The following is a 143617-nucleotide window of genomic DNA, read 5'->3' as shown; positions in this document are numbered from 1 at the left end:
TGCCACTGTTGTTAAGCAAATCGCTACAGTTAAGAGAATCATACGGTTGTTAAGTGAATCTTCCCCACCCCCACTGTCTTTCTTGATCAGAAGCTGGCTGGGAAAGTTGTAAAGGAGATGCTGCAACTGTCCTAAATAAATTGCTAGTAGCCAAGCCCCTAATTTTGACCATGTGACTGTGGGGACACTGCAGTGGCCATGCACACGAGGCGTGGTCATATCTTTGGGTGCCACTGAAACTTTGAATCGTCACTAAATGAATAATTGTTCATTCAGTTAAAGACTGCCTGTACATCCTGTGTGAAGTGGGGAAACTGCATCAGGGAACATTATTAGCGTCTCTTATGTTTTGCTGAGTTGCTGAGTCTAGTCAGAGCTGAAGAAGCTTCTTGGATGAGAAACGAAATGTCTCCATGGGAAAACAAGAAAGTCCAGTTGCCACCTGAATAAGCACCTTTGGGATGATGGAGGAGAGAGCGGATGGATAGGAGACCTCAAGAAACAAAGTGCTGAAGGGAGAAGGAAAAAGAGAAATGGTTAAGACAGAGGCTGGCTAATCCAAAGAGGAAAAGCGACAGGACTTCCCATTGTTTTAACATATCCACTCTTGGCCACCTGACCTTTTCTCCAAGATAATGGATGAAGTACGGTTAAGGGCAGAAATGTGATTTAGATTCAGCCAGTCTAAGTATATTGTTTCTCCTCCTCAATAAGGATGCAGCTAGATCTATTTTCTTTACCCAACTTCTTTCCAATCATCTCTCAGGCTGGAAAGGAGAAAATACCTTTAACATATTTAACAGATTAATTGAGTTGGAAGGGACCTTGTAGGTCATTTAGTCCAACTCATTCCCACTCAAGCAGGAGACCCTACACCATTTCTGACAACTGGCAGTCCAATCTCTTCCAGATACCCTCAAAGGTAAATTGTTCCATTGATTGATTGTTTTCACTATCAGAAAGTTCCTTCTTATTTCTAGGTTGAATCTCTCCTTGGTCAGTTTCCATCCATTATTCCTTGCCTGGCCTTCAGGTGCTTTGGAAAATAGCTTGACACCATCCTCTCTGTGCCATGGATGTGATACTTCTATGATTTAACACTCATAAGAAAGCAAAGGACTTTACAAAATACTAAAAATTCAAGGCATTTATCCCAGTTATTGGTGTGGTTCTACTCTGTCCACATTTCAGAATTTACATAAATTTCAATATTTCAAATCAAATACAAAACTCTTTGGGACCAAGACTTATTCAAGGAAAAATTTCAAGCAGAAGTCAAAGCATCTGGGATATCCTGGCTGTATATATAATCTCCTTCCGGATTCTGCACGTGAACCCATAATTTAATAAGTGATTGCTTTACTTATACATGGATAGTTATTTCTACAAATATAGCTGTACATTATCAGATTAGATAGGTACTGGATGATACCAAGTAATGAGATTATAGCACTTGTGATGTTCATTCCTACACTGGATTTCACCTGAAACAGAAATACACCAGAAGGAGAGAAAATACAGTGTCAGCATGAGTCTTATTAAATGCAAGACATAAAAACAATTACCCCAACTATGGTGAAAACACTGAAAAAGGAAAGTCTATGTGGGTACTTAATGACACATAGCCAGTCAGTGGAGGAACCAGATAGTATCCACTAAAATCAGGAGTACCAAAGAACACATTTTCCCACAGTGGAAATGCAAAGCCCTCAAGTCCATTGGAAGGGTTTTCTAAAACTCTTAAATTCCTTCTTTTTCTTTCTGAATGTCAGTCTCCATTGAAGACCAGGTGGTTAAAATCAACAGGAAAAATGGTACAATGTTTTCATCCCTTAACACTTTGCTTAACGAAATCCCACACAATTTATTGTAAGACTTGAGATACTCTAAGCATTAAATGTTAATGTTAACTGCTCTTTTAGCTATAAAACATTACAGAGGTGCTACTAGAGAGATGGAGAAACCCTTGGAATCAATAGTGAGAATCTGAAAATTTAAAAATTGTTCTTTTCAGTTCTCCCCTTTCAGGAATGTAGTATTTTTCTCTCAAGATGGTTTTGTTTCTTCTTTTGAATCTATATTTTCTTCCTTTAACAGACAAAAACATGTCTATGTTGCTATGAACATTCTTTAAATCAAAGAGGTCACAGGGGAGAAGAATGTAAGCTCTTTGCAGGAGGGCTACCAATAGCTCTCTCTTCCCTTTGATTCCCATGTGATTCCCACTCTAGTTCCATACTTTTACTCCTAATACACAGGGTTTCTTTTTAATGTTGCTTTCAGTTAGGAACACTTCTGGAACAGGATCCCTCTGTCGAGGAGGAGGAGGAGAAGGAGGAGGAGGAATAATGATGTTTTGAGGTCAACTTCAAGACGAGAGCACGCAAGAAGACACCTCTGCTCAGGACTAGCAATAGCAATTACACTTATATACCATTTCACAATGCTTTACAGCCCCCTCTAAGGGGTTTATACAGTTGACATATTGCCACCAACCATCTGGATCATAAAACAGGAACCAGAAGAGGCTAAAATGCTGGATGGTTGAACATCATCTACTGTTGACATAGAACTTTCGATGGAAGCAAAACTTGGAAGCAATAGTTGAGCAAAGAAGGAAGGGGGAGGGGGATTTTGAGTTTGCTTTTCTTTCCTAAATGTTGGTTTAAAACTGAGCAGTATCTAAAGACAATAGACAATAAAAGTAAAAGGATCAGAATGCTTACAAAGAAATAGCATAAAAGAAATTCAAATGCTAAACTTTCTCACCAAACCACGAATTGGACGATTCGCAGCTGATACACAAAGTGATCCAGAAGAAATAAACTATGGAAAAGGAAAAATAAAAACAATTGTAGTCCACTGGAAATAAAAGGGGAAATTGTCAGAAAAATCTGGCACCCATGAGAAGCCAGATAGGCTCCAATGCAAACAGGACTTTTATAAGTATCCATTAGCCATTACTACAATGGCTAACAGATACTTATAAAAGTAAGTATCCTTAAAAGAACGGTAAGTAAAAGAAAGTAAAGTAAATAAGTAAAAGAAAGTAAGACTCAAGAAAATTCGCCCATACTTACAAATATCCCTCCCCAAAAGGGGTAACCTCCAACTACAAACATGTGGGTGGAAAAGTGAAGAGAAGAAATTGAAGAAACCAAGGCAGCCCCAAAGCAGATGTGGATCACCCCAATCAATATTTGGACAGCCTGCAGAAGGAAAACACACAGTAAGACAACTTTGTTCGCTGAATCTGAGAAAAACATTCTTATTTGTTAGCATCCCAGGAAAGGCATCACTTTATATCCATCTTTGAAAGGTCCTTCAAAGGTGTTGGAGTTTCTAAGCTTCCAGGGTAGGTGTTGACCCAAGGTCTAGTTTCCTATGGTGAAAAATCCATATAGGGAGAAGGGACAATTTGAGACACAGTTGTCACTATGTACCGGACATTTACTCCAGATTATGATTGAGTTTGACCCTCAGTGGGACTGCTTTTGCCAGGAAAAAGGTCTCTATGACTATCAAGATGAGCCTTTGAGAGAAAAATATCACCTCTCACTACAGACTCCTCTGCAGGAGGAAGTTGATCACGGTCATAAACATAAGGGGCCTTCAACTGGCTTGGGCTGCAGCCAATCCATGACCAGCTTCTTCTGGAGAAATGCCCAACAGCTGCACTTCTCAGAGGGAAGGGAGAAAAAGAGATCTGGCTGAAACCTTGGCTGAGCTCCACTTTCTCAGTTAAAGAGCAAAACAAAATAATGCATATTGGAGTCAGAATGTTTTTCGGAAACACAAATGAAACCGCCAGGAAGAACAGAGGTTTCTGGAGTATATTCCAGAACCAGACAACAGCCAAGCCAAGTTCCATAATTTCAACATGGGGCTCTCAGGTCTCTACATAGCTCTAAAACCTTAATGGATTCAAACAGAGACATAGCAATGCATGCCTACCCCAAGGACTTTGGGCTCAGCCTTGAGGAATCTCTCCAAAGGACCCTTTTGTGGGACTTGTTGAGGAGAACTGGTGGGAATTTGCTGAGCTCCATAATGGAGATATGGAGTTGCTCCAGATGTCTGAAGAGCAACACTGGACAATTCAGGAGCCGTTTGGATTATGTTTTCTCCATTAGAGGGTATAACAACTGCAGTTCCACTGGCCATTCTTCTTGAAAGTGTTGCGACCACTAAGATACCTGAAAACAAACAAGTGAGGAAAAGTTAATCTTAACATCAAGGAGGCAAATTCTGGCCTTTCTCCTTAATGTCACTTTGAGAGATAATATTTGCCTGCAGTAAAACTGAAGATGATTTCCAGAAGGCTTCAGGGAGCAGGATAGTAAAAACATTCAACTTTCTCAGAGATAGAAAGCCTTCCTTTTGCTACCTTTCAGCCAGAACCAAAGCGGCAGGCACGGGAGGGTCCACATATTAATTCCATGCTATTTTTTTAAACAAGTAATCAGAATATACTCACGGCGACCGCTCAAGAAGAGAAACTCCAAAGACTCTGGAGAAATGAAAGTAACATAACGGGAAGAAGTGGAGGGCGGGGCTCCCCAATCTTCTACAAGGAATAGTTTACTCATCTTAATCGAGGACTCCAGAAAAAAACGTCTTTCTTGCCTCTTTAACTGTTGCAAGAAATAAAAGTTTCGGGCAGGAACCTTCTGCGTGTTCAGAGATGAGAGAAAAACTCACCAAGATTATAAACTCCGGTTATTCCCAGGCTAAAAGGAATCACTGAAATCAAACCCACCCCTCGACATGTATTTATTTATTTGTTTGTTTGTTTATTCACTCATTTATTTATTTATCACAAAGTACAAGGAAATAAGTATGAAAACACATGAAAAAATGGCACAAATAAATGGATATAAATAAGCCTTGAACACATAAAAAGAGTACAAATAAATGGGACAGTAGGACAGGGACGGTTGGCACAATGGTGAGCTTATGCACGCCCCATCTCTCCCGCTTCTCTCTTTCTCCCAAAGTAACCAAGTCCCGCGATTGAAGCGACCCGTTTTCAACCCTCGGAATCGCCAGAAAGAAAAACAAGGGGACGCGCATTGCGATCACAGCTTCCCGTCTGAACAGGCAACACCGCAACAGCGTGAAGGGGAATCCCAGCCTCCGATTGCGCTCCTTGCCAGACTCCCCCTGGAAAAACTTCCAAGGACCTCAGAGGTCGCTGAAACATCCGGACCAGATCCTTTTGCCAAGAAGCAGATGCTAAAGAAGTTCTGCTCTCTTGGAGAGTCCCCGATTCCTTCACTATGTGTTACACGGAAGCGCCCTCTAGAGTCCTGATCCTCCTATTGCTGTTTTGTATTGGCTGTTCTGCAAACGTCTATGGGGCTGTGGAGAGGAGGTCGCTTAGATGCTGTAATAGTAATTTTGGATGGGGAGACGGCTTCTGCCCCCTTCCCTCTCCAGATGAGCTATGCTATTCCCAGATTTCATCTTTTAAAAGCTGTCGTTATCTCTTCTAGATGCCAATTTCTCTATATTATGATGTTGGCTTTTCATGTCCTTACTTCAATTCTTAGCAATTCATTTCAGGGGGAAATGAGACAGGTGCTTCAATCAATGGGATTATAATCAGTTGTGAGGGTGGCAGGTCCAGTTAGTTGGCACAATATAATTCTGAATTTCAGAAGGGGCAAGAGGAATCCCATAAGATTTTGGATGAAATAAAAATAAAGAATTTCCTAGGGAACCTAAATCTGTCAAAAAATTAAGATTTATAGTAACAGTTCTCCATGTTAATCATGAGAGAACTGGAAATAAAATTGAATTATGCAAAACACAAGCATTTTCCAGTCATGAATAAACTGGAGAAATAGTTCTCTGATAAGCTTTCTTTTATAAGAAAAAGAAAATTTTGGAGGAAAAAACAAGAGGGAGATAATGTATTGATGGACAATGTGGCTATATTAAAATATCAATATTTAATGTATATAAAGGACATGTTATTCTATTGGAGAAAACAACTGAGTATCAGAAGTACTAATGCAGAGTAAAGAAAAAGATAAAGGCAAAAGTGCAGAAAAAAAGACCAAAATAGAAAAATGCTCCTACATTCTTAACATCGAATCCAAATATAATTCCAAAATTATCTGTGATTACAAAAATGATCTTTTTTCTATTATCTATTTTTTTCTAATCATAAAAAAATCTAGTTACAAATACTTTTTTTTTCCTGTTTCATGCATTATAACTTACCAGGTAAGAAGCATCACTTTTAAAACTTGCCACCATTTAACTTGGTACTTAAAAGCTTTTAACTGAAAAACAAATAAGTTGGAGGGAAAAAGTAAAACAACATGAAATTCAGTGCTTCTCTTGAGACATCTGGTGCAACACTTCTCACAATTTCTTCCTGGTGTTGGTGCAATTTTTGTTTTGTTGTTTCCACTATGGCTCAGTAACCACATTATCATAGGCTGGTGGAGAACAGTGATTATGATCAAGTGCAATTGTTGCATATCTGTTGACTTGGCAAGGCCCAAAAATCAGGTAGAAGGAATAGCTTCCCCAGTGTATTTTTAACTTTAGTAATATGCTTCCTTGGAATAATAATAATAACAATAACAACAATAACAACAATAATAATGAGTTGAAGAAAAAGAACTGGAAAAAATCATGAAATATCGCAACCTGGCCACACGATTATGGATTAAACATGTAACAGTGATACCCATTGTCATCAGGGCACTTGGTACCATGTCCAAGAATTTTATAAAATAAAAATTGCAGCTTCCTGCAACACCCCCAGTGAAACTACAAAAAACTACACTACTTGGAACATCATACCTTTTAAGAAGATACTTGGTTGATACCTAGGACGCTAGCAACAATTTGTATCAATCATTAGCACTAGTCAATGTATTTGTGATGCCTTTTTGTATTTTCCCCCCAAAATTGCTTTATCATTAATTCACCACATATGATAGTATGTGCCCATTTATTTTATTACATTTCCAACATTTACTAGACATATTTTTAAACATTTTAGCTAACCTAGCCAGTGGTAAGTGCCATCTATCAAATATTTTATATAAGTTTTCATTATAGGAGGTTGCCATTGTTTATCATTCCTTTCCCATAAATTTTGTAATTCCTCTAGTTCTATATTAGGACCAAAAAATGTTCCCATTGTACCATTGTATCTTTCATTTGTTCCTTTCCCATTTTCAAATTTAGTAAAAAGTTATATATCTTCTTGATTAATTTATAAGCATAGTTTTATTGGGTGTACTTTATGTTGCTGTCTACACAATCTACAGAGTTCAATTCATCAAGCAAAATGTTTGAACTTTATCTTCTTTATTTAGCAATTTTCTCTCCTACTCAGGAGATTCACCCTATACTCTTATACTACAAGGGGGAGAAATTATCCAAATATTTTTGTCCCCAAGCAAAGCACCAAGTTGCATCTGTGATACAAGCCTCATATCCTAGAACCAAAGCTTTAGAAAAGCTTGTAGGAAACCTTAAGTATTAGTTCTTGCTTTCTTCCAATCTCCTGTCTTCGTTCATTCGAAGTTATCTACTTTACTGTACTATTATAGGCATGGCACTGATTAAGATATAAGTTGTTACCTCTATCCCTATTCAAGCAGAATGAGGAATCAACATAAATCATAAAGAAATTGTTACCTACAGAGGATCTTTTAGACAAATAAACACATCTGAGAAGTAGTCTTGAATCCCTCTGCCTTAATTTAAAACTGGGAACACTTTGCTCAAAGAGAATGATAAGTCTGCCCCTAGGGGTTGATTTGTCCAAAGGAGGTGGGGGGGGGGGGCAACTTCAGCTGGATTAGGCATCTATTGATCTTTATAGGGCTTAGTTAGCAATGAAAGGGATATCATATTCAGAAGCGCCCTATTAATCTTGCAGAAGTTACAGAGTGGAACCCTGGATCAAATGAAATCCTGTTCCTTCCATTCATTTGACTCCTATACATCTATAAGAATACTTCTCAACACATTTCGTCTAAGCTGCACCCACTGAATCTACCCACAAAACAAAGCATAAGAAAGGAAATAGGGTGACATCAATTCAGCTGTGGCTAGATTCAGGATGTAACCTATTGAATTTGTTTTCCTGACTAAGTTCATTTCTGAGCTGCAATTAAAATGAAAACAAGCAGTTGCATGAATGAAGTTCTTTATTTTTCACCCAAGAGCAACTACAGCAAGATAGGCAGTTGTTAGATAGGCAGTTGTAAAGCCCCCCCCCTCCAATCCAGCATGTTTATACATATATTATAATCAGCCCTTCTTATAGAATACCACCCGTTACCCATCTCAGCATCCTTCCTCCCTCCCTCCCTCCCTCCTTTCCTTCAGCTTATTACTTTCAAGACTGCCAGTTTGCTTGTAGGCGCATTGCACATACATGCACACTGAAATAAAAATTATTCTGCACATGTGCAAAAGCAAAAAACAAGATGGCAGCTCCTATGACGCCTCCTGGAGAACCGGTTCAGGGACGTGGCAGGCCTGGGTCACTGCTGAACCCATCTCTGATCACAACCGCAGATGCCTCCGGATGGAAGTCAAGAGCCATGCTATCAGTGAAGCAATGCAGATTGTGCATATAAAAAGGGCTGTGATAAGGGAAGTTGTAAAACATGATTTCCACCTTGAATGAGAGAAAACCAGTAGTACTTCCCGCAGCTATGGACTGGAAATGAGAGGGAGGCGATATCACGCAGATGAGTCCTTAAAGAATGGCTTCAAGAAGCCTTTGAGGCAAAGTCAGGAGGCTGTGTGGATGTGCTCATTCTCTCCTTAAGCAATCTCCTTCTGCTCAGGAGGAGGCAGAATGTCTTCCAGCACTCAAGCTACAGGCAGTTCTCATTTAACAAGAGTTTCTTGTCACCAAAGGGGTGAGGCCTACGTTCATACGTGGGGGGGGGGGGGTTGTACAAAGTTGCAATTGTTAGTTTATAATTCCTTTCCCATAAATTTTGCAATTCCTCTAGTTCTATATGGAACCAGAAAATATTCCCATTGTACCATTGTATCTTTTACTTGTTCCTTTCCCATTTTCAAATTTAGTAAAAAGTTACATATCTTTTTGATTAGTTTATAAGCATAGTTTTATTTTGCCATCTATACAGCCTACAGAGTTCAACTATTCAAGCAAAATATTTGAACTTTATCTTCTTTATTTAGCAATTTTCTCTCCTACTCAGAAGATTCACCCTACATCCTTATACTACAAGGGGAGGAAATTATCCAAATATTTTGGCCCCCAAGCAAAGCACCAAGTTGCATCTGTGATACAAGCCTCATATCCTAGAACCAAAGCTTTAGAAAAGCTTGCTGGAAGCCTTAAGTATCATTTCTTGTCTTCTTCCAATCTCCTGTCTTCGTTCATCCGAAGTTATCTGCTTTACTGTACTATTGTAGGCATGGCACTGATTAAGATATAAGTTATTACCTCTATCCCTATTCAAGCAGAATGAGGAATCAACATAAATCATAAATTTATGGATTGTACTTTCATCTGCCCTCTTATCTGCACTGCCACCTGTATCTTCATCTACCATGCCCATCGCTGCCTGATGCCGCCTCGGACCTGCTGCCACAGACAGCACCACTATTGGACGAGCGGAGGGCACTTACAGTTTGCAAGAAGGCCCTCTCCCTCCCTCAACCACTCTGGACTTTCTTTTGGACTTTCCCAGAATTTGCACTTTTTAAGTAACTGCGCAACTTCCTTCTTTCTTTTTCTCTTCTCTATCTTCTTTTTTTTTTCTTCCTTTGTATGGGATATGCATGGGATACGCATGTGATTGAGCGAATGGTTCCACTTTTATTGACTTATCTGCTGTATTTTGTGTTTTAATTATCGTGTGGAGACTGCTTGGGTGAGTGAATGAGTATGTGTGCTTCGGAGGACCTGCCGGGGGATGCGGGGGTCATCGGGGTGGCTGGGGGGACCACGGCCACGGGAGTGGGCCGGAGCATTACGGTCGTAATGGGGAGGGGCAGATACGGCGGGGACTTTAGGGCTGGCCATTACCGGGGAAGGAGGGTTCGCTATGTCACAGAGATCCCTCCTTCCGGCCCTATGAGTTCCACTCCGAGGCCAGATGGTGCGAGTAATCAGGACCCTGGTCTCAGGCTGTTGTCGCTAAATGCCAGATCTGTTGTTCACAAGGCTCCCCTCGTCCGGGACTTAATTTTAGACGAGAGGGCAGATCTGGCATGTATTACTGAAACCTGGCTGGGCACGGAGGGAGGAGTCCCCCTCGTAGAGATGTGCCCAGACGGATTTCAGGTGCTTCACCAGCCGAGAGCCCAGGGAAGGGGTGGCGGTGTGGCTATCGTTATCCGGGAGTCTTTGGCACCTCGTAGGATCCCTGCTCCGGAGCTTGTCGGGTGTGAGTCCCTGCTGGTGAAGTTGGACCTCAAGGGTCAAGTGGGTCTGCTGCTAACGTACCTGCCTCCCAACAGCGTTGCAGCAGCCCTCCCCTCGCTCCTCGAGTCAGTAGCCGAGCTGGCAATTGAGTTCCCCAGGCTTATGGTCCTGGGGGATTTCAATTTGCCTTCGCTCGGTGAACACTCTGATGGGGCGCAGGAGTTCATGGCCTCCATGACAGCCATGGGCTTGACCCAGGTAATTCGGGGCCCAACCCATTCAGCGGGTCACATGCTCGACCTCGTATTCCTCTCGGAGCAGTGGACTTGTGATCTTGGTCTGAGGGGTAATGAGATCATACCCCTGTCGTGGTCAGACCACTGCCTACTGAGGCTTGACTTCCGGAGGCCAAACCCCCACTGTAGGGAGGAGGAACCGACCAGGTGGTTCTGCCCCAGGCGACTGATGGACCCTCTGAGGTTCCAGACGGAGCTTGGGGTTATTCCTGATACTCTCGCCCACAGTTCGGCAGAGACTCTGGTTGCTGCTTGGCACTCGGCAGCATCGGAGTCCCTTGACCGGATTGCGCCACTACGGCCCCTCCGGGTCGGCGGATCTCGGAGGCCTCCTTGGTTCACCGAGGAGCTCCGGGAGAAGAAGCGCCGGAGGAGACGCCTAGAGCACCTGTGGAGGTCCGATAAGTCCGAAACGAACCGAGCACTTTTAACAACTAGCACCAAGGAGTACATCAGGGCACTTAGGGCAGCAAAAAGATCTCATATTGCCACCTTGGTTGCGTCCGCTGAGTCTTGCCCAGCCGCCCTGTTTAGGATAACCCGTTCCCTCCTGAATAGGAGGGATACGGGGGAACCCTTGCAGGGTAGAGCTGAGGATTATGCCCAATTCTTAACGGACAAAGTTGCTCGGTTTCGGTCGGATTTGGACTCCACCCCTGCAGTTCCAGCCGAGGCACAAGAGGATGAATTGGGAGACCACCGCTGGGTTGAGTTTCAGGTTGTTGCCCCTGGGGACGTGGACAAGGCCATGAGGGCTGTGAGTGCCTCCACCTGTGTACTGGACCCGTGTCCCTCCTGGCTGGTTGCTAACAGCAGTGAGGTGACACGAGGCTGGATCCAGGCGGTTGTTACCGCCTCTCTTCGGGAGGGGCACTTCCCCGCCGCATTTAAAGCGGTGGTGGTGAGACCCCTCCTGAAGAAGCCATCTTTGGATCCAGCTGTTCTCAACAACTATCGTCCAGTCTCCAACCTCCCCTTTGTGGGGAAGGTTGTTGAGAAGGTGGTGGCCTTCCAGCTTCAACGGTCCTTGGAGGAAGCCAGTTATCTTGACCCCTTCCAGTCGGGCTTCAGACCTGGTTACAGCACAGAAACCGCTTTGGTCGCATTGACCGATGATCTCTGGAGAGCCAGGAGGCACTGTTTTGCAGTGGTTCTCCTCCTACCTCTCGGACAGGTCGCAGTCGGTGTTAGTTGGGGGGCAGAGATCGACCCCTAGGCCCCTAACATACGGGGTGCCACAGGGTTTGGTTTTATCCCCCCTACTATTTAACATCTACATGAAACCGCTGGGCGAGATCATTCGGAGGCACGGGTTAAGATACCATCAATACGCGGACGATACTCAGTTGTATCTGTCCGCCCCGTGCCAACTCAATGAAGCGGTGGACGTGGTGAACCGGGGTCTTGAAGCCGTTAGGGACTGGATGAGGGCTAACAAGCTTGTACTCAACCCGGAGAAGACCGAGTGGCTGTTGTGCTTCCCTCCCAAAGATTCGACCAGTGTTCCATCGCTCAGGCTGGGGGGTCAAATTTTACACCCCTCAGAGAGGGTTCACAACTTGGGAGTCCTCCTGGATCCACAGCTGACTTTCGACCACCATCTGACGGCTGTGACCAGGGGGGCATTTGCCCAGGTTCGCCTGGTACGCCAGTTGCGACCCTACCTGAACCGGGAGGCTCTCACAACAGTCACTCGGGCCCTCGTGACCTCTAGGCTGGAATACTGCAATGTGCTCTACATGGGGCTGCCCTTGAAGAGCATCCGGCGACTTCAGCTAGTCCAGAACGCGGCCGCGCGAGTGATTGTGGGCGCACCTCGGTTCGCCCACATAACACCTATCCTCCGCGAGCTGCGCTGGCTACCTGTTGATCTCCAGGTGCGCTTCAAGGTGCTACTCACCACCTTTAAAGCCCTCCATGGTAGTGGATCTGCGTACTTGAGAGACCGCCTCCTGCCAATTACCTCCCTGCGACCTATAAGATCACATAGATTGGGCCTCCTCCGAATACCATCTGCCAGTCAGTGCCGACTGGCAACTACACGGAGGAGGGCCTTTTCAGTAGCAGCTCTGACCCTCTGGAACGATCTCCCCGTGGAGATTCGTACCCTCACCACCGTCCAGACCTTCCGCACAGCCCTCAAGACCTGGCTATCCCGTCAGGCCTGGGGATAAGATCACAATCTGTCCCCACCCGAATGAAGAATGAATGTTGAGTACTATTTTAATTCTTATGTATTGTTTTATGTTTATTGTTTATACCCCCCTCCCTATTTTATGTAAGCCGCCCAGAGTCCCCGCGGGGAAAAGGGCGGCCTATAAATATTAATAAAATACTAAAAAAATACTAAAATAAAGAAATTGTTATCTACAGAGGATCTTTGCAAACATAACACACCTGAGAAGTGGTCTTGAATCCCTCTGCCTTAATATAAATCTGGGAACACTTTGCTCAACAAGAATGATAATAAGTCTGCCTCCAGAGGTTGATTTGTCCAAAGGAGGTGGGGGGGGGCAACTCCAACTGGATTAGGCATCTATTGATCTTTATAGGGCTTAGTTAGCAATAAAAAGGATATCATATTCAGAAGCGCCCTATTAAGCTTGCAGAAGTTACAGAGTGGAACCCTGGATCAAATGAAATCCTGTTCCTTCCATTCATTTGACTCCTATACATCTATAAGAATACTTCTCAACACATTTCGTCTAAGCTGCACCCACTGAATCTACCCACAAAACAAAGCATAAGAAAGGAAATAGGGTGACATCAATTCAGCTGTGGCTAGATTCAGGATGTAACCTATGGAATTTGTTTTCCTGACTAAGTTCATTTCTGAGCTGCAATTAAAATGAAAACAAGCAGTTGCATGAATGAAGTTCTTTATTTTTCACCCAAGAGCAACTACAGCAAGATAGGCAGTTGTTAGATAGGCAGTTGTAAAGCCCCCCCCTCCAATCCAGCATGTTTATACATATATTATAATCAGCCCTTCTTATAGAATACCACCCGTTACCCATCTCAGCATCCTTCCTCCCTCCCTCCCTCCCTCCTTTCCTTCAGCTTATTACTTTCAAGACCTGAGAACAGTGGAGAGCAAGGCCAACAAAATCTTAAAAGTTCAGAAGCTTAATAAAAGCATAAATGTTTTAATAACATATTTTAATACTATATTCTATAAAATGTTCCGACAGGCCCATCAACCCAAGCCTCAAAAACTGCAAATGTGCCTTTGGCACACCTGCAAAACTCATTGCAATCATCAAACTTTTCACCATGCTAGTAAGGAATCTTTCAGAATCTTCTAGGAAATGTCAGGTGGAAGAAAAATTTCTTTGTGGCTTTATAAATTACTCCATGTAAGTGAACCTAATCTATTCCTATGCATTTATTAATTCAATAACGTGTATCAGTTGGGCTCCTCAAATGTTTCTGTTGCTGGTCTCTTTTTGGTCCCAGGTAAGCCACTAATTGATGCAATCTGTCTAAATTTCCTAATTCAAGGTTGGGAGGAGCTGAGCTGTATGAGAAAGCTAAGATCATTCCAATAGCTGGTTTCTCAAGGAAAAGGATTTACATGACTTAAGTTAGCAATGAAAGGGGTATCTTTTGCTCATTTTCTGAAGCACATTCACACATTTCAAATGAAACCCCATTCCTTCAATTTATTGGATTTCATTCCTAATACTTACACCACAATTTTCAGGGTGTTACTTCTCAGATGCACCCAATGAATCTCACCACAAACTCAGAAGAAAGTAAGAGTAACCTCATTACAACTGTAGCTAGATTGCATTCAGGATGTTGCCTATCAATTTAAACTTCAAAAACTCTGCAAATGTACATTTTGAACCCCTGTAAAAGTCATTGCAGGGGTCAAATATTTCACCGTAATTATCGATAAGCAAGCAACTAATCTTCTATACATTTTGAGAGTTCAAGTTCACACACGCACAGATACACACACACACACACACACCCCTTCTCTGAAAATATGAATGGTTTTGATTTTGGATATTGTATATTTGCACAACTGTAAACTCTTCAAGGATGCAGCTAATGAAAGACTTTACAACTTCCCCTGTTGGAGGGGGAAATCAGAAAATCAAATGGCAGCAATTTGCATGCATTGTATCTGTGTTTTGATCAGCTAACAATATGGAATATTTTTGTTATATGCAAACTTCCTGTAATCTGTTTTGGGATCATAGTGATTAGCCACCACTATTACAGATAGTTCTCAACTTACAACTGATCATTTTGTGACCATTCAAAGTTATAACAGACTTGAAATAAAGAGACTCATGACCAGTCCTCACACATAGCAGCATCCCCATGGTCATGTGATCAGAATTCAAGATGCTTGGCAACCAGCATGTATGTATGACATTTTTGGGATGCCAGAGTCAGTGACTGCTATTTGTGATCTTCCCAGCTGGATTTTAAAAAGTCAGTGTGAGAAAACAGATTCACTTAAAAACCAGAATAATTCACTTAACAACAGTGGCAAACATGGTCATAAATCTGTCATAATTCACTTAAACTGACTCACTTAGCAATGGACATTCTGGTCCAAATTGCCGTCATAAGTCAAGAACTACCTGTATAGTGTCAATGACATGTTTTATTAATAATTTGTTTTAATTTAAGTAGCTGTTTTTATCTGCATCACATCTCCTACTTAATTCTATATTTGTCAAAAAAAAAACCATCATCCAGAGTATAAACAAAAGGGTAATAAAAAGCCTCCATCATCCACTGTAGAGAGAGAACTTCCTCATGAATACACTAATGATTTCCAGCACAAGTTCTTGCTTCTTGGGAAGCATTATAACTAGGTATCAAGTAAAATAGAAGAACTTTCAAAACTTTTCACCATTTAATTTGGTGTTTAAAGGCTATAATTGAAAAATAAACAAGCAAGCTAGACAAAATTAAGTAATATGAAATGCACTGCTTCTCCTGAAACCTCATTTGCCAACAATTCTCAAATTTCCTTCTGAGATTCGGTAACCACATTATTGTAAGTCGGTGGAGCAGGAGGAGGATTTGGTTCAGCTGCCATTGCTCCACCTCTGATGAGTTGGTAAGGCATAAACATCACCGTGTGCTGTAACAGAAAAGAACAATCAACACAATAAGTACCCAGGGATGCATCAGTTACTCTAGGTAGGAGCAAGATTCTCCAGTTGTGTGTTTTTAACTGTGATGCTGGAAGTCCCACCAAGAGGCTGAAATACTTGATAGCACAAAATCCTGATAGAGAATTCTTTAAAACTATAAATTAACATGCAAATGATTTAGTGCCTGGGCATTTAAGTGACTTTTGCTGATCGAATCTGCCAGCCTTTATCCACATATTCAGAGAATGTCTGCTCAGGATCTCCACACCTACCTATCAACAGGTGTGAGAGGAAAACAAACCCCTCCACCCCATCCCCAGTGAGCGTTCTCTGTGTGGAATACAAGGGAAACTCGAAAAATTAGAATATCGTGCAAAAGTTCATTTATTTCAGGAATGCAACTTAAAAGGTGAAACTAATATATGAGATAGACTCATTACATTCAAAGCAAGATAGTTCAAGCCATAATTTATCATAATTGTGATGATCATGGCTTACAGATCATGAAAACCCCAAATCCACAATCTCAGAAAAGTAGAATATTGTGAAAAGGTGCAATATTCTAGGCTCAAAGTGTCCCACTCTAATCAGCTAATTAAGCCATAACAAAGAGTTCCTGAGCCTTTAAATGGTCTCTCAGTCTGGTTCAGTAGGAATCAAAATCATGGGAAAGACTGCTGACCTGACAGTTGTGCAGAAAACCATCATCAGACACCCTCCATAAGGAGGGAAAGCCTCAAAAGGTAATTGCAAAAGAAGTTGGATGTTCCCAAAGTGCTGTATCAAAGCACATTAATAGAAAGTTATGTGGAAGGGGAAAGTGTGGAAGAAAAAGGTGCACAAACAGCAGGGATGACCGCAGCCTGGAGAGGATTGTCAGGAAAAGGCTATTCAAAAGTGTGGGGGATTTTCACAAGAAGTGGACTGAGGCTGGAGTCAGTGCATCAAGAGCCACCACACACAGATGGATCCTGGACATGGGCTTCAAATGTCATATTCCTCTTGTCAAGTCGCTCCTGAACAACAAGCAACGTCAGAAGCGTCTTACCTGGGCTAAAGAAAAATAGACCTGGTCTGTTGCTCAATGGTCCAAAGTCCTCTTTTCTGATGAGAGCACTTTTGCATCTCATCTGCAAAAGGGGCCCAAACCAAGTACTGAGTACATATGCATTCTTATACTTTTCAGAGGTCTGATATTGTTCTATGTACAATCCTTCTTTTATTGATTGCATGTAATATTCTAATTTTCTGAGATTGTGAATTTGGGGTATTCATGAGCTGTAAGCCATAATCATCACAATTATGACAAATCACAGCTTGAACTATCTTGCTTTGCATGTAATGAGTCTATTTCATATATTAGTTTCACCTTTTAAGTTGCATTACTGAAATAAATGAACTTTTGCATGATATTCTAATTTTTCGAGTTTCACCTATAGATGACTTTCTGAAATAAAGATGGCACCAACTGGGATGGTCCTCTGGAAAGTGGTAAGAGAAGTGAACTGGCTTCTCCTGAGGACTTTTGGGGACTGATTTTATTTTGTGCTTTAGTTTTTATTAGAGTTTTATATTGCTTGTATTTTATGTTTCTCTATTGGTTACTCCTAAGATCCAGCTGAATTGAAGAGCAAATAAACAAATAATATTCTTGTGATTTATTCACAAAAGGTTCCTAAAGGAATGCTGGGAAACTCTGTATTTCAAAGAACATTTGACGGAGGGATGCAGAATAGCCCTTCTCTGCCCGAGGCTGTAGAGACCTGACACCAGGCAAACACTTTTTGTGAAGCAACTGATCAACACTGGCAGGGTAAGCCACTAGTATGAAAATAAGAGCAAACTCCACTCCCTTCTGGTACTGATGATGTTACCTAGTTTGGTAATGAAAATCATTAAGCTTAGAGAGCACCAAGAACCCCACAGTTTAACCCTGAGCTACAAATAATCTCTTCTATGGATAAAGACTTTTGGGTTAGAGGGACTCAGAGCCTGCCTTATATGAGATGGCTCCCAGTGGATTTCATTCTAAATCTTGATATGATTTCTATAAATAAGGAATGTAGAATTATAATGGCCGAGTCTTTGATCCTTCATACATAAAAAAAATCCCACAAAGCTAAGGGATTAACAAATGACAACAGATTTGAAAAAAGAAAAGACTCAGGAAAGAAAAAGAGTAATCATCAAAGCTGCAGGTCAACTTTTAATTTCAGTGCCTCAAAAAAAGTCCAGTAATGGTTTATTATCACTTTAATCACTATTGGTTAGGGAAATCACAATTAATTTATTTAATTGCACCAAACTCTAAATTAAACAGGAATGGAAAATCCTAAACTCTAGTGTAGACCCATGCCTCTCAACTTTGGCAACTTTAGGCTTCCAGAATTCCCAAGGCAACATGAAGTTCACCCATCTTAAACTTGCCAAGACTGAGAAATGCTGATCTACAGATAGGAATTTTTCCACTTTTACTATTCTTACTTAAAGTTAGTTATAAATCTCACTGGATACCCTAAGTAACCAATCTCACCTATTGTTCAGGGTAATAGCAAAGAAACAAGTAAAAGGTGAGGTTAGGTTGAGAAAAATTGACAATCTTCTTTACATTCTTTAACAATAAGATAAATAAAAATATTATCAGAGTATCATATATTTACCTGGCCATCAATACAGCAAGCTGCCTGGCACCCAAAGTGAGCCAGGGAAACAGTGACGCAAAATTCCAGCACACTGAACAAGAGCAGCACACTGGAGAGGCCACAGCCAACAGTCTGTAAAGTAGGAAGACATGTGGAAAGATAATTGTAATCTGCTGAGAAATTAATGTAATGGTACATATTTTATTTTATTGAATGTGCTACACCATTAAAAGGGATTCCCAGCTGCTCCCTTGGGAAACACTGGGAGGAACAATTGTATTAGGAAAAACAGGGACACTGTACAGGTAACCCTCGACTTACAACTACAATTGGGGTCAGAATTTCCACTGCTAAACAAAGCGATTGTTAAGTTAGTTGTGCTTAATTTTACCTTTTCTGCCACTGTTGTTAAGCAAATCGCTGCAGTTAAGAGAATCATACAGTTGTTAAGTGAATCTTCCCCACCCCCACTAGCTTTGCTGATGAGAAACTGGCTGGGAATGTTGTAAAGGAGATGCTGCAACTGTCCTAAATAAATTGCTAGTAGTCAAGTCCTAAATTTCGATCATGTGACTGTGGGACGCTGCAGTGGCCGTGAATATGAGGTGTGGTCATATCTTTGGGTGCCACTGAAACGTTGAATGGTCACTAAATGAATAATTGTTCATTCAGTTAAAGGCTGCCTGCATAGCCTGTGTGAGATGGGGAAACTGCATCAGGGAACATTATTAGCATCTCTTATGTTTTGCTGAGTTGCTGAGTCTAGTCAGAGCTGAAGAAGCTTCTTGGATGAGAAATGAAATGTCTCCAAGGGAAAACAAGAAAGTCCAATTGCCACCTGAATAAGCATCTTTGGAATGATGGAGGAGAGAGCGGATGGATAGGAGACCTCAAGAAACAAAATGATGAAGGGAGAAGGAAAAAGAGAAATGGTTAAGACAGAGGCCGGCTAATCCAAAGAGGAAAAGCGGCAGGACTCCCCACTGTCCTAACAAATCCACTCTTGGTCACCTGACTTTATCTCCAAGATTAGGGGTGAAGGGAAATGGATTTTATACATCTTGAGGCTGTTGTTGGATGGGATCAGAATAAGAGCAGAGGAAAAGACGAGTTTTATACAAGTACAGCTAATGATGACTTACTCACATCAGGTGTAAATCTTACTCATGGGATGGGGATAAGGTAAAGAAAATCTCATGGGAAAATTCGCATCAAGAGAGTATGGTTAAGGGCAGCAACGTGATTTAGATTCAGCCAGTCTAATGTATATTGTTTCGCCTCCTCAATAAGGATGCAGCAAGATCTATTTTCTTTACCCAACTTCTTTCCAATCATCTCTCAGGCTGGAAAGGAGAAAAGCCCTGGGTGTGATACTTTTATGATTTAACTCTGAGAAGAAAGCAAAAGACTTTACAAAATACTAAAAATTCAAGCCACTGATCCCAGGTACTGGTGTGGTTCTAAACTGTCCGCACTTCAGGACTTACCTAAATTTCAGTTTTCTAAAACTGGGTGGCAAATGCAAAGAAGGGATGAGGATGTGGGGGGTGGCAGGATAACATGGTATAGATTTCAACATGTACAGCTGCATTCTATGCGATATAGAATTCTCAAGCATTCTTTTGCTTTGTGTGAGCACCCAACCCCTACCGTAAAACAGCCAAATGTTTACACTGTACAGAGACATAGTCAGAAGGTATGTCTAAAACATATTTACCACTTTTAAAAAAAATGTTCCCCTCCCCAACAAAAAGACAGAAACTGGAGAAGAAAAAGAAATCTATAGGTTTCTAAGCACTTTGTACCTTCATGACCATAAGGTTGCTTGCCCGTATCTAACACATATATGTATATGTAAAAAATTCAAATGAAATAGAACACATCTCTTTGGGACTGAGACTTATTAAAGGAAAAGTTTCAAAGAAAAGTCAAAGGCCATGGAATATCTCGGCTGCATATCTAATCTCCTTTTGGATTCTGCACATGAAGCCAAAATGTAAGACAAGGTTGGTTTACTTACGGATAAACCGTCAGTGGTATATTCTCCGCTGTATCTGGGATATAGACTGCTATATCTCTGAGAAACACTGTAGCCTATCAGATCAGCTATGTACAGGAAGATACCAGCTAATGACATTATAGCACTTGTGATGTTCATTCCTGCACTGGATTTCACCTGAAACAGAAATACACCAGAAGGAGAGAAATTAAATGCAAAGCATATAAACAATTCCCCAACTATGGTAAAAACAGTGACAAAGAAATTATATGTGGGTGCTTATTGACACATAGCCAGTCAGTGGAGGAACGAGACAGCATCCACTAAGATCAGGAGTACCAAAGAACACATTTTCCCACAGTGGAAATGCAAAGCCCTCAAGTCCATTGGAAGAGTTTTCTAAAACTCTCAAATTCCTTCTTTTTCTTTCTGGATGTCAGTCTCCATTGAAGACCAGGTGGTTAAAATCAACAGGAAAAATGGTACAATTTTTTTCACCCCTTAACACTTTGCTTAAAGAAATCCCACACAATTTATTGTAAGACGTGAGATACTCTAAGCATTAAATGTTAATGTTAAATGCTCTTTTAACTATAAAACATTACAGAGAGGCTACTACAGAGATGGGGATGGAGAAACCCTTGGAACCAATAGGGAAAATACTGAAAATTTAAAAATGGCTCTTTTCTGTTCTCCCCTTCTGGGAATGTAGTATTTTTCTCTCAAGATGGTTGTGTTTCTTCTTTTGAATCTATATTTTCTTCCTTTAACTGGCAAAAGCATGTCTATGTTGCTATGAACATTCTTTAAATCAAAGAGGTCACAGGGGAAAAGAATGCAAGCTCTTTGCAGGAGGGCTACCAATAGCTCTCTCTTCCCTTTGATTCCCATGTGATTCCCACTCTAGTTCCATACTTTTTCTCCTAATACACAGGGCTTCTTTTTAATGTTGCTTTCGGTTAGGAACACTTCTGGAACAGGATCCTCTGTCGAGGAGGAGGAGGAGGAGGAGGAGGAGGAGGAGGAGGAGGAGGAGGAGGAGGAGGAGGAGGAGGAGGAAAAGAAGGAGGAGGAGGAATAATGATGTTTTGAGGTCAGCTTCAAGACCAGAGCACGCAAGAAAACACCTCTGCTCAGGACTAGCAATAGCAATAGCATTTAGGCTGATATACCACTTCACAGGGCTTTACAGCCCTCTCTAAGGGGTTTACAGAGTTGGCATATTGCCACCAACCATCTGGATCATAAAACGGGAACCAGAAGAGGCTAAAATGCTGGATGGTTGAACATCATCTACTGTTGACATAGAACTTTCGATGGAAGCAACACTTGGAAGCAATAGTTGAGCAAAGAAGGAAGGGGGAGGGGGATTTTGAGATTGCTTTTCTTTCCTAAATGTTGTTTTAAAACTGAGCAGTATACTGTAAAGGACTAGAGTGCTTACAAAGAAATAGCATAAAAGACATTCAAATGCTAAACTTTCTCACCAAAGTATGATTTGGACTGTTTGCAGCTGATACACAAAGTGATCCAGAAGAAATAAACTATGGAAAAGGAAAAAGAAAAACAATTGTAGTCCACTGAAAATAAAAGGGGAAATTGTCAGAAAAATCTGGCACCCATGAGAAGCCAGATAGGTTCCAATGCAAACAGGACTTTTATAAGTATCCATTAGCCATTACTACCATGGACCATGACTCCATAAAAATGTGTACATACTTACAAATATCCCTCCCCAAAAGGGGTAACCTCCATTTGCAGAGAATGCGCGAAATTCATGAGAACTTGAAAGAAGCGAGACAGCTCCAAAGCCGATGTGAATCAACCCAATCAATATTTGGACAGCCTGCGGAAGGAAAACACACAAAGACAACTTTGTTCACTGAATCTGAAAAAAAAATCTAATTTGTGGACACCCCAGGAAAGGCATCACTTGTATCCGTCTTTGAAAGATCCTTCAAAGGTGTTGGGGCTTCTAAGCTTCCAGGGCAGGTTTTGACCCAAGGCCTGGTTTACTATGGTGAAAAATCAAAATGGGGAGAAGGGACAGTTTGAGACACAGTTGTCATTGTGTACCGGACATTTACTCCAGATTATGATCAAGTTTGACCCTCAGTGTGACTGCTTTTGCCAGGAAGAAGGTCTCTATGACTACCGAGATGGGCCTTTGAGAGAAAAAATATCACCGCTCACTAAAGACTCCTCTGCAGGAGGAAGTTGATCACGTCATAATCCCAAAGTGACTCCAACTGACTTGGGCTGCAGACAACCCATGACCGGCTTCTTCTGGAGAAATGCCCAACAGTTGCACTTTTCAGAGGAAAGGGAGAAAAAGAGATCTGGCTGAAACCTTGGCTGAGCTCCACTTTCTCAGTTAAAGAGCAAAGCAAAAGAAATTCATATCAGAGTCAGAACATTTTGCAGAAACACAAATGAAACCGCCAGGAAGAACAGAGGTTTCTGGAGTATATTCCAGAACCAGACAAAAGTCAAGCCAAGTTCCAGAACATCAACATGGGGCTCTCAGGTCTCTAGATAGTTCGAAAACCTTAATGGATTCAAACAGAGACCTAGCAATTCATGCCTACCCCAAGCACTTTGGGCTCAGCCTTGAGGAATGTCTCCAAAGGACCATTTTGTGGGACTTGTTGAGGAGCACTGGTGGGAATTTGCTGAGCTGCATACTGGGGATATGGAGTTGCTCCAGATGCCTGAAGACCAACATTGGGCAATCCAGGAGCCATTTGGATTATGTTGGCTTCATTAGAGGGGATGAAAATTGTAGTTCCACTGGCCATTCTTGCTGGAAGTGATGCCACAGCTAAGTTACCTGCAAACAAACAAGTGAGGAAAAGTTGATGTCTTAACATCAAGAAGGCAAATTCCGACCCTTCTGCTTAATGTCACTTTATGAGATAATATTTGCCTGCAGTAAAACTGAAGATTTCCAGAAGGCTTCAGGGAGCAGGATAGTAAAAACATATAACTTTCTCAGCGATAGAAATCTTTCCTTTTGCCACCTTTCTTCCAGAACCAAAGAAGCTTCTTGCTTGATAAGTGAAATATTTTCAAATAAAAAACCAAGGAAGTCCAGTTGCCTTTTGAAAAGCATCTTTGGGACAACCATGTCCTGGTTGATTTTGAATCTCCATGGACATCAGTTGAGAAAAAGTTAATCAGAACACGGGGAACGTAACATTTTTCAATGCAAATTTTTTTTCCTGATCTTAGCACCACCTCAGACCCCCCCCCCCCAGCTAAAAGGCATTTCCATTTGGACAAGGTTTTATTGTACCTGCCCTCCTGTCCTGTTACTGGAAGATGGATCTAAAGGTATCAGGCATGGATGGTCATCAAATTTGGAGGTAGGTTACTGTGAAGGACACAAGAGCAGGGATCTGTTCCCCACCTTTGCTTCACGGATGAGGTGAGGTTTCTTATCAGAACCCTCAGCCTGGGTTTCCTAACAAAACAACCCCAGAAAAAAGTGAAGTCCTACATCTAGTAACACTCCGGGTTTTGAAAACTCTGATCAAAGGGTCAGAATTAATCCCACTAGTTAGGATTTGTACAGACCTTAAGAGGAAGCTTCTTCCTTCTTGAGCTGTATTAATTCGAAGTCAACGTGAAACAAAAACCAACCCATCCACCCTCCTCTTTGAACAATGAACTTCAAATATTGAATCTACATTTATATGGCTCCTTTGCGCGTATTGCGCACTTGCATCAGGGCAAGATTGATTGCAAACTCTTCCCTGTCCGCTAATTCTGCCCTGAAATCCTCCCGTCTAAAAGATCTGCGGGGGCTGCGTGGCTGAGAAGACCGCGGGTGGATGGCTGCGGGGGAGAAGCGGCAGGCACGGGAGGGTCCACATATTAATTCCATGCTATTTTGTAAAAAAGTAATCAGACTATACTCACGGCGACCGCCCAAGACGAGAAACACCAAAGACTCAGGGGAAACGAAAGTAATATAACAGGAACAAGTGGAGGGCGGGGCTCGTTCACCTACTAAAAGGGGGGATTTACTCATCTTAATCGAAGACGTATTTCTTGCCCCTTTAACTGTTGCAACAAATAAAAGTTTGGGGCCATGAACCTTCTGCGTTTTCAGAGATGAGGGGAATTAGGACTACTGGAGTCTATGCTCTTTGGAAACCTGTTGTGATTTCAACAAGTGACAGTACTTGATTTTACTTTATTGGCCTCAAAGGCTTAGGAGATTTAGGGCTGAGTAGAATCTGTATGGAAGATTGCTTGGAAGGGTTACTTAAAGAAATGCTTTAGGATGGGAAACTACCTGGATTTGCTCATGTAGGCACCAAGTGTCATCTTGGGCTTGAAGGACACATTATATTTTCAATGGGATGTTAGGGCAAAGGAGGCATGGATTCCACATGGATTTCCCTTCCTCTGCTCTACCTGACTAAAATTATTAGTAAGTGTTGTGAATCAGCTATGAGGATCTGAGGAAAGCATTTAACTTCTAGTCAACCCCCTCCCTCCTTGACTGCAAGTTTTAATAATAGAAGAAAGATGGTAAAGTAATTTCAAACAGTTCAAGTCTTAGTAGATCCAAGACATTTAGATGAGCTGATTGGACATTGTACATTTGGTTCATTTTATGGGGGTTGGTCTATATATCAGTGAAAGTAGAAAACACCCTGGTTCTTCCTTGTATCTATCTTTCCTGGTGACAAATTAGGTTTCATGTGGATTTTATAAAAAATAAAGTTTTATCAGGCTGCAACTGGACTAAGTCTGAGTCTCTGTACAGAATTTGCCTTATGTTGTGGACAAGGTTTTTACATAGAGAGATAGGAAATACAGGCTGAATTAGCAACTATGGGAATTTTGATGGAGAAACTTATAAAATCACTTTTAAAACCACTTCACAAATGACCATTATTATTTGTTTAAAGACTGTTTGTTGTAGGCCCAAGAAGAAAGAAAAGAGAGAAAGAACAAGAGATTACAACAATTTGATTGATTGACAGCATCTTTAATTAAAACAAAACAAAACTTATCCTAAGAGGGGGGAAATGATATTAAATCCTTTGATCTCAACTACATTTGTATCAGCAAGTCAAGAATGGATTCTCTCCTGGAATAATGAAAAAATTGTAGGAGGAAGCAGGACTAATAAAATGCACTTCCAAGCTTTAGAACTACCATATTTTTTGGACTATAAGATGCACCGGTATATAAGACACACTAAGATTTTTGAAGAGGTAAGTAAGAAAAAAGTTTTCATCCCCCCCCCCCCCCCCGGCCCCCAGGAGCACTCTGCAGGCTTCAGCAGGGTTAGTGGGAAGGGGGAAATGCCTTTGTTTTTTTTTTCACAAAAACGGGGACATTTTTCCCTTTCCCCAGTCCTGCTGAAGCCTGCAGAGTGCTTCTGGGGATTTTTTATTTTATATAAAATTTTTATTTTTTATTTTTATTACATAGACAACATATACACACAACAATAGAAAAAGAAAAGCAAAAAAAAAACAAAAAACCCAAGCCCATCATCACATACAGTATGTCGTTTGGTTACAGGTCTTTTAACATGTATCATTCTTATACATTCATTGTTTCATTTAATAGATTATAATTTAGTATCGTTTCTTATTCCCCTACCTGTGGCAGTCCATCCCAACTATGTTTCCCCCACATACACAACCCGTATCTCTCTGTTATATATTTAATAGACACAACAATAAAATAAAATTAAAAAGAAAGAAAAAAAACACACACACACACACAAAAACATCATCACATGCAACATGTCATTTGGTTACAAGTGTGTTAACATCCACATCCTCGAATGATATTTACCATCTCAAACTTTTCATCTAGTAAAATTAAAAACCTCATTTTCATTCTACAATATATATTCAGTTAACATTGGTATTATTTTTTTCAGAAAATATACTTATGTTCATTATTGTCCTTGTATTTCATACCTTCAAACAGAGATCTTATTCCTTCATTTTTCATCAAAACGTCACTGCATATATATATACCAGTTTTCAATTATTCCCTTGTTAAAATTGTTTATCAGCAGCGAAATATCATTATAATACGTTCTTAACATTATACATTATATCACCAGACCTTATATTAATTTTTCATTGTATCATTGTTAGATTATTTCATAGCATAGTTATATCATCATTCAACTTCTTCAATTAAAGCATAAGTATATCATTTTTCATTTCCAAGGTTTTTTTTTCCCCTAGCCACCAATAAAACAAATCCCATATCTTATAAAATTGCTCATCCTCTTGTTCTCTAATTTCAAGAGTGCCTCTGGGGATTTCAGGAAGAGGAAAACGGCCCATTTTTTGCAAAAATTGGGAGCCTTTTCTTTCCCCCAGCCCTGTTGAAGCCTGCATAGTGCTTCTGAGGGCTGGAGGAAGGGAAAATGCCTCTTTTTGTGAAAAACAGCCCATTTTCACCCATTTTTCTCAAAAATGGAATGTTTGAGTGAGGCTTCTAGAGCTCAAAAATGGCTGTATTCGGTGTATAAGACGCACCAATATTTCCATGCTCTTCTAGGGGGGAAGGTGTGTCTTATACTGGTAATTCTCTTTTTGGGAATTTTTTTTGTAAAAAGTTTTTTTTTTTATTTTCAAATTCATACTTAGATATACATTCTTGTAGTTATTTTTTATCATATGTCAATCCGACTATATAGTTACATTTTAATATTTTTTTATTTCCTCCCCCCTATATTAATCATGTGACGTCTGAGATACTCATTTCATGTTTTGTCCCTTTTTCTTTCTATTTATACCTTTGTTCAAACCACTCGTAAAATCACCCCCATGTCCTGTAGTACACTGATTCCTCTTTGTCCTTTATTCTCAATGTCAACCTATTCATTTCTGCACAATCTAATATCTTCTTTATTACTTCCCATTCCGATGGGATTTTGTCTGCTTTCCAGTTTTGTGCAAATACAATTCTGGCTGCTGTTATTATTTGTACAATCAAATATAAATTTTCATTACTATATTTCATGGTAGAATACCCAATAAAAATATCTCTGGCTTAAACTCTACGGGTTTATGTATCATTTCTCTAACCACATTTGTATTTTAACCCAATAGCTTTTTGCATTCCTACACATCCACCACATATGATAGTATGTTCCTGGCAATTGGTGACATTTCCAACATTTAGCTGATTTATCCTTAAACATTTTTGCTAATCTCTCAGGTGTCTTGTGCCATTTATAAAACATTTTATATAAATTCTCTTTATATGCTGTTGCCATTGTTAGATTATAATTCCTTTCCCATAGTTGTTGCCATTTTTCTAGTTCTATTGTATATCCAAAGTTTTTTGCCCATCTTATCATTGTTTCTTTGACCTCTTCTTTGTCTAGGTATATTCTAAGTAAATAACTCTACAATTTTTTGATAATTTTTTCATCTGTTCCCATGAGTATCCTATCTAACTCTAAGTTTTCCATATTAAAACCATACTCTTTAGCATCTTTCTCATATCTTGTTTGTATTTGCATTTATTTAAACCATCCTATATCAATCCTTGTTCAATCCAAGTTCTTCTAATTCTTTCTTCTGTTTTAGTTCTCTCTGCACTGTTAATGTACCTTTGTACCTAATAACCTTTTTCATACTATTAGTATTTGGATGTACCAGAGCCTCTACCATTGAAAGCCACATTGGTATTTCCATATATTGGTTTTTTTTTACTTTTTCCCATACTGTGTATAAACCATTTCTTACATAGTGCCTCTGAAACAGAAGTGGGTTGCTCCCGGTTCTAACCAGTTTGGTAGAAGAGGTTCCTCAAATCTACTGTATCTTTTAGAACCAGTTGGTATGGTGGAATAATCCCAGAATGCTGACGCTCCCCCCGCCCGTCCAGTCGCCGCTTGTTCACTCCCTTGCCCCGCCCGTTCTGTCGCCACTCACTTGCTCCTCCCGCCTTTCTGCACTATGCTTGCCCCGCCCTCCACTCCCTAATTGGCTGGCTCACTAATCGCCCCGCCCACCTCTAAGAGCCCTATTTAAATTGCGGTGCAGATGGTCCACTTATCTTTTTGGCTCTCATGTCCGCTTGCCTTCCCTGATGCTATTGTTACCTGCCTCCCTCAGCTAAGTAACTAAGCTGCAACTAGGGATGGAGGGGAGGTGGCAGGCCAGCTGGAGTGGCCTGCCATGGCCCTGCATTATAAGTGAGTCCGCTGATCTTTTGCAGCCTTGCAAGGACCCTGGGTTCCCTTATAGTGCAGGGCTGCATGGCCACCAGTAAGTGTGGGGGGGGCAGGGCCACCTGGCCACCATTAAGTGGAGTGGCAGTGGGAACCACTGCGCGGCCACCTTTCTTGGCAAGTTTGGAGCCCTTGCTCTCCGGGCTTGCTCAGCCCACGTGGCCACACCTAAGCGCAGTGGGAGGGGGTGGGCCATGGGTGGGGGGCAGCGGCATGCTTGTTGGAGCGGCCTGCCATGGCCCTGCACTATAAGTGACTCCGGTGATTTTTTGTGGCTTTCGCAAGGATCCTGGGTTTGCTTATAGTACATGGCCGCCAATAAGTGCATGGGGGAGGGGTGATGGCAGCAAGCCAGCTGGAGCCCATCCAGGAGAGAGGGTCCGGCCGCTGCTAAGTCTGAGTCACAAAGTGAGGCGAAGGGGTCTCGGTGCCCTGCCTGATTCTCTGTTGCTCACTCGCTTAGCTTTCGGTGCAGCTATGGCTACCTCCATCCATGCAGCTGCAGTGACATCATCAAGATGAAGAGCGAGAGGGAAGAGCCCATCCAGGAGAGAGGGCCCTGCTGCTGCTTCGTCTGTGACACGAAGTGAGGCGAAGAGGCCTCGGTGGTACTGAGGCCCCTTTGCTTCCCTTCACTCCCACTTCATCTTGATGATGTTGCAGCAGCTGCTGGGTGCAGACAGACGGAAGTAGCCAGAGCGGCACCAAGGCGGGCAGATGAAAGTGTGAGTGAGCGATGGAGGATCTGGCAGGGCGCCGAGGCCCCTTCACCTCACTTCGCTCCCACTTCGTCTTGATGACGTCGCCGCAGCTGCCGGGCGTGGACGGACAGAGGGAGCCAGAGTGGTGCCAAGGCAGTCCAGGCAGGTGAAAGAGTGAGTGAGTGATGGAGGATCCAGCAGGGCACTGAGGCCCCTTCACCTCCCTTCGCTCCCACTTGATGTCGTCGCAGCTGCCGAGCATGGACAGATGGAGATAGTCAGAGTGGCGCCAAGGCGGTCCGGGCAGGCGAAAGAGAGAGTGAGCGATGGAGGATCATACAGCCTGATCCCCCCTCGCTCGCTCCCTTGCCTGCCGGGCCGCCTCAGCATGGTTCCGGCTACTCCGGCAGGCTGCGCCTGGCAGCTGCAGCGACATCAAGATGAAGAGCGAGAAGAAAGAGCCCCGCTGGGTTAGGGCCCACCGCTGCTTCGTCTGAGTCGCCAAGTGAGGCGAAGGGACCTTGGTGCCCTGCCACCTGAGGGCTCACACCGGCCAGAGCTAAAAGGTTTTCCTTGGGGCGGCAGGTGCGAAAACCTCAGGGGAAGTGGGGGTGGGTGGGAGTCGAGGGGGCCTAGGGGTAGGTGTGGCTTTTCCTTCTGGCTCGCTTGGGTGCAGCATCCTGGAAGTGACCGCGGGATCCATGGATGTGTGAATGACAAGGGTCAAGGTGAAAGAGTCAGGTTCCTATCTTTAGGGCACCCCCTTGGTGTTGCTTGATGGAAGCCCCTTGAGGGCTGAGAAGAAAAGATGAACAGCAACTAAGAAGGCTTTTCTTTTGTTTATATCCCTTCCCACCTTCCCCATTTCTCAGTTCTGGTGGCTGTGCCTTCTCGCTGCCTTCATTAACTCAGCTCCTTTTTTTACCTGTGTACGTGGCTTCTTTCGTCAGGCTCCACAATTAGTGTGTTCACTCTTAAGCAATGTGGAAATGACCCTGGCTCTGGCTCTTTCAAAGTAGATGTATACTTTCTCTTGAGAGCAAACAACACCATTTCATTTTTAATAGATGCCAACCATTGTGCTCACCGTAAAGATATGACAACAAAGTTACCTTAACCTGGAGGGTTTTATAAGAGTAGATTGAGGGGATAGCAGAGGAGTTATTCCTTCTAATCCGTCCCATCTCCAAACATTCGCAGTTAAAGGGGCCACCTCTAGAGTTTCTCAACCTTAGAAACTTTAAGATGTGCAAACTTCAACTCTCAGAATTCCCCAACCCACTATGCTAGTTGAGGAATTCTGGAAGTTGAAGTCCACAAGTCTTAAAGCTATTTGAACACCCCTGGGGTTTTTTTCTAAAGGGTTAGGGGTGCAAGGGTCTTATAACTTGACAGCTTTAAGACTTGTGTGTTTCAAATGCCAGAGTTTCTGAGCCAACATTTTGGTTGCAAAGCAAGAGCCTTGTTATGTGAGTTTCACCACATTTTACAAGTTGGCCATGCCCACCCAGTCACATGACTGCCAAGCCAATCCCACCTGGTCACATTACCACCAAGCCACTCCCACAAAACAGGTCACACCTACAGAAGAGGTTCTAAAAATTTTTGAAACCCATCACTGCTCTGAAAGTAACCATGTAATCTATTTTTCCCATACTACAAAATGCGTGCCAACCCAGTTGCATATTGTGTCCCTCCAACCTTGCATTTTTTAGTAGTATCCATTATTTTATCCATATTAGAGCTGCTGCTTGATAGTATAATTCCCAGTTTGGTACACCAAATTCACCTTTGTCTCTGGACCTGTGCAATAAACTATTCCTTCCCTGAAGAGCTGGCTTGCGTGTCCTGTTTTTTTCTACAACAGTTTTTGGCGACTCCTTTGCCGGGACACTAAGCGAGGTGATGTTTCGCTGAGGGCAGCCTGACCCCTTGGACCCTGCAGGGGACCACCTCCAAACATTCTCCAGGCGCCATGGGGGATTGTGCCTCTGGGAGATGGCTGTGGTACCTCGTTGGGGCCAATGATGCTGAAGGCTAGTCCAAGATCCCTTAAGGGAAGGAAAGTAGGTCTGAACTGTATCCTGGCCAGGAAGGGGCTTTTGTGAAGATGTCTCAGGCAAGTATATGTAACTGGTGTTGTACCTATCTCATTTGAAGGTAGAAGAGGGGGCCTGATCACCTCCCTGGACTCGGGAAGGCGTTCCTAATGAAGTCCGTATAGGTTGTGTGGGTGGTTAAACCAGCACAGTTCCTGCAAGTAGCCATTGAGTTCCGGCTTCTGGGGGCTCAGGTTGCTGGTAATGTGTTAGGATGGGTGGTAATGGCAGTGTGCCCCGCACGCTGTTGGAATTTATGTTGAAAGGTTTTGCTGATTATTTTAATCATACTGAATATAGGGTGTCATATCTTAGGGTGTCAAGAGAAGGAGAGAGTGTGTCTCTGAGATCAGTGCCCTCCACCTGTTGACACTGAAGGGGTAGGAGACCCAGGGAGATAAAGAGTGGAATCATATATTGGTTAGAATGAACAAACAGTCCCATTGGGTGGGACCAGGAGGAAGGAAACCAGATCAAGTGGACCACAAACCTGGTCCAAGGGAGCAGTTGAGACAAAACTCAAGTTGCCCCTAAGGGATCTTTGATTGCCAGAAGTTGAGGGGGAGTTACATGAGGTGTGGATATGCTCCATTCTCAATGGCTGATTTATATAATTGGAAAAATCAAATTCCTGCTTATAGATAAACTCTAGATGAGATGCATGTCCTTTTTCCATCCATTTTTCTGAACTCACCAGTCTGCTTGAGCTGACATACAAATTCTGATGGAAATTGTATAAACCCCCGAGAAAAGAAGGCTGGTGAAGATAACCATGAATAAGCCTTTGCAGAAGGATCATGAAAAAAAATCCAGATGGGTTACTGAAGGAACCAGATTGGGAACCTAGTCCATTCAGCTGAAAAAGTATTGGACCTTAGTTTTGTTAGGATTCAACAAAAGTTGAAAATTTAGGGAAGGTCTATTAAATTCAACAGGAACAGGATGAAAATCCAGGGGAAATCCTAGAATGCATTTATCGAACCTTTAGGCAAAATATCACAAGCTCAGATCCTGAGTTTGAAGAAAGTAAGGGAATGATCAATATGATCTTCATTGGTCACTCTGCAGATGACATTAGGGTAAATAATTAAACAAAATACAGAAGACAGAAAGGGGGGCCAGGAAAGGCATCTCTGAACTTGTGGAATAAGCATACAAAGCGTATGTTAATTGGGCTCAACTTTCAGAGAAGGAAGATAGAAAGAGTGGGAGGCTAGGGGACTTGCCGGAAGAATTGTCGAGGAGGGGCCAAGTAGATAGAATCCATGCCCAGTCAGAGAAAGAGCCTTCCAGTTAGCAAGAAAAGAAAGCAATGAAGGTCTGTGTGGCTTGAATAAATGGAAAATGCATGAAAGATTTTGTGAAGAGCCAAACCAGTTTCAGTATATAGATCAGTGGGGAGATGCGGTGGCAGACAAGTCTGAAGAATTGTTGCAATGTCAAGCTAAAATGGTGTGCCTCGGTGTGGCCAGACTGAAAGGAAGGAGCTTGAAGGCAGCGTCTGAAAGAATTAAGGAAGTGAGGGTGCCTGAGATCAGGGAACGTGAAAAGCAGAAAATGGTTTTAGTGCAAGATGAGGAAGAACTCCTGAGGCCCCCTCCATATGCGCCCGTGCCTGTCAGGGAAGTGGCTGCTGCAGTTGTGGAAGGAGGAAGGGAGTAAGGCATAGCTGGTGAATATGGTAAACCAGAACAGGATGTGTGATATAAAGAGAAAAAGCCCACAAAGAAACAACTATTTGCTCTGGGTGAGGAGGTTGAGAGTGATGAGGATGAGGGGGCTGTTGGAGGTGATATACTGATTGGAGTAGTGACTAGGGTGGCTGTGGCCAGAGCGGAGGTGGCGGCTGCGCAGCAGGACTTTATGTTCAAAACTTCTAGTGTCAATATGAATAATAGTGGAAATAGTGGGCACCCTTGCCTGGTCCCTTTTCTAATCGGCACTTCTTCTGTCATACCTCTATTTGCCATCACTTTAGCCTGTGGTTCTTTATAAATAGTTTTAACCATATTTATAAATCCCTCCCCAAAGTCCATCATTTGCAGTTGCATTAGCATGAATTTCCAGTTAACGTTATCAAAAGCTTTTTGCGCATCCAGAAATAACAATGCCATTTGTTTCCCAGGGTGTACTTCATAATATTCTAATGCATTCAATATAATTTTCATATTATCTCTAATTTGTCTCTTGGGTAACTCTAGGGGGCAGTGCTCATCTCCGTTTCAAAGCCGAAGAGCCAGCGCTGTCCAAAGACATCTCCGTGGTCTTGTGGCCAGCATGACTAAATGCCAAAGGAGCACAGAACGCTATTACCTTGCCACCAAATGTGCTTCCTATTTTTCTACTTGCATTTTTACATGCTTTTGAAATGCTAGGTTGGCAGAATAACGTTTTATTTTTAAACAATTTTAAACAATATATTTTTAACAAAAACAGGACATTTTAAAAAAATCAATTTCGTTTTCATTTTAGGCGTTACAATTAACATTTTGATAAGGGTTGATAAATGCCAAGATGTTGTCTCTCCCTGCATTAGAAGCCATCATTGGAAACTAACATTAACACAGATGTTGAGAGAATGATAGTTTTCACTAAGCTGTCATTCAAGTTGATCGACTGAACCAGCTGATCTATCCTGAGCATGTTTCATGTCCTTTCCTTAATGGAATGCTGTATCTACAGAGGTCCAGCTCTACTATTTTTTCTGACTCTGACAGAAAGACCACTGAGCAGAAACCTGGTCCCAAGAAATGCCTCACAGGGTGACCTGCCCATTGGGCCTTTTAACTCCTATCCAGGGCTGACAGAAAGGTCATTGTAAAGAGGGATGGTCACAAAGAATTCTCTTCCTAGAGTGACCTGCCTATCAGTCAAGACAGAAATGGAGCTGACCCAGAGAGCAACTGGCTTGCTGGGAAATTAAAACTGTGCTGAAAGGAGGCAGATACACAGCAGTTTTGGTTTTTTTGCTTTTCTGCACTCTTGGTGGGGCTGCTCTTCTGCTGGGATCATGTCTGTCTACCATCACAACCGGGGTGTGTTCTGGCAGCTACTGCCAGTTTGCTTTTAGGTGCATTGCACATACATGCACACTGAAATAAAAATTATTCTGCACATGTGCAAAAGCAAAAAACAAGATGGCAGCTCCTATGACGCCTCCTGGAGAACCGGTTCAGGGACGTGGCAGGCCTGGGTCACTGCTGAACCCATCTCTGATAACAACCGCAGATGCCTCCGGATGGAAGTCAAGAGCCATGCTATCAGTGAAGCAATGCAGATTGTGCATATAAAAAGGGCTGTGATAAGGGAAGTTGTAAAACATGATTTCCACCTTGAATGAGAGAAAACCAGTAGTACTTCCCGCAGCTATGGACTGGAAATGAGAGGGAGGCGATATCACGCAGATGAGTCCTTAAAGAATGGCTTCAAGAAGCCTTTGAGGCAAAGTCAGGAGGCTGTGTGGATGTGCTCATTCTCTCCTTAAGCAATCTCCTTCTGCTCAGGAGGAGGCAGAATGTCTTCCAGCACTCAAGCTACAGGCAGTTCTCATTTAACAAGAGTTTCTTGTCACCAAAGGGGTGAGACCTATGTTCATACGTGGGGGGGGGGGGGTTGTACAAGGTTGCAATTGTTAGTTTATAATTCCTTTCCCATAAATTTTGCAATTCCTCTAGTTCTATATGGAACCAAAAAATATTCCCATTGTACCATTGTATCTTTTACTTGTTCCTTTCCCATTTTCAAATTTAGTAAAAAGTTACATATCTTTTTGATTAGTTTATAAGCATAGTTTTATTTTGCCATCTATACAGCCTACAGAGTTCAACTATTCAAGCAAAATATTTGAACTTTATCTTCTTTATTTAGCAATTTTCTCTCCTACTCAGAAGATTCACCCTACATCCTTATACTACAAGGGGAGGAAATTATCCAAATATTTTGGCCCCCAAGCAAAGCACCAAGTTGCATCTGTGATACAAGCCTCATATCCTAGAACCAAAGCTTTAGAAAAGCTTGCTGGAAGCCTTAAGTATCATTTCTTGTCTTCTTCCAATCTCCTGTCTTCGTTCATCCGAAGTTATCTGCTTTACTGTACTATTGTAGGCATGGCACTGATTAAGATATAAGTTATTACCTCTATCCCTATTCAAGCAGAATGAGGAATCAACATAAATCATAAAGAAATTGTTATCTACAGAGGATCTTTGCAAACATAACACACCTGAGAAGTGGTCTTGAATCCCTCTGCCTTAATTTAAATCTGGGAACAGTTTGCTCAACGAGAATGATAATAAGTCTGCCTCCAGAGGTTGATTTGTCCAAAGGAGGTGGGGGGGGGGCAACTCCAACTGGATTAGGCATCTATTGATCTTTATAGGGCTTAGTTAGCAATAAAAAGGATATCATATTCAGAAGCGCCCTATTAATCTTGCAGAAGTTATAGAGTGGAACCCTGGATCAAATGAAATCCTGTTCCTTCCATTCATTTGACTCCTATACATCTATAAGAATACTTCTCAACACATTTCGTCTAAGCTGCACCCACTGAATCTACCCACAAAACAAAGCATAAGAAAGGAAATAGGGTGACATCAATTCAGCTGTGGCTAGATTCAGGATGTAACCTATTGAATTTGTTTTCCTGACTAAGTTCATTTCTGAGCTGCAATTAAAATGAAAACAAGCAGTTGCATGAATGTAGTTCTTTATTTTTCACCCAAGAGCAACTACAGCAAGATAGGCAGTTGTTAGATAGGTAGTTGTAACCCCCCCATCCAACATGGTTATGCATATATTATAATCAGCCCTTCTTATAGAATACCACCCATTACCCATCTCAGCATCCTTCCTCCCTCCCTCCCTCCTTTCCTTCAGCTTATTACTTTTCTGAAAATATATTTAGCTAAAGAGAAGCTATCCCTGGAATGTACCCTTTATCTCACTTCCCTGGTCTTTCAAGGCCTGAGAACAGTGGAGAGTAAGGAGGCCAACAAAATCTTAAAAATTCAGAAGCTTAATAAAAGCATAAATGTTTTAATAATATATTTTAATACTATATTCTATAAAATGTTCGGACAGGCCCATCAACCCAAGCCTCAGAAACTGCAAATGTGCCTTTTGCACACCTGCAAAACTCATTGCAATCATCAAACTTTTCACCATGCTAGTATGGAATCTTTCAGAATCTTCTAGGAAATGTCAGGTGGAAGAAAAATCAAGCTCTTTGTGGCTTTATAAGTTACTCCATGTAAGTGAATCTAATCTATTCCTATGCATTTATTAATTCAATAATGTGTATCAATTGGGCTCCTCAAATGTTTCCGTTGCTGGTCTCTTTTTGGTCCCAGGTCAACCATAAGAACCCTAATTGCTGCAATCTGTCTAAAGTTCCTAATTCAAGGTTGGGAGGAGCTGAGCTGTATCAGAAAGCTAAGATCATTCCAATAGCTGGTTTCTCAAGGAAAAGGATTTACATGACTTAAGTTAGCAATGAAAGGGGTATCTTTTGCTTATTTTCTGAAGCACATTCACACATTTCAAATGAAACCCTGTTCCTTCAATTCATTGGACTCCATTCTTAATACTTACAGCACAATTTCCAGGGTGTTAGTTCTCAGCTGCACCCAGTGAATCTCACCACAATCTCAGAAGAAAGGAAGTAAGAGTGACCTCATTACAATTGTGGCTAGATTGCATTCAGGATGTTGCCTATCAACCTAAACCTCAAAAACTCTGCAAATGTACATTTTGAAATCCTGCAAAAATCATTGCAGGGGTGAAAACTTTTCACCATGTAATTATTGATAAGGAAGGAACTAATCTATACGTTCAAGTCCATAGATTGTAAAGGTGTCACTGTTGACACACACACTCACTGACACATACCTTCTCTGAAAGTATGAATGGCTTTGATTTTGGAATTGTACGTTTGCACAACTGTAAACTCTTCAAAGTTGCAGCTAATGAAAGACTTTACAGCTTCCCCTGTTGGGAGGCAAAAAATCAAACAATGGCAATTTGCATGGAATCTGTGTTTTTGATCAACTTAAGTGTCCTAACAATATGGAATATTTTTGTTATATGCAAACTTCTTCCAATCTGTTTTGCGATCAGTGATTATGCAACTGCTACTACAGGTAGTTCTCAACTTACAACTGGTGACCATTCAAAGTTATAACAGACTTGGGAAAAAAAGAGAATCATGACCAGTCCTCACACATAGCAGTATCCCCATGGTCATATGATCAGAATTCAAAATGCTTGGCAACCAGCATGTATATATGACATTTCTGGCATGCCAGAGTCAGTGATTGCTATTTGTGACCTTTCCAGCTGGATTTTAAAAAGTCAGTGTGGGAAAACAGATTCACTTAACAACAGTGCCAAAAAAGGTCATAAATCGGGCACAATTCACTTACACTGACTCACTTAGCAATGGACGTTCTGGTCCAAATTGCAATCATAAATCAAGAACTACCTGTATTGGGTCTGTGAGGGTTGGAAATTCAACCCTGTGCTTGATGAAGGGTGAACCATGGTTTTCCTTGAAGTATACTTTATAATTAAGTAAAATAAACCCGAGGTATATTCTAAGAAACACATTTTTATTGTAAAATAAATAACAAACAAACTTACTAGCTAATAACTACATTTTGGCAAAGTTCCTAGCCTACCTCCTCATGGCAGGCGAACAGAGAAAGGTGGAAGAGAAAGAAGAAGGCAAAATGGACAGACAAGAGTCAGTCTACCGTATATCTCAAAGTATAAGCACAGCTGGCAAAACAAAAAAACATTGTGATACCCCTTCTTTTTGCCAGTTGAGCAGACATCAGGTACATCATCAAATAAGGCACATCTTCTTATGCAGACGTTCATGTTGAGCTGCTGGAAGTGGTTTGTTGAGCATGTCAGCAATTTGATCATGTGTAGATACATATTGCAATTTAATAAAACCTTGTTCTGGACCTAGAACTGTGAAACGTGATTCAGAAATATAAACCACCGATTCATTGTCTTCCATTATGGTGATCAGTTGAATCAGACGTGTCCAGATATCTGTGACCAAAGCATCAAACCATGTTGGAGAATTACATGCATCTGAAACACAAGCACATTCAGCTTCAGTAGATGAACAAGAAACAAAATTCTGTTTCCTCACTTGCTAGTAAACAGGACATCCATTTAGGAACATCATATAACCTGAAGTACTTTTACGTGATTTCTTGTCACTCGCCCAATCAGAATCTGCATAACAACATAATTCTGCACAATCAGTATGTGTTGGTTCTAACAATAACTTCATATGTTTAGTATGTTTTAGGTATTTCAATAACTTCTTAATACATGTCCAATGAAACTCTTTTGCCTTACCTACGTGTCGAGACAAGAGATTAACACTAAGTGCAATATCGGGTCTGGTCCAACTACTAATATACAACAGTGACCCAATGACTGAACGATAAAGTGTTTGATCCTTGTATTCAGAACTTGATTCATGTGTCAAGTTGTGAAAATCTGTTTGCATGGGTGTCTTTGTTGTGTTAGCATCCTTCATATTGCATTGATGCAAAATCTGTTCAATTTTATCCTCTTGTGAAAGACTAAACCTCTTCTGTGTTTTGTCAATCTGAACACCTAAGTAAGTACTAATATGACCTAAAGATTTCAATGTGAAGTATCTCTGCAAAGCTTTAGCAAAAATCTCACTCATTTTCTTATTTGGACCAATATAAACAATATCATCAACATAAAAAAGAATTATCTCATATATATTGTTAGATCTTTTTGTGAACATGCACTCATCAGTTTTGGACTTAATAAAGCCCATTAAATTTAGTTTGTCAGTAAGACATAAGTACCACATTAAACCTGACTGTTTGAGACCATAAAGACTTTTGTTTAGAAACCAGGTATCTCCTTCTTGCTGTCGGAATCCTAGAGGGCTTCTCACATAGATTTCATCATCTAGGTCAGCATGCAAATAAGCCGTGTCACCATCGAACTGGAAAACTTCTAAACCAAGGATAGTTGCAGTGGCTAAAGCAATTTTTATACTCTCAGTTCTGACTGTCAGTGACGGGGTGGGTTCCTCCCGGTTCGCACTGGTTCGCACGAACCGGATCGTCGGTGAACCCGGAAGTAATTAACTTCCGGGAACGCCGGTACCAGTCCTGGCCCCTGTCGCTGCAAAGCACCCTTTTGCCGGCGCGTCGCAGCTTGCTCGCTTGCTCCCCCGCCTGTCCACACTAAGCCTAGCCTGCCACTTACTGATTGGCTGGAGTCCAGCCAATCAGTGAGCGGGTTGGCCTCATTTAAAAGTGTGGCGCCAATGGCTAACATTCCTCTTTTGAAAAGAATCTCTCAAAGAGTCTTTTCAAAAGGGTTTGTTGCCGAGACGCCTCGTTTTGCGCTTCACCTTGTTCAGTTCACCTTCCCTTCACCTTCCAGGAGCTTGCTGCTTCCCCCACAGGTAAGCAACCAAGCCCCGGCAGTGGGACTCGGCCACGCTAGCGGCGGGACTTTGGGTGGGTGGTGGCGACGGCAGTGGCGGTAGCGACGGTAGGAAGCCGGGGGGCGGTAGCGGCGGTAGGAAGCCAGGGGGGGTAGCGGTGGTAGCAGCGGTAGCAGCAGTAGGAAGCCTGGGGCGGTAGCAGCGGTAGCAGCGGTAGCAGCGGTAGCGGCCTAGCTTTCACAAGGGAAGGCCTCCAGGCCTTCCCTCGCGAAAGCCGCGGCCTCGCGTATGCCATATGGCTGCCTTTGGGTGGGGGGGGCGGCGGCAGCCTCCCTCGCAAAAGCCGCAGCCTGGATAGGAAACCTCAAGAAACGAAATGCTGAAGGGAGAAGGAAAAAGAGAAATGGTTAAGACAGATGCTGGCTAATCCAAAGAGGAAAAGCGACAGGACTCCCCACTGTCCTAACATATCCACTCTTGGCCACCTGACTTTATCTCCAAGATTATGGGTGAAGGGAAATAGATTTTATACATCTTGAGGCTATTGTTGGATGGGATCAGAATAAGAGCAGAGGAAAAGACGAGTTTTATACAAGTACAGCTAATGATGACTTACTCATATCAGGTGTAAATCTTACTCATAGGCTGGGGATAAGGTAAAGGAAAACTCATGGAGAAAGTGGCACCAACAGAGTATGGTTAAGGGCAGCAACGCGATTTAGATTCAGTCAGCCTAGCGTATATTGTTTCCCCTCCTCAATAAGGATGCAGTTAGATCTATTTTCTTTACCCAACTTCTTTCCAATCATTTCTCAGGCTGGAAAGGAGTAAAGACCTTTAACAGATTTAACAGATTAATTGAGTTGGAAGGGACCTTGTAGGTCATTTATTCCAACCCCTTCCTATTCAAGCAGGAGACCCTACACCATTTCTGACAAAAGGCAGTCCAATCTCTTCCTGATACCCTCAAAGGTAAATTGTTCCATTGGTTGATTGTTCTCACTATCAGAAAGTTCCTCCTTATTTCTAAGTTGAATCTCTCCTTGGTCAGTTTCCATCTATTATTCCTTCAGGTGGTTTGGAAAATAGCTTGACACCATCCTCTCTGTGGCATGGATGTAATATTTACTATGATTTAACACTCATAAGAAAGCAAAGGACTTTACAAAATACTAAAAATTCATTGATCCCAGTTTTTGGTGTGGTTTTAATCTGTCCACGTTTCAGAATCAACCTAAATTTTTGTTTTCTAAAGCTAAATATCTATATCTATATCTATATCTATATCTATATCTATATCTATATCTATCTATCTCTATCTCTATCTCTATCTCTATCTCTATCTCTATATCTATATCTATATCTATATCTATATCTATATCTATATCTATATCTATATCTATATCTATCTATCTATCTATCTAGATAGATAGATAGATAGATAGATATAAATATAAATATAATTGTATATATAAATATTGTATATATATTTAGTGTTACAACCCCTGGTAAGCCCCAATTATGGGAGGAAGCTAACTGCTTCCATCATCTGTCAGTCGGCTCGTCACAAGAGTCCATCACGACAGAAACCCAATATTTTTACTGTTGCCTTTGTTATATTTGTGTAAATCCCTTTATTTATTTATCAGCACAAATAAAACACAAATATTGTATGTATGTATGTATGTATGTATGTACGTGTGTGTGTGTATATATATACACAATATTTGAAATCAAATACAAAACTTTTTGGTACCAAGACTTATTCAAGGAAAAATTAAGTCAAAGGGTCTGGGATATCCTGCCTGTATATATAATCTCCTTCCGGATTCTGCACGTGAAGGCAAAATTTACGAAGTGTTTGGTATACTTACACATGAATAGTCACTTTCAAAACTATAACTGTAGATTATCAGCTCGGATAGGTTAGATAGGTTGATAGGATGCTATCAATTAATGACATTATAGCACTTGTGATGTTCATTGCTACACTAAAATTCACCTGAAACAGAAATACACCAGAAGGAGAAAAATTACAGTGTTGGCATACCTCTTAATCAATGCAAGGCATAAAAGCATTAAATGGTAATGTTAAATGCTCTTTTAGCTATAAAACATTACAGAGGGACTACTAGAGAGATGGGAATGGAGAAAACTGAGAATACTGAAAAATTGCTCTTTTCAGTTCTCCCCTTTCGGGAATGTAGTATTTTTCTCTCAAGATGGTTTTGTTTCTTCTTTTGAATCTATATTTTCTTCCTTTAACAGACAAAAACATGTCTATGTTGCTATGAACATTCTTTAAATCAAAGAGGTCACAGGGGAAAAGAATGCAAGCTCTTTGTAGGATGGCTACCAATAGCTCTCTCTTCCCTTTGATTCCCATGTGATTCCCACTCTAGTTCCATACTTTTACTCCTAATACACAGGGCTTCTTTTTAATGTTGCTTTCGGGTAGGAACACTTCTGGAACAGGATCCTCTATCGAGGAGGAGGAGGAGGAGGAGGAGGAGGAGGAGGAGGAGGAGGAGGAGGAGGAGGAGGAGGAATAATAATGTTTTGAGGTCAGCTTCAAGATCTTCAAGAGCATGAAAGAAGACACCTCTGCTCAGGACTAGCAATAGCAATAGCATTTAGACTTATATAACACTTCACAGTGCTTTACAGTTCTTTCTAAGGGGTTTACAAAGTCACCATATTGCCACCAACCATCTGGGTCACAAAACGGGGACCAGAAGAGGCTCAAATGCTGGAAGGTTGAAAATTATCTACTGTTGACGTAGAACTTTCGATGGAAGCAAGACTTGGAATCAACAGTTGAGCAAAGAAGGAAGGGGGAGGGGGATTTTGAGTTTGCTTTTCTTTCCTAAATGTTGGTTTAAAACTGAGCAGTATCTAAAGACAATAGACAATAAAAGTAAAAGGATCAGAATGCTTACAAAGAAATAGCATAAAAGAAATTCAAATGCTAAACTTTCTTACCAAAACATGATTTGGACTGTTCGCAGCTGATACACAAAGTGATCCAGAAGAAATAAACTATGGAAAAGGAAAAAGAAGAACAAATGATTGGAGTCCACTGCAGATAAAAGGGGGAAATTGTCAGAAAAATCTGGCACCCATGAAAAGCCAGATAGGCTCCAATGCAAACAGGACTTTTATAGGTAACCCTTAGCCATTACTGCCATGGAGCATGACTCAACAAAAATGTGTACATACTTACAAATATCCCTCCCCAAAAGGGGTAACCTCCAACTGTACACAAGCTGCGGGGGGAGTCAGGAGAAGAAATTGAAGAAAGGGAGACAGCCCCATAGAGGATGTGGATCAGCCCAATCAATATTTGGACAGCCTGCAGAAGGAAAACACACAGTAAGACAACTTTGTTCGCTGATTCTGAGAAAAAAACATTCTTATTTGTTAGCACCCCAGGAAAGGCATCACTTTATATCCATCTTTGAAAGGTCCTTCAAAGGTGTTGGGGCTTCTAAGCTGCCAGTGCAGGTGTTGACCCAAGGCCTGGTTTCAGCCTTGAGGAATATTTCCAAAGGACCATTTTGTGGGACTTGTTGAGGAGCACTGGTGGGAATTTGCTGAGCTCCATAATGGGGATATGGAGTTGCTCCAGATGTCTGAAGAGCAACACTGGACAATCCAGGAGCCGTTTGGATTATGTTTGCTCCATTAGAGGTGATGAGAACTGCGGTTCCAGTGGCCATTCTTGCTGGAAGTGATGCCACAGCTAAGATACCTGAAAACAAACAAGTTAAGAAAAGTTAATGTCTTAACATCAAGGAGGCAAATTCTGGGCCTTCTCCTTAATGTCACTTTATGAAATAATATTTGCCTGCAGTAAAACTGAAGAAGATTTCCAGAAGGCTTCAGGGAGCAGGATAGTAAAAAAAATATACAACTTTCTCAGGGATAGAAATCTGTCCTTTCTCCATCTTTCTGCCAGAACCAAATAGGTTTCTTGCTTGAGAAGTTTTCAGGGAAAAAACCAAGAAAGTCCAGTTGCCTTTTGAAAAGCATCTTTGGGACAACCATGTCCTGGTTGATTTTGAATCTCCATGGACATCAGATGAGGAAAAGTTAATCAGAACATAACGTTTTTCAATGCAAAACGTCTTTTTCTGATCTTAGCACCACCTCAGATCCCCCAGCTAAATGACATTTCCATTTGGACAAGATTTTATTGTATCTGCCCTCCTGTCTTGTTACTGGGAGATGGATCTAAAGGCATCAGGCATGGAGGGTCATATTGATTGCCATTTTCCAGGAAGGTCATACCAATTTGGACATAGGTTACTGTGAAGGACACAAGAGCAAGATCTGTATCCCACCTTTGCTTCACATATGAGGTGAGGTTTCTTGTCAGAACACAATTGGACCCTCAGCCTGGGTTTCCTAATGAAACAACCTCAGAAAAAAGTGAAGCGATTCAGTAAAGTCCTACATCTAGTTAACACTCCAGGTTTTGAAAACTCTGATCAAAGGGTCAGAATTAATCCCACTAGTTAGGATTTGTACAGGCCTTAAGAGGAAGCTTCTTCCTTCTTGAGCTGCATTAATTGGAAGTCAACGTAAAGCAAAAACCAACCCATCCACCCTCCTCTTTGAACAATGAACTTCAAATATTGAATCTCGGTACATTTATATGGCGCCTTTGCAAACTCTTCCCTGTCCGCTAATTCTGCCCTGAAATCCTCCTGTCTATAAGAGCTGCGGGGGCTGCGTGGCTGAGAAGACCGCGGGTGGATGGCTGCGGGGGAGAAGCGGCAGGCACGGGAGGGTCCACATATTAATTCCATGCTATTTTGTAAACAAGTAATCAGAATATTCTCACGGCGACCGCTCAAGACGAGAAACTCCAAAGACTCAGGGGAAACGAAAGTAACATAACAGGAACAAGTGGAGGGCGGGGCTCGTTCACCCACTAAAAGGGGGGATTTACTCATCTTAATCGAAGACGTATTTCTTGCCCCTTTAACTGTTGCAACAAATAAAAGTTTAGGGCCATGAACCTTCTGCGTTTTCAGAGATGAGAGGAAAACTCACCAAGATTATAAACTCCGGTTATTCCCATACTAAAACGAATCACTGAAATCAAACTCATCCCTGACATATTTACTTACTTACTTACTTACTTACTTACTTACTTACTTACTTACCTACCTACCTACCTACCTACCTACCTACCTACCTACCTACCTACCTACCTACCTACCTATCTATCGAAATGTACAGGGAAACAAGTATGAAAACACATGAAAAAAATGGCACAAATAAATGGATATAAATAAGCCTTAAATACATAAAAAGAGAACATGTAAATGGGACAATAGGACAGGGACGGTAGGCACGCTGGTGAGCTTATGCACGTCCCATCTCTCCCGCTTCTCTCTTTCTCCCAAAGTAACCAAGTCCCGCGATTGAAGCGACCGTTTTCAACCCCTCGGAATCGCGAGAAAGAAAAACAAGGGGAGCGCATTGCGATCACAGCCTCCCCCCACAACGGCGTGAAGGGGAAGCCGGTGGGGATCGATCCCAGCCTCCGATTGAACTCCTGGCCAGACTCTCCTTGGAAAAACTTCCAAGGACCTTAAGGGCCGCTGAAAGATCTGGACCAGATCCCTTTGCCAAGAGGCAGGTGCTAAAGAATTTCTCTCCGTGCATTCGCAAAGTTATATTGGATTAATCTATTGCGTTTCCTTTTGCACTTATTCTGCACTGAACATTTGCTCTTTGGTTGACTCCTCCCTAGTATAGAGATAAATTTCTCTTTATAAGATCATTTATAACAGAATTCGTCTTCATTGGTGAGATAAACTTCTGCTCTTCTAGGGAGTCTCCGATTCCTTCACTATGTATGTTACACGAGAGAGCCCTCTGGAGTCCTGATCCTCCTATTGCTCTTTTGTATTGGCTGTTCTACGAACGTCTATGGGGCTGTGGAAAGCAGGTCGCTTCAATGCTATGATAATAGTGTTTTGGAAGGAGAGTCGGCTTCTGCCTCCCTCCCCCTCCAGATGAGCTAAACTATTCCCAGATTTCATCTTTTAAAAAAGCAGCTTCCGTTATCTCTTCTAGAATTCTTCTACATGCCAAGATAATTCCCCTATATTATGACATTCGTTTTTCATGCCCTTAGTTCAATTCATTTCAAGGGGAAATTAGACAGGTGTTTCAATTAATAGGATGATATCCAGCTGTGAGTGTGGCAGGTCCAGTTACCTGACACATTATAATTCTGAATTTAAGAAAAGGCAAAAGGAAACCCAAAATGTTTTGAATGAAATGCAAATATGAGTTAAAGAATTCACTAGGGAATATAAATCTATCAAGAAATTAAGATTTATATTAATAGTTCTCCATGTTAGCCATAAGTGAACTGGGAATGAAATTGAATTATTCAAAACCCAGACATTTTCAATTTATGAATAAACCAGGAAAATGGTTCTCTTATAAGCTTTCTTTTATAAGAAAAAGAAAGTTTGGAGGGGGGAAACGAGGGAGATAATGTACTGATGGACAATGTGGCTTACATTATTTAATATATCAATATTTAATGCATATAAAGGACGTTATTCTATTGGAGAAAACAACTGAGTATCAAAAGTACTAATGCAGAGTAAAGGTAACAAAGAAAAAGATAAAGGCAGAAAAAAAGACTAAAATAGAAAACAAAAGCTTCCTACGTTCTTAGCATCAAATACTAATATAATTCCAAAATTATCTGTGATTACAAAAATGATCATTTTTCTATTATTTATTTTTTTCTAATCATCAAAAAGTCTAGTTACAAATACATTTTTCTCTTTCATGAAAAAGTCTCTAAGGGGTTTCCAATCAGTCCAGTCTTTTCTCTAATCAAGGAAATCCATTTATCCCTGTCTGCAAATCCCATCATTTTCACCAACCATTCCTCTATTGTGGGTTATATTTGTTTTTTCCACTATGGCTCAGTAACCACATTATCATAGGCTGGTGGAGAACAGTGATTGTGTTCACATATGATGTGTTGCATCTCTGTTCACTTGGCAAGGCACAAAAGCCAGGTAGAAGGAATAGCTTCCCTGGTGTATTTTTAACTTTAGCAATATGCTTGCCAATAATAATAATGATGATGATGATAATAATAATAACAATAATAATTCCAAAATTATCTGTGATAACAAAAATGATCATTTTTCTATTATCTGTTTTTTTCTCAGTCAACCACTTGATCAGTGAGTGCAGCAAAATTTCACAAACTGACAACCTACAACACATTGCTAAGATCATTCACTGGAACTTGTGCCAAAGGTTTGGATTTGAGTACAGCAAAAACTACTGGAAACATCAGGTTCAGAAGGTTTTAGAGAATGAGAAAGTCAAGATCTTGTGGGACTTCAGAATTCAGACTGGCAGGCACTTGGCCCACAACACACCTGACATAACAATAGTTGAAAAGAATAAAGTATGGTTCATTGACATTGCAATACCTGGAGATGCACGAATTGAAGATAAACAGCAAGAAAAAAAATCACAAAGTACTAGGACTTGCAAATTGAAGTGGAGTGACTGTGGAAAAAGAAATCGTGTGTTGTCCCGATTGTAATTGGAGCTCTTGGAGAAATACCTAAAGGGCTACCTCACTATTTGGAAATTTTAAATTTATCAGACTTGAACATTCTGATTCTACAAAAAACCACCCTACTTGGAAAAGCTTATATCCTCCGATGTTACCTTAACAGTTCCTAGGTCCTTGGTTAGGACTCGAGCTGTTGAGCTACTAATCAGCCCCAAAGCCTGTGAATCTCACCAAAGATTAACCATGCAATAATAATAATAATAATAACAACAACAACAACAACAACAACAACTCTGCTGTTGCCGGTCCCAAGCCCGGATGAGAAAAGAGGAGGGTTGGGGTCAGGTTGGCAACCTGGCCCCATAAAAACCTGCCAACCCATAGAACATGGTGAAAGAAACGAATAAAAATTCTAAACCGCATCGGTCGTTGTGCGGGTTAACAAGGGCCGTGGCAGATGTTGAGGTCCCTGGACATCCGTCAACAATTGGGCTACAAGTGGACCAGCCAACAAAATGACAAAAATATAGTGCAGATGAAAATCGTGCCATAATTGATTTGATTTGATTTGATTATATTTATTTTATTATATTTTATTATATTTATATGCCTGTTTACCATTATATTTATAATGGCCTGTTACTACAACTCAGAGCCAGAAAAAAGAGGTTATTTAAAGCGAATGTATGAATTATGGAAACAACAATATCCAGATTCAAATGTTAGTGAACAACGACTAGCAGATCAAAGGCGATTTATTATACGGAACAAAGTGTTTAGTGAAGTTGAACTTGAGGAAGTTAAGGCAAATTGCAAAACTAAAAAAAAACATCACATGGGGAAATAACTGATATTCAAGACACAACTAAAGACATTGTAGTAGAACCCCCAGAAGAAGCTGTCGGGGAGGAAATAACAACACTACCACCAGAACCAGTTATCACTGAACCAACTGATGAACTAACGCAAAAACAAAAAGAATTGAAGGACAAGATCATGGAGCATTTTCTGTCTAATGAGGAAAGACAACATTTACCATCATTAAAAACTGTGCCTAAGAAAATTTTGGCCCCTATCATGAAAATGGTTAATGCAGTGTTTTCAACAATTGAATTGGGATCAGGGGTAGGTTTCAACCGGTTCGCGGCGGTCCCCGCGAACCGGTTGGTCGGCGAACCTGGAAGTAAGTAACTTCCGGGAACAGTGAAGGGCCCACCCGCCCGCCTGCATTCCTTACCCGGTTTTGACGAGTTCTGCGCTTCCATGCATGCGCAGGACGCATACAGCGCCTGCAGGATCCTCCAGGAGCAGCTGGAGCATCGCACAGACGCTAGTACGCATGCGTGCGCTGCGCGCGTGCACGAGGATGCCGCCGGCCCCGTTCCAACCGAACCGGTTGGAACGGGGCGAGAAACCCACCCCTGATTGGGATCCATCTTGGAAACGAACCAGTTAATGTACAGTGCAGCTGTAATAGTCACTAATGAACTAGGCATTAAAATCAAAGCAGTCATACAAGTCATACAATGGAAAAAGCATCAAAGCCAAAGTGGAAAATCCGATTAGAACAAAAAAGTCAAAAAATTAAGGGCAGATGCTAGCAACTTAAAGAACATGCATGAGCAACGGCTTAAAAGCAGCAAAATCATAGATCAGCTAATCAGAAGATATAGATTGGATACAAGAAACATCAATGAAGCTGTAGAGATTGTAAAACAGCAGATAACAGCAACAGCTAGAAAAATTGAAAGATATGAGACACGAATCATCCAATATAAACAAAAATCAGCAATTTCGATCAGACCAATGGCGTTTTTATCAAAGTCTTAATGTGAATGGTGACACCAAAAGTGAAAAACCAGAAAAGCAGGCCACGGTGGAATTCTGGAAAGAATTGTGGGAAAATGCAAATGACTATTGCCCAGGTATTTATGCCCTTGATTGTATTTCCACCATTTAGATTTCAAAATTTTCCTAACTCTGTTGGTGTACTCTCGCCTGACAATAGTTTTTACTTCTCCATGCTTAATATTATCCAACTAAAGAATGCCTAAGTATTTGTAGGCTTCATTTTCGTTGCATTTAATTAGTTGGCCATTGGGCATTTCAATTCCCTCACATGCAGTGATTTTGCCTCTTTTTATGGATACAGTGGCGCATTTTTCCATGCCAAACTGCATTGAAATATCGGTGCTGAATACTCGGACTGTATTTGTCAATGATTGGATTTCTATTTCTGACTTTCCATAGAGTTTCAAATCATCCATATATAGTAAATGCGAAATTTTTTCAGCTTCTTTGGCTGTTTGGTAGCCTAATTTCATTTTTTTTAAGATTACTGATAGTGGGATCATTGCGATGATGAAGAGAAGAGGTGAAAGTGAATCACCCTGGAAAATTCCTCTCTTGATATTAACCATTCCGTAGATCTCATTCTCTACTGCCAACTCAGTTCTCCATTGTTTCATTCTTTACCTTTTTAACTCGATTTTTGACCATCTCAGTTGTTATTTCTAATACTTGCATTTGTTTGTTGCCAATGCTTTTCTCAAAGTCATGTACCCACTTTGCTTCCTTATTGTAGTCCTTTGCATTTTCCCACAATTCTTTCCAGAATTCAACTGTGGCCTGCTTTTCTGGTTTTTCACTTTTGGTGTCACCATTCACATTAAGACTTTGATAAAAACGCCTTTGGTCTGATCGAAATTGCTGATTTTGTTTATATTGGATGATTCATGCCTCATACCTTTCATTTTTTCTAGCTGTTGCTGTTATCTGCTGTTTTACAATCTCTACAGCTTCATTGATGTTTCTTCAATGAAGCTGTAGAGATTGTAAAACAGCAGATTATTATTATTATTATTATTATTATTATTATTATTATTTAATGGATTTATAGGCTGCCCAATCCCGGAGGACTCCGGGCGGCTTACAGAACAAAGAAAGTAATTAATAAAAAATAAAAGACAAACAATTTAAAACATCACCATGCACCCAATCTGATCAGGGCTGGACCTCAGTAATGAGGTCAACAGCCCCAGGCCTGCCGGAATAGCCAGGTTTTAATGGCTTTTTGGAAGGCCATGAGAGTGGGTAGGGTCCGGATCAAGGCCATAAATACCTGGGCAATACCAGTTATAAGATACACAGCTGGTATAGTTAACTGGACACAAGCTGATTTGGACATTTTGGACCGAAAAACCAGGAAACTAATGACAATGCACTACAGTTTACATCCACATGGATAGTCTGATAGACTGCCCCGAAAATCACGTGGTAGAGGATTATTACAAGTGAAGCAAATAGTTGAAGAAGAAAAACTGGCTGATTAAAAGTCAAGAACATCTATTAATTGAAGTAAAGAACAAAAATCTACTGAAGGCCCAACAGATGAAACAAGAATACAGAAAAGATGTGATAAAATCAAAAATGGAGAATTGGCAGAACAAAGCATTGCATGGCTAATTTCTGGAAAAAATAAAAGATAAAGTGGACAGTGAAAAAACTTGGTTATGGTTAACAGCAGGTACATTAAAGAAAGAAACAGAGTCACTAATCCTGGCTGTGTAAGAACAAGCTATCCGCACAAATGCCATTAAGGCCAAAATCGAAAAATCCTCTGATGATGCCAAATGCAAACTTTGCAAAGAAGCTGATGAAACTATTGATCACATACTCAGCTGCTGTAAAAAAAATTGCACAGACTGATTATAAATTGCGGCGCAATTCAGTAGCACAAATGATCCATTGGAATTTGTGCAGAAATTATAATATTAAAACAACAACAAACTGGTAGGAACATAAGCCTGAAAAAGTCACTGAAAATCAGATGGTTAAGATCTTATGGGATTTTCGTATACAAACGGACAAAATACTGGCGCATAATACACCAGACATCACACTGGTTGAGAAAAATAAGGTTACAATCATAGACATCGCAATACCGGGTGATAGCAGAGTCGATGAGAAGGAATTTGAAAAAAATCGCAAAATACCAGAACTTAAAAATCAAAATTCAACGATTATGGTACAAACCAGCAGTGGTAATTCCAGTGGTAATCGGCACACTGGGTGCTATTCCAAATGCACTGGAATTACATTTAAAACAGTTAAAAATTGACACAATCACCATCAGTCAAATGCAAAAAGCTGCACTGTTTGGATCCGCACGCATATTACGAAAATACGTTACAACGTCCTAGGCCCCTGGGTGGGGCTCGATTAGTAATCAATGCCAAATCCAGCGAAACAACTGGCTGCTATGATACAATTCTGTTGTTGCGATAACAACAACAATAACAATAATAATAGTAATAATAATAGGAATTATTGTGGAACACAACAAAACTGTCTCCTGGATCAAAGGTATTCAATAACAAACAACAAAAAAGAAAATGGAAAACATTGTAATAAAAACTGACATGGTATCAAAGAAGGTCAAGAACTGGAGTGCACCTGGCCTGGACGAACTGCATGGATACTGACTAAACCACCTGACCAACCTCCATCATTGCATGGCCACTCAATGTGATCAAATGCTTCAAAATGCAACAAGTGAAGCTGGTTGAACATACTTGATAACAAAAGATCCAGAAAAGGGCACAGAACCAAACAACTATTGCCCAATTACTTGTCTGCCACAACATTCAAACTTTTTACAAGAATACTGGCAAATTCAGTATTCAATCATCTGATGGAAAACAGTTTGAATCCAGTAGAACAAAAAGGATATTATAAAAAATCTAGAGCAATAAAGAGATCAGCTGTTCATTAACAAAATGGTACTAAAAATGCAAAACAAAGAAAAACAAATTTAAATATGGCGTGGATTAATTACAAGAAGGCATTTGACTCATTACCCCACAGCTGGATTAAAACCAGTCTGAAAAACTTTGGAATCAGCAAAAATATCTGTACATTTTTTAAAGCAAATATGCAAAAATGGAAAACAGTTCTAACAGCAAATGGGGAGAACATTGGTGAAGTCAACATCAGATGAGGAATCTTCCAAAGGGACTCACTTTCACCACTACTGTTCAACATTGCATTAATTCCACCAACAATAATCCTATGAAACACAAAATTGGGATCCCAAATTTCAAGCTAACATGGCAAGATAAACCATCTACTATACATGGATGACTTTAAAATGTATACAAAAAGCTCCACTGAACTTAAATCAATACTCAGCATAGTTCAGCTGTTCAGCAGTGACATCAAAATGAATGAAAAATGTACTATATTATCCATGTGGCAAAGAAAAATGGAAAAAACAGAAGGAATAGAACTGGGCAATGGAAATATAGTGCAAGCATTAGCAAAAGATGATTGTTACAAGTACCTAGGCATATTGAAAACAGATAACATCTTGAATGGAAAAGTCAAAGAGTCAACACAAAAGGAATACATCCGAAGAGTCCGCAAAATATTAAAATCAAAGCTGAATGCTGGAAGCATAATTAAAGTCATTTGATACATGTGCAGTTCCAGTGATACGCTACCTCAGCTGGAATCATCAACTGGACTTTGGCTGAACTGGAAAACCTGGATCAGAAAACGCACAAACTTTTGAATATGTACCACGCTTTACATACACAAAGTGACATCGACAGGTTGTACCTGCCAAGAAAAATAGGTGTCGGGGCTATTTCAAATCCATCGAACTGTAGAAGAAGAAAAATGAAATTTGAATAATTATGTGAACCAAAGTACAGAAAAATTGCTGCAAGCTGTGAAAACGGAGAACTGTATAAAAACAAGAGAAACAAAGGCAGAATATAAGGAAAAACAGCTGGATGACAGATTAAATAAATGGAAAATCAAAGCTTTGCATGGACAGCACTTAAAAAACATTGAAGAAAAATGTGATGACAACTTGACGTGGACATGGCTTAAGATGGGAACCATCAAGAAAGAAACGGCAGGTTTAATATACTCTGCTCAAGAACAAGCACTACAAATTAATGCCATGAAAGTGAAGATACAAAAATCCACTGACAATCCAAACTGCCAACTTTGAAACAACGATGTCGAAACCGTCTCACATTTAATATGTGAATGTAGCAAAATTGCACAAACTTTTTACAAAGCTAGACACGACCGAGTTGCTAAATTAATCCACTGGTCATTATGTAAAAAATATGACTTACCTGTCTCCAAAAAGTCATAGGAGCACAAAATGGAAAAAGTTACTGAAAATGAGAAGGTAAAGATCTTGTGGGACTTTTGAATACAGACCGATCATCATTTGAAACATAACAGGCCAGATATCACAGTTGTAGAGGGCTGAAGCGTACAGTTTATTGATATCACTGTTCCAAGAGATGCCAGAGTCGAAGAAAAAGAACTGAAAAAATCGCGACCTGGCCATCAAAACTACACGGCTATGGATAAAGCATGTAACAGTGATACCCATTGTCATCAGGGCACTTGGTACCATGTCCAAGAATTTTACAAGATACATCAACAAATTGCAGCTTCCTGTAATAACTGCAAAAAACTGTGCTACTCGGAACATGTTATATTTTAAGAAGGTACTTTGTTGATACCTAGGATGCTGACAGCAACCCGTATCGACCATTAGCATCAGTCATTAGTATTTGTGATGCATTTTTGAATGTTCAGTTGACTGAATTTCATGTTTAATGAATAATAATAATAATAATAATAATAATAATAATAATAACAACAATAATAATTCTGCTGCCTCCTCCTCCTCCTCCTCCTCCTCCTCCTCCTGCTTCATTTCATCTGTTTCCATAGGATAAAGTAGAGAATAACAATCCAACAGTAATTCTAAATTGTTAGCTCTACAGATGCAGAATTTCAGGGTTCCAAGCAGTGCCCTAATGCAATTAATCAAGCCATCCAGCAGTAAAAATCCAGACTTTTATTAGTAGCACCATGCCGGCATTACCTAGGACCGTGGTGGTGAACCTATGGCACGCATGCCGGAAATGGTATGCAGAGTCATCCAGCATGGGACATGCGGCCTCGCTTGCATTTCATCCACATTCCTGGGTACACACCAGGGGTGGGTTTCAACCAGTTCGCACCGGTCCCTGCGATCCGGTTGGTCGCCAAACCCGGAAGTAAGTAACTTCCGGGAACGGCGAAGCCCCCCCCCCGCGCCCGCGCGCGCCCGCACACCCGCGCCCGCTCCTTACCCGGTTTTTACGAATTCTGCGCTTCCACGCATGCGCAGAACGCATACAGCGCCTGCGCGATCCTCCAGGAGCAGCTGGAGCATCGCGCAGACGCTAGTACGCATGCGCACACCACGTGCGTGCGTGAGGACGCCGCACGCGTGCGCGAGGACGCCGCACGCATGCGCGAGGACGCCGCACGCATGCACGAGGACGCCGCACGCATGCGCGAGGACGCCGCCGGCCTCGTTCCAACCGAACCGGTTGGAACGGGGCGAGAAACCCACCCCTGGTACACACGTGCACCGGCCAGATGACTTTTGCATGTGCGGGAGCGCCAAAACCTGGAGAGCAGCTTTCTGTCTCACGCTGGCACTCAAACCTCCGGGTTTCCATTGCACGCATGTGTAATGGCCATCTATTTGTTGGATGGATGCCCTGGAAACCAGAAATTTGGTTGATGGAACAGTGCTCCTGCGTGCACAAAGGCTGCACATTTCTCATAGGATGTGCCATTTCCAGCACGCAGGTCAGCACATGGTGACGAAAAGGTTAGCCATCACTGACCTAGGTGAAGCCAACTCTGACTTCACGCCCTTCACGCCTTTCCTCTGACCCTATTTCCCCCTTCCCCCAAAGTGTGTCACCCTGTCACATTGTGCAATGAGGTAATTTCACGGGTTCATGATGTACATACATACATACATTTGTATTTTTAAATGTCACTTTCTTTTCATCCATTGTCTAACCATTATGATGACAGCCTCCCCATCTGTCCGTTCCCCTCTGTCCCATCCTCTCCTCCCCCCCCCCCAGCTCTTTATCAAGACCTCCTAACAATGAGAAGATTTTGCCTCTCCTCATGTTGAGCAGAATGTGTGAAGGAACTTCTAAAAGTATCCTCAAGTTGAGAAGTGTCTAACTCGCTTCCCAAAGATTAGCCCATCGGTACAGGTAGGTCAGAGGCAGAGTTTCCATGCAGCTGCTTCCCTCCACTCGCTTTTCATTCTCGGGGAGCTGCAGGTGGCCCGGCTGACCCTTTAAATGCAGCGAAAGAAGAGTAAAACCTCCTTGGGGTTTGATGCTTCTTTCCTCCTTTTCCTTCCTCCTTTTTTCCTGGCTTTCTGTCCATTAACCCTGAAGAAAAGCCTCCGGTTAATGACCATGTTACTAACTTAACAACTGTAGTGTGTGTACACTCACACACACACACACACAAAAGAATCCCAGACAGAAAAAAAAACAGCTTCCCCACCATGGGCTTTGTTCTTAACCGACAGCAGGCAAAGGGAATAGAGAGAGACGGCGGCAAGGCTGCCTTTTGCAGGGAGAGCAGGAGCTTGGCCAACCGCAGAATGGTGCCCCGGGGCTGGGATCCAAGGCACGCTTAACTAGGCGAGGAACTTGTGCGGACCCACCCGGGCGTGGGAACTCAGGAAAAGAATGGAGGGGAGGGGGGCATGCAGAGAAGAAGAAGCATGCCGAGTTGTCATCAGGGCTGCTGAAGCTTGCAAGGGAGATCTTGAAACGGAGGATCCCAAGGCTGTGGACGCGGGGCTTTGATCTGGTGATTCTGAGATCAGCGGCCACGAGGGATTGGCGAGGATGACTGGCGCTTTTTTCCTCAACCTCGAACTGGGTTTGATTCCCAGCATGCCTCTTGATCAGCTGAAGAGAATGTGATCCAAAAAGGAAAGGAAAGTGTCTGAATTAGGACAGACAAAGACGAGAATTCCCGCTTCAGGGAAACCCGGTGGGTCTAAATTGAAGTTTGCCTGTTCTTTGTGGCAGCTGCCCTCAATTAGGGATCCCATCAAGAGATCTTAATCCATTAATTGGCCATTTTAATGGCGGACATACCGCCGGAGCAGCCAAAAGCCTCTTTCTGGACAGCGCTTGACAGCATTGTTGGGGCCCAGGGATCAATTGTCCCAGAAAAATGGCCAATTAATGGAGATATGCATCTAGATTTTTAAATATATTTTTATTAATTAATTGAGATATGCATCTAGCTTTTTTAATATGTTTTTTTATTTTTATATATACATCAATATCAATACATGAACGGTGAGGCATCTGGTTACTGTTCATTTTGATACAAATAACAATACTAATATCAATTAAACACATACTTCTATTTGTATTAAGATATAAACCTTCATTGTTTAATTATTCAATAGTTCTAAGGATCATACTAATGCCAATTACAATATTGTTTAAGCATGTATAATAATACTATCTAATCTTTCAATTTAATTCTTTAATTTTTTATAGCAATAGCAATAGCAGTTAGACTTATATACCGCTTCATAGGGCTTTCAGCCCTCTCTAAGCGGTTTACAGAGTCAGCATATTGCCCCCCAACAACAATCCGGGTCCTACAATTTATTGTATTTAATCAGGCCATCCTTACTAATCCTGGTATAGTATACATATTGTATTAAAATCTAATTCCCTTATTCCATCTTGACAACAATCACCATATTATTTAAACATGCATATTAAATCCATCTTTCAACCTCTAATCTTCCATCTATTTATTAGTTTATAATAGGTATATTTTATTTCTACTTCTATTCTTTTAATCAGGTCCCCATTATATTAAAGAATGAAGGGGAAACCCCCCCCCCCAAGAAATAACATTTCCTTTCTATCCATCATCTCTTGCCCATTTTAATATTTCAATTCTTATTTGTGTTTTGGCATACCTCCCATACTGCTCTCTTGGATCTTTGTCTCTATATACCTCTGCATTTTTACTCTTTAGTCTAAGTATTCCTCCCATCTCTATCCTCTTATATTGCCAAGCCTCCAGGGTATCTGTCCAAACCCCTATCTCTTTTTCAATGGGCTGCATGTGGGGGCGGAGCGCCCACCATGGCCTCCTGCTGCTTGAACAGGGAATCAGCTCATCAAAGAAAAGAAATAAGAGTGACATCATTTTAACTGAGCTAGATTATATTCAGGATATTGCCTATCAGCTTGAGCCTCAAAGCCTGTGCAAATGTACAGATTGTACACCTCTAAAATCATTGCAGGAGTCAAACTTTTCACCATGTAATTATGGACAGGGAAGCAATGAATCTGAATCTTTGCTATGTTCCTGAGTCAGTCATGAAGGCTCAAGAATTCTGAGAGTTGACGTTCACAGGTCATAAAGGGGCCATAATTGCCCCCCACCCAAGTATACCCTCCCTAAAAATAGGAATGGCTTTGATTTAGAAATTGCATGTTTGCACAATTGAGAAATCTTCCAGGAGGCAGATAATGAATGGACTTATGGACAGTAAAAAAAAATGTGGTTTTGATCAATTTAAGTACCCAAACAATATGGAATATTTCAGCTATATACAAACTTCTTCTAATCTGTTTTGCGATCACAGAGATTATGCAACTGCTACTACAGGAAGTTCTCAACTTACAACTGGTGACCATTCAAATTTACAACAGAACTGAAAAAAGTGACTCAAGACCAGTCCTCACACGTAGCCGCATCCCCATGGTCACGTGATCAGAACTCAAGATGCTTGGCAACCTGCCTGTTCTTAGGACAGTTCTGGCATGCCAGAATCAGGGATTGCTGTTTATGACCTTCCCAGCTGGATTTTAAAAAGTCAAATGTGGGAAAACAGATTCACTTAAGGACCATGTGAATCACTAAACAACCAGAGTAATTCACTTAACAACAGTGGCAAAAATTGTCATAAATCGGGCACAATTCACTTAAACTGCTTCACTTAGCAATGGACGTTCTGGTCCAAACTGCAATCGTAAGTCAAGAACTATCTGTATTGTGTCAATGATGTGTTTTATAAATAATCTGTGTTTTAATTTGGTAGCCATTTTTCTTTTCTGCAGCATCAGACCTCGTACTTAATTCCATATTTGTCACAAAAAAACAAACGTCATCTAGAGTATAAACAAAATAAACAGCCTCCATCATCCATTGTAAGGAGTGTACAGTACTTTTTCATAAATATGCTGATGATTTGTAGCACAAATTCTTGATTCTAGGAAATAATTATTTAGTAAAATAGAAGAACTTTTAAAACTTGCCAGCATTTAATTTGGTGTTTAAAAGCTGTAATTGAAAAGGAAACAAGCAAGCTGGACCAAGAAATAAAGTAAAATGAAATGCATTGCTTCTCCTGAAACCTCTTTTGCCAACAATTCTCATACTTCCTTCTTGTTTTACTGAGATTTGATATCCATGTTATCGTAAGTCGGTGGAGGATGAGGAAGAGGAGGATTTGGTTCAGCTGCAACTGCTCCACCTCTGATGACTTGGTAAGGCACAAAAACCATGGGTGGCTGTAACAGAAAAGAACAGTCAACACAATAAGTACTCAGGGACACATCTGTTACTCTAGGTAGGAGGAATAGATTCTCCAGTTGTGTGATGCTAGCAGTGTCCTAACAGGCTGAAATTCTTGATAGCTCAAAGTCCTGAGAGAGAATTCTTTAAAACTATATATTAACATGCAAATGTTTAAGTAACCTTTCCTGATCAAATCTGCCAGCCTTATCCACATATTCAGAGAGTATCTGCTCAGGATCTCCCACCTATCTACCAAGAGGTATGACAGGAAGTCCCTCAACAACCCAATGAATGTCCTCCGTATGGAGTAGGTGACTTAAAAGGTGGTACCAACTAGGATGGTCCTCTAGTAAGTGATAAGAGAAGTGAACTGGCTTCTCCTGAGGACCTTCAGAGACTGATTTTATTTTGTGTGTTACTTTTGGTTCCAGTTATATATTGCTTATATTTTATGTTCTGAATTTGTATACAACTGTATTGTTGTAAATCTCCAAGGCTCCAGCTTAATTGAGGAGCAAATAAATAAATAATATTCTCATGATTTTTTTCACAAAAGCTGCCAATTATTAATTTATTTTAACAAATTAAAGGCTCGAAGAAGATCCATTTCCCTCCAGGGGAAAATGGAGGTCATTTTTTGATTTCTCAATTGGCTTCAAATGACAGCGGTGAGAACTGATAAAGGAGAATATTTGTAGCTCAGAGTTTAAATGAGGGTCTCTGAACTTGCTTGTTTCTTTGCAGATAGTTTATGATCCAAATAATAAATCGGTACTGATGATCCAAAGGTGTTTTTTTAAAGAGGCAACTGCACTTTCTGGCTTTTCCTTGAAGACTTTTCACTTCTCTTCCAAGAAGCTCCTTCAGCTCCTTTGGGACATCCATGACCTGGATGACTGAGAATATCCATATGCACTGCACTGATGATGTTACCCAATTTGAATAATGCAATTTCTGCAAGAAAGTAACCAAACTAGAAAGCACCATTTTTTAAAAAAATGAAAAACACTTATTTTTTTCTTCAAAAAATGGAAGCATTCTGGAAAAATGGGATCAAGTGACAGAACCTTTAAATTAATATAGTCACACTACTAAAGTAAATATATACATTTAGAATTGAGCCCTCTTAAATGAGGACATGAATTTCTGCATCACGGAATTATAAAGGGACAACAGAAACTGTGTTGTACTCATGACAATTACTCTACAGCAAAACAGAAGCTGGGGGAAAAATTGCATCATCTAATTATTCATATGCAGAAGCAAATAAACTACAGGATGCTGGATCAAAATTCAAGCCTCTCCTAGTTTATAAATATTACTGGGTAACCTGAGTAACCAATCTCACTTATTGTTCAGGGTAATAGCAAAGAAACAAATAAAAGGTGAGGTTAGGGGGAGTGTAAATATAAAGAAGAAAAATGGACAATCGTCTTTACATTCTTTAACAATGAGAACTGCTAAAGCTATTATCAGAGTATCAAATAGTTACCTGGGCAAGCTGGGCAATACAGCAAGCTGCCTGGCACCCAAAGTGAGCCATGGAAACAGCGATGCAAAATTCCAGCACGCTGAACAAGAACAGCATACAGGAGATGCCAAAATTGGCACTCTGTAGAGTAGGAAGAGAAGTGGAAAGATAGTTGTAATCTGATGGGAAATTAATGTAATGGTATGTATTGGGAGGAACAATTGCATTGGGAAAAACAGAGACACTGTACAGGTAACCTTCGACTTACAACCACAACTGGGATCCAAATTTCCATTATTAAACGTGGAGGTTGTTAGGTTCTGCCAATGTTGATAAGCAAATTGCTGTAGTTAAGAGAATCATACGGTTGTTAAGTGAATCCAGCTTCCCCCCCTCCCCCCCGCTGCCTTTGTTGATCAGAAGCTGGCTGGGAAAGTCGCAAAGGGGATGCTGGAACTCTCCTAAATAAATTGCTACTATCCAGCCCCCAAATTTTTATCAGGTGACTATGGAGACACTGCAGCAGTCATAAATGCAAGGAGTGGTCATAGCTTTGAGTGTAACTGAAACTTTGAATGGTCGCTAAATGAATAGTTATTCATTCAATTAAAGACTGCCTGTACAGCCTCTGTGATATGAGAAAAAACTGCATCAGGGAACATTATTAGCATCTCTTATGTTCTGCAGCATTCTGAAGGGAAATTCCAGATACCACTGAGAATCAAATGGGGACCAGCCTTATTTCAGATCAGCACATAAAAGCTAAATCACTGCACAGTAGCCAGTAGTGAAGGCCATAGTATGATGTACATTACTTTATCATTCTTATTCTTAATCAGGCTATGATGACACAAATAGAGTAGAATATTTTGGATGTTCTCCTGAATCCAAAGCAGTGAAAGCAAACTAATTCATTCTGCAACCTGCCCATTTTCCTTATTTGGAAAATATGCCATCTCCATTCCTCTCCCCCAGAACCACTTACAATCATTCAGACAGATTCTGATCTGCACCTGTTGCTTTGGAAGAGCCCTGTTTCAATGTGTGGTACCTCCTGAAGCTAACAAACCAATGTGTGTAATTTATCCTTGAGTCAACACCATAAATAATAAAGGCATCAAATACCTTGTCCCTATTGCCAGACCCTTTCCTGCTCATTGTTGCACCTGTTCTGATTTACTCCTGAATGCGATTGCCCGGCTTCTAAAAATCCCAAGGTGTTACAGACTGGTTTCCTCCTCTGACTTTGCTGCAATCCATTTTCAGCATGTCATCAGCCAATAAGGAAAACATCCCTCACTCAGGATACAACGGAAATGGGGCATCTGCTCTGCCTTCCTTCCACCCTCACTTTGGGCATCTCTCAAGTTAAATTTAGGGTAAAATAAAGATACATATCAAAAGACACTGGGTACTGATAGCACAAGCATTACTAATCTTCTGAAAAGAGGAAGACAACTCACGCCACAATTAGATGTATCCTGCAAGACAGAAGAGCTGAAAGAGACCAGCAGAAGCCATCTTCTCTGCCAGGGAGGGACAGGTGGATTAATCAATATTGTAAATAGATTTACTGTGCTTGTTTATCAAATATCGATGGTGCCTATCTCACTGTCAAAGTAAATAAATGCAATTTGTATTTCCCAATAGGAAATTTAGAGGGTCTGTTTTCCTGCTGCCTAGAGAGAAGTAATGGAGATGAGTGTCTAGGGCAGGGATAGTCAACCTTTTTATACCTACCGCCCACTTTTGTGTCTCTGTTAGTAGTAAAATTTTCTAACTGCCCACCAGTTCCACAGTAATGGTGATTTATAAAGTAGGGAAGTAACTTTACTTTATAAAATTTATAAAGCAGAATTACAGCAACCCACTACCGCCCACCATGAAAGCTGGAACGCCCACAAGTGGGCGGAAGGGACCAGGTTGACTACCACTGGTCTAGAGAGATTCTCAGTCATCCAAGTCATGGTTCTCTCAGAGGTGCTTTTTCAAGAGGCAACTATCAACAGAGGCTGGCTGAGTCCAAAGAGGAAAAGTGACTGGACTCCCCACTGCCGTAATATATCCAGTCTTGGTCACCTGACTTTTTTCTCCAAGATAATGGGTGAAGGGAAATAGATTTTATACACCTTGAGGCTATTGTTGGATGGGATCAGAATAAGAGAGGAAAAGCCTAGTTTTATACAAGTACAGCTAATGATGGCTTACTCACATTAGGTGTAAAACTAACTCATGGGTTGGGGATAAGGTAAAGGAAAGCTCATGGGAAAATTGGCACCAACAGAGTATGGTTAAGCACAGCAATGCAATTTGGATTCAACCAGTCTAAGATATATTGTTTCTCCTCCTCAAGAAGGATGCAGCTCGATCTATTTTCTTTATCCAAATTCTTTCCAATCATCTGTCTAGCCAGAAAGGAGAAAAGCCCTGGGTGTGTTACTATTATGATTTAACTCTTAGAAGAAACAAAGGACTTTACAAAATACTAAAAATTGAAGCCATTGATCCCAGATATTGGTGTGGTTCTAAACTCTCCACACTTCAGAACTTACCTAAATTCCAGTTTTCTAAAACAGGGTGGCAAATGCAAAGAAGGAGATGGAAGTGGCAGGAAAATCTGGTATAGATTTCAACATGTACAGCTGTATTCTATGCTATATAGAATTCTCAAGCATTCCATGTTTACCACTTTTTTTAAAAAATAATCCCCTCCCCACCAAAAAGAAAAAAACTGGAGAAGAAAAAGAAATCTATAAAATCTAAGCATGATCATAAGGTTGTTTGTCCATATTAAACACATATATGTATATTTTAAATTTTCATATGAAGTACAACATATCTCTTTGGGACTAAGACCTATTCAAGGAAAAATTTCAAAGAAAAGTCAAAGGGAATGGAATATCCCAGCCGCATATCTCCTTCTGTATTCTGCACATGAAGCCAAAATGTAAAACAAGATTGGTTAACTTACGGCTAAACCGTTAGTGGCATATTGATTGTATAGCTCCAAGGAACCCTGAAGCACTCAATTAGATACATAAATATACCACTTAATGCCATTAGAGCACTTACGATGTTCATTCCTACACTGGATTTCACCTGAAACAGAAATAGACCAGAAGGAGAGAAATTACAGTGTCAGCATGAGTCTTATTAAATGCAAAGCATATAAACAATCAGCCCAACTATGGTAAAAACAGTGACAAAGAAAATCTATGTGGGTGCTTAATGACACATAGCCAGTCAGTGATGGAACCAGACAGTATCCAGTAAGATCATAGGAATCAAAAAGCAACGACAATACATTTTCCCACAGTGGAAATGCAAATGCCACAATTCATTTGAAGACCTTTCACTGTCAAATTCCTTCTTTCTCTTTCTGGATGTCAGTCTCCATTGAAGGCCAGGTGGTTAACAGTGACAGGAAAATGATACAACTTTTTCACCCCTTAACACTTTGCTTAAAGAAATCCCACACAATTTATAGTAAGACGTGACATTCTCTAAGCATTAAATGTTAATGTTAAATGCTCTTTTAACTATAAAACATTACACAGAGGCTACTAGACAATCTGGATCCTCATTTTACCCACCTCGGAAGGATGGAAGGCTGAGTCAACCTTGAGCCTGGTGAGATTCAAACTGCTGAATTGCAGGCGGCCAACAGTCAGCAGAAGTAGCCTGCAGTACTGCATTCTGACCACTGTGCCATTGTGACTCAAAATTACTAGTAGCAACTAAGGAAGCTCTGGTAGAACAAGAACCCATATTATGATCATTGACTCTCTCAGGCTTCTCTCATTTTCTTCACAGGACCTGGAGTGTTGCAGGTTGCACATCAGGAAGGGAGCTTGGCAAAAAGCCTATCGCAAAATGGGGACCAGGGGAGGCTCAAATTTTGGATTGCTGAATATTGTCTACTGTTGACATAGAATTTTCAATGGAAGCAAGGCTTGGAAGCAAACGTTCATCAAAGAAGGAAGATGGGGAGGGGAATTTTTGAGTTTGTTTGTTTTTCTTTCCCAGATGTTGATTTAAGACTAAGCAGTATCTGAAGAGAATTGACAAAATAAAAGACCTGAGTGCTTACAAAGAAACAGCATAAAAAGAAATTCAAATGCTATACAGGTTTCTCACCAAACCATGATTTGAACTGTTCACAGCTGATACGCAAAGTGAGCCAGAAGAAATAAACTATGGAAAAGGAAAAAGAAAAACAAATGATTGTAGTCATTGAAAAACTGAAAACATTGAAAAAACCATTTAAAAAGCAAACAGGACTTTTATAAGTATCTATTAGCCATTACTGCCATCGGCCATGACTCAACAAAAAATTTCACATACTTACAAATATCCCTCCCCAAAAGGGGTAACCTCCAATTACAGGCAAGGGCAAATAATAATAATAATAATAATAATTATGAGAAGGAGAAGAAGACGGATAAGAATGAATTGAAGCAAGGGAGACAATCCCAAAGCCGATGTGGATCAGCCCAATCAATATTTGGACAGCCTGTGGAAGGAAAACACACAAAGTAAGACAACTTTGTTCTCTGAATCTGAGAAAAACATTCTTATTTTTTAGCACCCCAGGAAAGGTTTATATCCATCTTTGAAAGGTCCCTCAAAGATGTTGGGGCTTCTCAACTTCCAGTGCAGGTGTTAACCCAAGGCCTGGTTTCCTATGGTGAAAAATCCAAATGGGGAGAAGGGACAGTTTGAGACCCATTGTCACTATGTACCAGACATTTACTCCAGATTATGATCTAGTTTGACCCTCAGTGGGACTGCTTTTGCCAGAAAGAAGGTCTCTACGAATATCAAGATAGATATTCAAGAGAAAAATGGCACCTCTCACTACAGACTCCTCTGCAGGAGGAAGTTGATCACGGTCATAAGCCCAAAGTGACTTCAAACGACTTGGGCTGCAGCCAATCCATGACCAGTTTCTTCTGGAGAAATGCCCAACAGTTGCACTTCTCAGAGGGAAAGGAGAAAAAGAGATCTGGTTGAAACCTTGGCTGAGCTCCACTTTCTCAGTTAAAGAGCAAAGCAAAAGAAATTCATATCGGAGTCAGAACGTTTTGCAGAAACACAAATGAAACCACAGGAAGAAGAGAGGTTTCTGGAGTATATTCCAGAACCAGACAACAGCCAAGTCAAATTCCAGAACTTCAACATGGGGCTCTCAGGTCTCTACGTAGCTCTAAAACCTTAATAGATTCAAACAGGACATAGTGACATATGCCTACCCCAAGCACTTTTGGCTCAGCCTTGAGGAATCTCTCCAAAGGACTCTTTTGTGGGACTTGTTGAGGAGAACTGGTGGGAATTCCAAGTTGCTGAGCTCCATAATAGGGATATGGAGTTGCTCCAGATGCCTGAAGACCAACATTGGGCAATCCAGGAGCTGTTTGGATTATGTTGGCTTCATTAGAGGCGATGAAAACTGCAGATCCACTGGTCATTCTTGCTGGAAGTGATGCCACAGCTAAGTTACCTGAAAACAAACAAGTGAGGAAAAGTTAATGTCTTAACATCAAGGAGGCAAATTCTGGCCCTTCTCCTTAATGTCACTTTGAGAGATAATATTTGCCTGCAGTAAAACTGAAGAAGATTTCCAGGGTTCCACCACAAAATCGCGGAGGACAAAATCGCGCTCGACGAAAGCGCGCATTTGACGTCATCACAGCGCGATGAAAACATCACGCTGTGATCGAAAAATGTAAAAATAAAGCTAAAACCTTCCCCTAACCCCCCCAAACCTACCCCTAAACCTAACCCTAACCCTAACCCTTAACCTAACCCTAAATCTAACCCTAAACCTAACCGTTAACGTAATGCTAAACCTAACGCTAACCCTTAACCTAACGCTAAACCTAACGCTAACGCTCTAACCCTAACCTAACCCTTAACCTAACCCTAACCCTAACCCTAACCCTAACCCTAACCCTAACCCTAACGCTTACCTTTATGTGAATCGGCTTGGTTTAATTTTAATTTTATTTCAATTTTTAATTTTGTCCTCCGCGCTTTTGACAGGTCACGGATTTCCAGAAGGCTTCAGGGAACAGGATAGTAAAAAAATACAACTTTCTCAGGGATAGAAATCCTTCCTTTTGCTACCTTTCAGCCAGAACCGAAGAAGCTTCTTGCTTGAGAAGTGAAATGTTTTCAAAGAAAAAACCAAGAAAGTCCAGTTGCCTTTTGAAAAGCATCTTTGGGACAACCATGTCCTGGTTGATTTTGAATCTCCATGGACATCAGATGAGGAAAAGTTAATCAGAACACGAGGAACATAATGTTTTTCTATGCAAAACATCTTTTTTCTGATCTTAGCATCACCTCAGATCCCCCAGCTAAATGGCATTTCCATTTGGACAAGGTTTTATTGTACCTGTCCTTCTGTCCTGTTACTGGGAGATGGATCTAAAGGCATCAGGCATGGACGGTCATATTGATTGCCATTTTCCAGGAAGGTCATACCAATTTGGACATAAGTTACTGTGAAGGACAGAAGAGCAGGGATTTGTATCCCAACCCAACTTTGCTTCACGGATGAGATGAGGTTTCTTATCAGAACTCAACTGGACCCTCAGTCTGGGTTTCCTAACAAAACTCCAGACAATCCCAGAAAAAAGTGAAGCGATACAGTAAAGTCCCAACTGCCATCGATATCTAATAGTCCTCCGGATTTTTAAAACTCTGACCCAATGAATGAATTTATACAGATTTTAAGAGGAAGCGTCTTCCTTCTTGAGCTGTATTAATTGGAAGTCAAGGTTAAGTGAAAATCGGCCCTTCCACCCTCCTCTTTGAACGGTGAACATGAAATGTTGAATTTTTGTAAGTTTACGTGGCTCCTTTGAGTGTATTGGGCATTTCCATTAGGGGAAGATTGATTGCAAACTTTTCCCTGTCCGCTAATTCTGCCCTGAAATCCTCCCGTCTACGAGACCTGCGGGGGCTGCGTGGCTGAAAAGACCGCGGGTGGATGGCTGCAGGGGAGAAGCGGCAGGCACCGGATGGTACACGTAGTAATTCCATATTATTTTGTAAATAAGTAATCAGAATATACTCACGATCACCGCTCAAGACGAAAAACACCAAAGCCTCAGAGGAAAGAAACATACCTTAAAAGGAACAAGTGGAGGGCGGGGCTCGTCCACCTACTAAAAGGAGGGGTTTGCTCACCTTGATCGAGGACTCCAGAAAAAACATCTTTCTTGCCCCTTTAACTCTTGCAACAAATAACAGTTTGGGGCCAGGAACCTTCTGCTTGTTCATCTCTTTCGCTTCTTTCCTTCTCCCAAAGTGACCAAGTCCCGCGCTTGGTGGGACTCGTTTTCAACCCCTCGGAGATTTCCACAACCTTTGCAGGAGTCGCCAGAAATAAAAACAAAAGGACGCGCATTGCGATCACAGCCTCCCCGTCTGTCTCACACACAAACACAGACACAAACCCTAGAAAAACATTCAAGGACCTCATAGGCCTCCTAGTATAAGTATAAATTTATATTTATAAGATGGTTTATAACATAACGTTTTCATTGGTGAGATAAACTTCTGCTCTCTTAGAGAGTCTCCGATTCCTTCACTATGTGTGTTACACGGGAGCGCCCTCTAGAGTCCTGATCCGCCTATTGCTCTTTTGTACTGAATGTTCTGCGAACATCTAAGGGACTGTGGAGAGCAGGTCGCTTCAATGCTGTAATAGTAATTTTGGATGGGGAGACGGCTTCCCCTATTCCCAGATTTCATCTTTTTAAAAAAGCTGTTTGCCATTACCTCTTCTAGATGCCAATTTCACTATATTATGACATTGGCTTTCATGTCCTTAGTTCAATTCTTAGCAATTCATTTCAAGGGGAAATTAGACAGGTGTTTCAATCAATGGGATGATATCCAGTTGTGAGTGTGGCAGGTCCAATTACCTGACACATTATAATTCTGAATTTCAGAAGAGGCAAGAGGAATCCCATAATATTTTGAATGAAATACAAATATGAGTTAAAGAATTTCCTAGGGAATCTGTCAAGAAATTAAGATTTTATAGTAACAGTTCTCTGAGTTAACCATAAGTGAACTGGGAACAAAATTGAATATGCAAAACACAGACATTTTCAATTTATGAATAAACCAGGGAAATGGTTCTCGTATAAGCTTTCTTTTATAAGAAAAAGAAAATTGTGGGGGGACAACAAGAGGGAGATAATGTATTGATGGACAATGTTACTTACATCATTTAATATATCAATATTTAATGTATATAAAGGACATGTTATTCTATTGGAGAAAACAACTGAGTATCAGAAGTACTAATGCAGAGTAAAGGAAATAAAGAAAAGGATAAAGGCAAAAGTGCAGAAAAAAAGAAAATAGAAAACAAAGCCTTCTTACACCCTTAGCATCAAATAGCCAATAGTAGCCCATTTCATACAGACACATTTCATTAGCATTACTCATTCAGATTTATTGTACATGTACAGCAAATAACAGTATCACAAACCTATAGTGTTGATTTTAATGATGTACAAACTTCTACAAATCTCTTTGGGATCAGAATGATTAAGTAACTGTTATTATTATGCCAATGACACATTTTATTAATAATTTCTGATTTAATTTTACTGATTTTCTTTTCTGTAGCTTCAGACCTCCTACCCAATTTAATATTTTCCATAAAAATTAAATGCCATCCAGAATATAAACAAAGCTGCTTGCATCAACCATTGTAGAGATTCTTCCTCATACAGATGCGGATGAACTGCAGCGCAGATTCTTGCTTCTTGGTAAGCACTATAACTTATCAGGTAAGAAGCATCATTTTTAAAATTTGCCACCATTTAACTTGGTACTTAAAGGCTTTTAATTGAAAAATAAACAAACTGGAGGGCAAAAGTAAAACAACAGGAAATCCATTGCTTCTCTTGAGACATCTAGTGCGACACTTCTCACAATTGTTTCCTGGTGTTGGTGCGAGGTTTTCCCCCTGACTATGGCTCAGTAACCATATTATCATAGGCTGGTAGAAAACGCTGATTGGGTTCACATGCGACTTTTGCATCTCTGTTGACTTGGTAAGGCACAAAAAACAAGGTTGGCTTATAAGACTAGCACTGTGTAAGTAGTATATATGTTATTTGTCTTTCACTTTGGTTTCTATGGCAGATGAAATGCCAGGACGGTCACAATCTGTTTGATATACTTATATGTAAATTATATATATGTATGTATGTATGTATGTATGTATGTATGTATGTATGTATCTGTGTGTGTGTGTGTGTGTGTGTGTGTTTATTTGTGCTGATAAATAAATAAAGGGAGACTAGTATAGATCTATTTCAAGCTATTTAAATCCCAGTAAGGGTATGGCTAGCTGATGAGAGCTAAATAGCTTGAAATAGATCTATACTAGTCTCCCTTTATTTATTTATCAGCACAAATAAAAAAACACAAATATAACAAAGGCAACAGTAAAAATATTGGGTTTCTGTCGTGATGGACTCTTGTGACGAGCCGATTGACAGATGATGGAAACAGTTAGCTTCCTCCCATAATTGGGGCTTACCAGGGGTTGTAAAAATCTAATATAAACATATACATACATACATACATACATACATACATACATACATACATAATACATACATACATTTCTTTTTAAAAAGAAATTTACAATGAGGCTTAAGAAAAAACAGGAAATGATCTTTAGTACTGAGTTTTGTTTAAGATGGAGCCATTACCTAGTTCCCATTTATGAGTTTTTGAAAAATGCTTAGGATTAAATCCAGTATCTATTTTGATTCATTGCCCAACACCAAATTCTTTTTTCAAAGTCCAGTGTAGTTTTTCTACCATTAGCTAAATGCTATAAACAATAATGGGACCAGGTCAATAAGTAAGCATTATGAGGGAGCAGGGATTTGAACCTTGGAGTGAGTGGGAATGTGAACCATCCCTATGATCAATAAGAGAGGATAGGTGGGCGGAGCCTCCCACCGCTGCCACTACTGGTTCACCCTATCCGGGCCAACCTCTGCTTATGACCTCGGCTTCGTCCTATCCGAAACCCACCTGTATTTATGACTGTTGGAAGAAATGTCCTTCTGGGTTCAGCTGCAAGTGGGGTAAAAGACACTGGAAACATGAAGACTGCTTGGGAAGATGGTTTAATGGTGGACAGGATCACATGGCTTCAGCTCCTGAACAGAAAAGGGGGATCACAATGCTTCCAGATGTTGGGTGAAGAAGAGAGAGAGAGAGAGAGAAAAGGGACTTGCTGGGTTTTTATACTCTGTTCAGCCCCACCTCTGTTTCCTGTTCCTGTGTAAGAAATGTATTCTGATGGGTTTTCAGACTCCCATGGGGCCATGCAGGGGCAACTCTCGAGGTTGTGTTTTGAATCCAAGTTTGGTTGAGTTCCCGAATGCCATGTGGTGAGTTGGGTAAAGGGCTAATACTATCATGCTTTAATCCCATCACCCTGGACCTGAAGGGGAGGGATCTTTGTTATGTAGAATAGACTGACCTAGGCTTTTTAAAATGGCCCATTAACAAAGGTGGGGGCTATTAAGAGTAAGTCTGTTTCCTGCCTAAAAACATGTTTCTCCATTTCTTATCCAAGGAAATATAATATTCTGCCTTTTCAACCTTTCCCAGGATATTTCATGTTTCTAGGAGAGGGTGGGTGCTAACTTCCTACATGACCATATTTCACACTTGTGACCATTGCTGCATCCTCATAGTCACACGATTAAAATTGGCAACTGAGTCATCTTCATGATAGTTGCGGTATCCTGGGATCAAGGGATCCCCTTTTGTGAGCGTCTGACAAGCAAAATCGATAGGGAAGCCAGATTCACTTAATAACTGGGTTACTAACTTAACAGTTACACTGATTCGCTTAACCACTGTGGCAAGAAAGGTCATAAAATGGGGCAAAATTCACTGAACAGCTGTCTTACTTAGCAACAGAAATTTTCGGCTCAATTGTGGTCGTAAGTTGAGGACTATCTGTATTAGTGGTGCTTAGGTGTTTGCATAGATCAGTGATGGTTAACCTTTTTGTCCTCGTGTGCCGAAAGCGCATGCATGCAGTAGCTTGTGTGCATGCCCACACCCATGCAAGTGCAACCCCCTGCGCTGCCCCTCCCCCCTTCACATGTGCTCGTGACCCCCCACGCTCCCCCATCCCCCTCATGCATGTTCACATTGACCCCCTGCACCTTCCTGAAGCCTCCTGGGACCAAAAATGGGGTGCAGGGGGCCACCATACCCCTCCCGCTCCCCCCTGCACATGTACGTGTGACACCCCCCTGCATGCACGGCAGAGTCCCAAAAATTAGCTGGCTGGTGGGAGGCATGCGGACATGCACAGTGCAGTTGACCTGGGGCGATGGCTCCCGTGCCAGCAGAGAGGCCTCCGCTTTCCACCTGTGGCAGGCATGCCATAGGTTCGCCATCACAAGTATGGATTATATGGAGTTATTTACATGGGATTTAAATCTGTACCTCATCCACAGCTGCCATTCATCATATTTAACAAAAGAACAAAGGGAAGCTTGTCAGAAAGCTTCATGACCAAATGCACCAATTGTCTCGATTCCCATTCAACCCAATTTGAGCATCTGGAATCTATATCATTAAATCAGTCCAAAGAATACTAGTTCAATATTCGAATAAAATTACTTTCAAAAACTCATTTGTAGGCATCATCGTAAAAAAGGATTGTACAATGGAATACTTCCATTTGAGAAGGAAGGAGTATAAAATTAAACTTCATAAATTAAATGTTTTGCTTCATCTTTTTAATATGCAAATCAATCTTGTTGCACTTAATCTGGATGATTTAATTCCTTGTTCAAACAAGGTTTGTCAATAAACCTTTGGAGTTCCTTATCTCAAAAATGCACTTGCTGTCTTGACAATCAACCCTATGAATGGTCCATTGTGTAGCTTGTGTCACTGACATATCAAAATCTCCTATGTCCCAATGCTGCTGGCTTGATTACTAAAATCTGCTCAATCAACTGATATTAAAACCATACTTGAGATTTAATTTTTAAAATGGATTTTCTCTTGAAAAATTGGTGGGCTTTTTTTAGTATTCTGATACATTAAATGTACACTAGAAAGGAATCTCATAGAACAGACATTTGAAGCATCTCAGTACCACAGTTATAAAGAAGTGGCTTGAATGATAATATGCCTATGGCTAGCTTAAAAGAAATTTCTGGTTCATTCCATGGCTGGGTACCTGAGCACAGGATACCTGCTTGAAGTGAGGGTTGAATTTATTCATCAAAATAAACACACAATTCAACTCTTGATTGAATGGCCATGTATTGAAGACAAACCTTTGAAATTTTTATAGAGGTGTTTTAGACTTTGTTAATACAGAATAACAACATTGGAAGGAACCTTGGAGGTCTTCTAATCCAACCCCCTGCTCAGGTAGGAAACTCTATTCCATTTCAGACAAATGGTTGTTCAATCTCTTCTTAAAAATGTACACTGTTACACTAACTAGGTCATGTCCAATACTTGTGGACTTGACCTAGTACTCATGAATGTGACTTGCCTTGGGGTGTGTGTGTGTGTCTTGCACTGAGCCTGAGAGGAAATGCCATCTTCTCCTCTTGTGGGAGCAAGTTAATCATGAAGATCTATTGGGTGTTTATCTTAACTTGATCTGAGGGGTCCTTGGTGCTCTCTGAACTTGCTTGTTTTCTTGCAGATGTTTCATTACCCTAATTAGGTAATATCAGTGCTAGTAAGGAGTACTGTCAGCTTATCTTCTGGTGTTGGTGATCTGAGAGATTCTTTGCTTGGGCTGTTTACTGATGGCTCTTTGCCAGTTTCTTGAGTGGATTATTGTTTATTGGATTGTTAGTCTGAAGTTAACCTTGTGGTTAATCTATGCTGATCAGGGTGCTGATTACTGGTGGAGAGGTGCTTGGGTCTTTTTGTTCTCTTTGGGGCTGGTTGATTGTCCCTTTTGCATAGTCTATAGAGGTTGTTAATATAGAGCCAAGGTGGCGCAGTGGTTAAATGCAGCACTGCAGGCTACTGCTAGATCAGCAGGTCAGTGGTTCAAATCTCACCGGCTCAGGGTTGACTCAGCCTTCCATCCTTCCGAGGTGGGTAAAATGAGGACCCAGATTGTTGGGGGCAATATGCTGACTCTCTGTAAACCGCTTAGAGAGGCCTGAAAGGCCTATGAAGCGGTATATAAGTCTACTGCTATTGCTATTGCTGCTATTGCTATTGCTATTATTAATGCCTAAGTGTAGGTTGATTTGTCAGAGTGACAGGTTTCTAGAAATTCCCTGGCATCTTTGGACTTGGCCTGGTCTAGGATGGTCACATTTTCCCAGTTGAAATTATGGTTAAATCTGTCCACGTGTTGTGAAATTAAATAATTTTCATCGGGTCTTTTGATTGACAGTTGGTGTTCATGGATGCATTCTGACAGCCTTCTGTCTGTTTGCCCTACATAGTGGTTGTTGCAGTCCTTACATTGTATGTTGTACTGGCAGAATCCATCAAGAATATATTTTGGAACCAGTGTTTTTTTTTAAACACAAATCACCTTGACTTAAGGGTAACAGCAAGGCACCTGATGGGGGCAAGTTAATAATGAAGATCTCTTGTGTGTTTAATATAAATTGATCTATTTGGGTGTTTTTATTGATGGCTGTGGATGATTCTCAGTCCCAAAGGTGCTTTTTCAGCAGGCAACTGAACTTTCTTTTTTTTCCTTTGAAGACATTTCGCTTGTCATCAAAGAAGCTTCCTTAGCTCTGACTGAGTGGTGGAGTGTAGGAAGTTATCACCCAGCCCTCTCCCAGAAAAATGAAATATCCTAGGAAATATTGAAAAGGCAGAATATTTCTCTGGATGTGAAAAGAAAGAAACATGTTTTAAAAGACCGAATAGTTGCCTGTAGTTTCCTGCCCATCCCCACTGGGCCATTGAGAAGGCCGGCTAGTCCCTTTTACATAATAAAGACTTCTCCACTGCAGCTGCAGGGGGAAGGAATGTTGGAACTTTACTCAACTGATCACATGGCATCTGAGAACTCATCTATACCTGGATTCAAAACAGCCTAGAGAGTAGCCCCTGCATGGCCCCATGGGAGTCTGACAACCAATCAGAATACATTTCTTACACAGGAACAGGAAACAGAGAGGTGGGACTGAACAGGTTATAAAAAGCCTAGCAAGCCCCTCCCTCAGCCCTTCTCTTCTTCTCCACCAACATTGAAGCATGTGATCACCTTTTCTGTTCAGGGCTCAAGCCATGTGGTCCTGTCCACCAATAAACCATCTTTCCAAACAGCCTCCATGTCTCCAGTGTCTTCTTCCCCACTTGGAGCCGAACCCAGAAGGACATTTCTTTCATCAGGGGAATGGAAGGATTTATACTCCTTGCAGACAGTTGGATGCAGACAACAGACTCATTCTCAACAGCCTGCGCCTGAAGGGACACAGGGCAGAAAACATCCTGAAGCCAAGGTGGCTCCACACCCATTTGCACTACTCGGGTGACCCTGAGGACATAGATAAACCTCCAATCTCCAATGACCCTCATAAATCCTTCCATTCCCCATCATCCAGTCAAAACTGAAGAAGCTTCTTGGTCTTCAAAAAAGAAAAACGAAGAAAGTCTAGTTGCCTCCTGAAAAAGCACCTTTGGGACTAGGAGATAATGTTTTTAGTTCTTGAGGCAACAAAGCAAGCTATGAATGAAGACTGTATAGCCAGATAGGAACAGGTTCAAAGCTGCCAAGGACATCGACTTGGACTTGAACTTTAGTGACTTTAGTAACTCATAGCATGCAAACCACATGTCATGAATATTTAGAGCAAAATCCCTAAGTGATTATGGGGTTTTGCAAGTTACATGCAAGACTAGAGCTACTGCACAGAAATGTGTCAAAATGACTATAACCAATAAAAGAACTTACTCCAAAGCCAATAGATTTAAACTATATATAAAGCAATTGTCCAGCTTTTTAAGCTGCTCCTCTTTTGGCTGAGTGATCACTGAGATGTCCTCTCTGCTTATGGACATAAAAAAGAGCTATTTTAATCTGCCTTTCTGGTTTGAACTCTGTTTTGGCAAGACACACCAGGCTAAAGACTTACAACTAACAAGTTTTCCTTGGAAGGAGAGTTGAACATGTAGTGGTGGCATTATTTGAATTAGTAAGCAGGCAATTTCATGCAGACACTCCATTAGCACTACTAATTCACCTTTATTGTACATATACAGGAAACAATAGTATCAAATACTCTACAGGCTTCAAATGTATGCAAACTTCTACTAATCTCCTTGGGATCAGTGTAATTACTGTATGTAACTGCTATTAACATTGCTATTGCCAATGACCTGTTTACCAATCACTTGTGTTTCAATTTTGCTAAGTGTTTTTTTCTCCCTCTTTTCTGTAACAGACTTCTTTCATAATACAACAGTCATCAGAAAAAGGAAGTGCAATCCAGAATATAAACAAAGGAGTAATAAACTCTGTACATCATTGAAAATTATTGCTTCTTCCTTATCACTATTATGTAAAAAAAGTTATTTTAAAACTTGCCACCATTTAATGTGGTGCTTAAAGGCTGTAATTGAAAAATAAACAAGCTAGAGAATAGAATAAAACAAAACAATATAATATGAATTGCTTCTTCTATGACCTCTGGTGCAACACTTCTCACAATTCTTTCCTGGGTTTCTTGTTTTTTCTTACTCTGGCTTGGTAACCACATTATCATAGGCTGGTGGAGAGGATGAATTTGGTTCAGTCGTGGGTGGTACACATTCGCTGACTACTTGGTAAGGCACAAAACCAATGGTTGCCTGCAACAGAAAATAATACTTATATATAAAAATACTGACTGTGGCTTGGGGACATCTTACTCTAGGTAGGAAGAATAGCTTCCCCAGTTGTATATTTTTAATTCTAGCACTATGTTTGCCTAGAATAAGCTGGGGCCACATTATCTGAAATCTTCGAGTTATAAGCTGTGATAGAGAAATCTTTAAAGGTAGAAATAAACATCCAAATGACGTATGGCCTGGCCATTTAATCACCTTTCTCTGATCAAATCTACCTACCTTGTCCAGATATAATAAGCGAAAATTATTATCAAAGGATCAGATAGTTACCTGGTCATTAACACAGCAAGTTGCCTGGCATCCAAAATGTGTAAGTGAAACAGTGATGAAAAATTCCAGCAATCTGAACAAGAACAGCACGCTGGAGAGGCATGTGCCAACTGCCTATAGATCAGGGAGAACACATGTGGAAAGATTGTGATTTGCTGAGAAATAAATCCATCTATGTGCTACACCATTAAAAGGGACTCCCAGCTGCTGCCTTGGAAACACTGGGAGGAACCATTGCATCAGGAAAAACAGGCACAATACACAGTCTCTGATATTATGAAAAAAACAGACCAGGGAATATCGTAGCATTATTATATTTTGTAGTATATCAAATAAACCCCAGAGAATCAAATGGGGATCAGTAATATTTCAGATCTCTGTATAAAATCAAATATTTGCATAAGGGCATACATTTCACCTGAACTTTGTTACTCTGTTATGCACCATAAAAAGTTGTCAAGAAGAGCATGGATGGATGCACCACATCCATCCTGGTCCCATCTTTCTTTAGTGCAAACAGAATTGTTTCGGTCCCGTACCCAGGCCTGAAATTTGATTGAAAAGAGTCCAGATAATCTCTTTTCTCCAGAACCATCTGGATTGCAAAGCCACTACCTTCTCTAGACTGGATGAAAATTGTCCAGAACAGTGGAGTCCAGCTTGAGGAGGGATTTCACCAGTACCTCTTTAAAGGGAGCGGGGAACACACCCTTTAACATGGGTGTGCTCCCAGCTACTTTTGTTTGTTTTAGAGAAAATGAAAAAATATGTTAAAATTGAAAGACTTGTATGATTAAGGTTATGCTGTGCTTGTTTTTTGCATAGGTAATTTAACAAAAATTAAGAGTTTCTAAGAGAAGAAGAAAAACATGATGAAAAATTAACTTGTGGGATGCTCTTTGAAGGGATTAAAGATCAAACATTTTAGTATGTTGTTACTTCTGATAGCTCTTAAAATTTTGAATTGTGAGGTTTTAAAGATTTATTTGTAAATAGAAGATATGGGGGAAAGTTTGTTTGCTTGCTTTTGGAGAAAATTATGTTACTGGCAGTGACGTGCAGTGAAGTTTATGGCTGGTGAAGCAGTCCTCTCCCCCGGGCACCCCACTGATTAAAACACTTTCTTTCGCCCGCAGCAGAGCTTTCAAGAGCTTTCAAGAGGCAAAAGCCGCCCTGCCGCCCCGGCACTGTGTCCGCCATAGCTTCAAAGAATCAATGCTGGATGGAACCAAAGCCGCCCTGCTGCCCCAGCGCTAGAGGCAAAAGCCGCCCTGCCGCCATTTCCAAAAGCCCTGCCGGCCGCTATGTCCCACATAAAAAATAAAGTGCCAGCCCGCGCGCCAAAACACACACACAAATTACTTACAATAATACAATTACTTACAAATTACATTAATTTTGAATTCCTCCCTCCGACCCACATACCTTTCCCAGCTGTGTCACAGAGGATTTCAACTCTGCTCTTGTCTGCCATGATGAAAATGTGAAAATGTAAAAATGTAAAAAGAAAAAGGCAAGAGCTACTGAAGCCAGGCTGGATTAGCTGCTGCTAGAGTCCCCAATGGATGACTCTGCTTAACTGTTTAAAAAAGCCTCTAAAAAAAACGCCCTCTACAGGAGGAGGCAAGAGAACCAAGTGCCTCATCTACATAAGGAATTTTTCCCCTTTTAATCCTTACTTAACTCTGCTCAAGTGATCATAAAGTCAGACTAAATGAGGCATGTGGTTCTCTCGCCTCCTCCTACAGAGGGCACTTTTTTAGAGGCTTTTTTAAACAGTTAAGCACTAAGCAGAGTCATCCACTGTGACTCTGGCAGCAACTACTTCAGCCTTTTTCCTTTTAATTTTTTTTTCTTTTCATGATGACAGTGGTGGGGCCCTGCCTCCCCTGACTGCACGTCACTGGTTACTGGATAAAGAAAATAATCAACAATGAAGGTGGCTTAAGGTTAAAATATATACCATATTATTTCTGGTAATTCTTCACTGGACTTTTGCTAATTAAGATTGAATGATGAGGATTTATTTGTTCATAAATAAGAGATAAATTTGGAAAGAAGAGATCTTGGTTGACATATCGGAGAATATAATAAGTTATTAATAGGTTATTGAAATTGTACTTGAATGAGAAGTCATTTCTTAATATTTTTTTCACTTTATCTTTTGCGCTGTTCATTTTTTCTTTTTAGATTTTTACTTTGTATTAGTTTTTTTATTTTTGAGTTTTAATAATCATTATTATAAAAAACATCATTCAAATGCAATACAGCTAGTCTTCAATGTATGACAATTGAACCCAACATTTCCGTTGCTAAGTGAGACATATGTTAAGTGAAGTTTGCCCCACTTCATGACCTTTCTTGCAGTTGTTAAGTGAATCACTGCAGCTGTCAAGTTAGTAACACGGTTGTTAAGTGAATCTGGTTTCCCCAATGAATTTGCTTGCCAGGTTGCAAAAGGTGATCACATGACCCCAGGATACTGCAACTGTTATAAATAGGAATCAGTTGCCAAGCATCTGAATTTTATCACATGACCATGGAGATGCTGAAAGAATGAGAAACGGTCATGAGCCACTTTTCCCCCCTGCTATTATACATTTGATTGGTCATTAAACGTACTGTTGTAAGTTGAGGACTACATGTAGGACTAAGATGTGTTTTAGGAAGGATTTCAAACCAAATTCAATGGTGTTGATTCTAGATTCTGATAATTGGTCAAAAGGTTCTTAGGTAGAAATGGCAGAAGTAAAGTTCAGGCCTTGCCAGGACTTTGGAGTTGTGGAAAGTGCCATAAGAAACCACATCCCTGCAAATCTGGACTCCCATCTGTTTATTTGCCCCAAACGACATCTGATCCCTGCCTATCATTGTGACATATCTATTGTGTACATAAATATCCTTCTGGATTCTACACATGAAGCCAAAATTCTAGAGCAGATTGGTTTACTTACTTTTATCGAATTGTCTGAATGGTTATTGATAGCAAAACTATCACTCAAACTCAACTCAACTATATACTGCAGAATACCAAATAATGCAATTATGGCACTTGTGATGTTCATTCCTATACTGCATTTCACCTGAAAGAAAAGAGCAATATACCAGTGGAAGAAAAATGAAAATGAAAGCACAGGTCTTATTAAATTCAAACCATATAAGAAAATTACACCTAACTGGTAAAACCAGTAATAAAATCTATCGATGTACCGTATTTTTCAAAGTATAAGACACACCTTTTTCCCCCTCTAAAAGGGGGTGAAAATTTGGGGGTGTCTTATACACTGAATGTAGCTCCCTGGCCCCAGCCCTTTGGCCTCTGCCTCCCAGCAATTTACCTCTTTACAGCAAACTGGTCTTGGGGAGGCTTCCATAAATCTATAGGAATCCCTGCAGCCTGTAAACAGCTGATGATCGGGAGAAATTGAAAGTGAAACTTGCTGTTTGCTCCACATGGCAAATTGCTGGGAGGCAGATTTTTTTTTCTTGTGCTAATCAGGCTGTTTGCTGCAAGGAGGTAAGTCAACTAGAATGTTCAAATTATTAGACTTATTTTTTAAAGACTGCTTTATTATTATTCTAGACAACTTAACAAACTGAAGAAGCTTTTTTAAAATAAATGCTTGATCTGAAGAGGCTGAGTGCTATTGTTTTAAAAAGTGCTATTCTTTTAAATAGCAGAGAATAACTATACTTTCAAAAAGCACATCAATTTTAACAGCTTCTGTACAAGTATAGTCTGAAATACACTACAAACAGTGTATATTGTCTGTACTGTTTGTTGCAAGGAGGCAAATTGCTGGGAGGCAGAGGCAGATATTTTTCCCTTGTTTCCCTCCCCAAAATCTAGGTGCGTCTTATACTCTGAAAAATATGGTATGTATTTAATGGTGCATTTTCCATCAGTAGTGAAACCAGACAACATGCAGTAATATCATAAGCAACACATAGCAGCCCCAACAGAGTTTCCCACAGTGGAAATCCAAAGCCCACAACTCATTTGAAGGATTTTCTAACAATGTCAAATTCTTATTTTTGTTTCTGGATGTCAGTCTCCATTGAAGACCAGGTAGTTAAAAGTGACAGGAAAACTGGTGAACATTTTGGCTAGGACATGACACACTCTAAGCATCAAATGTTAATGTTAAATGCTCTTTTAACTATACAACTTTACAGAGAGGGAACTAGAGAAATGGGAAGGGAGAAATCCTTGGAGTCAGTAGTAAGACTACTGAAAATTTAAAAATGGCTGTTTTTGCTTTTCTCCTTTCAGGAATGTAGTATTTCTTTCATCAAGGTGGTTAAAATCTTTCTTCTGCTGAATCCACACTGTTTTCCTTTACAAGACAACAACTTTCCATGTTGCCATGAATACCAAAGAGAAACAGGGGAGAAGAAAGAAAGCTCTTTGTAGGTGGGCTACCTTCAGCTCTCTCTTCTCTTTGATTCCCACACTCATTCCATACTTTTACTCATTAAAAATAGGGCTTCTTTCTAATGTTGCTTTAGGTGGGAACACTTCTAAAATAGGATCTTCTGTTAAGATGATGGAAGAGGAGGAGGAGGAGGAAGACGAGGAGTTGGTGACAGCATGTTGGATGTCTGGTTCAAGACCAGAGAATGAAAGACAACTCCTCTAGGGATGGGTTCCGGGTTAGCTCATGGCCGCGCTTCACATGCATCGCAGTACAATAAAAATTGCTCTGCGCATGCGCAGAAGCAAAACACAATATGGTGCTGCCTATGGTGCTGCCCAGAGAACCAGTTCGGGGGTGTGGCAGCGACCCAGGTCGCCGAACCACTACCGGTTCAGCCAAACCGATAGGAACCTACCACTGGACTCCTCTTTGCTCAGACTAGCATTACAGTATTTCTGGTAGCAACTAAGGAAGCTCTGGTGGAACAAGAAGTGACTTCATGGTCATTGGCACTTTCAGGCTTCTCTCATTTCTGTCAGGCTACTGACAGATTGCACATCAGGAAGGGAATTTGGGAAGAAGCCCATTACAAAAAGGGGAACCAAGGGAACCTCTAATTCTGCATGGTTCAATGTACTGTTGACATAGAACTTTCAATGGAAGCAAGGCTTGGAAGCTAAAGTTGATCAAAGCAGGAAGGTGGCATAATTTTTGTATTTGCTTTTCTTTCCCAAATGTTGATTTAAGACTGAGCAGTATTTGAAGACCACAGACAATATATAGTGTCATGAGTGCTTACAAAGAAATAGCATAAAAGAAATTCAAAAGACTTATAGCTTCCTCACCAAACTACGGTTTTGATTCTTCGCAACTGATACACAAAGTGATCCAGAAGAAATGAACTGAAAAACAAAAAGAAAGTATTGTAGTCCACTGGAAATATCAAGGGAAAAAAACATCAGAAAAATCTGGGACCCATGGAAAGTCTTTTACAACAATATATTATTTTATATATGGTTATTTTTTAATTTTGTGAAGTCAGCCTGAATTGTTTTGGATTGGGCAGTCTAGAATATTAATAAATACCCCCCCACCCCTGCAAAAGCAAACCTGCATCATCCTTAAGCGTTTAAGATTTATAGGAAAAACAGCTTGGATGTGAGGAACTTGTAGCAAACCTATAGCAAAATGGCACTCTTTGCCTTAAATGCACCAGCCACTCTCAACTGGTTGGGCAGGGAACCAAATACCCTGTTCCCCTGAAAATAAGACCTCCCCAGATAATAAGCCCAATCAGGCTTTTGAGCGCATGTGCTAAATACCCCCCCAAAATAAACCCTCCTCGAAAATATTGCAACACAGCAACAGCCATGAGGTGACCATGCTTGTCACCTCCTGCACTTCAAAAATAATAAGACCTCCCTGAAAATAAGGCCAACTGCTTATTTTGAAGTCAAAAGAAAATAAGACCCTGTCTTATTTTGGGGAAAACATGGTATCTGAGGAACTGTGCCAAGGGAAAAGGGAGGAGGAGAAAAAATTCCAAAACAGTCTAATGGAGGTGAGCATAATCAATCCTTAGGGAACGCTGGAATGAGGAATTTTGGGAGCTGGTTGCTAAGATTCCATACAAAAAAAATAGTTTCAGCTTCCATTGAGATAAGGGACCTCAAAATTTCTGCAGCTTATTTTTTAAAATAAATCTGATTGCTACTTTTCCAAAATATAGCTTCCAACTATTTTTTATTTCTCTTCCTCTTTCTCTACAAAAAGAGGCCTTTTCATTTCTATTTGCTTTTTTAGTTTCTTTAGAATGCTTTCTTAATCTATTTAAGTGACATTTTTAAAGTCCCCTTGGAGTCCATCTCTCATAATGCTCTCCCTCGGAATTTAAATGAAACATGAGGAAATCAGGGTGCTGCAGGGGCAGACAGGATTTTGATAGGTGCTCTTGGCCATTAATTCCATAGTGAATGACTGAACAAGTATTTGCACATACTTACTAAAATCCCTGCCCAAAAGGAGTAGCCTCCAAATACAGAAAAGGAGATGTAGCCTGCAAGAGCAAGAAAAACTGCGACAGCCCCAAAGCCAATGTGCATCAACCCAATCATGATTTGGACGGCCTACGGAAGGAAAACACACAAAATAAGACAAGTTAATTCTCTGAATGCAAGAAAGACAACATTCTCATTTGTTAGCACCCTGGGAAAAGCATTACTTTCTATAAACCTAAGGCCCTTCAAAGGTGTTGACCTTTTAAGCTTGAAGTGCAGGTGTTGACCCAAGGCCTGGTTTCCTATGGTAAAAAATCCAAATGGGGAGAAGAAACAGTTTAAGACACTGTTGTCACTATGTGCTTGACATTTACTCCAAATTATAATAGAGTTTGACCTGAACACACTGTGACACTCATATTTATATGCTTGCTACAGTCATCTCCCTTGGTGGCATTCCAAGGACATTGAGTGCTATCTAAGGGATGTTGGGTGTCTCCAGGGGAAGTTCGCATGACCCTGAAGACCTGCTGAGATAATTGTGCCAACTGCAAGACTTTCATTTGAATTATTAGATTCCTGATCAAACAGAGGGACTGTGGGTCTCTACATAGCAACAAAATCTTAATGGACTTCAAACAGGTAGGTTGTGAACATGCTTACCCCAAGTACTTTGATCTCAGCATTGAAGAATCTCTCCAAAGGACCCTTTTGGAGAACTTGTTGAGGAGCACTGGCGGAAGTTCCAAGTTGCTGAGGTCCATACTGAAGATTTGGTATTGCTCCAGAGATCTGAACAGCAACATTGGGAAACCCCTGGAATGTTTGGATTGTGTTTGTTCCATTAGAGGAAAATGCATTTCCACTGGCCATTCTTACTGGAAGTATTACCACAGGTAAGCTACCTGCAAACAAACAAGTGAGGAAATGTTCATGTCTTCACATAAAGGATGCAAAATCTGGCCCTTCCCTTTAATCTCACTTTATGAGATAACATTCCCCTCCAATTGCAAAAGATTGCCAGAAGGGTTCAGGAAGGAGAATAGTGAGCACACACAACTTTCTCAGGAAGGAAAAGTTAATCATGTGCGCTGCCATCCCTGAAAGGATCCATCTGGCCCTTTCTCCAGGCACTCGGGCTCTCCCACTGTCTTAGCCCCGTCAGCTGGCAGCCTATTCTGCTCCCCTCTCCTCCTCCTCCCACTTAGCCGTCCTCCTCGCTCAGCAGCCCGGCTCCTCTAGTCCAGTCTCCCACCTCAGCCTCTGCTCTTTCGTGGCCGCCACTCAGCTGATCGCTGTCTGGCTGTCTAGCTCAGCTCAGCTCGCCTACATTGCTGCGGCTCTCTTGGCTCCGCTCTCTCTCTCTCTCCCTCACTTGCCTCGTTGAGCTCTCATGCAGCCCCACCAAGCATGGGCCGAGCGGTGATAGCCCAAGCAGGTACGTCCTTATCCCCCTCTCCTCCTTCGCTATTTTCTCCCTTGCTGGTCATGTGCTTTCCCGGTCTCTCCACCATCACCCCCTCCATGCCAACGCCCTCTTTCGGTTTCGTTTCAGCTATTATTTCCCCGCTTGCCTTTCTCCTTCTCTGCTGGTCTTCCTGCGCCGCTACTCTTCTCCGTGGCTCTTTCCCTTCACTTCTGCCTCTCTCCCGTCCTCCGCCGCTCGCGTATCACTTCTTTTTCCCCCCTTTCGCTACTCTTCTCCTCTTCCTCTGCTCTCTTCCTTCTTTTCCTCCCTCCCTTTTCCCCCCCAAATCCTTCCCTTTTAACCCTTTCTCCGCCTCTACCACCACTTCCTCTCAAATTTTTGGGCGATCTCTCCGCCTTCCCGGAACGCTTGCATCCGGCAGGCTGCGGGCCATTGTTCCCTTAATCTCGCTGTGTGAGGAGATAACATTCCCTTCCAGCAGGCAAAAGATTGCCGGAGGGGCTCAGGAAGCACACAAGTTTCTCAGGAAGAAAAAGTTAACCGTGAATAAGGAGAAGGACTGTCTTCTTGCTTCCATTCCAATGCAAAATGGCTCTTTTAAATCCTAGTGCAATTTCGGATCCACCCAACTGAATGGAATCTCTCACGTGGACAAAGTTTTACTGTAATGTCCCTCCTGTCGTGTTAGCGGCAGTTGGATCTATTCTATTCTAAAGGCATCAGGCATGGAGGATCATGTTGATTGCCATCATCCAGCCAGTTCATATTGATTTGGACACAGCAAGCTGTTGTGGAGGACATAAGAGCAAGGATCTGTAATCCAGCTTTGTTTCTCGGATGTGGTGAGGTTTCTTATCAGAACACAACTGGAGCACCAGCACCCCACCCCCCCACCCCAAAAAAGGTCTGGAAAATCCCAGAAAGAAGTGATATAAGCAAAGTCTCAAATGCTGTGGACATCTAGTTCCTGACATCCCAGCTGTTTTTCTTATAAGTCTTAACCTCTTTTAAAGATGATGCAGGTGGCTGCTTTTGCATGGGTTGTATTGTAGGAAGTTAGCATCCACCCTCTCCTAGAAAAATGAAATATCCTGGGAAATATTGAAAAGGCAGAATATATTTCCCTGGATAAGAAATGAGGAAACATGTTTTTAGGCACACTGACAAATCAGCCATCAATAGACACATAGACATTAACAACTTCTATAGACTGTCACTATGCAAAAGAGACAATCAACCAGCCCCAAAGAGAACAAAAGATTCCACCACCTCTCCACCAGTAATCAGCAGCCTGATCAGCATAGATTAAAGTCACCTTCAGACCATCAATCAAGTAAGCAATACCCCAATCAAGAAACTGCCAAAGAGCCATCAGTAAACAGCCCAACCAAAGAATCCCTAAGACAGTGATGGCTAACCGAATGCTCAAAGAGTATGCGTGTTCGTGGCCAAACCCTCAAAATGCATTGCGTGCGCACATGCGCCCTGCCCCCCATGCATATTCCCTGCACACACTCCACTCCCTGTGTATGTGCATGTGCCCCGCGCATGCATGCACCCACAGCCCACCCAGGCCGTGCATGTGCGGCAGAGACCCGAAGACCAGCTGGCTGGCGTGAGGCGCATGCACATGCTTGGTGGAGCTGAACTAGGGGGATGGCTTGTGTGCCCACAGAGAAAGCTATAGGTTTACCACCACAGTCCTAAGACCACCCCTACCCACACAGACCAGCAAGTCACCAGAATAAAAACCGATAGCAAACACCAATCATTATTAGCACTGATGATGTTCCCTAGAGTAATGAAAGAAAACAAGCAAGCTCAGAGAGCACCAAGGACCTCTTATTTTATTTTTGCCCTCCAGTTTGTTTGTTTTTCAATTAAAAGACTTTAAGTACTGTAGGAAGTTAAACCTCCCCACCCCCTAGAAAAATGAAATATCCTGGGAAATATTGAAAAGGCATAATATTATATTTCCCTGGATAAGAAATGGAGAAATATGTTTTTTAGGCAGACTCACTCTTAATAGCCTCCACCTTTTGCGGCGTTGTTGCCACACTGGAGGGCCGCTCATGTGTCCTTGGCCGAATTGAAAGGAAAACACCAGGCAGAAATCCTCGGGATGAGCGAGCTTCGAATGAACATCGAAGGTCTCTTTTATTAGAAAAATTATTTACAGCCTCATCAAAAGAAGCGTATCAGAAGGCATATATAATCACACATGATACAAGTAAACTAATGAAAAGTTCACAGCATTCTACAAATAAACCAATAGAAAATCACATCATGGCAAAGGGTGGGCAAAGGGGGAATAGAAAGTTACAACCTAGCAGAGGGAGGGGAGACGGGGAATCGAAAGTTACAAGCTGCATGGCATAGGGGGGAGAAGGGGCAGGTGTGGGAGTAGCTGGCTCACATAGTTCATGAGGCTGCATAATGAGTCCTGACCGTTTAGGCCGGAAAGATGTTTCTGGTACGATGTTTCTCCATCCCTGTGTGTGTGTGTGTTTCAGGCAGTCAAAACCCGCCCTGCACACACACACACCCAGATGGATACCAACAACCTTTGTTAATGGGCCATTAAAAAAAGCCTGAGCTAGTCTATGTAACAAAGGTAGGATTCGCCTTGTACAGAAACTCACCACATGGCATCTGGGAACTCAACTAAGCTTGGGATACAAAAAGGCACACAACCTATATAGTTAGCTAAGACCCCCCCTGCCCCGCCCAGGGGAGTCTGACAACCAATCAGAATACATTTCTTACACAGGAACAGGAAACAGAAAGATGGGGCCGAACAGAGAGTATAAAAAACCCAGGAACTCTTAGCAAGCCACTTCTTTCTCTTCTTCACCCAACATGTGTAAGTGTGGGATTCCCCTTTTCTGTTCAGGAACTCAAGCCATGTGATCTTGTACACCATTAAAACCATATTTCCAAGCAGCCTCCATGTTTCCAGTGCCCCCTCCCCCGCAACGTGGAACTGAACCCAGAAGGACATTTCTTCCAACACTACCAAGTTAAATGGTGGCAAATTTTAAAAGTGATGCTTTTTACCTGATAAGTTATAATGCTTATCAAGAAGCAAGAATTTGTGCGGCATCTTTCTGAGGAAGAATCTCTACAGATGCAGCAAACAGCTGAAGAAAGTTAGCACCCACTCCTCTTAGAAGAATGAAATATTTTAGGAAATATTAATAAGGCAGGATATTATATTTCCCTAAAGGAGAAACATGTTTCTAAAGACAGAAACTCCTAGCTTCAGCTCTCTGCCCCAAATAGAAACTAAGGGGCCAACTTTTAGAAATACAGATTTGGTAATCCATTCAAGACAGGATTAAAACCCCAAGGAGGTCAGCATCTAGGTATAATTACATTTGTTAAAACAAGATTAAAAACCTCAATTCATTGCCAGCCTTTGGGAGATAAATGAATTAAAATCAAATAACAAAATACACAAAACAAGCCTCTAAATTACAAGATGTTGCAGAACAAACTATAAAATCCATGTGCTCATCTAACCAAGTGTTCAGCTACCCAGAAGCACACATGCTTGTTGGTTCTGCTTTCCAATCAGCCTCCATGTTTCCAGTGTCTTTCTCCCCAATGAACCCAGATATTGACATCTCTTCCAACACAGCCTATTAGTCTTTTAGTTATATTCTGGATGGCACTTAATTTTTATGGCAAATATTGAATTGACTAGGAGGTCTGAGGCTGCAGAAAAGAAAAACAGTAAAAGTAAAGGAAATTATTAGTAAAATGTGTCATTGGCACAATAGTAGCAGTTAAAACTAATCACTCTGATCCCCCCCAAAATTGTAGAAGTTTGCATATAATTAAAGTCTACACGATAGACTTTGTGATACAGTTATTTCCTGTAGATGTGCAGTAAATCTGAATGAGTAATGCTAATGAAATGTCGGTATGAAATTGCCTACCCACTAATTGAAATAATGCCCCAATTCCATTTTCAAGTATCCTTCCACCTCTAGAATATAAATTTAGAGGATACTTTAGGGAGAAGTATCAAAAACCATAACAAAACTTTTATAATCTCCTTCCTGATGCCTCCACACCAGCCTTAATTGAAACATCAACTTTATTGGTAGAATCTGCAGTTCTTATTTTCTGGCTGTTCAGAAAAAGAAAACAGCCCAATACAAAACAGCAATAGGGGGATCAGGACTCCAGAGGGCGCTCTCGTGCAACATACATAGTGAAGGAATGGGAATCCTCCAATGGAGCAGAATTCATGGTAGGGGAGAGTCAACCAAAAATCAAATGTTGAGTTTAAATGGGTGCAAAATGAAACAAGAGATTTACCCATCCTAACTTTGCCAATATACGGAGAGGATTTGCCTTTGGCATCTATTTATTGGCTAAGGGATGCGGCCCAGATGCTTCAGCGCCCTCTGAGGTTTCCAAGGGAGAGTTTCGCAAGGAGCGCAATCGAAGGCTGGGATCGAGTCGCTGCAGCCTCCCCTTCACGCCGCTGCCGCTTTCCCTGTTCAAGCGCTAAAAAGAGCAACCCTAAATCTACAGAGAGCGCCGGTGGAGGGAAGGGAGGGGGGAATCCTCCGCTGGACGAGGGCTACTTAAAGAGCTGGGGGGGGGGGGTGGAATGGGGAGGCTGTGGTCCCAACGTGCGTCCTCTTTTTTATATTTCTGCCAATTCCTGCAAAGATCGTAGAAGTTTCCCAGGGGTTGAAAACGGGTCCCTCCAAGCGTAGGACTTGCGCATTTGGAGAGAGAAGCAAAAGAGACGTCGAGGGATGGGTTTGATTTCAGCAATTCGTTTTACCCTGGGAATAACTGAAACTGAAACTGAAATAACAGGACTTTATATACTCTCTGAACAAGCAGAAAGTTCATCGCCCCAAACTGTTTTCTGTTGCAACAGTTAAAGGGGCAAGAAAGAAGTTTCTTTCTGGAGTCCTCGATTAAGGTATGAGTAAACCCCTCCTTTTAGTAGACGGCGGAACTCCGCCCTCCACTTGTTCCTGTTATTTTCGTTTTTCCTGAGGCTTCCGTGTACTTCGCCTTGAGCAGTCGTCGTGAGTATTTAAAAAAAAATTAATATGGAATTAATATGTGGACCATTCCGTGCCTACGGTCCTCCCCCGCAGGCATCCAGCGGAGTCTTCTCAGCTACGAAGCCCACGCAGGTCTTGTAGACGGGAGGATTTCAGGGCAGAATTAGCGGACAGGGAAGAGTTTGCAATAAATCTTCCCCTAATGGAAGTGCCCAATACGCGCAAAGGCGCCGTATAAATTTACAGAGATTCAATATTTGAAGTTCATCGTTCAAAGAGGAGGGTGGATGGGTCGGGTTTTGCTTAACTTTGACTTCCAATTAATACAGCTCAAGGAGGAAGTAGCTTCCTCTTAAGATCTGTACAAAGTCTAACTAGTGGAATTAATTCGGGCCATTGGGCCAGTTAGGACTTTACCGAATCACCTCACTGCTTTCTGGGGTTGTCCGGAGATTTGTTAGAAAACCGAGGCTGGTGATCAAGTTGTGTCTGATAAAAAAAACCTCTTGTATTCTTCACAGTAACTTGTTCTGTCCAAATCGGTATTAACTTGCTGGAAGGTGGCAAGCAGCATGATCATCCATGCCTGAAGCCTTTAAATCCATCTCTCAGTAACAGGACAAGTGAGCAAGTATAATAAAACCTTGCCCAAATGAGAAATGCCATTTAGGTGGTGGATCTGAGATGGTGCTAAGATTAGAAAGACAATGTTGCTGTTGAAAAATTTAATATAAGCATGTTCTCCATGTTCTGATTAACCTTTTCTGGGTTAGGATCTAGGGAGATTCTCAATCCTCCAGGTCATGGTTGTCCCAAAGGTGCTTTTTAAAAAAGCGAATGGATTTTTTTTTTGTTCTTTTCTTTGAAAACATTTCACTTCTCAACAAAGAAGCGTATTTGGTTCTGGCTGAAAGGTAGCAAAAGGAAGGATTTCTATCCCTGAGAAAGTTGTATGTTTTTACTATCCTGCTCCCTGAAGCCTTCTGGAAATCTTCTTCAGTTTTATTATAGGCAAATATTATCTCATAAAGTGACATTAAGCAGAAGGGCCAGAATTTGCCTTCTTGATGTTGAGACATTAACTTTTCCTCACTTCTTTGTTTTCAGGTAACTTAGTTGTGGCAACACTTCCAGCAAGAATGGCCAATAGAACCGTAGTTCTCATCCCTTCTAATGGAGCCAACATAATCCAAACGGCTCCTGGATTGCCCAATGTTGCTCTTCAGGCATCTGGAGCAATTCCGTATCCTCAGTATGGAGCTCAGCAACTTGGAATTCCCACCAGTGCTCCTCAACAAAACCCACAAAACGGTCCTTTGGAGAGATTCCTCAAGGCTGAGCCCAAAGTGCTTGGGGTAGGCATGCGTCGCTATGTCCTGTTTGAATCCATTAAGGTTTTAGAACTATCTAGAGACCCGAGAGCCCCATGTTGAAGTTCTGGAACTTGACTTGGCTGTTGTCTGGTACTGGAATATACTCCAGAAACCTTTCTTCTTCCTGGTGGTTTCATTTGTGTTTCTACAAAACATTCTGACTCTGATATGCATTATCTTGCTTTGCTGTTTAACTGAGAAAGTGGAGCTCAGCCAAGGTTTCAGCCAGATCTCTTTTTCTCCTTTCCCTCTGCGAAGTGCAACTGTTGGGCTTTTCTCCAGAAGAAACTGGTCATGGATTGGCTGCAGCCCAAGTTGGTTGAAGTCACTTTGGGCTTATGACCGTGATCAACTTCCTCCTGTAGAGGAGTCTGTAGTGAGAGGTGTCATTTTTCTCTTGAATATCTATCTTGATATTCTTATAGACCTTCTTCCTGACAAGAGCAGTGCCACTGTAGATCACTCTAAAATCTATATCGTAATCTGGAGAAAATGTCTGGTACATAGTGACAATGGGTCTCAAACTGTCCCTTCTCCCCATTTGGATTTTTCACCATATGAAACCAGGCCTTGGGTCAACACCTGCACTGCAAGCTTAGAAGCCCCAACACCTTTCAAGGATCTTCTAAAGATGGATATAAAGTGATGCCTTTCCTGGGGTGCTAACAAATGAGAATGTTTTTCTCAGATTCAGTGAACAAAGTTGTCTTACTTTGTGTTTTCCTTCCACAGGCTGTCCAAATATTGATTGGGCTGATTCACATCGGCTTTGGGGCTATCGCGCTTTGTCTATTTTCTCGTTACTATCTTGCCTTGTCTGCAATTGGAGGTTATCCCTTTTGGGGAGGGATATTTGTAAGTATGTACACATTTTTGTTGAGTCATGCTCCATGGCAGTAATGGCTAAGGGTTACCTATAAAAGTCCTGTTTGCATTGGAGCCTATCTGGCTACGCCTTGGTGCCAGATTTTTCTAACAATTTCCCCCTTTTACTTCCAGTGAACTATAATCATTTGTTTTTATTTTTTGTTTTCTATAGTTTATTTCTTCTGGATCACTTTGTGTAGCAGCTGCGAACAGTCCAAATCATGGTTTGGTGAGAAACCTGTGTAGCATTTGAATTCTTTTTATGCTGTTTCTTTGTATGCACTCAGGACCTTTTATTGTGTCAATTCTCTTCAGATACTGCTTAGTCTTAAATCAACATTTGGGAAAGAAAAACAAACTCAAAAGCCCCCCTCCCTTTCCTTCTTTGATCAACTTTTGCTTCTAAGCATTGCTTCCATTGAAAGTTCTATGTCAACAGTAGACAATGTTCAGCCATCCAGAATTTCAGCCTCTGCTGGTCCCAATTTCCTAATGGGATTTTTGCAAAGTTCCCTTCCTGATGTGCAACCTGCAACACTGCAGGTCTTGTCAGCACCATGATGAAAATGAGAGAAGCCTGAGAGAGTCAATGACCATCATATGGGTGCTTGTTCTACCAGAGCTTCCTTAGTTGCTACTAGTAATGGTGCTAGTCCTGAGCAAAAAGGTGTCTTCTTGAGTTCTCTGAACCAGACCTTCAACATGCCGCCTCCTATCCTCCTCCTCTTCCTCCATCTTAATAGAGGTTCCTGTTTCAAAAGTATTCCTACATGAAAGCAACATTAGGAAGCAGCTCAGCATGTTAGGAGTGAAAGTATAGAATAAGTGTGAGAATCCTCCTGGGAATCAAAGGGAGAGCTGATGGTGGCCCTCCTGCAAAGGGCTTGCTTTCTCGCCCCCCCCCCCCCATTGATTTAAAGGGTGTTCATGGCAACAAGGAAATGTTTTTGTCTTGTAAAGGAACACAGTGTGGATGTAAGAGAAGAAAAATGACCATCTTGGTAGAAAAATACTACATTCCTAACAGGGGAGAACTGAAAAGAGCAATTTTTAAATGTTCACAATTGTCACTACTGGCTCCAAGGGTTTCTCCATTCCCATCTCTCTAGTAGCCTCTCTGTAATGTTGTATAGCTAAAAGAGCATTTCACATCAACATTGAACGCTTAGAGTGCATTGCGTCCTAGAATAAACAATGTGGGATTTCTCTAACCGAAATGCTAAGGATGAATAATTCTTACCAGTTTTCCTGTCACTGTTAACCACCTGGCCTTCAATGGAAACTGACATCCAGAAACAGAAAGAAGGAATTTGATAGCATTAGAAAAGCCTTCAAATGAATTGTGGCATTTGCATTTCTTCTGTGGAAAACCCTGTTATTGCTGCTGTTTGATTCCTATGGTCTTAGTGAACGTTGTCTGGTTTCATCATTGACTACTTATGTGTCATTAAACACACACATAGATTGAATTCTGTTTTTACCATATTTGGGGCTAATTGTTTTTATGCTTTGCATAAACCTATGCTATAACACTGTAACTGTATTTTCTCTCTTTCTGATATATTGCTGTTTCAGGTGAAATCCAGTGTAGGACTGAACATCACAAGTGCTATAATGGCATTAACTGGTATCATGCTCTATATTTCCGAGTTGATCATCAACAGTATTCCTGCATTTGAGGCATGTGTTTTATTTCATTTGACTTTGTGTGTGTGTTTGTGTGTGTGTTTATGTGTGTGTTAAATAAGGACAAGCAATGTTCTGGACATCGAGGCAGAAGGTTTGTAGGACTTTGTAGATTTCTTCTCCAGTTTTTCTTTTTCTTTTCTTTTTTTTGGGGGGGGGGAGTAGGGGGATAGATTTTTTTTAAAAAAATGGTTAATGTGTTTTAGACATATCATTTGATTATGCTCCTGTAAACATTTGGTTGTTTTACATTGGGGCTTGAGTACTCACGCAAAACAAAAGCGTGCTTTAGAATTCTACATAGCATAGAATACAGCTCAGTGGTGAAATCTAATTTTTTTTCCTACCAGTTCTGTGTGGATGGCTTGGTGGGATCATGTGACTGGGTGGGCGTGGCTATGTAGTCATGTGGCTGGGGAGGTCAAAATACAGAAACTTACTTTAACAATAGCCTGCTGGAGCAAGGGGTTGGACTAGATGACCACCATGTCCCTTCCAGCCCTGGATTGCTGTGCTCTTTCAAGGTATCCTCTGAAGCTGCGTCTAATGCCAGGTTTGTGGTCCTTCCTCCCTCTCCTTTTTCCCTCCCTCGTTTCTTTCTTTCTTTCTTTCTTTCTTTCTTTCTTTCTTTCTTTCTTTCTTTCTTTCTTTCTTTCTTTCTTTCTTTCACAGTACCCCACCCCCTGTTTTTGGCCTAGCAGGCCTCCGGGAAGCCTCCTGGGAGCAAAAATGGACCCCAAATGCTAAGAAAAAAGTTTACAAAAAAGGGTCCTACCATCACGCAGCACAGCTGATCGTCGGAACTTTTTTTTACTTTGTTAAGCATTTTCTACTACCAGTTCAGGCGAACGGCAGCATTTTAAACTACCGGTTTGGGTATAAATCCTCATCCCTTCTTTGCATTTGCCACCCTGTTTTAGAAAACTGAAATTTAGGTAAGTTCTGAAGTGTAGATAGTTTAGAACCACAGCAGTACCTGGAATCAATGGCTTGAATTTTTAGTATTTTGTAAAGTGCTGTTCTTTGCTTTTTTACTAGTGTTAAATCATAATAGTATCACATCCAGGGCTTTTCTCCTTTCCAGCCTGAGAGATGATTGGAAAGAAGTTGGGTAAAGAAAATAGATCTTGCTGCATCCTTATTGAGGAGGAGAAACAATACATCTTAGACTGGCTAAATCTAAATCACGTTGCTGCCCTTAACCATACTCTCTTGATGCTAATTTTCCCATGAGATTTCCTTTACCTTATCCCCATCCCATGAGTAAGATTTACACCTGATGTGAATTAAGTCATCATTAGCTGTACTAGTATAAAACTAGTCTTTTCCTCTCCTCTTATTCTGACCCCATCCAACAACAGCCTCAAGGTGTATAAAATCTATTTCTCTTCACCCATAATCTTGGAGATAAAGTCAGGTGGCCAAGAGTGGATATGTTAGGACAGTGGGGAGTCCTGTCGCTTTTCCTCTTTGGACTAGCCAGCCTCTGTCTTAACCATTTCTCTTTCTCCTTCTCCCTTCAGCATTTTGTTACTTGAAGTTTGCTATCCATCCCCCTCCAAAAGGTGCTTTTTCAAGAGGCAACTGGATTTTCTCTGTGACTAGATGGTCGCCTCAACAACTCTCTAAAAGGATGGAAATGTCTACAAGGAGTATAAATCCTTCTATTCCCCACCATCCAGTCAGAGCTGAAGAAGCTTCTTGGATAAAAAGTTAATCGTCTCCACAGGAAAACAAGGAAGTCCAGTTGCCTCTTGAAAAAGCACCTTTGGGGCAACCTGAATGGCTGAGAATCACCCTAGACACTCTCCTCAATTACTTCTCTCCAGGCAGCAGGGGGGAAAAAACCCCTCTAAATTTCCTATTGGGAAATGTAGGGCAAGCAAATTGCATCTATTTACTTTGACAGTGAGCTAGGCGGTATCTACATTTGATAAATAAGTAAAATAAATCTATTTGTAGTATGGTTTAATCTCTCTGGCCCCTCCCTGGCAGAGAAGATGGCTTCATCTTGTGTGTTTCAGATCTTCTGTCTTGCAGGATACATCTAATTGTGGCATGAGTTGTCTTCCTCTTTTCAGAAGATTAGTAGTGCTTGTGCTATCAGTACCCAGTGTCTTTTGATATGTATCTTTATTTTACCTTAAATTTAACTTGAGAGATGCCCAAAGTGAGGGTGGAAGGAAGGCAGAGCAGATGCCCCATTTCCATTGTATCCTGAGTGAGGGATGTTTTCCTTATTGGCTGATGATATGCTGAAAATGGATGAAAGCAAAGTCAGAGGAGGAAACCAGTCTGTAACAGGTGGGATTTTTAGAAGCCAGGCAATCGCATTCAGGAGTAAATCAGAACAGGTGCAACAATGAGCAGGATAAGGTCTGGCAATATGGACTAGGTATTTGATACTTTTATTATTTATGGTATTGACTCAAGGATAAATTACACACATTGGTTTGTTAGCTTCAGGAGGTACCACACATTGAAACAGGGCTCTTCCAAAGCAACAGGTGCAGATCAGAATCTATCTGAATGATTGTAAGTGGTTCTGGGGGAGAGGAATGGAGATGGCATATTTTCCAAATAAGGAAAATGGGCAGGTTGCAGAATGAATTAGTTTGCTTTCACTGCTTTGCGTTCAGAAGAACATACACCCAAAATATCCCACTGTGTTTGGGTCATCATAACCTGAATAAGAATAAGAATGATAAAGTAATGTACATCATATTATGACCTTCACAGCTGGGAGGTAATACCACAGCACCATGATGGGATGTCCACGCCATGGTCTGACCCAGGGCCTTCCACATTGCTACAAAGGCTCCAATCTGACCTTCTTCTGCTAACACTACTTACACCGTCTAGCATGAACAATATCCTTTAGTCAGTTTAGTTAGGAGAGTTGAGAATTTCTGCATCGGCAAATCTAATGATTTAGACTGAGCGTTGGGTTCTTCTCTGCTTCCTCCTATATGAACAGCATTTTGTGGTGAATTAAGGAGAAACAAGGCTCAGGTGAAATACCTGCTACTGCACAATAACTTAACTTTTATGTGTTGATCTGAAATAAGGCTGATCCCCATTTGATTCTCAGTGATATCTGGAATTTCCCTTCAGAATGCTGCAGAATATAAGAGATGCTAATAATGTTCCCTGATGCAGTTTTTTCTCATATTACACAGGGTGTACAGGCAGTCTTTAATTGAATGAACAACTATTCATTTAGCGACCATTCAAAGTTTCAGTGACACTCAAAGCTATGACCACTCCTTGCATTTATGACTGCTGCAGCGTCCCCACAGTCACATGATGAAAATTTGGGGGCTTGGATAGTAGCAATTTATTTAGGAGAGTTCCAGCATCCCCTTTGCGACTTTCCCAGCCAGCTTCTGATCAACAAAAGCAGCGGGGGTGGGGAAGCTGGATTCACTTAACAACCGTATGATTTTCTTAACTGCAGCAATTTGCTTAACAACAGTGGCAGAAAAGGTAAAATTATGCACAACTAACTTAACAACCTCCTTGCTTAATAATTGAAATTCGGGTCCCAATTGTGATTGTAAGTCAAGGATTATCTGTACAGTGTCTCTGCTTTTCCCAATACAATTGTTCCTCTCAGTGTTTCCCAAGTGAGCAGCCGGGAGTCCCTTTTAATAGTGTAGCGCATTCACTAAAATAAAATACATACCATTACATTAATTTCTCAACAGATTACAACTATCTTTCCACTTGTCTTCCTACTTTACAGGGTGTCGGTTTTGGCCTCTCCTTTGTGCTGCTCTTGTTCAGCTTGCTGGAATTTTGCATCGCTGTTTCCCTGGCTCACTTTGGGTGTCAATCAGTTTGCTGTACTGATGCCCAGGTAAATATTTGATACTCTGATAATAGCTTTAGCAGTTCTCATTGTTAAAGAATGCAAAGAAGATTGTCCATTTTTCTTCTTTATATTTATACTCCATCTAACCTGACCTTTTGCTTGTTTCTTTGCTATTACCCTGAAGGTTAATAGTTACCCAATAGTTATATCTAGGAGAGGTTTGAATTGTGATCCAACACCCTGTGATTATTTGCTTATGCATATCGATAATTAGGTGACATGATTTTTCCCCAGCTTCTATTTTGCTAGAGAGTGAATGTCAAGAATAAAACACAGTTTGTGTGGTCTCTTTATAATTCAGTAATGCAGAAGTTGATGTCTACATTTTAGGGGGCTCAGTTCTCAATATTTTTACTTTAGTAGTGTGACTACATTAATTTAAAGTATCTGTTACTTGATCACATATTCTCTCACATTTAAAAAAAATAGATCTTTTTCATTTTTTAAAAAAGTAACATTATTTTTAATTCTCAGAAAAACAGCTGAATACAGCTGTGCTACCTAAGGTCTCCAAATATAGATGTAGTAACAAAGGGGTTCTCACAGCACTACAAAGACCATTGAAAAAAATCAGTTGGAAACAATTGAATTACCAACCACGGACCAACATTCTGCATTGGCAAGTTTGGTGGGTTAGAAAGCCATGTCTGTCCCCTTGTTCGACTGAAGCAACAATTGGCTTCCTTTTGTACCAATAACAAAGATATTCTCACCTTTCAGAAATGCTTTAGAATAATTGGAGAGGCAGAAAATGGGACATAACAAAGACTGAAGGGGATAAATATGACTGGAGCTGACAAAACAGAACTCTAAAAACATTGCAAGCAGCTAAATTAATACACAGAGATACTTGTCTTGGGTCCTTGGTGGTCTGTAGCTTGGCTGTTTTCATACTGATATTTCATTACTCAAACTAAGTAACATCATCAGTGCAGGTTTATTATTTGGTAGTAAAAAAACCAAGCTCTGAAGCAATCAAGTCCCCTTAATTTAATGCTGAGCTACAAATATTCTCCTTTATCGATACCTGTGGGGTGGGTTGTTGCCGGTTTCACTACCAGGCGCATGTGTTCTGTTCAATGTAAATTGTTCTACGCGTATGCGCAAAACAATTTACAGTGAATTGAGCACATGCAGTCACTAAAAACCAAAATTGAGCCGTCCCTGCAGTGGCGAGTGAACCAGTTCGGGGGCATGGCAGGCCTGGGTCGCTGCTGGTTCTGCGACCCAGGCCTGAATTCCACTATCACTTCAGCTGAACTGAGCTGAATCGGGAGCAACCCACCGCTGTCATTTCACTGTCATTTGAAGCCATTTCAGAAATCAAAAAAATAACCTTCCCTGGAGGGAAATGCATCTTCTTCAAGCCTCTAAATTGTTAAAATAAGTTAATAATGTGATAGCTTTTGTGAATAAATCATAAGAATATTATTTGTTTCTTTATTTATATGGTCCTCAATTAAGCTGAAATCTACAACAGGGGTCACCAACCTTTCAGACCTCAGAGAACACTAAATTCATAATTTTAAATCCCGCAGACCACTAATATGAATCCAGCACGCCACTCTCTGAAGCGCCTGGACTCCCAGTGACAGGACGGGGTCCTTCAGGCACTTAGTTTGGCCACCTCTCTCTCTCCCTCTCTCTCTCTCTCTCTCTCTCTCTCTTTGTCAGTCTCTCTCTCATCTCTATTTCTCTCCCCCCCTCTCACTTTGTCTCTCTCATCTCTTTCTCTCTTTTTGTCTCTCTCTCTCTCATATCTCTCTCTCTCTCATATCTCTCTCTCCCCCTTCTCTTTGTCTGTCTGTGTCTCCCTTTCTCATCTCTCTTTCTCTCTCTGATTCTGATCAGAGTGGTGCTGGATGCATCTCGGTCACTCGGGGAGACACTTGCCCTGGCTGCAGCCATGCTCCACATCGTAATGGGCTCCAGGAGAAGGAGGGGAAGCGCACTAAATTTTAACTGTGCTGCAAGAGCAGTGGGCATGTCATGGAGGCACCAACAGCAGTGACGGAGAGAAACGGCTGGTCTGGGCCAGTGTCTCAGGTCTGAGAGGAAGTCGTGTGGGTCCGTGAGAGACTGAGGTGCATGGTGCACCGACAAGGGCTGGAAGAAATGCCCACGAGACCCAGCAAGAAATGAAGCTTCGCTCCTGCTCTGGAATATGGAGCGAATCTCCATCCCCCGCCCTTCCCTTTTCAGGCCAGGCGAGGAATGGGTGGGAGGGGAAGGGGAGGGGTGGGACCAGCCAGTGGTGGGTTCAGCTGACAAGAAGACACAGCAAGGGGAAGAAAGAGATACAGGTTGGCGACACCCGTTGCTTCAGTCTGCCTGCACCGCAGACCACCAAAATTTTCTCGTGGACCACCAGTGGTCCACGGACCTCCGGTTAGTGACCTCTGATCTGGAAGGTTTAGAAGAATACAAATATAGTAACAAAAAATATAACCAATGTATAACTGCAATAAAAACTAACACACAAAATAAAATCAGTCTCCAAAGATCCTCAGGAGAAGCCAGGTACCACTTTCCAGAGGACAATCTTTATTTCAGAAGGGCATCTATTCCATACAGGGAACACTGACTAGGATGTGGGGTGGCAGGAGCTTCCTGTCACACCTCTTGGTAGGTAGGAGATCCTGAGCAGACTTTTTGCGAATGTGTGGATAAGGCTGGCAGATTTGATCAGTAAAAGTTAGTTAAATGACCATCATTTGCCTGTTAATTTATCATTTTAAAGAATTCTGTATCAGGACATTGAGCTATCAAGGATTTCAGCATCTTGGTGAGACTACCAGCATCACAGTTAAAAACACACAACTGGAGAATCTATGTCTCCTGCCTAGAGTAAGAGATGTGTCCCTTTTTGTGTTGATTATTCTTTTCTGTTACAGCCAACCATGGTTTTTGTGCCTTACCAAGTCATCGGAGATGGAGCAGTCGCAGCTGAACCAACTCCTCCTCCACCAACCTACGATAATGTGATTATGAAAGATCAGTAAAACCAGGAAGAAAATGTGAGAATTGTTGCAACAGAAGTTTCAGGAGAAGCAATGTATTTCATATTACTTTGCTTTGTCCTTCAGCTTGCTTGTTTATTTTTCAATTACAGCCTTTAAACATCAAATTAAATTGTGGCAAATTTAAAAGCTGTTTGATTTTACTTAATAGTTATAACACTTCCCTAGAAACAAGAATTCATTGGCATATTTATGAGGAAATACACTCCCTACAGTGAATGATGGAAGCTGTTTATTACTCTTGTTTATACACTGGATGATTTTTGTTTTTATGACAAATATAAAATTAAGTAGGAGTTCTGCTACCAAAAAAAAAGCTACTAAAATTAAAACATGTAATTGATAATTTTAAGTAGTCCTTGACTTACAACTGCAATTTGGACCAGAAGATCCATTGCTAAGTTAGGCAGTTAAGGGAATTGTGTCTGATTTATGGCTTTTTTTGCCATTATTGTTAAGTGAATTATTCTGATTGTTCAGTGACTCACATGGTTCTTAAGTGAATCTGATTTCCCACATTGACTTTTTAAAAACCATTTGGGAAGGTCACAAATATTAATCACTCACTCTGGCATGATGTCATACATGCATGTTGGTTGCCAAGCATCTGGAGTTTTGATCCCATGACCACAGGAAGGTTGCTACATGTGAGGACTGGTCATGAGTCACTTTTTTTAAAGTCTGTTGTAACTTTGAATAGTGGTTGCATAATCACTGTGATTCAAAAACAGAAGAAGTTTGCATATAACTACAGTATTCCATATTGCTAGGGTACTTAAGCTGATGAAAAACACAGATTCCACGCAAATTGCTTTTTTTTTTTTTTTACCATCATCCCATCTCCAACAATGGGAGTTATAAACACATTCATTAGCTGTTTCCTTGAAGGGTTTACAAGTTGTGTAAACATGCAATTTCAAAATCAAAGCTTTTATGGAGGGTATATTTAGGGCGTGGGCAACTCTTCTCCCTTTGCAACTTGTGGACTTCAACTTCTGAACCTGTCGGGCTGATTCAGGTATTCTAGGAGTTGAAGTCTACAGTTCCTAAAGGTGTCAGAGTTGCCCATCCCTAGTATATGCCTCAAGAGACTCAATTGGGATGTAGAGAAGATTTGTTGCTTCTTTATCCATAATTACATTGACTCCTACAATGATTTTATAGGTGTACAAAATGAACATTTGCACAATTTTTGAGGCTTAAGGTGATAGGCAGCATCCTGAATATAATCTAGCTCAGTTGAAATGATGACACTCTTACTTCCTTTCTTTGATTAATCTGTATACAGATGGGAAGTTGAACAACTAGCCTTGTGGTGCAGCCGGAACAATCTTGAACTGAACTCATTCAAAATTGTAGAAATGGTAGTAGATTTTAGGAGAAGAAGCCCTCCTATTCTACCACCTCTAGACAATATAGTATCAACAGTAGAAACCTTCCAATTTTCTTGGTTCTATAGTATCACAAGACTTAAAATGGACACGTAACATAAAAAAATGTCATCCAAAAAGCAAAAAAAGAATGTTTTTCCTGGGCCAACTCAGAAATCTCAGACTGCCCAAGGAGCTGCTGATACAGTTCTACAAATGAAGCAGAGTCGGTCATTTGCACCTCAATAACTGTCTGGATTGGCACTGCAACCAAACAAGATAAACACAGATTTCTATGGATAATTAGAACTGCAGAAAAAACAATTGCTGCAAGCCTGACTTCCATTAAAGACCTGTATATTGCATGGACTAGAAAGAGGACTGTGAAAATATCTACAGACTTCTCATATGCTGAACATAAACTCTCTCAACTTCCTCCCTCAAGATGACGCTATAGGGCATTGCACGCCAAAACAACTAGACACAAGGATTTTCCCCCATGCCATCACTCTGCTAAACAACTAATTCCCACAACTCTGTCAAAGTACTTAGTAGGGCTGTATTACTATTATCCTGCTCATCTTTCCTATTACCTACTGTGTTTCCCCCACAATAAGACCTGATTGTATATTTTGGGGGCTCCAAAATAAGCATTAGGGCTTATTTTCCGGAAAACATGATTTCAGGGTGATTAGCCTGGCTAGGCATCCCACCCTCAATGTGCGCACAAGAGGCAGCAGGTGTGCAGGGAACGATGGTATCTGGCAGCAGCTGCAGCCCACTGGTCCCTTAACACACTTTGGGGTGGCAGACAGGCAGAGGTGCAGGGGGTGGGGAGAAGGCAGGTGATCCAGATGCGCAGCTGAGGCTGTGAGAAAGCCGAGAGTCTGGCAAGAGTGGGCAGGCGGCCATGGGAGGCTCATCTTTGCACAGCGTCACCGGCAGCAGGAGAGGTGTGGGGTGAAAGACAAGGGATCCTGATGCGCCATGTGGGCCCCGGGCAAGCCCAGTGATGCAAAGATGAGCCTCCCACAACCACCCACTGATCTGGCCCACTGACTCTTTCTTGTGAACTGTGGCACATCCAGACCGCAGGCCTCCTCCTGCCTCTGCCTCCACCTGCTGTTTGGACAAATAATCAACTCACCTGCTGTGTGCGCCATTGTCTGCAACTGGATAGCGTCAGTCCGCACATTCTCGCTGAACAGATTATTCTATTCTTTATCCAACTGGAGTCCTGCCCCTTTTCTTTGGACTAATCAATCCTTAGAGCCAGACTTATTATTTTTTTCCAGCTCAGCTTTCCCAGATTTAAATCAAGAAAGGCAGATAGATTCAAGACCTCCTCTGGGGCACGTATGTTGTCTAAAAGATCCTCTGTAGAGGATCTCTGTGGATGACAATTTCCGAGAGGATGATCTATGTGGATTCCTCAATGTGCTTGAATAGGGATAGAGGTAATAACCAATACCTTAACCAGTGCTACCCCCACCCCATAGTATAATAAAGCAGATGGAAGAAAATAGGGGACTGGTAGAAGACAAAAACTGATACTTGAGGTTTACAGTAAGATTTTCTAAAGCTTTTGTTCTATGATATGAGGCTTGTATCATCGATAAATCTTGGTGCCAAAATATTTGGATAGCCTGTCCCTCCATAGTATAATGGTGCAGGGTTAATCTTCTGAGTAAGAGAGAAATTTGCCAAATATAAAGTTCAAATATCTTGCTTGATGAGTTTAACTCTGTAGACTCCATAGGGAGCAACATAAAACACACCTACTAAAACTATATTTATTGAGATAGGCTCAGAGGCTTAATAGCAACGTAGTTATACTGAGAGTTGTTGCTAGATCATCATGTGACTGGGTGGGTGTGGCTAGGTGGTCATGTGAGCATTTTGGGTTCCTGCTAGGTGGCTAGTTTAGCAATCCATTTGGCCAATTTAGCAGTCTATTAAACAATAGGCATAAATTAAACTTTCATTTGTTTTGCTCCTGAGGTGTTTTATTTGCTTTTGTTTGCATGTTTCTCTTTTGGTTGACTTTACTTTTTAGTAGATCATTTTTAAGTTGTTTATGAGTCTAGTGGTACACTTCAGGAAACTCAGTTTTGCAGCAATTTTTCTCAGCCCCAAGGAGCTTACAATCAACACCCCCTCCCTCTCTCTCTCTCTCCCTCCCTTCCTCCCTCCCTCCCACCTCTCTCTCTTTCCCTCCCTCTAGCTTTCTCTCTCTCTCTTTCTCCTCCCCCTCCTTTCTACTATTTGAGCCTCTCTGGAGAAATTAAGATTTTAAGTACAAAGTTTAGCTCTCAAGTATGTTCAAAGACTTTTACCATTGTCAAAGGAAAGTGTGCTAGAAGAACAAATGGGGGTGGGGAAGAGAAACCAGAACATGGAATGCTTGATGGGTACAGAGAGGAGACTGGCTCCTGGGGCATCTTCTGCAGGATTCCCCTTCAACTCTGGCAGTGCCTTGGGATACCTTGCTGAATTAACAAGAGGAGAGGAGAGAAATACGTACATTTATCTGAAATTTCCATCAGGGAGAATGCACACCTCTGTTATGACCCATCATCACTTAGTTTCAATGTGAGGAATTTCAATCACTATTTCACGACTTCTCCCTGATAGCACTGGATTTTTTTTAACAGCACAAGTAATAGTCACAAGGAATGATGGGAGTGTAGTGCAGTAGCCTCTGGAGGGCCATCACATCCTTATTACTGAACTACAGTTTTTACCACAACCCCTGAGTTTTCCTCCCTTCCTTCATTCCTTCCTTTCTTCCTTCCTCCCTCCATCCCTACCTCCCTCCTTCCCTATCTCCCTCCCTCCCTTCCTCTATCTCTCTCAAGGAAGGAAGTGGTGCTGGGTGGTGGGAATCTGACATCCGGAGGCTGCCGAGCTGCCCGCTGAAGACTAGCTGGCCAGTGGTGGGAAGGGCAATCCTGCGGTCTCCCCACAAGTAACACATCTCTTGTCACTTAAACCTGAAGACTCAAAGCAGCCCTCGCCTCCTGCCACTTCAGGCTCAGAGCTGTAAGCCGCATCCAGAAAGCACTGCAGTGGAGAGAACTGGTTGGAGTCAATCCTAGCTTTGCTGTCCATTGCAACTAGGAGACTCAAATACGGCAGAGAATGAACATTTGTGTTGTAGCTGCTGGAGCTACTAAACAGACAGCCAAGCTAAGTGTCAGAGTTCCAAGTAACATCCCCGACAGAATCAAAACTCCGAGGCAGGTATATTTCTCAAAGTACAGATTTATTAGGCATGTTATATTAGCACATCTGGGGAAATCGGACTCTAAAGCTCCTCGGGTTTCCTCCTAGTTAAAAATAGCATTTTTTTCTCCTCCTGCCCATCCAGACCATCACGTGGCCCAATCAGGCACAACCCAAAGTTCTTCCAGACTCATGTCCTGCCTCCTTACACCTGGTGAGAACATCCTTTGGTTCTCAAAGGAAAGAATTTCATTTTGGTTACAAACTCTATGCTAATTCTACCCCTCCTCCTGTTCCTACAACACACTCAGCCTTCGCTGTGGCAGCCCTGAAGATGCCAAGAAAAATGGCTCCAGGGCTGACAGCCTCCCCCCACCCTCAGCTGAAGAGGGCATCCTATAACAAGAGAACTGAAGGGGGTTAGTAACTCAACCATCTCCCTCTCCCCCTCCCCCGAGGTCCCTTTGGCTTGGGTACTTCTCGTGTACTGCTAAGTCCTCGACTTGCGATCGGTCCCAAAGTCTTTGACTTACAACTGGCCGCAAGTCCTCGACTTACGATGGACAGCCGGCAACAGCTCAGCCGCGCCTGATTGGCCAAGGCGCGGCTGGCTGAGCGTGGGCTGCCCGAAGCATTCCTATAAGTCGCCCTGCTTGACAGTTCTTGTACAAATAGCTGTGAAGCAGGGCGAGGTGCTGAATCACTGTACATAGTTATTTGTTGCTGTTCTTGCTAATAAATCGCTGTTCACTTACCTCAGCTGCCTCACGCCTCATCTGTTCCTTCGAACTTAACACTGGCGAAGAGGATAGGATGCTGACGGTTCATGCCTGAACAGCTACTGAAGAAAGGAAGCTTAATTACTTTCCTTCTTTTCAAGAGGAATTTTTTTTTTTACCTCAAGCCGTGACAGCCATGACTTCACTCCTGCTGTTCGCACCTTTCGGAACCGCTGGCGAGTCATGGGCTGGCTTTTTGGAACGCTTTGAATGCTTCCTAATAGCAAACAACAATCACAACCTACCCTCGGGCCACAAGTGTAGCTTCTTCCTAAGCTCATGCGGTCCCGAGATGTTTAATACGGCCAGGGCTGTCGCTTCGCCTTTGGCCATTTACTGAGTTGGGACATGCTTATCAACAAGCTTAAGAACCACTACGCCCCTATGTATTCGAGGATAGCCCGCCGCTATGCTTTTTGGCAATGCGTTCAGAGGGACTGTAAGCCAATTCTTAGTCTCTCCGAACAGCAGCTATCCAATGCGAGTTCGTCAACCTCGATGACTCTCTTGTCGAACAATTCATCTGTGGGGTTCGTGACCTCCGCCTGAAGCGGAGGTTACCTGCTAGGGCAGAGATCACCTTACAACAGGTGGTGGAGGAGGCTAGAGCCGCTGAACTGTCAGAGCAATCCACAGCTGAAATGCACCGCGTCCAGCTGCCACCTCCTCTTCCCCAGAGAACCTGCCTCATCGACGAGCTGGTGCCTCTAGACGATCTGGAGGAGGACCAGGTAGACTGCCTAAGAGCCCTGTCCAGACAACTGCTGCCTCAACCGGCAAACCGCTCCGCTGTAGATGTCTGTTTGGGTTGCAGGGGCAACCACGCTCGCTCTGTGTGTCCCTTTAAGGCTGCCATTTGCCGCAAGTGTAACAAGAAAGGCCATCTGGCCCAAGTATGCCATGCCACATTACCGCCTGCCCCGCAAGTGGAAGCCCGCCCACCACTTTGCAGCCAGTCGGTGCTGCCACGCCTCCAGCAACCCCGCTGCCAGGAGCGGCGGAAGGACAACTGCTTCACTGTCAATAAAAATCCTCCGGAGGCCCCTGCAGTGTCGGTCAGCAAGGCATCAGCTGACTCTAAGAAAATTACCGTTTCCCTGCTGCTGGAGGGATCGCTCTTCACCTCACATCATAGAGGTTGACTCTGGCTCCTCCCGCTCCCTTCTCTCTTGGGCCACCCTCTCCCAATTGTGCCCGACCGTTGCCCACGACCATCTGATGGCACCTGATACTACCCTCAAGGACTACCAGGGGACTCAAATTCCCACCCTGGGTTTTTATTCTGTATGGGTGGATTATGGGGCTTTCCACGGTAAATTCCCCATTCTGGTTGTGGAAAAGCCGTTGCCTGCCCTATTGGGGCTTGACTGGTTCCCCTCGCTTGGCCTGTCCCTCTTAGGGCTGCATCAAACCACTTTCCCTAGCATTGAAGACATCATTTCAGACTTCACTGACGTCTTCGACGGTAAGCTGGGGGAATACCAAGGGACCCCTATTTCCCTGAATTTGGACCCCCAGGTTGCCCCTATTAGGCTGAAGGCTCGCAGGGTGCCTTTGCCTTGAGGCCAAAGGAGATTGACAAATTGTTGGCGCAGGGAGTCCTGGAGCCTGTCGACCACTCCAAGTGGGAGACCCTCATAGTGGTCCCAGTTAAGGGATCTATAAGTCGATCATCAATCTCAGCCTCCAGGCAAATCCCTATCCAGTCCCTGTGGTGCAGCACCTGCTCCATTCCTTGCGGCAGGGCTGCATCTTTGCCAAACTGAATATGGCACAGGCCTACCAGCAGCTCCTGGTGAATGACGAGGCCGCCGCGGCCCAGACCATCGTCACCCACCGTGGGGCTTTCTGTTGCCGCTGCCTTCAATTTGGCATTTCCGTTGCCCCGGGGATCTTCCAGAGCCTCATGTAGCGCTTGCTCCATGGGCTCCCAGGCGTACTACTTCGATGACGTCCTGATCGCTGCTCATAGCTGCTCAGGTCTCATCAAAGCCCTAGTAACTCAACCACCTCCCTCTCTTCCCCACCCCCCGGAGGTCCCTTTGGCTTGGATACTTCTCGTGTACTGCTAAGTCCTAGACTTGCGACCGGTCCTAAAGTCCTCGACTTACGACCGGCCGCAAGTCCTTGACTTACGATTGACAGCCGGAAACAGCTCAGCCGCGCCTGATTGGCTAATGCCCGAAGCATTCCTATTGGTCGCCCTGCTTGAAGCTCTTGTATAAATAGCTGTCAAGCAGGACGAGGTGCTGAATCGCTGTACATAGTTATTTGTTATTCTTGCTAATAAATCACTGTTCACTTACCTTAGCCGCGTCACGCCTCATCTGTTCCTTCGAACTTAACACATACCTCATTTTATTAGTCTGTCAGCTTTTACATTCCAGCTCTTAACCCAGGCAGCCTTGGACAAAGGGTACCCTTTCCAATGGATCAGGTATTGAAACCAGCCATGGTGCAACCTGGAGTCGAGTATTTTTTAACCTCATAGTGAGTCTCCCCCTGCACGACAATGGGCTTTGGGGCTGAGCTGGGAACCAACTGCTGGCTTCAACAAGATGCTGTGAAAGACCGGGTGTACTTTTTCTAGCAGGCGTGGGAGTCTAAGTTGAGCCTTTACTTGGTTAATTACTTTCACTATTGGAAATGGCCCTAAGAACTCAGGTCCAAGCTTTTTACATAGCAATCTTAGCTTGAGATACTTTGTTGACAGGTATAAGCTGTCTCCAACTCAGAAGGGAGACTGGGGAGAGTGGCGCTTGTCAGCTTGTTTTTTGTATGACTCTGCTGCTTCTACTAGAGCTCGCTTCATATTTTCCCATCCCTGTTTTAGCGATTCCATCCATTCGGCCAGGGACATAGACGAGGATGGCTCTCTGGGCAGCTCAGGTATGGGGACAAACTCCATACTGCTGGGGACCTGGAAAGGGGTCAGTCCAGTGCTACTGTGCACCATTTTGTTGTAAGCCACTTCCGTGAAGGGCAGCAAGTCTGACTAACTGGATTGCTGATAATCCACATAGCATCTTAAGTACTGCTCTACCATGGCGTTCAGTCATTCAGCTGCCCCATTTATATGGATGAAAATCCAAGCTAAGCCCCTGGGCAGACCCTATAGACCTCAAGAACTGTCTCCAGAACTTTGCGTGGACCCAAATGCTGGCGACCTTGTGTTTGGGCAGCCTATCTCCATCACGTGGTGCTGGTTGGGGAGTGGACAGGCAGGCCATTCAGGAACAAGGAGGGTTCGATGAAAGACCAGATTGACATGCATCAATCCTGGCAAGGTCAGGCGGTAGGCGACCAGGTTGATGACCACTTCAATGGGGAACGGGCCAAGGTACCGGTGGTCTAATTTCTTGACTGGCCGGTCTGATAGAAGGCGCTTCACTTTTCCAATTTTGTGCAAATACAATCCTATCTGCTGTTATAACATCAATAATCAAATACACATTTTCTTTACTATAATTTTCTGGTAAAATCCCCAGCAAAAATATTTCAGGTTTTAAGTCAATATGTTGTTGTATCATTTTTTCCAGCCATGTATGTATTTTAGTCGAATATTTTTTTTTGCTTCTGCGCAGGTCCACCACATGTGATAATACAAGCCCAGTATCTGGTGGCATTTCCAACATTTAGCTGATTTATCTTTAAACATCTTTGCCAGTCTTGCCAGTGGCCAATGCCATCTATAAAACATCATACAAATTTTCTTTATATGCAGTTGACATTGTTAATTTATAATTTCTGTCCCATAGTTGCTTCCATTTAGCTAGTTCTATCATATAACCAAAGTTTTTAGCCCAAGCTATCACTTTTTCTTTCACTTGTTCTTTTTCTAATTTAATACAGTTTTTCTATCATCCTCTCTTCTATTCTTGTTAATATCTTATCTAATTCTGTCAATTCCGTATAAAAACCATATAATTTGGCATCTTTTTCATACCTAGATTGTATTTGCAATTGTGTACACCAATCCATATTGATCCCTTGTTTTTCTAGATCATATTTAGTTTTAAGCTCCCCTTTTTCAGTCAGTATATCTTTATATCTCACAATGTTTCCCCTATTCATAATATTCGGACGTATTAACGTTCCATCGTTGAAAGCCAGACTGGTATCTTTAAGTAATGTTGTTCTCTAACTTACTCCCAAATAATACATTTCTTGTATAATGTCTTTGAAAGTACCCATGTATCTTATTTGTCCCACACCATAAAAAGGCATGCCAACACAATTGCAAGTCATGTCCCTCCAATGTCAATAATCTTGTATTTCTCAATACAATCCATTCTTTCATCCACATTAACACCACTGCCTGGTAATATAGTTCCCAATTTGGTAGTCCAAAGCCTCCTCTCATTCTTGCGTCCTGTAACAGTTTTAACTTGTATTTTTCATATTATAAGATGTACCTGACTATAAGACACACCTAAATTTAGAAGAGGAAAACAACAACAAAAGGTTTTTGGTCTCTGTGCACCGCATTTGGGGCCTTTTTTCGGCCCTTTCCAAACCTTTTTTCTACCCATTTTGAGGCTTTTTTGAGGGTTTTGGGGCACTCTTGGGGGGGGGGCTTTTTGGCCCATTTTGAGGGCTTTTTGGCCCATTTTTGAGGCTTTTTTCAATCCATTTGTGAGCCTTTTTTCCAGTCTATTTTTGAGGCCTTTTGCAGCCCATTTTTGTGGCCCATTTTTGCAGCTTTTTTAAAGGCTTTTTTGGGCTCATTTTTTCCACGAGCCCCTCTGTCCGAAACGACCATTTCAGGTACACTGTGCAGCCAGAAGACATGTTGGACAAACATGTGGGCGGTGGCGCGAGCCGTCAGTAATGCACGACACGGAATGAAGTGTGCCCTTTTCGTCACCATGTCTATCACCACGAACAGTCATAAATCCAGAAAATCAAGAAAAGGGAACCAATTTCCTGGTGGTCTGCAGGAACTCCAAATTTTATTTCCAAGGGAGAGTTTCGCAAGGAGCGCAATCGGAGGCTGAGATCGAGTCCCTCCAGTCTCCCCTTCACGCCGCTGCCGCTTTCCCTGTTCAAGCGCTAAAAAGAGCAACCACAAAGTTACAGAGAGCGCCGGTGGAGGGAAAGGAGGGGGGAATCCTCCGCTGGACGAGGGCTACTTAAAGAGCTGGGTGATGGGGAGGCTGTGATCGCAACGTGCGTCCTCTTGTTTTTATTTCTTAAGGTATAAGTAAATCCCTCCTTTTAGTAGACGGCGGAACTCCGCCCTCCACTTGTTCCGGTTATGTTACTTTCGTTTTTCCTGGTGCTCCTGTATACTTAGTCTTGAGAGGTTGTTGTGAGTAGTTTCTGATTACTTTAAAAAAATAATAGTATGGAATTAATATGTGGACCACCCCATGCCTGCCGGTTCTCCCCCCTCGCCCCTCCGCAGCCATCTTGTAGACGGGAGGATTTCAGGGCGGAATTAGCGGACAGGGAAGAGTTTGCAATCAATCTTGCCGTGATGGAAGTGCGCAATACGCGCAAAGGAGCCGCGTAAACTTACAGACACATTCAATATTTGAAGTTCACCGTTTAAAGAGGAGGGTGGATGGGTCGGTTTTTGCTTAACTTTGACTTCGCTTTCTCCCTTTATCTCTTTCCTCCTTACTATCTTCCCTTGTCGGGATTTGGAGGTTATCTCTTTTGGGGAGGGATATTTGTAACTATGTGCCAATTTCTATTTAGCCATACACCATGGTATTAATGGCGTATATATAAAAGTCCTGTTTGCATGGGAGTCTTCCTGGCTTCTTATGGGTGCCAGGAATATAGCTCAAGAAAGAAGTAGCTGCTTCTTAAGGTCTGTACAAATCCTAATCTTAACTAGTGGGATTAATTGGGGCCATTGGGCCAGTGTTTTAAAAATCCCGAGCGTTATTAGATGTCGATGGCAGTTAGAACTTTACTGTATCACTTCAATCCTTTTTGTGGTTGTCCGGAGTTTTGTTAGAAAACCGAGGCTGGTGGTCAAGTCGTGTTCTGATAAGAAACCTCACCACATCAAGGAAGCAAAGGTGCGATGCAGATCATTTCATGAGCTATAAGCCATAATCATCACAATTATGACAAATCATGGCTTGAACTATCTTGCTTTGTATGTAATGAGTCTATCTCATATATTAGTTTCACCTTTTAAGTTGCATTGCTGAAATAAATGAACTTTTGCACAATATTCTAATTTTTCGAGTTTCACCTGTATATAGGTCATGGTTGTCCCAAACGTCTTTTTCAAAAGGCAACTACAGTTGTTTTTTTTGGGGGGGGGGGGTTTCTTGAAAACATTTTACTTCTCAAGCAAGAAGCTTCTTTGGTTCTGGCTGAATGGTGGCAAAAGGAAGGATTTCTATCCTGAGAAAGTTATGTTTTTACTATCCTGCTCCCTGAAGCCTTCTGGAAATCTTCAGTTTTACTGCATGCAAATAGTATTTCATAAAGTGGCATTAAGCAGAAGGACCAGAATTTGCCTTCTTGATGTTAAGACATTAACTTTTCCTCACTTGTTTGTTTTCAGGTAACTTAGTGGTGGCAACACTTCCAGCAAGAATGGCCAGTGGAACCATAATTTTCATCCCCTCTAATGGAGCAAACATAATCCAAACAGCTCCTGGATTGCCCAGTGCTGCTCTTCAGGCATCTGGAGCAATACCATATCCCCAGTATGGAGTTCAGCAACTTGGAATTTCCACCAGTGCTCCTCAACAAGTCCCACAAAAAAGTCCTTTGGAGAGATTCCTCAAGGCTGAGCCCAAAGTGCTTGGGGTAGGCATGAATTGCTATGTTCCTGTTTGAATCCATTAAGGTTTTAGAGCTATGTAGAGATCTGAGAGCCCCATGTTGAAGTTGTCTGGTTCTGGAATATACTCCAGAAACCCCTGTTCTTCCTGGTGGTTTCATTCATGTTTCTGCAAAACATTCCGACTCCGATATGAGTTTCTTTTACTTTGCTGTTTAATTGAGAAAGTGGAGCTCAGCCATGGTTTCAGACACATCTCTTTTTCTCCCTTCCCTCTGAGAAGTGCAACTGTTGGGCATTTCTTCAGCAGAAACTGGTCATGGATTGGCTGCAACCCAAGTTGGTTGGAGTCACTTTGGGCTTATGACCTTGATCAACTCCCTCCTGCAGAGGAGTCTGTAGTGAGCGGTGATATTTTTTCTCTCAAAGGCCCATCTTGATAATCATAGAGACCTTCTTCCTGGCAAAAGCAGTCCCACTGAAGTCAAACTAGATCATAATCTGGAGTAAATATCTGGTACATAGTGACAATGGGTCTCAAACTGTCCCTTCTCCCCATTTGGATTTTTCATCATAGGAAACTAGGCCTTGGGTCAACAACTGCACTGGAAGCTTAGAAGCCCCAACACCTTTGAAGGACCTTTCAAAGATGTATATAAAGTGATGCCTTTCCTGGGGTGCTAACAAATGAAAATGTTTTTCTCAGATTCAGTGAACAAAGTTGTCTTACTTTGTGTGTTTTCCTTCCACAGGCTGTCCAAATATTGATAGGACTGATTCACATTGGCTTTGGGGCTGTCTCCCTTTGTCTCTTTCCTCCTTACTATCTTCCCTTGTCTGGATTTGGAGGTTATCCCTTCTGGGGAGGGATATTTGTAAGTATATGCTATTTAGCCTTGCACATTGGTATTGATGATTAAGGCATACATATAAAAGTCCCGTTTGCATGGGAATCTTCCTGGCTTCCCATGGGTGCCAGATTTTCTTCCATTGATATTTCAAGTGGACTAAAATATTTTTTTGTTTCTTTTTCCATAGTTCATTTCTTCTGGATCACTATGTGTAGCAGCTGCGAACCGTCCAAATCATACTTTGGTGAGAAAGCTGTATAGCATTTGAATTTCTTTTATGCTGTTTCTTCATAATCACTCAGCACTCTATTAAAAATGAGAGAAGCATGGGAGAGTCAATGACTATGATATGGGTGCTTGTTCTACCAAAGCTTCCTTAGTTGCCACTAGTAATGGTGCTCGTTCTCAGCAAAGTGGTGTCTTCTTGAGTTCTCTAGTCTTGAACCAGACCTCCAACAAGCCAACTTCTTCTTCTCCTCCTCTTCCTCCTCCTCCTCCATCTTGACAGAGGTTCCTGTTTTAGAAGTGTTGCTACATGAAAGCCACATTAAGAAGAAGCTCAGCATGTTAGGAGTAAAAGTATGGAACACCTGTGGGAATCTCTGTAGGAATCAAGGAGAGAGCTGATAACAGCCCTCCTACGTTGCATTCTTTTCCTCTGTCTTTGGTTTAAAGTGTATTCATAGGAACATAGAAATGTTTTTGTCTTGTAAAGGAACATTGTGAATTCAAGAGAAGAAAAACATCCATCTTCATTTTTCGGCCTCCGGAGCCTTCAGAGAAGCTCCTGAAGCCTCTGGAGGGCCTCCGGGGGGGGGGGGGGGCTGTTTTCGCCGTCCCCAGGCTCTTATAAACCCTCTGGAGCCTGGGGAGGGTGAAAAAAGCATGCAAAAATGGGGGGGGGTTTGCGCCTGTCATGTACACATGCACGCTGGGGGTTGCGCATTGCGTTATGGGTGGGCACGCCCGCGCACGACCCCCCCCCACTTGCGCTCTCCCCGCTTATGACACACGAGCCAAAAAAGGTTCGCCATCGCTGCCCTAGAATCAACTGTGGGGTTTTTTTAACCAAAATGTTAAGGTTGAATAATCTTACCGGTTTTCCTGTCACTGTTACCCACCTGACCTTTGATCCGTGGCTGACATCTTGAAACAAAGAAAGAATTTGATGGAAAAGTCCTCAAATGAATTGTGGCATTTGCCTCTCCACTGTGGAAAACCCTGTTATTGCTGCTGTTTGATTCCTATGATCTTACTGAATATTGTCTGGTTTCACCACTGACTGGTTATGTGTCATTAAGTACCCACATAGAATTTCATTCTTACTGTTTTTACTATAATTGGGGCTAATTGTTTTTATGCTTTGCATAAACCTATGCTATAACACTGTAACTGTATTTTCTCTCTTTTTGGTGTATTGCCATTTCAGGTGAAATCTAGTGCAGGACTGAACATCACAAGTGCTATAATGGCATTAATTGGTGTCATCCTGTACCTATGCGAGCTGAGACTCAGTAATAATTTTTGGAGATATGAGGATGACTATGACACTTACAATTTAATTGTAAGTAAAACATCTTGTCTTAAATTTTTGCTTCTTGTGCAGAATTCTGAATATTAGATATGCAGGAAGGATATCCCAAACCCTTTGAGTTTTGTTTGAAAATATTTTCTTCAGTAAGTCTAAGACACAAAAACATGAGTGCTTTTTCATTTGAATGCTTTTTAAAATATATTTGTTAAATAAGGGGAATCAATCTTCTGGTCATTGAGGTGCAAAGTGAGTAGGGGTTTGTAGATTTCTTCTTTCTTCTCCAGTTTGTTTATTTGGTGGAGAGGGGGATAGATTTTTTTAAAAAGTCTAAATGTGTTTTAGATATATTGTTTGACTATGTCTCTGTACAGTGTAAAAAATTGGTTGTTTTACAGTAGGGCTTAGGTAGTGAAAAGCCAAAGAATGCTTGAGAATTTCTATATAAAGTAGAATACAGCTGCACATGTTGAAATCATGTACCAGGTTTTCTTGCCACCTTCACATCCTCATCCCTTCTTTGCATTTGCCACCCAGTTTTAGAAAACTGAAATTTAGGTAAGTTCTGAAGTGTGGATAGTTTATAACCACACCAGTTCCTGGGATCAATCGCTTGAATTTTTAGTATTTTGTAAAGTCTTTTGCTTTTTTCTGAGAGTTAAATCATAATAGTATCACATCCAGGGCTTTTCTCCTTTCCAGCATGAGAGATGATTGGAAAGAAGTTGGGTAAAGAAAATAGATCTAGATGCATCCTTATTGAGGAGGGGAAACAATATATCTTAAGACTGGCTGAATCTCAATCACGTTGCTGCCTTAACCATACTCTGTTGATGCCAATTTTCCCATGAGATTAACTTTACCTTATCCCAAACCATGAGTAAGATTTACACCTGATGTAAGTCACCATTAGCTGTGCTGGTCTAAAACTAGTCTTTTCCTCTCCTCTTATTCTAAGCTCATCCAACAACAAGGTATGTAAAATTTATTTCCCTTCACCCATAATCTTGGAGATAACGTTAGGTGATCAAGAGTGGATATCTTAGGACAGTGCGGAGGTGTATTGATTTTCCTCTTTGGATTAGCCAGCCTCTGTCTTAACCTTTTCTCTTTCTCCTTCTCCCATCAGCACTTTGTTTCTTGAGGTTTCATATTCCCCCCATCTCTCCTCCTTCATCCCAAAGGTGCTTTTTCAAGAGGCAACTGGACTTTCTTGTTTTCCTGTGAAGACATTTAACTTCTCATCCAAGAAGCTTCTTCAGCTCTGACTAGATGGTGGCCTCAACAACTCTCTGAAAGGATGGAAATGACCAGCTGTCTGCAAGGAGTATACATCCTTCCATCCCAGGATGGGAGTCAGACCTGAAGAAACGTCTTGGATGAGAATCAAAATGTCTCAAAGGAAGTCCAGTTGTCTCTTGAAAATGCACCGTTGGGACGACCACGACCTGGATGACTGAGAATCTCCCTAGACACTCTCCTCCATTACTTCTCTCCAGTCAGCAGGAAAACAGAGCCTCTGAATTTCCTGTTGGGAAATGGAGGGCAAACAAATTACATGTATTTATTTCAACAGAGAGTGGGGCAGATGCTTCCCTTTAGAATATTGCAAAAGATAGAGATGCTAATGTTCCCTGATGCAGTTTTGTTAGAGTACACAGGCTGTAGAGGTAGTCTTTACAATTACTTTACAATTATTCAATTTACAATGGAAAATTTAGTATCAATGGCACTCAAAAAAAATTATGACCGCTCCTTGCATTTATGACCATTGCAGCCTCCCCACAGTCACCTGATTAAAATTTGGGGGTTTAGCTACTAGCAATTTATTTAGGACAGTTGCAGCATCCCCTTTGCAACCCCAGTCAGCTTCTCATCAGCAAAGACAGTGGGGGTGGGAAAGATTCACTTAACAACCGTATGATTCTCTTAACTGCAGCTATTTGCTTAACAACAGTGGCAGAAAATGTAAAATTACGCACAATTCACTTAACAATCCCTTTGTTTAGCAGTGGAAAGTCTGGCCCCAATTGCGGCTGTTAAGTCGAGGGTTACCTGTGCAATGCAATTTTCCCCCAATGCAATTATTCCTCCCAGTGTTTCCCAAGGGAGCAGCTGGGAGTCCCTTTTAATGGTGCAGCACATTCAATAAAATAAAATACATACCATTACAGTAATTTCTCAGCAGATTAAAACTATCTCTCCACATGTCTACAGAGTCTACAGAGTGTCGGTCATGGCCTCTCCAGTGTGCTGCTCTTGTTCAGTGTGCTGGAATTTTGCATCGCTGTTTCCCTGGCTCACTTCGGGTGCCAGGCAGCTTGCTGTACTGACGACCAGGTAAATATTTGCTGCTTCAATAATAGCTTTAGCAGTTTTCACTATTAAAGAATGTAAAGAAGATTGTCTGTTTTTCTTCTTTATATCTGCACTCTACCTAACCTGACTGTCCTGACCTGGCTCCCAAACATGACAAGCACATTGTGTTTAACTAAATGTTCCCTTTATTTGGAGCACCAGCAGCCCCGGGCAAAGAGTCTTTGTTTCTCTCACAGCAGGCTAACAAAGTCTCAAAGTGCATATGGAAAGCTATGCTTTTCCCCCTAAAATGGTCCCAACACATTGGGAGTCTCTCTCTCTTCCTCCCCCACCCCCAGTCGTAAAGAAAGTCCTACAAAGTTCGCTTGCTCTTTTCCAGCAGCTCACATTCACACACACACACACACACAGAAGGCGACCCCCCCCCCCAAAGCACTGCAGATTCCAAAAAGAATTATGATAAGTTCCAGACAGGATTCAGAAGTTCAGATTATCAGTGGCTGGCCGACAGGGAAAACAAATAGCTGTCTGCTGCACCTGTTTGTTTCTGCCCCCTGCCTTTTATCACCAGAGTGAGGGTGGGGCTTAAGACTGAGGACACAGACATGGATTTCCACTGCCCTCCTCTGCCTTCTGCACATCTACGTGTTAGGCATTGGACCCAGCTGTTCTCTTCTTCATCAACTACCTCAAGACCTGAGGGCTATTGACTTCCCATCTGAGGGCTGATGGATGGCCCAGGCTCCCCCTCTGTCTCTATCTCTGACAACCTAAATGCTCAGACTCTAAACCTTTTGCCTGTTAATTTTTAGTTTTAAATAATTCTAAGCTATCAAGGATTTCAGCCAGTTGCTGAGACTGCCAGCATCACAGTTAAAAACACACAACTGGAGAATCAACTCCTCCTTCCTGGAGTAACAGGTGTGTCCCTGAATATATATTTTTCTATTGACTATTCTTTTCTCTTACAGCCAACGGTGCTTTTTGTGCCTTACCAAGTCATGGGAGGCGGAGAAGTTGCAAGTGAACCAAATCCTCCACCTCCACCAACTTACGATAACGTGATTACCAAATCTCAGTAAAACAAGAACAACAGGAAGGAAATAGGAGAATGGTTGGCAACAGAAGTTTCAGGAGAAGCAATCACATGATCATGAGGAGGTTGCTACGTGTGAGGACTGGTCATGAGTCACTTTTTTTCAAATTTGTTGTATCTTTGAATGGTTAATAAATAACCAGTTGTAAGTTGAGAGCTACCTGTAATAGTGGTTGCATAATCACTGTGATCCCAAAACAGAAGATGTTTACATATAACCAAAATATTCCATATTATTAGAGTGCTTATGCTGATGAAAAACACAGATTCCAAGCAAATTGCCATTTTTTGTTTTCTATCATCGCATCTCCAACAGGGCAAGCTGGAAACACATTCATTAGCTGTATCCTTGAAGGGTTTATAGTTGTGTAAACATACAATTTCAAAATAAAAGCCATTCATACTTTTATGGAGGGTATATTTAGGGGGTGGGCAACTATGATCCCTTTGCAACCTGTGGACCTCAACTCCTGAGCCTGCAGAGCTGATTCAGATATTCTTGGATTTGAAGTCTACAGTTCTTAAAAGTTCCATAGTTGCCCATTTTTGGTAAATGCCTCAAGAGACTCGATTGAAATGTAGAGATTTGTTGCTTCTTTATCCATAATTACATGGTAAAAAGTTTGACTCCTGCAATGATTTTACAGATGTACAAAATGTACATTTGCAGAGTTGTTTGAGGTTTAATTTGATAGGAAGTATCCTGAACATAATCTAGCTCAGTTGAAATGATGACACTCTTTGCTTCCTTTCTTTGATGAATCTGCATACAGATGGGAAGTTGAAAAACTAGTCTTGTGATGCTGCTGGAACAATCTTAAACCAAATGCATTCAAAATTGTAAAAATGGTAGTAGATTTTAGAAGAAGCCCTCCTATTCTACCATTTGGTCTGGGAAACTACCTGTAGGTTGGCTGAAAAATGTTTATTTCTCAAGTATCCTTCCTTCCCTAGAAGCTGAATTTGTAGGACAGGTTATAGGGAAGGAGGATTAGAAACCATAAGGAAACTTTGATTATCTTCCTGATGCTTCCATGCCACACAAATTCATGATTTTTAAATACTTGAGGTACAATTAAAACCGGAGGCTTTTCTTCAGGATGGGTGACAGACAGTGAGAAAGAAGTCATGGAACTTTGTTTTTATATATGATAGATGCAGGAAGATTATAATATGCTCAAAAGTGGGAAGGTTTAAAATAACCAACAATTGAATGGCTGGTGAAAATGATGGAACTTGCTGATAAGGCTAAATTGACTTCCTTGATTAGAGAAAAGACTGGAAAACGTTTCTTAGAAACTTTGCATGAAAAAAAAATAGCATTAGCAACAACATTTAGGCTTATATACCCTTTAGTGCTTTACAGTATTCGTTGGGTGGTTTACAACATTGAAGCATTTTTTTGCATATTCCCCCCAACAATCTGGGTCCTCATTCTACTGACCCCTGGAAGGCTAAATCAACTTTGAGCCCCACCAAGATCAAATTCTAGACTGGAAAATAGATAGTGGAAAAAAGTGACCATTTTTGTAATCATAAAGTAAGAGATAATTTTGTAATTATGTTTACATTTGCTGCACAGAAAACACTAAGCTTTTGTATTCATTTTTATCTTTTTGTTCTACACTTTTGCCTTTATCTTTCTCTTTGTTTTCTTTACTCTGTATTTCTGGTACTCAGTTGTTTTTTCCAATGGAATAACATATCCTTTACATAAATTAAAAATTGATAATTTTTATTTAGTCACATTATCCATCAATATTATCTCTCACTTGTATATTTATTTTTTTCCTTTCTCTTTGCAGCTTATAAGATAATCGTTTCCTTGGTTTATTCACAAATTGAAAATGTCTGTTTTGTATAACTCAATTTAAATTCCAGTTCTCTTATGGTTAACATGGATAACGTACTGTAAAATCTTAATTTCTTGACAGATTAATGTTCCCTGGTGAATTATTTAACTCATATTTTTATTTCATCCAAAATATTTTGGGCTTCCTCTTGCCTTTTCTTAAATTCAGATTACTGGACCTGCCACACTCACAGCTGGTTATCATCCCATTGATTGAAACACCTGTCTAATTTCCCCTTGAAATGAATTGCTAAGAATTGAACTTAGAACATGAAAAGCCAATATCATAATATAGGGAAATTATCTTGGCATCTAGAAGAGATCTAGAAGAGATAACGGAAGCTGCTTTCTAAAAATATGAAATCTGGGACTAGCTTAGCTCATCTGGAGGGGGAGGGGGGTAGAAGCCGTCTCCGTTTCTAAAACATTATTATTACAGCATCGAAACTACCACAGCCCCATAGACGTTCGTAGAACAGCCCAATACAAAATAGCAATAGGAGGATCAGGACTCCAGAGGGCGCACTCGCGTAACATACATAATGAAAGAAGCCCCCCCCCCCTTTCCAATAGAGCAGAAATTATGGTAGAGAACAGTCAACCAAAAAGCAAATGTTCAGTTTAAATAAGTACGAAAGGAAACGAGGTTTTCCCATCCTAACTGCCAATACACGGAGAGGATTTGCCTTTGGCATGTATTTATTGGCTAAGGGATGCGGCCCAGATGTTTCAGCGCCCTCTGAGGTTTTCCAGGGAGAGTTTCGCAAGGAGCGCAATCGGAGGCTGAGGTCGAGTCCCTCCAGCTTCTCCTTCACGCCGCTGCCGCTTTCCCTGTTCAAGCGCTAAGAAGAGAAACCCGAAAGCTACAGAGAGGGCCGGTGGAGGGAAGCGGGGGGGGATCCTTCGCTGGACGAAGGCTACTTAAAGAGCGGGGGGGGGGGGCTGTGATCGCAATGCGTGTCCTATTCTTTTTATTTCTTGCGATTCCTGCAAAAATCGTGGAAGTCTCCGAGGGGTTGAAAACGGGTCCCTCCAAGGCGGGACTTGCGCATTTGGAGAGAGAAGCAAAAGATGTCGAGGGATGAGTTTGATTTCAGGGATTCGTTTTAGTCTGGGAATAACAGGACTTTATAAAGTTGGAGAGTTTTCCTGTCATCTCTGAACAAGCAGAAAGTTCACCGCCCCAAACTGTTATCTGTTGCAACAGTTAAAGGGGCAAGAAAGAAGTTCTTTTCTGGAATCCTTTATTAAGGGATGAGCACATTCCTCCTTCTAGTAGACGGCGGAACCGCACCCTCCGCTTGTTCCTGTTTTGTTATTTTCTTTTCCTGGGGCTTCCGTGTACTTCGTCTTGAGAGGTGGTCGTGAGTAATTTTTTTAAAAAAAAATAGTATGGAATTAATATGTGGACCCTCCCGTGCCTGCCGCTTCTCCTCCGCAGCCATCCAGCTGAGTCTTCTCAGCCACGCAGCCCCCGCAGGTCTTGTAGACGGGAGGATTTCAGGGCAGAATTAGCGGACAGAGAAGAGTTTGCAATCAATCTTGCCCTGATGGAAGTGCCCAATACGCGCAAAGGAGCCACGTAAACTTACAAAAGTTAAATATTTGAAGTTCGCCATTCAAAGGAGGTGGATGGGTCGATTTTCCCTTAACTTTGGCTTCTAATTAATGCAGCTCAATACAGCTTTCTCTAAAGGTCTGTACAAATAGTAACCATGGGATTAATTCGGGCCGTTTTGTAGGAGTTTTCAAAATCCGGAGCGTTATTGGAGGTCCATGGCAGTTAGGACTTTACTGAATCTCTTCACTGCTTTATGGAGTTGTCCGGAGTTTTGTTAGAAAACTGAGGCTGGTGGTCAAATTGTGTTCTCATTCCATTGACAAATGTAATATAAGCATTTTTCCATGTTCTGATTAATTAAGGCAACTGGTGTTTTGGGGGAATTTTTCCTTGAAAACATTTTGCTTCCCAAGCAAGAAGCTTCTTTGGTTTTGGATGAATGTTGGGGAAAACAAGGATTTCTATCGCTGAGAAAGTTGTATGTTTTTACTATCCTGCTCCCTGAAGCCATCTGGAAATCTTCTTCAGTTTTACTGCAGGCAAATATTATCTCATATAAAGTGACATTACGGAGAAGGGCCAGAATTTGCCTTCTTGATGTTAAAGACATTAACTTTTCCTCACTTGTTTGTTTTCAGGTAACTTAGCGGTAGCAACACTTCCAGCAAGAATGGCCAATAAAAATAGTTCTCATCCCTTCTAATGGAGCAAACATAATCCAAACGTCTCCTGGATCGCCCAATGTTGCTCTTCTGGCATCTGGAGCAACTCCATATCCCCAGTATGGAACTCAGCAACTTGGAATTCCCACCAGTGCTCCTCAACAAGTCCCACAAAAGAGTCCTTTGGAGAGATTCCTCAAGGCTGAGCCAAAAGTGCTTGGGGTGGGCATGCATTGCATTGAAGTCCATTAAGACTTTATTGGTTATATAAAAACCTGTGAGCTCCCTGTTGAAGTTAGAGAAGTTAGTTTGGCTATTGTCTGGTTCTGGAATATACTTCAGAAACATCTGTTATTCCTGGTACTTTTGTGTTTCTACAAAAAATTCTGAGTCCAATATGAAGTTTCTTTTTCTCCCTTCCCTATGGGAAGTGCAACTTTTGGGCATTTCTCCAGAAGAACCTAGTAATGGATTGGTTCCAGCCCAAAGTGTTTGAAGATACTTTGTTCTTATGTCTGTGATCAACATCCTCCTACAGACTCCTCTGTAGTGAGAGAAGTGACATTTTTCTCATGAAGACCTATATTCTTACAGACCTTCCTGGCAAAAAGCAGTCCCACTGAGGGTCAAACTAGATCGTAATCTGGAGTAAATGTCCGATAACATAGTGACAACTGTGTCTCAAACTGTCCCTTCTCCCCATTTGGATTTTTCACCATAGGAAACCAGGCCTTGGGTCAACACCTGCGCTGGAAGCTGAGAAGCCCCGATTTCTCAGATTCAGAGAATTAGTCTTATATTGTGTGTTTTCTTTCTGCAGGCTATCCAAATCATGATTGGGCTGCTCCACATTGGCTTTGGGGCTGCCTCGCATCGGCTATTTTCTTTTTACTATCTTACCTTGCCTGCAATTGGAGGTTACCCCTTTTGGGGAGGGATATTTGTAAGTATGTGCACATTTTTATTGAGTCATGGCCCATGGTAGTAATGGCCAACAGATAAAAGTCCTGTTTGCATTGGAGCCTATCTGGCTTCTCACTGGTGCCAGATTTTTCTGAAATTGTTTTCTGTTGATATTTCCAGAGGACTAAAATAAATCTTTTTCTTTTACCACAGTTCATTTCTAGTGGATCACTATGTGTAGCAGCTGTGCACCATCCAAGTCTTGATTTGGTGAGAAACCTATGTAACATTTGAATTTCCTTTATAGTATCTTTTTGTATGCACTTAGGACCTTTTATTGTGTCAATTCTCTTCAGATACTGCTTAGTCTTAAATCAACATTTGGGAAAGAAAAACAAACTCAAAAGCCCCCTTTGATCAACTTTTGCTTCTAAGCATTGCTTCCATTGAAAGTTCTATGTCAACAGTAGACAATGTTCAGCCATCCAGAATTTGAGACTCCCCTGGTCCCTATTTTGTAGGGGCTTTTTTACCAAGTTCCCTTCCTGATGTGCAACCTGCAAAACTACAGGTCCTGTCAGCAGCATGACAAAAATGAGAGAAACCTGAGACACTCAATGACCATCATATGGGTGCTTGTTCTACCAGAGCTTCCTTAGTTGCTACTAGTAATGGTGCTAGTCCTGAGCAAAAAGGTGTCTTCTTGAGTTCTCTGAACCAGACCTTCAACATGCCACCTCCTTCTCCTCTTCCTCCATCTTAATAGAGGTTCCTGTTTCAAAAGTATTCCTACATGAAAGCAACATTAGGAAGCAGCTCAGCATGTTAGGAGTGAAAATATGGAATAAGTGTGAGAATCCTCCTGGGAATCAAAGGGAGAGCTGATGGTGGCCCTCCTGCAAAGGGCTTGCTTTCTCTCCCCGCCCCCCCCCCCCATTGATTTAAAGGGTGTTCATGGCAACAAGGAAATGTTTTTGTCTTGTAAAGGAACACAGTGTGGATGCAAGAGAAGAAAAATGATAGAAAAATCTTGATAGAAAAATACTGTGTTCCTAACAGGGGGGAACTGAAAAGAGCAAATTTTAAATGCTCACAATCCTCACTATTGGCTCCAAGGGTTTCTCCATTCCCATCTCTCTAGTAGCCTCTCTGTAGTGTTGTATAGCTAAAAGAGCATTTCACATCAACATTGAATGCTCAGAGTGCATTGCGTCCTATAATAAACAGTGTGGGATTTCTCTAGCTGTAATGTTAAGGGTGAATAATTCTTACCGCTTTTTCCTGTCACTGTTACCCACTTGGCCTTCAATGGAGGCTGACAGCCAGAAACAGAAAGAAGGAATTTGACAGTGAAAAGTCTTCAAATGAATTGTGACATTTGTATTTCCACTGTGGGAAAATGTGTTGTTGATTGCCATGATCTTAGTGGAGGTTGTCTGGTTTCACCACTGACTGGTCATTAAACACACACACATAGATGGAATTCTGTCACTGTTTTTACCATAGTTGGGGATAATTGTTTTTATGCTTTCCATTTAGTAAGACTTATGCTGACACTGTAACTGTATTTTCTCTCCTTCTGCTGTATTGCTGTTTCAGGTGAAATCCAGTGTAGGAATGAACATCACAAGTGCTATAATGGCATTAATTGGTATCATGATCTGTATGTCCGAGTTGATAATCAGCACTATTCCTGTATATAATGCTACATTTATAATTGTAAGTAAACCAATCTCTTCTTAAATTTTAGCTTCACATGCAGACTCCAGAAGGAGATTATGTATGCAGTTGGGATATCCCAGACCCTTTGAATTTTGTTTGAAAGTCTCAGACTCTTCCTTGAATAAGTCTCAGTCCCAAAGACATGTGTTCTATTTCATTTGACTTTTTAAAAGATATATATACATATACATATACATATACATATACATATATATATATGTTATATTTGTGCCGTTGGTGAGGCAAGACCGCAGCAGCGGCGAGAAGCAACGTCCCCGGCACTGTGTCCGACAGGCGTCTTGCATTTGTGGCAGACATAAACGCCTTGCCCCAGCCTCCTCCGATGAACAATCCTGCTGTCCCGGCCTGCAGCCAGCCCACCCACCCCTCGCCCGACCTGCTCCCTGCCTGGACTCACCGCTCTCCTCCTCCTCCTCCTCCTCCTCCTCCTCGTCCCCGCTCGGTGCTGGGCTGGCCGCAGGCCGGGGCATCAGGATTGTTTGTCGGAGGAGGCGGGGGAGCAAGGCGGGGGAGCACGACGGTGGCGAGAAGCATCTCAGATGGAGCCGGGACACCCGGAAGGCAAGCCGGCACTTCGGCATGCCTTTAAGTGCCGGCTTGCCTTCCGGGTGTCCTGGCTCCATCTGAGATGCTTCTCGCCGCCGTCGCGTTCCAACGCGGCGCCTCCTCATACGAACAATCCTGCTGCCCCAGCCTGCAGCCAGCCCACCCACCCCCGCCCGACCTGCTCCCTGCCTGGACTCACTGCTCTCCTCCTCCTCCTCCTCCCCGCTCGGTGCTGGGCTTTAAAGGGCTCCCCTCTCTCCAGCCAGCCAGCCCACCCAGCCAGCCAATTCCTCCCACCACCACCACTGTGTCCAACAGGCCAGGTGTCTCGCGTTTATGGCGGACATAAATGCAAGACGCCTGGCCTGTTGAAACACAGCGGCGAGAACGTCCCTGCTGCTTCCGTGCTCCGCCGCCTCGCCCCCCTGCCTCCTCCGACCCCACCGCTGTGAAGAAAGAAAAAAAACACACACACAAACCTCACAATAAAAAAATTACAAATTAAATTACAATAAATTTGAATCCCCCCTCCCTCCGTCCGATCCACCTTTTCCAGCTGTGGAAACTCTCTCAACTCTCCTCTTGTCTGCCCAACGTAAGCGTGCTCAACGTAAGCGTGCTCATAAGGCATGATTCGCTGCTCCCCGATCAGGAAGCAGGAGAATCAGTGCCTCTTTTGCATATGAAAGTTTTCGGTTTTTAACTCCTCCTTAACTTTTAAAAGGCGAACAATTCCTTAGGCAAAAGAGGCCACCAGTTCTCTGGCCTGCACGTCCCTGCTACCTACCTACCTACCTACACACACTTTCTCTCTCCCTACCTTCATACTGTCTTTCTCTCTCTATTTCTCTCTCTCTCTCTATCCCTTTACCTACCTACCTACCTAACAGGGACGTGCAGTCACTAGAGGCAGGGGAGGCGGGGCCTCACCAGTCTCTTGAGGGAAAGGAAGAATTTTAAATAATTTTTTTAAAATAATTAAAGCCAGGGTAGTTGCTACCAGATTCAAAGTCACAGTGGCTTGGTGTCTGCTCTCAGTGTTAACTATGGGTGGAGGCCAGAGAACTCGGGGCCTCTTTTGCCTAAGGAATTGGGCTGGCTGCAGGCTGGGGCAGCAGGATTGTTCGTATGATGAGGCGGGGGGGGGGCAAGGCGTTGGAACGCGACGGCGGCGAGAAGCATCTCAGATGGAGCCAGGACACCCGGAAGGCAAGCCGGCACTTAAAGGCATGCCGAAGTGCCGGCTTGCCTTCCGGGTGTCCCGGCTCCATCTGAGATGCTTCTCACCACCGTCGCGCTCCCCCGCCTTGCTCCCCCGCCTCCTCCGACAAACAATCCTGATGCCCCGGCCTGCGGCCAGCCCAGCACCGAGCGGGGATGAGGAGGAGGAGGAGGAGGAGGAGGTGGAGGAGGAGGAGAAGAGCGGTGAGTCCAGGCAGGGAGCAGGTCGGGTGAGGGGTGGGTGGGCTGGCTGCAGGCCGGGACAGCAGGATTGTTCATCGGAGGAGGCTGGGGGCAAGGCAGTGGAGCGCGACGGCGGCGAGAAGCAACACCCTCACCACTGTGTCCGACAGGCGTCTCGCGTTTATGTCCACCATAAATGCGAGACGCCTGTCGGACACAGTGCCAGGGACGTTGCTTCTCGCCGCTGCTGCGGTCTTGCCTCACCAACAGTAACCTTCACCGCACGTCACTGCTACCTAACTACTCTCTCTTTCTCCCTACCTATCTACTGTATTTCTCTCTCCCCCCCCCCTCTTTCTCTGACCAGCTGTCTACAAGGAGTATACATCCTTCCATTCCCCTACCATCCATCCCCTGAAGAAGCTTCTTGGATAAGAAGTTAATCGTCTCCACAGGAAAACAAGAAAGTCCAGTTGCCTCTTGAAAAAGCACCTTTGGGACAACCATGACCTGAATGGCTGAGAATCTCCCTAGACACTCTCCTCCATTACTTCTCTCCAGGCAGCAGGGGGGAAAAACTCCTCTAAATTTCCTATTGGGAAATGGAGGGCAAGCAAATTGCATCTATTTACTTTGACAGACAGATAGGCAATATCTACATTTGATAAATAAGTAAAATAAATATATTTGTAGTATGGTTTAATCTCTGGCAGAGAAGATGGCTTCATCTTGTGTGTTTCAGATCTTCTGTCTTGCAGGATACATCTAATTGTGGCATGAGTTGTCTTCCTCTTTTCAGAAGATTAGTAGTGCTTGTGCTATCAGTACCCAGTGTCTTTTGATATGTATCTTTATTTTACCTTAAATTTAACTTGAGAGATGCCCAAACTGAGGGTAGAAGGAAAGTACAGCAGATACCACATTTCTGTTGTGGTATCCTGAGTGATGGATGTTTTCCTTATTGGCTGATGACATGCTGAAAATGGATGGCAGCAAAGTCAGAGGAGGAAACCAGTCTGTAACACCTTGGGATTTTTAGAAGCCAGGCAATCGCATTCAGGAGTAAATCAGAACAGGTGCAACAATGGGCAGGAAAGGGTCTGGCAATAGGGACAAGGTATTTGATGCCTTTATTATTTATGGTGTTGACTCAAGGATAAATTACGCACATTGGTTTATTAGGTTCAGGAGGCACCACACATTGAAACAGGGCTCTTCCAAAGCAACAGGTGCAGATCAGAATCTGTCTGAATGATTGTAAGTGGTTCTGGGGGAGAGGAATGGAGATGGCATATTTTCCAAATAAGGAAAATGGGCAGGTTGCAGAATGAATTAGTTTGCTTTCACTGCTTTGGGTTCAGGAAAACATACATGTACTGTGTTTGGGTCATCTTAAATTGCACACCTTGTTGTGGGGAACATGTCCCTTTAAATAAGAAAGCAGAGGGATTGGAGATAAGCAAAAGAAAGCATCTTTCACTGACCTGCAAAGCTAGAGGGATCACTGGAAGCAGCTTGGGATCCCTTTTAATTGTAAAGCATATAAAGTAAAATAAAATATATATGACTACATTAATTTCTCAGCAAATTACAACTATCTTTCCACAGGATACTGCAGAGAGAATCAGTTATGGCTTCTCATCTTTGTTCCTCTTGTTCAGCGTGCTGGAATTTTGCATTGCTGTTTCCCTGGCTCATTTCGGGTGTCAGGCAACTTGCTGTAGTTATGCCCAGGTAAATATTTGATTCTTTAATAATAGCTTTAGCAGTGTTAAAGAATGTAAAGAAGATTGTCTGTTTTTCTTCTTTATATTTACATTTGCTTGTTTCTTTGCTTTAACCCTGTACAATAGGTAAGATTGGTTGCTCAGCTTACCCAGTAAGCTTTGAGGTTTAAATTGTGATCCAACACCCTGTGGTTATTTGCTTATGCATATGGAATAATTAGGTGACATGATTTTTCCCCAGCTTCTGTTGTGCTAGAGCAGTGTTTCTCAACCTTGGCAACTTGAAGATGTCTGGATTTGAACTCCCAGAATTCCCCAGCCAGCGAATGCTGGCTGGGGAATTCTGGGAGTTGAAGTCCAGACATCTTCAAGTGCCAAGGTTGAGAAACACTGTGCTAGAGAGTGAATGTCATGAATAGAACAAAGTTTGTGTGGTCTCTTTATAATTCAGTTATGCAGAAATTGATGTCTACATTTTAGGGGGATCAGTTCTCAATATTTTTACTTTAGTAGTCTGACTACATTAATTTAAAGTATCTGTTACTTGGTCACATTTTCTCTCACATTTACAAAAAAATACATCTTTTTCATTTTTTTAAAAAAGTAACATTATTTTTAATTCTCAGAAAAACACCTGAATATAGCTGTGCTACCTAATATCTCCAAAAATAGATGTAGTAACAAAGGGGTTCTCACAGCACTACAAAGACCTTTGAAAAAAATCAGTTGGAAACAATTGAATTACCAACCACGGACCAACATTCTGCATTGGCAAGTTTGGTGGGTTAGAAAGCCATGTTTGTCCCCTTGTTCGGCTAAAGCAACAATTGGCTTCCTTTTGTACCAATAACAAAGATATTCTGACCTTTCAGAAATGCTTTAGAATAATTGGAGAAGCAGAGGATGGGACAGAACAAAGACTGAAGGGGATAAATATGACTGGAGTTGATAAAATAGAAGAACTCTAAAAATATTGCAAGCAGCTCAATCAGCATACAGAGATACCTGTCTTGGGTTCCTTGGTGGTCTTTAGCTCGGTTGTTTTCTTGCAGATTTTTCATTACTCAAATTAGGTAACATCATCAGTGCAGGTTTATTATTTGGGTAGTAAAGTATCTGCAAAAAACCAACCAAGCTCAGAAAGCATCAAGGTCCCCTCATTTCGATCCTGAGCTACATAGTATATTCTCCTTTATCGGCACCTATATCCATTCACAGCAACTGTCAGTTGAAGCCATTTCAGAAACCAAAATAATAACCTCCCCAAGAGGGAAATCCATCTTCTTAGGGCCTTTAAACTGTTAAAATAAGTTAATAATCTGATAGCATTTATGAATAACTCAGATGCAATTTATTTATTTATTTAGTCCTCAAGCTGGGCTCTAGAAGGTTTACAACAACACAATAACCATACGCATACAGAAATATAAAATACATGCAATATAAAACTGCAATAAAAACTAAAGCTCAAAGTAAAATCAGTCCCCAAAGATCCTCAGGAGAAGCCAGTTCACTTCTCTTACCACTTCCCAGAGGACCATCCCAATTGGTACCATCTTTATTTCAGAAGGTCATCTATTCTACACAGAGAACACTCACTGGGGATGGGGTGGAGGGGGGTTGTTTTCCTCTCACACCTGTTGATAGGTAGGCGGGAGATCCTGAGGAGACATTTTGTGAATATGTGGATCAGGGGTGGGTTCTGGCTGGCTTTACTGCCAGTTTGCTTGTGTGTACACTGCATGCACGCACATCTGCAGTTCAATTAAAATTGTCCTGCGCATGCACAGAACCTAAAAATCAAGATGGTGATGGCAGCGATTGGGGAACCTGTTCAGGGACTTGGCAGGCCTGGGTTGCTGCTGGTTCCAGTGACCCAGGCTGCCATACCATTACTGGTTTGGCCAAACCGTTAGGAACCCACCTCTAGTGTGGATAAAGCCCAGCAGATTTGATCAGCAAAAGTTACTTAAATGTCCATCATTTGCCTGTTAATTTATAGTTTTAAATAATTATCTATCAGTATCTATCAAGGATTTCAGCTGTTGGTGAGACTGCCAGCAATTGTGACTAGCATCGCAGTTAAAAACACACAACTGGAGAATCTATTCCTCCTACCTAGAGTAAGAGATGCATCCCTGAGTACTTTTTGTCTTGACTATTCTTTTCTGTTACAGCCAACCAACCCTTCTGTGCCTTACCAAGTCATTGGAGATGAAGCAGTCACAAATCAATGAAATCCTCTTTCTCCACCAATTTACAGTAACATGGTTGCCACATCTCAGTAAAACAAGAACACCAGGAAGGAAATGTGAGAAGAGTTGCAACAGTGGTGCATTTCATATTACTTTACTTTGTCCTCTGGCTTCCTAGTTTATTTTTCAATTGCAGCCTTTAAGCACCAAATTAACTGGTGGCAAATTTTAAAGTTCTTCTATTTTACTTAATAGTTATAATGCTTTCCAAGAAGCAAGAATTTGTGCTGCAAATATCAGCATTTTTATGAAGAAGTGCACTCCCTACAGTGGATGATGGAGACTGTTTGTTACGCTTGTTTATACCCTGCATGATGTTTGTTTTTACGTGAAATATAGAATGAAGTAGGTGTTCTGATGCTACAAAAAAGAAAAAAAAACAGCTACTAAAATTAAAACACAAATTATTAATAAAACATGTCATTGACACAATACAGATAGTTCTCAACTTACAGCTGCAATTTGGACCAGAAATCCATTGCTAAGTGAGACAGTTAAGTGAATTGTGCCCGATTTATGACCTTTTTTGCTACTGTCGATAAGTGAATTATTTTGTTTGTTCAGTGAGTCACATGATCATTAAGTGAACCTGGTTCCCCACATTTGATTTTTTAAAAGCCAGCTGGGAAGGTCAAAAATAGTAATCACGCACCCTGGCATGATGTCATATATACATGCTGGTTGCCAAGCATCTAGAGCCGAGGTGGCGCAGTGGTTAAATACAGCACTGTAGGCTACTTCAGCTGACTGCAGTTCTGCAGTTCGGCTGTTCAAATCTCACTGGCTCAGGGTTGACTCAGCCTTCCATCCTTCCGAGGTGGGTAAAATGAGGACCTGAATTGTTGTTGGGGGCAGTATGCTGACTCTGTAAACTGCTTAGAGAGGGCTGAAAGCCTATGAAGCGGTATATAAGTCTAACTGCTATTGCTATTGCTATCTTGAGTTTTGCTCATATGACCATGGGGAGGCTGCTACGTGTGAGGACTGGTCATGAGTCACTTTTTTTCAAGTCTTTTGTAATTTTGAATGATCACTAAACAATCAGTTGTAAGTTGAGAACTACCTGTAATAGTGGTTGCATAATCACTGTGATCCCAAAACAGAAGTTGCATATAATTACAGTATTTCATATTGTTAGGGCATTTAAGCTGAATATATGCAGTTGGATGGGTAATATGATCCCTTTACAATCTATGAAACTTCAACACCAAGGATTCCTGAGCCAATATGGCTGATTCAGGTATTCTGGGAGTTGAAGTTCATAAAGGTTCCAGAGTTGCCCATTCCTGGTGTATACCTAAAGAGATTCAATTGAAACTTATAGATTTGTTGCTTGTCCTTAATTACAGGGTGAAACGTTTGACTCCTGCAACGATCTTTGCAGATGTACAAAATGTACATTTGTACAGTTTTAGAGGTTTATGTTGGTAGGCAATAGCCTGAATGTAATCTAGCTCAGTTGAAATGGTGTCACTCTTTACTTTGTTTCTTCAACAAATTTGCATACCGACGGGACGTTGAACAACTAGCCTTGTGGTGCAGGCAGAACAACATTGAACTGAACTTGAACTTCTACCACTTCTTACAATACTAAACAACACAGTATCAACCATAGAGACCTTCAGGTTTCTAGGTTTTATTATATCTCAAGACCTAATATGGACACCTAACATCAAAAAATCATCAAAAAAACACAACAATGTTCTTCCTGGGTCAACTCAGAAAGCTCAGACTGCCTGTAGGGGTGGTGAAGCAAAGAGGGGTGCCCTGTGAGGTCACGGAGAGTTGCAGCTCTCCTGTCTGACCTGGGGTTATTTTTCCCTCTCAGCCATGGCAAAGAGAAGAGGCAGCCTAAAGATGGCTGCCATGAAGCTGGGATAAGCAAGGAACAACTAAGACCGATGCTGGATCGGAGTAGGTGAACAGTGTCTGGAACTGGGGGAGAGAAATTCTTTTTGCTTTAAACTTAACCCCAAGGAATAATTTAGAACTATTTGCTCAGAACTATTTATTAAAGCGGCAATTAAACATTTGGGAAAAATGCCGGATCGGAAGGAAAGGATGTAAAGAGAGAAAAACTAAATCTTCAAAAATACAGAAAATTGGACTCTTAAACTGGGAAGACGTGGTAATTGGAATGCATTTTAAAATGCTGGAATTATCTATTTTTAAAAAACTTATCCTGCTTTTATAATTGAATGGCAATTAAAATTGCGATCGAAAGACTAAGATTATTTGTGGCAACACTGAAGTTTAAGTTGAAAGTGCCACCTACTGACGAAAGGAAAATATACAAGTCTGGGAATACTTTTATGTGGGATTGTAAAAATATTTATTGGATTATATCTAACTACCTCATGACTATTGGAGATTTAAATATGAGAACAAGGAAGTTATTTAATTAAAATGACCCCTAAAGATTGAAGCTGTAAAGGGGATGTAAAGAGGCTTTTGAGAATTTCTGGAACTATTTAAACAGAATTGATTGATTACCAATGGGACACAAAGAACTGTGATGAGTATACTTCTTGAAAGGCTACTTTAGGTCTGAATAAATGGTTCTTGGACTACTGGGCAAAAGTAGTATTTTTTTAAAGAAAATAAGATGCTTCATAAGGAAGAAACCCTTGGAGCCAGACTTATTATTCTCTTTCAGCTCAGCATTCACAGATTTAAATTAAGAAAGGCAGACAGATTCAATATCGCTTCTGGGGTGCACTTATATTGTCTAAAAGATCCTCTGTGGATGATCTCTGTGGATGGCAATTTCCAAGAGGATGATCTATGTTGATTCCTCAATGTGCTTAAATAGGGATAGAGGTAATAACCTATACCTTAACCAGTGCCACCCCTACCACATAGTACAATAAAGCAGATGGCTTCAGATGGAAGAAGATGGGGGATTGGAATAAGACAAAAACTGATACTCAAGGCTTCAGTAAGATTTTCTAAAGCTTTGGTTCTAGGATATGAGGCTTGTATCACAGATACAACTTAGTGCTTTGCTTGGGTGCCAAAATATTTGGATAGTTTTTTTCTCCTTGTAGTATAAGAGTGTAGGGTCAATCTTCTGAGCAGGAAAGATAAAAATAGTTGCTTGATGAATTTAACTCTGTAAAATTCCATAGATGGCAACATAAAGAGCACCCACTAAAGCTATAATTAATGGAGATAGAGATTTAATAGCAATATAGTTATACCAATATTTTTGGCAGTCACACCTTAGAGTGTCGATCATTAAACACAGAAGTTTCTAAATGAAACCACAACCCTGCTTATGTTCTTATTTCAGATTTCTTTTGCTTTACAAACCCTTGAAGGCCCTAAATGTGAGGCTTGGTCTTAAAATTGCTTTTTCATCACTGGTGTAACTGTGAACACTTGTTAAATGAGGACTGCCTGTAGCTTGAAGACACTGCCTCACCCCAGCACAATGAGATTGCTCTGTGGGTTCACTCTGTTTCTGTTTGACAGGCAGGTCAATCTAGGAAGGGAATTCTTTACTGCTTTCTCTACCACTCTTGAGGCTGTGCTAGTGATCAATCAAGCCCTTTCTAAAATGACCTTTCTGTCAGCCCTGGGAAGGGTGAGGGGAAGGCCCAATAGGCAGGTCACTCTGTGAGGCATTCCTCATAACCAGGGTGCTGCTCAGTGGTCTTTCTGATACTAAGCCCGATTGGGCTTTTCAGGACATGGGCTAAAACTACTAAAATGACCCTGCCATGAATCTGACCTTGTGCAGGGAAGGCTACAGAGGTTTCCGCATAACCTTGCGGCGGCCCTCTGGAGTTGGGCCAGGCCCAGTCGATCCACGGATTCTTCGGCAGCCCACCGTCTGGCCCAGGCGCCCACCACCAGCCCAACCACTGGTCTCGCACTTTGGCGGTGGCTTGAGACCTGAACTCAGCACCTCCTGCCTGCATGGCGGGTTCCTCCTCAGCTATTTGGGAGGCCAGCCGCTGCCCCCCCCCCGGTTCTCCTGGCCATGCAGAATTCCTGCCCGCCATCTACTCTGTCTTATTTTAGGGGAAACAGAATAGTAGAACAGGACCTCTGTAGACACAGCACTCCATGAAGGGATTTGCCTGTTGGGCCATTGGTTTTTGCAATGGACTGACAGGCTGGTTATTTCAAGATCACTAAGGTTGAATGATAGCTAAATCAGCCATTCAAGCCCTCTTTCAGAAACCACCTCCTCCCTCCTCCTCCTTGCACTCAGGTTAGATGGAATAACTGGGTGGTTTTACCTGCCTTCAGGGCAGCTCCAAATAGAGAGCAGCTATGCAGAGGGAGCAAATCCTATCAGCGTACTTTTAAATTATCTCCCTAACAGGAGGAAAGGACATGAAACATGCTCAGGATATGTCCCTATGAATTAATCTGATTCAGTTGCTCAGCTTGAATGAGAGCTTAGTGAAAACTATGTCCCTCTGACCATCTATGTTAATGTTAGCTTCCTTTGATAGCTTCTAATGCAGGGGGAGACGACATCTGGGCATTTATCTACCCTAAAATGTCCATTGTGACTTCTAAAATGAAAATGAAATTGATTTTTTTAAAATGTGTTGTTATTGTTAAAAAGGCCGTTACCTTTTGAGCTTGCCAACTCTCATGAGATTTCAGTGGTCTCATATGATGTCACAACTTTTCTGCTTGCCTGCATGATTATGGCCTTTATTTTTTTCCCATTAATTTGTACATATTCCAATTATAATTTAATGCTGGAGGGTTGTGAGTCTCCAAGAAGACAGATTTGGACCATATACATATATACATCATATACATATACATATACAAAAACATATACGTATACAAAAGCATGTATGTATACAATTTTAGATCCAATAGGCAGTTTATTTGGTCTGGGAAACTAGGTTGGCTTAAATCCCCCCACCCCTCAAGATATTAGATGTTATCTTCTGGATCAGAGGTGGTATTCAGCAGGTTCTGACCAGTTCTGGAGAACCGGTAGTGGAAATTTTGAGTAGTTTGGCCCAGTAAATGCCACCTCTGACTGGCCGCACCCTCATATATTGGGGACTGCTGATAGAAAAATGGGGCTGAATTCAAACTTGTCACTCAGTCTAGGTGAACATCTGAGATATTCTTGGCTTTCTTTTCAGTGGGGAAGTTCAAGCACATTGTTCAGTTTTTTCATCTTTTTTGAGAATAAAGATAGGGACTGTTTGCTCTTGTTTCTTCCTAGATAGCCACAGGGATTCCCTCACTTTGCTTCCTATCAATTGCCAGGAGGGTCCTTTGGCCATAAACTGTCCATAATCTTCTGGGGAAGATTATCTGTAAGTACAGGTAGAATTCTCAACTTATAAGCATTCATTAAAAAAACCATTCAAGATTACAATGGTGTTGAAAAAAGTGACGTATGATTGGTCATCCCGTTTACAACTGTTGCAGCATCTTTATGATCACGGGATCAAAACTGCGTGCTTGGAATCAAGACATGTATTTATGATAGTTGCACTATTCTGCGTCATGTGATCACCATCTGCCACTTTCCCAGCCAGCTTCTGATAAGCAAAGTGAAAGGTGGGGTGGGGGGAGCCAAATTTGCTTAAGGACAGTGTGATTCACTTCACCGAAGGGATTCGCTTAATAATTGTGGCAAAAAAAATTGGGCACAACTCATTTAACAACCACTTTGCTTAGTAACAGAAATTCTCGCCCCAATTGTGTGTTTAAGATTACCTCTAATATATTTTTTCCTCTTTTTTTCTTGGTGGGTCCTATGAACTTGATTATTACAATCCTAAGGTAAAGGTTCCCCTTGCACATGTGTGCTAGTTGTTTCCGACTCTAGAGGGCAGTGCTCATCTCTGTTTCAAAGCCAAAGAGCCAGTGCTGTCCGAAGACGTCTCCATGGTCATGTGGCCTGCATGACTAAACGCCGAAGGTGCATGGTACACTGTTACCTTCCCACCAAAGGTGGTTCCTATTTTTCTACTTGCAGTTTTGCATGCTTTTGAACATTTAGGTTAGCAGAAGCTGGGACAAGTAACGGGAGCACATTCCGTTATGCGGAACTAGGGATTCGAACCGTCGAACTGCTGACCTTTCTGATCGACAAGCTCAGTGTCTTAGCCACTGAGCCACCATGACCCCATCGCAATCCTATATTGCACTAAAATATAATGGAAAATGTAAAGTATGGTTTTTATATTACGACTCGGTTTATATTTATGATTAATTCAGCAAACCATTGTTGAAACCACTTGTGAATTAATGCAGCGTGAGTTTTGTTTTGAGGGCTTTAGTTATAAAGTAATGATAAACTATATTGTTGGCACTCTCCCCAGCACAGTACATCTGGATCCTGTCTGGTCTGTAATCCTGTATCCTGTAACAAGAAGCTAATGTTAGTTTATATAGACTGCAACAAATAAGGGACATTATCCCTTCACCCCACAACCTCTTTTTTTGTGAGTATCTGTTAGGTAAGCTCCCCGTTGGGAGACCGAGTACATTCAGCGAAGCGTTGTGAGAGTTGTGTTGGAGAACACACAAACCAGCATACAGAGACACTGCAGTTTAAATAGGCTTTTACTTTCATGGAAATAGAGGTATCAGAGTCCATCAAACAATACACGGATAAGACAGTCAGTCATCAATGCCTTTCAGTTAAGGGATAATCCAAATAACATAGTCCAGTATCATATAATCAGTTCAGTACACAAAGTTTACTAACAGTTGCAAAACTTTGAATATTCAAAGTCCATTCAGGAGGCTTTCCCCAATATAAGTAAAGAAGATCGAAATTCTGCACAAGTAGGACACCACCATCTATAGTACTATTTTAGCCAGAGTGTGCCAAAACCCAAATTATATATTCTAGTATTCAGGAAATTCTCCCCAATCCCAACGAAGTGGAAGATGATCTTATCCATATCTAGATTACATTTCTGTGCATCTTCAGCATATCCCAAATATTCTTTTTCAAGAGGCAACTGGACTTTCTTTGTTTTTCCTCGAAGACCTTTTGCTTTTCATCCAAGAACTGAAGAACCTTCTCTTCAGACCTGAAGAGAATGGACTGATATATAGTATATTGATTTGGGGAGTGTATCAGCTCTTATTTGTAGTACAGACTACTACAATTCTGTAGATGTTTTGTCCGATTATCCCTTCTGGGGTGGAATACTGGTAAGTATGTTATTTGTGGAAAATTTGGTAAACAAATTATTTGGAAATTTGGTAACTATGTTATTTGAATATTGGTAAGTACATTATTGTGTGTTTGATTTTATTTTAGAGTATTTATTAATACTTATAAGCCGCCCTTTTCCCTGAGGGGACTCAGGGCGGCTTACATAAAATGAGGGGAGGGGGTATACAAACAATAAACACACACAATACATAAAAGTAAAATAATAAGCAACATTCATTCATCATTCGGGTGGGGGCAATTATCTTTGTCCCCAGGCCTGACGGGCTAGCCAGGTCTTGAGGGCTGTGCGGAAGGCCTGGACGGTGGTGAGGGTACAAATCTCCACGGGGAGATCGTTCCAAAGGGTCGGAGCTACTACTGAGAAGGCTTTCCTCCTTGTAGTTGCCAGTCGGCACTGACTGGCAGATGGAACTCGGAGGAGGCCTAATCTATGTGATCTAATTGGTCGCAGGGAGGTAATTGGCAGGAGGCGGTCTCTCAAGTACGCAGACCCACTACCATGAAGGGCTTTATGAGTGACAAGTAGCACCTTGAAGCGCACCCGGAGATCAACAGGTAGCCAGCGCAGCTCGCGGAGGATAGGTGTTATGTGGGTGAACCGAGGTGCACCCACAATCCCTCGCGCGGCTGTGTTCTGGACTAGCTGAAGTCGCCGGATGCTCTTCAAGGGCAGCCCCATGTAGAGCACATTGCAGTATTCCAGCCTAGAGGTCACAAGGGCCCGAGTGACTGTTGTGAGAGCCTCCCGGTTCAGGTAGGGCCGCAACTGGCGCACCAGGCGAACCTGGGCAAATGCCCCCCTGGTCACAGCCATCAAATGATGGTCGAAAGTCAGCTGTGGGTCCAGGAGGACTCCCAAGTTGCGAACCCTCTCTGAGGGGTATAGAATTTGACCCCCCAGCCTGAGCGATGGAACACTGATCGAATTTTTGGGAGGAAAACACAACAGCCACTCGGTCTTCTCCGGGTTGAGTACAAGCTTGTTAGCCCTCATCCAGTCCATAACGGCCTCAAGACCCCGGTTCATCACGTCCACCGCTTCATTGAGTTGGCACGGGGCGGACAGATACAACTGAGTATCGTCCGCATATTGATGGTATCTTATCCCGTGCCTTCGAATGATCTCACCCAGCGGTTTCATGTAGATGTTGAATAGTAGGGGGGATAAGACCGAACCCTGCAGCACCCCATATGTTAGGGGCCTAGGGGTCGATCTCTGCCCCCCCACTAACACCGACTGCGACCTGTCCGAGAGGTAGGAGGAGAACCACCGTAACACAGTGCCTCCCACTCCCACCTCCCGCAGTCGTCGCAGAAGGATACCATGGTCGATGGTATCGAAAGCCGCCGAGAGGTCGAGGAGAACCAGGATGGAGGGATGGCCTCCATCTCTGGCTCTCCAAAGATCATCGGTCAATGCGACCAAAGCGGTTTCTGTGCTGTAACCGGGTCTGAAGCCTGACTGGAAGGGGTCGAGATAGCTTGCTTCCTCCAAGGACCGCTGAAGCTGGAAGGCCACCACCTTCTCGACAACCTTCCCAACAAAAGGGAGGTTGGAGACTGGACGGAAGTTGTTAAGGACAGCTGGATCCAAGGATGGCTTCTTCAGGAGGGGTCTCACCACCGCCGCTTTAAGTGCGGCGGGGAAGTGCCCCTCCCGAAGAGAGGCGGTAACAACCGCCTGGATCCAGCCTCGTGTCACCTCACTGCTGTTGACAACCAGCCATGAGGGACACGGGTCCAGTACACAGGTGGAGGCTATCTTCTGTTTCATGATAAATACATTCAAATCCTATTGTTACTTTCTTCATGGATATCTGTTCATAGTATGCCAGTGTTCTTGTTCCCTAAGTCCCATTCTATATTGTCTTGATGGGTCTTGGCTTCTGGAAAGGCCTTGCTGTTTGCCTGCAGAAGCCCATAATCCCCCTGTGTTTGTTGAAGCTGTGTCAGCCCCTACAGCAGCCAAACGACAGTGATGAGTGCCAGGCCAACTGCCTGATCCTGCCTGCCTGCCACCGAACGGGCAGTTGGCCTGCTGGCCCATGCCCCACACACCTGATCCTGCCTGCCTGACAATGGGGCTTGAGGGCCTCTGTGGGGCACAGACGTCCTTGTCCATGGATGTATTGTGCCGCTCCACACTCCTGTCCTGCCACGCACTGTTTCTGATGGGGCATCGCTTCTTGTGCGAGGCTGGAGAGGGTGCCTAAGGGGGTCTAATCATACTGGGGCACCGGGGGTGTGTGTGAAAATATCTATTTGGTTTTAGGCTAGAGTCCAGGCAGAGAGGCAATGGCAGTGTTCAAGTGGTGCTTGAATTTGGATTGCATCCAAAGCACCTATTACTGTTGGTACTATCTTTGCTTTCTTTTGCTACAGTTCTTCTGTTTCTATTTGCAAGTCTTTTTATTACATTATCTTCAGTACTTTTTCTTTTATTCTGTTGTCTCCACCCACTGCAACATCCACTCTCCAGACTTTTTTGTCTTTGTTCTCAGCACTTGTTAAGTCTGGCATGATACGTGACAGGTGCCTGCCAGTTTGCATTTAAAACCTCAGAGCACTTAGCTTTTCATTTTCTATTACTTTCTCTGTTTTATGATCTAACCAGTTCTTGCTTGCAGGCAAATAGTATTTCATGCAGATCTTCCAATATACCATTCTTGCTATTATCTCTTGCTGTTGTTTGTGTTGTTGTTGTTGTTGTTGTTGTTGCTGTTACATACTTTGTTCATTAAACATGAAATTCAGTCAACTGAACATTCAAAAATGCACCACAAGTACCATTGATTGGTGCTAATGGTTGATACGGATTGCTATTGTTGTTGTTTACTTTATTTGTTAAACATGAAATTCAGTCAACTGAACATTTTAAAATGTATGACAAATATTATTAACTAGCATTATGGTTGATACGGGTTCCTGCCAGCATCCTAGGTATCGACCAAATATTTTCTTAAAATATACGATGTTCTGAGTAGCGCAGTTTTTTGCATTTCTGCTGATGTTATTGCAGGAAGCTTCAATTTCTTGATCTGCTGCGTAAAATTCTTGGACATGGTGCCAAGTTTCCCGATGACAATGGGTATCACTGTCACAGTTGTTTTTGTTGTTGTTGCTGTTGTTGTAATAATGGCACACAGTGGTAGCAATTGTTTTATTTCTTTTTCCTTTTTTGGATTTGTGGGTTCCATTTTCCTACAGGAATATAGGGAAATTTGTTCAAATTTGGGTTCTGTTTACACTGTGGTATTCAATAGAATCTCCTTCTGCAACAAGTTATTAGTTTTCTTAGCATGAGAGTGACTGGTTGGCTTTTTGACTAAGTCAGAACTAGAACTCAAGGTCTCCTGATTTCTTATTAGGCATTAGCCTAATGCCTTAATCATTACCCCAAAGAACCTCCAGTTTTGGTTTTGGATTTATTTATTTCTTGAATTTAAAATTCCATTTCAAATCTAGTTGTCCCTCAATATAACTTCAAGATAATGTAACAAATAATACAAAAACATCAAAGCAAAATAAACAGTGGTTTTCAGTAATGGACTATTCAAGTGTAATGTATAAATTATTGTAGTACTGTGACTACAGTTAAATTCCATATTCAATATACCTAAATATGTGTAAGTGGAGACAAGTATATTCTTATAAAGGGGTTGTTGTCAATCAAAGAATAAAGTTCTTCATATTATCCTCAGATCCATGGACAGGGGTGGAGAGAGGAAAGGCAACAGATAAATATGGCATGAACACTAGTACAATTTATTGCTTGTGTCAGAACTTAAGGCAAGCCTTTGCATCATGAAGTCACTGTTAATGTGCTTTCGTTTGAGTGTAATCTTGGTCTGCTATAGATATTTATGCTTGGATAGACCTTTTTTAGTGTTATATAGGAAACAAGTATAGCTTTTAATGCTTGGAGCAGACTGAATTAAGAAAAATTAGTTAAAGCCTCTAGAACAGGGGTGTCAAACTCAATTGCATCACAGGCTGGATCGTGACGTATCACAACTCTTTTTTTCCTTTGCGGAGCTGGGGTAGCCGTGGCCTGTGCATGACTTATCTGGTGTGGCCTGCATGTGATTTATCTGGCCTGTGGGCCACCAGTTTGACAGGCTTACTTCTAGAAGAGTTTGGAAGTCATGTTGTAGAAATCAGGGGAAGGTGGGTGCAAAAAAAAGAGTTTTATTTTGTGGATAGTAAAGATGATAAGGAAACTGTAGAGATATCCATCAGTTTTGCATGCTCCTGAGAAACAAAATATTTACAAAGATTAAATGAAAATTAATGTTATGATTTGCCAACAGATCTGCCAATGTTAAGATTTGCCAACAGATGGCAGTGCTTAGATGCTGGAAGCAGCATCTGTTCTTTTGCTTCATTTGGTAGGAAGCTGCTGTGAAAGGGGAAAAAAGCATTGATATTGTTTGTCACATAAAAACATAAAGTGTGCTTTAAGCAATGTGCCATAACTGTATTTTTGACTGCCATAAGAATCCCTCCAAATGACTGAATCTAGGCTGTTTATTATCATGACTGTGTTGATGTGAATATTAGGTGCCACTGAGCCAAAAATGTTAAGATGATGCCCTGGAAAAAGCTTATTTGTGTGATCAAGAATGAAGTGGATGACCTGCCATGGCAAATGAGATGAACTGCCAGTTGGTGGTTCACTCAAACTATAATTGCTGTCAAATTTGGCATTGCACGGAAACATGTGAATCCTATTACTGTTCTCCAATACTGGAAGATTTGTGCAAGATGTTTCCTTGCACGGTGACCAAAAAGATACAAGCTCCAAGAATGAAAAATTGTCAGTAATGGTCACACTAGAAAAATGAAGGTGAGAAATTTCTTCGTATCATTATGATAGCAGATAAAACATGGACTCCTCATTAGGACCCAGAAATTTTAGGACTTGTTAAAAAAGAAAGGAGCCAAACATAGACTTTGATATAAAAATTAAGTTTCAAATTGTTTTTGACAAATGTTATTATTTCTGGGGTATGGATTTCCTTGAACCTGGTACCACTATTAAATTAGGCCACTGCATTACAACCCTTAAAATTCTGAAATAATTATTAAGAGAAGCCTGGAAGCACAAAAAGGAAAAAAAAACTACAATTCTAAGTTTCATACTTTGCACAGGTATGCCATGATACGATAGCAGTCCTCCAATATCTCAGGGGCTGCCACAAAGAAGACGAGATCAACCTATTCTCTAAAGTACCTGAAGGCAGGACAAGAAGCAATCGATGGAAATAATCAAAGAGAGAATCAACCTACAAATAAGAAATTTCCTGACAAACCAATTAATCAGTAGAACAGCTTGCCTTCAGAATTGTGAATGCTCTATCACTGGAGGTTTTTAAGAAGAAATTGGAGAAATTGCCATCTCTTTGAAATGGTACTATAGGATCTTCTGCTTGAGCAGAGGAGTTTGGACTAGAAGACCTCTGAGGTCCCTTCCAACTTTCTTAGTCTGTTATTCAGATAGTTCTTGATTTACAACCACAATTGGGACCAGAATTTCTGTTGCTTAGCAAGGTG

The 143617-nt window shown here is 41.7% G+C and overlaps 5 protein-coding genes, 2 long non-coding RNA genes and 1 pseudogene across 17 annotated transcripts in view; 3 read left to right on the top strand and 5 right to left on the bottom strand.

Moving 5' to 3' along the window:
• The window catches only part of LOC116511150 (membrane-spanning 4-domains subfamily A member 15-like), an 8039-nt gene extending 3420 nt beyond the window's left edge, over positions 1 to 4619 (bottom strand). The window contains exons 1-5 of the mRNA XM_032221010.1: positions 4478 to 4619; positions 3955 to 4196; positions 3081 to 3209; positions 2770 to 2826; positions 1368 to 1484 (exon numbers count right to left, since the gene is read on the bottom strand). Of these exons, the coding sequence (XP_032076901.1) occupies positions 1368 to 1484; positions 2770 to 2826; positions 3081 to 3209; positions 3955 to 4196; positions 4478 to 4589 (657 nt within the window). The 5' untranslated portion in view covers positions 4590 to 4619. The remainder of the gene's footprint in view (positions 1 to 1367; positions 1485 to 2769; positions 2827 to 3080; positions 3210 to 3954; positions 4197 to 4477) is intronic.
• Positions 4620 to 14984: 10365 nt separating this feature from the next.
• On the bottom strand, positions 14985 to 24429 carry LOC116511160 (membrane-spanning 4-domains subfamily A member 15-like). Its single transcript, XM_032221020.1, has 7 exons — positions 24363 to 24429; positions 23030 to 23271; positions 22165 to 22287; positions 21929 to 21985; positions 20463 to 20618; positions 18461 to 18574; positions 14985 to 15787 (listed from the first exon to the last, which is right to left on the bottom strand). Exons 2-7 carry the CDS (start codon positions 23237 to 23239, stop codon positions 15665 to 15667), a joined length of 783 nt encoding a protein of 260 aa, XP_032076911.1. The 5' UTR covers positions 23240 to 23271; positions 24363 to 24429; the 3' UTR covers positions 14985 to 15664.
• A 17377-nt stretch (positions 24430 to 41806) lies between these two features.
• On the bottom strand, positions 41807 to 44922 carry LOC116511170. The gene is made up of 3 exons (XR_004255727.1): positions 43147 to 44922; positions 42906 to 42962; positions 41807 to 41925 (listed from the first exon to the last, which is right to left on the bottom strand). It is a non-coding gene; the product is annotated as an uncharacterized LOC116511170 (long non-coding RNA).
• Positions 44923 to 57327: 12405 nt separating this feature from the next.
• Positions 57328 to 60761, bottom strand: LOC116503484. The gene is made up of 2 exons (XR_004254713.1): positions 60452 to 60761; positions 57328 to 58952 (listed from the first exon to the last, which is right to left on the bottom strand). It is a non-coding gene; the product is annotated as an uncharacterized LOC116503484 (long non-coding RNA).
• Positions 60762 to 75672: 14911 nt separating this feature from the next.
• LOC116510149 (membrane-spanning 4-domains subfamily A member 15-like) lies at positions 75673 to 90556 on the bottom strand. 4 transcript variants are annotated; one of them, XM_032219582.1, is made up of 7 exons: positions 89565 to 90556; positions 83685 to 83926; positions 83028 to 83150; positions 81870 to 81926; positions 79561 to 79689; positions 76607 to 76720; positions 75673 to 76297 (listed from the first exon to the last, which is right to left on the bottom strand). In XM_032219582.1, exons 1-7 carry the CDS (start codon positions 89581 to 89583, stop codon positions 76184 to 76186), a joined length of 798 nt encoding a protein of 265 aa, XP_032075473.1. In that variant the 5' UTR covers positions 89584 to 90556; the 3' UTR covers positions 75673 to 76183. The 4 variants fall into 4 exon arrangements, with proteins under 4 accessions (XP_032075473.1, XP_032075491.1, XP_032075483.1 ...); XM_032219600.1 differs by lacking the exon at positions 89565 to 90556 and adding an exon at positions 84596 to 84782; XM_032219592.1 differs by lacking the exon at positions 89565 to 90556 and adding an exon at positions 84401 to 84536.
• LOC116510164 (membrane-spanning 4-domains subfamily A member 8-like) lies at positions 89323 to 100435 on the top strand. 2 transcript variants are annotated; one of them, XM_032219633.1, is made up of 7 exons: positions 89323 to 89398; positions 90594 to 90841; positions 91592 to 91714; positions 91899 to 91955; positions 93302 to 93406; positions 97158 to 97271; positions 100181 to 100435. In XM_032219633.1, exons 2-7 carry the CDS (start codon positions 90626 to 90628, stop codon positions 100286 to 100288), a joined length of 723 nt encoding a protein of 240 aa, XP_032075524.1. In that variant the 5' UTR covers positions 89323 to 89398; positions 90594 to 90625; the 3' UTR covers positions 100289 to 100435. The 2 variants fall into 2 exon arrangements, with proteins under 2 accessions (XP_032075524.1, XP_032075514.1); XM_032219623.1 differs by lacking the exon at positions 89323 to 89398 and adding an exon at positions 89411 to 89507.
• Positions 100436 to 110632: 10197 nt separating this feature from the next.
• Positions 110633 to 119705, top strand: LOC116510113 (membrane-spanning 4-domains subfamily A member 15-like). Of its 7 annotated transcripts, none has more exons than XM_032219562.1 (7): positions 110633 to 110877; positions 112219 to 112457; positions 113184 to 113306; positions 113470 to 113526; positions 114712 to 114846; positions 117031 to 117153; positions 118104 to 119705. In XM_032219562.1, the coding sequence occupies exons 2-7, from the start codon at positions 112242 to 112244 to the stop codon at positions 118212 to 118214; spliced, it is 765 nt and encodes a 254-aa protein (XP_032075453.1). In that variant the 5' UTR covers positions 110633 to 110877; positions 112219 to 112241; the 3' UTR covers positions 118215 to 119705. The 7 variants fall into 7 exon arrangements, with proteins under 7 accessions (XP_032075453.1, XP_032075461.1, XP_032075425.1 ...); XM_032219570.1 differs by having other exon boundaries at positions 112210 to 112457; XM_032219534.1 differs by lacking the exon at positions 110633 to 110877 and adding an exon at positions 110914 to 110991 and having other exon boundaries at positions 112210 to 112457.
• A 376-nt stretch (positions 119706 to 120081) lies between these two features.
• LOC116510108 lies at positions 120082 to 131286 on the top strand (annotated as a pseudogene).
• Positions 131287 to 143617: the final 12331 nt, after the last annotated feature.

This window comes from Thamnophis elegans, chromosome 1 (genome assembly GCF_009769535.1).
Source record: "Thamnophis elegans isolate rThaEle1 chromosome 1, rThaEle1.pri, whole genome shotgun sequence".
In the NCBI taxonomy this organism is placed as follows: Eukaryota; Metazoa; Chordata; class Lepidosauria; order Squamata; family Colubridae; genus Thamnophis; species Thamnophis elegans.
The sequence above is the reverse complement of the archived record's forward strand: the minus strand, read 5'-3'. Positions and strand labels throughout refer to the sequence as shown.

Coding starts and splice junctions, on each gene's coding strand:
- LOC116511160 (XM_032221020.1), bottom strand. CDS start 23,239: ATGGCCAGTGGAACTACAATTTTCATCCCCTCTAATGAAGCCAACATA. Junction 22,288..23,029: donor CTGAGCCCAAAGTGCTTGGG/GTAGGCATGAAT, acceptor TTCCTTCCGCAG/GCTGTCCAAATATTGATTGG. Junction 20,619..21,928: donor ACAGTCCAAATCATACTTTG/GTGAGAAAGTTT, acceptor TTTCTGTTTCAG/GTGAAATCCAGTGCAGGAAT.
- LOC116510149 (XM_032219582.1), bottom strand. Junction 76,721..79,560: donor ATTCAGACAATTCGATAAAA/GTAAGTAAACCA, acceptor CCTGATCTATAG/GCAGTTGGCACATGCCTCTC. Junction 76,298..76,606: donor CTTGCTGTGTTAATGACCAG/GTAACTATCTGA, acceptor TTTCTGTTGCAG/GCAACCATTGGTTTTGTGCC.
- LOC116510164 (XM_032219633.1), top strand. CDS start 90,626: ATGGCCAATAGAACCGTAGTTCTCATCCCTTCTAATGGAGCCAACATA. Junction 91,956..93,301: donor ACAGTCCAAATCATGGTTTG/GTGAGAAACCTG, acceptor TTGCTGTTTCAG/GTGAAATCCAGTGTAGGACT. Junction 93,407..97,157: donor ACAGTATTCCTGCATTTGAG/GCATGTGTTTTA, acceptor CCTACTTTACAG/GGTGTCGGTTTTGGCCTCTC.
- LOC116510113 (XM_032219516.1), top strand. Junction 112,458..113,183: donor CTGAGCCCAAAGTGCTTGGG/GTAGGCATGAAT, acceptor TTCCTTCCACAG/GCTGTCCAAATATTGATAGG. Junction 113,527..114,711: donor ACCGTCCAAATCATACTTTG/GTGAGAAAGCTG, acceptor TTGCCATTTCAG/GTGAAATCTAGTGCAGGACT.